Here is a 110,906-nt window from a genome sequence, read left to right as displayed (position 1 = left end):
CAGTCCCAGTGCCCACAGCCACAACAGCACCAGTCACACTGCCCACAGCCACAACAGCACCAGTCCCAGTGCCCACAGCCACAACAGCACCAGTCACACTGCCCACAGCCACAACAGCACCAGTCCCAGTGCCCACAGCCACAACAGCACCAGTCCCAGTGCCCACAGCCACAACAGCACCAGTCACACTGCCCACAGCCACAACAGCACCAGTCACACTGCCCACAGCCACAACAGCACCAGTCCCAGTGCCCACAGCCACAACAGCACCAGTCACACTGCCCACAGCCACAACAGCACCAGTCCCAGTGCCCACAGCCACAACAGCACCAGTCAGTGCCCACAGCCACAACAGCACCAGCCCCAGTGCCCACAGCCACAACAGCACCAGTCCCAGTGCCCACAGCCACAACAGCACCAGTCACACTGCCCACAGCCACAACAGCACCAGTCCCAGTGCCCACAGCCACAACAGCACCAGTCACAGTGCCCACAGCCACAACAGCACCAGTCCCAGTGCCCACAGCCACAACAGCACCAGTCCCAGTGCCCACAGCCACAACAGCACCAGTCCCAGTGCCCACAGCCACAACAGCACCAGTCCCAGTGCCCACAGCCACAACAGCACCAGTCCCAGTGCCCACAGCCACAACAGCACCAGCCCCAGTGCCCACAGCCACAACAGCACCAGTCCCAGTGCCCACAGCCACAACAGCACCAGCCAGTGCCCACAGCCACAACAGACCAGTCCCAGTGCCCACAGCCACAACAGCACCAGTCCCAGTGCCCACAGCCACAACAGCACCAGTCCCAGTGCCCACAGCCACAACAGCACCAGTCCCAGTGCCCACAGCCACAACAGCACCAGTCCCAGTGCCCACAGCCACAACAGCACCAGTCAGTGCCCACAGCCACAACAGCACCAGTCCCAGTGCCCACAGCCACAACAGCACCAGTCCCAGTGCCCACAGCCACAACAGCACCAGTCCCAGTGCCCACAGCCACAACAGCACCAGTCAGTGCCCACAGCCACAACAGCACCAGTCCCAGTGCCCACAGCCACAACAGCACCAGTCCCAGTGCCCACAGCCACAACAGCACCAGTCCCAGTGCCCACAGCCACAACAGCACCAGTCCCAGTGCCCACAGCCACAACAGCACCAGCCCCAGTGCCCACAGCCACAACAGCACCAGTCAGTGCCCACAGCCACAACAGCACCAGTCCCAGTGCCCACAGCCACAACAGCACCAGTCCCAGTGCCCACAGCCACAACAGCACCAGTCAGTGCCCACAGCCACAACAGCACCAGTCCCAGTGCCCACAGCCACAACAGCACCAGTCCCAGTGCCCAGCGCCCAGCTCCAGGGCTCTCAGGACCGCTCACCCCTGCCCAGCACCCACCTGAGCCCGGCCGCCTCCCGGGCCCGGTCCTGCCCGTGGCGCTGGGCCGCAGCGAGCTGCACGGCCAGGCTGGCGCCCTCCTTGGCCAACCCCTCTCGGGCCCGGCTCAGCCGCTGCAGATCCCCCCGCAGCCGCTCCTGCTCTGCCCGTGCCTGCGCCAGCGCCTCCCCCGCCGCGCTCTGCTCCTGCACCGCCTGCGGCACGGCCACGGCACCGCTACCCCGTGCGCCCGCTCCTCCGGTGCCCCCCTCATCCCCCCGCTCCCCCCACGCACCCTTCCCTTCCCTCCCAGTTGCCCCATGCGCTGTTTCCATCCCTCCCAGTTGCCTTGCCCACCGTCCTGCTTGCCCCAGCCACCTTCCCTATCTCTCCCAGTTGCCTCTTGCACTCTTCTCATCCCTCCCATTTGTCCCATGAACCATCCCAGGTGCCCGTACACACTCTCTATTCCTCCCAAAAGCCCCCGGCACAGTCACCACTCTTCCCATTTACCCCTTGGCACCATTCCAGTTCTCCCATTGCATCCTCCCAGTTACCACATTCACCATCCCAGTTGCTCCCTGCACCCTGCACATCCCTCCCAGTTCCCTTGTGAACAATTCCAGTTACCCCTGCACTCTCCCCATGCCTCCCAGTTACAACATTCACCATCCCAGTTATCCCTGCCATCCTCCCCATACCTCCCAGTTGCCCTTTGAACAATTCCAGTTACCCCTGCACTCTCCCCATGCCTCCCAGTTACAACATTCACCATCCCAGTTATCCCTGCACCCCCCCACCCCCACCCAACAACCAACACCCACCCTCCCCATCCCTCCCAGTTACAACACTCACTATCCCAGATATCCCTGCCATCCTCCCCATCCCTCCCAGTTACCACATTCACCATCCCAGTTATCCCTGCCATCCTCCCCATACCTCTCAGTTGCCCTTTGAATTATTCCAGTTACCCCAGCACTCTCCCCATCCCTCCCAGTTACCACATTCACCATCCCAGTTATCCCTGCACCCTCCCCATCCCTCCCAGTTACCCCAATCACCATCCCAGTTATCCCTGCACCCTTCCCATCCCTCCCAGTTGCCCTGTGAACAATTCCAGTTACCCCAGCACTCTCCCCATCCTCCCAGTTACCACAATCACCATCCCAGTTATCCCTGCACCCTTCCCATCCCGCCCAGTTGCCCTGTGAACAATTCCAGTTACCCCAGCACCCTCCCCATCCCTCCCAGTTACCACATTCACCATCCCAGTTGCTCCCTGCACCCTCCCCATCGCTCCCAGTTGCCCCGGTGCTATCCCAGTCCCCCCCTTCACCCTCCCAGTCCCACGATGCCCGTCCCAGCGCCCCCCGCACCTGCCCGAGGTGCTGCCTCATGCTCCTGTGCTGCTCCCGCAGCGCCCGCAGCTCGTTCCGCAGCCCCCCGCAGCGCTGCTCCTCCGCCGCCCTGCGCTCCCGCTGCAGGCGCAGCCGCTCCAGGGCCCCTGCGCGCTGCCCGCGCTCCAGGCGCTCCCGCAGCAGCGCCAGCTCCCGCCGCAGCTCCCGCACGCTGCCGCTGTCCCGCTCCGCCTCCAGCCGCGCCAGGCCCCGGCTCAGCTCCGCCTTGTCCCGCGCCAGCCCCGCCGCCAGCTCGCTCGTCTTGGCCAGCGCGTCCCGCAGCCGGGAGCCCTCGGCCTGCGCCTCCCGCAGCGCTGCCGACAGCGACCCGCAGCTCCCCTGCGCCTGCCGAGAGACCGCGGCTGATGGCAGCATCCCTGTGCCCAGCCAGCACTGACTGGAGCTGATGGCAGCATCCCTGTGCCCAGCCGGCACTGACTGGAGCTGATGGCAGCATCCCTGTGCCCAGCCAGCACTGACTGGAGCTGATGGCAGCATCCCTGTGCCCAGCCAGCACTGACTGGAGCTGATGGCAGCATCCCTGTGCCCAGCCAGCACTGACTGGAGCTGATGGCAGCATCCCTGTGCACAGCCAGCACTGACTGGAGCTGATGGCAGCATCCCTGTGCACAGCCAGCACTGACTGGAGCTGATGGCAGCATCCCTGTGCCCAGCCAGCACTGACTGGAGCTGATGGCAGCATCCCTGTGCACAGCCAGCACTGACTGGAGCTGATGGCAGCATCCCTGTGCACAGCCAGCACTGACTGGAGCTGATGGCAGCATCCCTGTGCCCAGCCAGCACTGACTGGAGCTGATGGCAGCATCCCTGTGCCCAGCCAGCACTGACTGGAGCTGATGGCAGCATCCCTGTGCCCAGCCAGCACTGACTGGAGCTGATGGCAGCATCCCTGTGCCCAGCCAGCACTGACTGGAGCTGATGGCAGCATCCCTGTGCCCAGCACTGTGACTGGAGCTGATGGCAGCATCCCTGTGCCCAGCCAGCACTGACTGGAGCTGATGGCAGCATCCCTGTGCCCAGCCAGCACTGACTGGAGCTGATGGCAGCATCCCTGTGCCCAGCCAGCACTGACTGGAGCTGATGGCAGCATCCCTGTGCACAGCCAGCACTGACTGGAGCTGATGGCAGCATCCCTGTGCCCAGCCAGCACTGACTGGAGCTGATGGCAGCATCCCTGTGCACAGCCAGCACTGACTGGAGCTGATGGCAGCATCCCTGTGCACAGCCAGCACTGACTGGAGCTGATGGCAGCATCCCTGTGCCCAGCACTGTGACCAGAGCTGACGGGCATCCTTGCGCCCAGCACTGTGACTGGAGCTGATGGGCTCTGCAGCATCCCTGTGCCCAGCACTGTGACTGGAGCTGATGGGCTCTGCAGCATCCCTGTGCCCAGCACTGTGACTGGAGCTGATGGGCTGTGTGCAGGCACCCGGGGCATGAGGAGGAACCTGCTACATGGCTGAGCCTGTTGTTTGGGGTTTGCACCCACTGCATGGGCTGAGCCTGTTGCTGACAGGTTATGCCTGCTGCATATGAGGGTTACACCTACTGCATATGGGGCTTGCACCCACTGCAGATGGGGGATGCACCCACTGCATGGGCTGAGTCTGTTGCTTAAGAGTTGCACCCACTGCACTGGAGAAGGGGGTGTGTGTGAGCCTGTTGCATGTGGGTTGCACCCACTGCACGGGCTGAACCTGTTGCTTAAGGGTTGTACCCACTTCACTGGGGGAATAAGCCTGTTGCATGTGGGTTACATTCACTGTACAGGGTTGCGCCTGTTGCACAGCAAAGGTATGAGAGGAATGAGCCTGATGCATGGGGGGTTTGCCCCCGCTGCGTGGGGATGCACCCGCTGCATGGCAGCAGCAGACTGCATAGGGGGCACCCACTGCAGGGGGGCACAGGGGGTGTCAGGGACCCACCTTGCTCAGCGCCTCGGCCAGTGCCTCCCGCTCGCCCCGCGCCACCTCGGCCTCCAGCGCCGCCCGGCTCAGCGCCTCCCGTGCCTCCAGCAGCTCCTGCTGCACTGCTGCACGCTGCACATCCAGCTCCTCCAGCTGCTGCTGGCTGCAGCAAGGCAGGGGTGCAGCACCCACTGGGCTTGCAGCACCCACTGGGTGTGCAGCACCCACCCGGGACAGGGGTTACAGCACCCACTATTATACAGCACCCACCCAGGATAGAGGGTACAAGCACCCACTATTGCAGCACCCACCCAGGACAGGGGGTGCAGTACCCACTACTGAAGCACCCCCCAGGACAGGGGTTGCAGCACCCACTATTGCAACACCCACTCAGGACAGCAGCTACAGCACCCACCCAGGACAGAGGTTGCAGCACCCACTATTGCAGCACCCACCCAGGACAGGAGTTGCAGCACCCACTATTATACAGCACCCACTCAGGACAGCAGTTGCAGCACCCACTATTGCAGCACCCACCCAGGACAGGGGTTGCAGCACCCACTATTGCAGTACCCACCCAGGACAGGAGTTGCAGCACCCACTATTATACAGCACCCACTCAGGACAGCAGTTGCAGCACCCACTATTGCAGCACCCACCCAGGACAGGGGTTGCAGCACCCACTATTGCAGTACCCACCCAGGACAGGAGTTGCAGCACCCACTATTGCAGCACCCACCACTGCAGCACCCATCTGCACAGGGGTATTGCAGCACCCATTGGAGGGGTGGCAGCACCTATCTTTGGGTGGAGGATGAGGTTGCAGCACCCATTGCAGTTCTGCAGCACCCACTTGCTGGGGGTGCAGCACCCCCTGTGTGTGTCCCCATCTCCCTGTACCTGCGCTCCAGCTGCCCCCGGGCAGCCTCTGCAGCACGGGCGGCCTCGTCCCGAGCATCCTCCAGCCCCTCGCTGCGGCGCTGCAGCTGCACCCGCTCCTGCTGCAGGGCCTCCGCGCGCTGCTGCTCCCCTGCCAGCGCCTCCTCCGCGCGCTGCCGGTCCCTGCAGGACACATGGACACGGGGGGGATGGATGGGGCGATGCTCGGTGTGCAAGGATGGAGGAAGGGGCAGGAGGGAATGGGGACAGATGGAGAGATGTGCAGAGATAAACGTGTAGGGGTGGATGAGGGACGGAGGGAGGGAGGGAGGGATGGAGGGATGGGTGGATGGATGGATGGAGGGATGATGGACGGATGGATGGAGGATGAGGGATGGATGGAGGGACGGATGGGTGGATGGAGGGAGGGATGACGGATGGAGGGAGGGATGGATGGAGGGAGGGATGGAGGGATGACGGATAGATGGAGGGATGGATGGAGGGATGATGGATGGATGGAGGGATGATGGATGGAGGGATGGATGGATGGATGGACGGAGGGATGGAGGGATGGAGGGAGGGAGGAAGGGAGGGATGAAAGGAAGGATGGATGGAGGGATGGAGAGATGGATGGATGGAGGAATGGATGGATGGATGGAGGAAGGAATGGATGGAGGGATGGATGGAGGGATGACGGATAGATGGAGGGATGGATGGAGGGATGATGGATGGATGGAGGGATGATGGATGGAGGGATGGATGGATGGATAGATGGATGGAGGGAGGGAGGGATGGAGGGAGGGAGGAAGGGAGGGATGAAAGGAAGGATGGATGGAGGGATGGATGGATGGATGGGTGGATGAATGGATGGAGGAAGGGATGGACGGAGGGATGGACAGAGGGAAGGATGGAGGGAAGGATGGATGGGTGGAGGGAGGGAGGGAGGGAGGGATGGATGGATGATGGAACAGCGGATGGATGAATGGATGGATGGACGGATGATGGATGGATGGATGGATGGGCAGACAGGGAAGGATACACAGGGACAGACAGACAGAAACATACACGTAGGAATGGATGAATGGGTGGGTGGACACAGGGCAGAATGCACAGGGACAAATGGACCAATAAAAATGTGTAGGGGTGGATGGATCCACGGACAAGGCAGCATGCACAGGGACAGACAAACATATAAATGTGTAGAGAGGGATGGGTGGATGGATGAACGATGGACACCCTGGCCAGGACGCAGGGGCTGGCTGCACAGGGATGGTCAGACGCAGGGGTGGACAGACAGCAGGTACCTGCGCAGGACCTCGGCCTCAGCACTGAGCTGCTCCAGCTGCCGCTGCAGCGTCCCCACACGCCTCTCACTGTCCCCCAGCTCCCGACGCAGGCTCCCGGCCAGCTCCCGGCTGGCATCTGCCTGGCTCCGGGCGTCCTGGATGGGGGAGAAAGAGGGGTGAGCATAAGCATCATTATCAGCAGCAGCAGCAGCATAGAACCAGAGTCACAGACTGGTTCGAGTTGGAACACTCCAAGCCCCTGTGTCCAACCTGGCCTTGAGCACTGCCAGGGATGGGGCAGCCACAGCTTCTCTGGGCACCCTGTGCCAGCGCCTCAGCACCCTCACAGGGAAGAGCTTCTGCCTAAGAGCTCAGCTCAGTCTCCCCTCGGGCAGGTTCAAGCCATTCCCCTTGGCCTGTCCCTACAGGCCCTTGTCCCAAGCCCCTCTCCAGCTTTCCTGCAGCCCCTTTAGGCACTGGAGCTGCTCTCAGGTCTCCCCTTCAGGAGCCTTCTCTTCTCCAGGCTGCCCCAGCCCAGCTCTCTCAGCCTGGCTCCAGAGCAGAGCTGCTCCAGCCCTCGCAGCATCTCCATGGCCTCCTCTGGCCTCGCTCCAGCAGCTCCAGGTCCCTCTTGTGCTGCTGCCCCAGAGCTGGATCAGGGCTGCAGGGGGGGTCTCCCCAGAGCACAGCAGAGGGGCAGGATCCCCTCCCTGAGCTGCTGCTCACGCTCTGGGGGTGCAGCCCAGCACACGGGGGGGTTCTGGGCTCAAGCGCTCACTGAAGCCGGGTCATGGGGAGCTTCTCATTGACCAACACCCCCGAGTCCTTCTCCTCAGGCTGCTCCATCCCATCTCCCCCTGCCTGTGTTTGTGCTGGGATTGCCCCAGCCCCAGGCAGGACCTTGCCCTTGGCCTTGCTGATCTCTGTGAGGTTCACTCGGTCCCACCTCCCCAGCCTGTCCAGGTCCTCATCCCCATCTCCCCCCTGCTCACCTGCAGCTGGAGCTGGCGGCGGCACAGGGCAGCGTGCACAGCAGCAGCAGTGGCACTGGGCGAGAGGCTGCGGTGAGGGGACGTGGGGGGACACGGGGGGGACAGCAGGGGCTGCTCAGGGTCATCCAACAGCACAGCCTGAGGGAGAGGGGAGAAACCCCCCTGTCACAAGGGGGGAAACTGAGGCAAGGGGGGGGGGGGAACTGAGGCCGGGGGGCCGGGGTGTCCCCATCACCTGGGTGATGTCCTGCAGGGTCTGTTGGAGCAGCTCCACCTCTGAGCGCAGCGATTCCACCTCTGCTGGAGATGGATCCTGGGCACGTGCGGCCTCCTGGGTGGATGGGTGGGTGGGTGGAGGGATGGATGGAGGGATGGATGGAGGGATGAGTGGGTGGATGGATGGATGGATGGATGGAGGGATGGATGGAAAAAAAAAAAAAAAAAAAATGGATGGAGGGATGGATGGAGGGAATGGATGGATGGATGGATGGATGGATGAGGAGGATGGATGGATGAGTGGGTGGATGGATGGATGGATGGAGGGATGGATGGATGGATGGATAGATGAGTGGGTGGATGGAGGGATGGATGGATGGATGGATGGATGGATGGATGGATAAGGATGGATGGATGAGTGGGTGGATGGATGGATGGATGGAGGGATGGATGGAGGGATGGATAGATGAGTGGGTGGATGGAGGGATGGATGGATGGATGGATGGATGAGTGGGTGGATGGATGGGTGGGTGGATGGATGGGTGGATGGATGGATGGATGGAGGGATGGATGGATGAGTGGATGGATGGATGGATGGATGGATGGATGGATGGATGGAGGGATGGATGGATGGATGGATGGATGGATGGATGAGTGGGTGGATGGAGGGATGGATGGATGGATGGAGGGATGGATGGAGGGATGGATGGATGGATGGAGGGATGGATGGAGGGATGGATGGATGGATGGATGGATGAGTGGGTGGGTGGATGGATGGATGGATGGATGGATGGATGGATGGATGGATGAGTGGGTGGATGGATGGATGGATGGATGGATGGAGGGATGGATGGATGGATGGATGGATGGATGGATGGATGGATGGATGAGTGGGTGGATGGATGGATGGATGGATGGATGGAGGGATGGATGGATGAGTGGGTGGGTGGATGGATGGATGGATGGATGGATGGATGGATGGATGAGTGGGTGGATGGATGGATGGATGGATGGATGAGTGGGTGGATGGATGGATGGATGGATGGATGGATGGATGGATGGATGGATGGATGGATGAGTGGGTGGATCCATCACATGCATGCACCAGTCATCACCCTGGTATGCATCACACCCAGACATGCAGCATGTGGTCCACCCCCGTGTGCACTGCACTCTGGCATGCACCATGCTCTGGCTGCATCCTGCATCATCCCCAGCGTGCATCATGGCTCAGCATGCACTGTGCTGTGCTCTAGCACACATCACACCAAGGTGTGCAGCATGCACCGTGCTCCAGCATGGAATCACAGGATCCCCAGCCCCATTGCACCCCTGCACCCCCATTCCCCACACTCACCCCAGCACTCACCAGGCTCTGCAGCTGCAGCTTCAGCGCTTCCACCTCCCGCTCCTTCTCCGCATTCTCTTCCCGCAGCCTCTCCAGGGCCAGCGCCTGCTCCGACAGCCTGCACCGGGACATGGGGGAACACCGGGGCATGGGGGAACACCGGGGCATGGGGGAACACCGGGGCATGGGGGAACACCGGGGCATGGGGGAACACCGGGACATGGGGCAGCATCAGGACATGGGGGAACACCGGGACATGGGGCAGCATCGGGACATGGGGCAGCATCGGGACATGGGGCAGCATCAGGACATGGGGGAACACCGGGACATGGGGGAACACCGGGACATGGGGGAACACTGGGACATGGGGCAGCATAGGGACATGGGGCAGCATCAGGACATGGGGTAGCACTGGGAAATGGGGCAGCACAGGGTCATGGGGCAGCACCAGGACACAGGGCAGCATCAGGACATGGGGCAGCATCAGGACATGGGGCAGCATCGGGACATGGGGCAGCATCGGGACATGGGGCAGCACTGGGTCATGGGGCAGCACCGGGTCATGGGGCAGCATCAGGACAGGGGGCAGCACTGGGACAGGGGGCAGCACTGGGACATGAGGGAACAAAGGGACATGGGGGAGCACCGGGACATGGGGCAGCACCGGGCCACAGGGCAGCACCAGGACAGGAGGCAGCACCCACGCACCCACCCCGTGCCCCCAGACCCCTCGTACCGGGCTCCGAGCCCCGCTCTCTCCAGCTCCGCATCCCGCGCCCGTGCCGCCAACTGCTCCTGCAGCTGCCCCAGGCGCAGCTCCTGCTGCTCCCGCGCCGCTCCCGCCTGGCTCTCGGCCAGGCGCAGGTTGGCAGCGAGGTGCAGGCAGGCGGCGTGGGCAGCCCTGCCCGCCCGAGAGGCCTCGTGGCTCAGCTCCGCCAGGTCCCTGCGCGAGGAGGCGCAGGATGGGACCCGGGATCCCTGCGCATCCATAGGGATCAACGCAAGCCCTCCCCGAGCGCCGCACTGACCGCTCCGTGGTGGCCTTCATCTCCCCAAAGTGCCTCCTGAAGGCCACCACCTGCCTCCAGAGGGTCAGGAGCCGGCTGTGCTCGTTGCTGAAGTAGGTGTTGAAGGTCTGTTATGGGGTGCAATGTGTTGGTGCTGACCGCAGTGGTGGGGTCCCTCCCCATGGAGCATCCCCACCTCCCCTGGCCCCACATCCCTCTTCCTTTTGGTCCCCAAATATTCCTGCAACACCCCCCGTGGCCACAACCATCATCCCCATGGTGCTCTATAACCCCAACCCCAATTCCCTCCCACCCTGCAAAGCAAGGGTTGGGGGACTCATCCCCTCCCATCACATGCCACATCGCCTGCATCCCCAAACTCTTCTCCATGCAACATCCCCCGTGGTCCTACATTCCTCCTGGTAATCCTACATCCCTTTCCATGCCACATCCCTCCATCTTTGTGCCTTGCATCCCCTTCCCATCACACGCCCCATCTCCTGCACCCTCAAATTCTTCTCCATGCAACATCCCCCATGGTCCTGCATCCCTCCTGGTGGTCCCACGTCCCCTTCCATGACACATCCCTTTCACTGCCACATCCCTCCATTCTTGTGCCTTGCATCCCCTTCCCATCACATGCCACATCTCCTGCACCCCCAAACTATTCTCCATGCAACAACCTCCATGACCTCACATCCTTCCCATCCTCCCTGCATCCTCCTCCCATCCCCACATCCTTTTCCACCCACATCCCCGCATCCCTCTCCGTGCTCCATGTGCGATCCCTGTCCCCCCCCAAACCTCCTCCTCGCGCCTCCACTCCGCCTCTCGCTGCTCCAGCTCATCCCGTGCCCGTGCCCAGTCGGCCGTCAGCTTGCGGATGTCCTCGCTCAGCGCCGCGTTGGCCACGTTGGCTTGTTCCAGCTGCTCCCGCAGCATCGAGTTCACCTGCACCAGGCTGCTGCTCCTGCGGGGTGGGCAATGGGGGGGTCACTCAAAGCATCACCCCAACGGGGTCCCACAGCTCCTCAGGGACCCCCCCCACCCCCCTTCACCTCTGCTGCTCCTCTTCCAGCCGGATCAGGGCGTTCTCCAGCTCATTGCTGCCCTCCTCCTCTGGCTGCACGCTGCTCACATCCAGCTGGCTCTGCAGGGACAGCTTCTCATCAGCATCCCCCAAAGTGGGGGGGATTCAAGGCAGGGGACCCCTAAACCCACCCCTCACCGTCAGCCTCTCCTGCTCCAGCTCTGTCGCCTTCTCCAGCAGCTGCTGCTCCACTTCACCGCATTTCTTCTTATACTGCAGCACCTGGATGGAGGCAACGGGGAGGGTGGCACCGATTCGGGGTCCCCAGCGCATCCCCGTGTCCCCTGGGAAGGGTTTGCCTTGGCTTGGAGCTTCTGCACCAGCTGGGCCTGGCGCTGCTGGCCCTCCTGGTACGCCTGCAGCTTGCGCTTGTAGGCAGCTTGCTCCTCCTCCAGCAGGCGCCGCAGCTCGATGTTGTGCTGCGCCAGGCTCCGGCTCTCCGATGCATCCCGCTCGCCCGTCTCCAGCCGCAGCGTTTGCTCCAGCTGGGAAGCGGGATAGGATTGATGGCAGCAGAGTGCATGGGGATGTTAAACCCCCGCTGAGCATCCTCCAGTTTCACTCGCATCCACACCGAGCCATCGCTTTGGGGCATCCCATACAAACTAAGACCCCCCAGATTCTGCATCCTCCCCTTTCGCACATACAGGGAGGGGAGGAACAGGAAATTTTGGGGGTGCTTTCAAAAACACCCCAACTTTGAAGCAGGGGCTTCAGCAAAGCCACACCCTGGTTTGCACCGGGATAAAGGAAGCCTGGGTGCATCCACTTTGGGGTGTTATCCTAGGATCTGGGGTATTTTATGGATAACCAGGCACAAACAGAGGGGCTGCCCCCCAAAATCCTGGCAGCGCCTCAATTCGGGTCTCCCCGGGAGCCACATTCAGCATCCAACCACTGCCTAAAGCCCTTTTGAATCCCTCCGTTGCCATGGTGAAGGGATGTGAAGGATGCCCATGGCAGGGGGTCCTGCTTCCCGAAAACAAAACAGGGATGAGGCTGCTTTGTGCATCCCACAGGACAAGCCCTGGCAAGCCCGGACAAGCCAGCTCTGAAATTCCCATTGATGCCACAGCACCTCCACCTCCCAGCATGGGGAATGCAAAGCTTCCAGCTTGGCTGGCTGTGAGTTTGGGGCTATCGGGACTCACCCGCTCGCTGATGGCGTTGTACTTGATGGCCAGCTCATCGCGCTCGGCTCGGCTCTGCGCCAGCAGGTCCTCGACACGGGACAGCTCCTGCTGCAGGATGCGGTTCTCCTCCTGGAGGGACAGCAGCGAGGACATGGCCCCCGCTGCGGGACCGGGACCGGGCTCAGGGCAGCTCCGGGAGCAGTGGGACTGGGATCCAGCTCCGCGATGGAGCCATCAGTGGGGAAGGGGCTGAGCTGAGCCTGCCCCATAAAAAGCCTTTTCCCCCCATCCAGCTGCAAACGCTGCGCCCCAGCATGCAATGGGAGGCAGTTGTGAGGCCACTGGAAGCTTGTTGTGCCCATAAACCCACCGTGGATCTGCAGCTGCAATCACAAGAGGGGTGCAGGTTTGTGTGTGCGACCACAAAACCACTGCAGGTTTGCAACTGAAAGCATGAAACTGCTGCAGACTTGCAGCTGCAGACACAAGCCTGCTGCAAAGTTGCATTTGTGAGCACAAAACTGCTGTGAAGTTGCATTTGTGAGCACAAACCTGCTGCAAAACTGCATTTGTGAGCACAAAACCGCTGCAAAGCTCCATTTGTGAGCACAAACCTGCTGCAAAGTTGCATTTGTGAGCACAAAACCGCTGCAAAGCTCCATTTGTGAGCACAAAACTGCTGCAAAGTTGCATTTGTGAGCACAAAACCGCTGCAAAGTTGCATTTGTGAGCACAAAACCGCTGCAAAGTTGCATTTGTGAGCACAAAACTGCTGCAAAGTTGCATTTGTGAGCATAACCTGACAAAACCCAACACAAACCCAAAGTTGCATTTGTGAGCACAAAACTGCTGTGAAGTTGCATTTGTGAGCACAAACCTGCTGCAAAACTGCATTTGTGAGCACAAAACCGCTGCAAAGCTCCATTTGTGAGCACAAACCTGGTGCAAAGCTGCATTTGTGAGCACAAAACCGCTGCAAAGCTCCATTTGTGAGCACAAAACTGCTGCAAAGTTGCATTTGTGAGCACAAAACCGCTGCAAAGTTGCATTTGTGAGCACAAACCTGCTGCAAAGCTCCATTTGTGAGCACAAAACCACTGCAAAGTTGCATTTGTGAGCACAAAACTGCCTCAAAGTTGCATTTGTGAGCACAAACCTGCTGCAAACTTAGAGCTGCAGCCACAAATCCGCTGCGAAGGTGCCGTTCTGATCACCAACAGACTGCAAACCCAGGTTTGTCATCCCAAACCCCCTTCAGCTTTGCAGCTGCACTCAGACGCACTGAACCCGTGTCTGTGATCTCCGGGGCGCTGCATCCCCCCACTGCCATCCCAAACCCACCCCGACTGCCGCCGCAGCGACGGACCCGGCTCAGAGCTGCCATTTCCCCTCCCAAACCCCATTTGCAGTGGCAAAACCCCATTGCACCGCTGCCTTCTGCAGCCAGCCACCCTGATCCACCCCCTGTGCTGCCGCTCCCGCGAGAGCAGCCGCCGGTTCCTGCTATGGGGGGGACCAGGAAGGGACAATGTGGGGACCCCACCTCAACCGCAGCCTCCGGATCGCTCATGGGCTCCCTATGGGTGGCTGCCGAGCCCTTGGCACCCCTTTGCTGCAGGCTCCTTGCTCCAAAGCCCCTTTGCTGGGAGCCTTTGGGGGCTCCGTGCCTGCGAGAGGAAAAGCGGATGCGTGGTCAGGATTAGCCCGAAATCCCGGCCTTTTGCCTTCCTCTTCCCCGTGTGACGGAGGGAGCGGGGACCCTCCTCTTCCTGGCTGCCTCAGGGGTCCCAATGCCTCCCAATGGATCACTGTAACACCCACCACCACCAGTCCCCCCATCCATAGGGATCTGTCCCTAAACCCCCCCCCAAGGAGGCTCTTAGAGAGGAGAGCGATCAAACTGATGTAAAACACCGAACCCCACCGATCCCCACGCCCAGAATGAGTGGAAACGGGGCTTACGCTGCGGTGCTGTCCCCCCCCAGGCAGGATGGTGCTGGCTCCCATAGGGAAAGGAGCTCCTTGGAGAGAGCCCTTTCCTTAAGCCCTGGCTCTCATTAAGCTCATTAAAGCCCCGGGGTTTGCTCGGGCAGGAAAAGCTCCGGGGAGGAGCGTGCGGGGTTGCTACGAGGCCAAGATGCAGTAAAAGTCCCCTTAGGATGTGTGTGAGTCCCCATAGGAGCCTCTGCAGCCACCCCAGCGCAGGAGATTTACCCCTCCTGGGGTAATTGCAGCCTTTGTGCCCCCATCCGACAGGGAAAACGGTGGGTAAATCCCCAACTGAGCTCCAAATCCCCCACACTGGGGGCTGGGGTATCCCTGCTCCTGAGCTGAATCCCAGCTCTGACCCCACAGCCCATCCCTGCCCCAGAGGCTTGGGGAAGCATTGAGAGAATGGGAGATGCACAGGGAAGGCAATGGGGGAAATGGATGGGATTTAAGGCATTTAGGTCCCTGCCTCGAGGCTCCCCCAGGTGATGGGGATGCCAAAACCCTTCTTTTTCCCCTCATTTCTTTCCTTACCTTCCTCTCCTGGAGTCTTTCCCAACCATAAAGCCACTGCTAAGCAACGAGCGTGTGTTGTGCTTTGCTGTCCAAGACGGTCTCCTCGACACCAGCAAGGAGGGGGAACCACAAAACCACATCCCAGCCCCTCCGAGGGGGGAGCAACATTCCCTTGGGCATCAAGAGCATTTGGAAGCACGTGGAAGCATTAATCCCTCACCTGGGTGTGAAACCATCATCCAGTTGGGAATGGAAGCCATAAAAACCCAAAACACTGGGAATAATCAAACAGGAGCGGGATTTTGGACACCAAAAAAGCTTCATAGAAATAGGTAAGAAAATATTTATTTGTGTAAAGAGGAATCTCAAGCCCAGCTCTGTCAAAGAGACCAACAATGTCCTGTCCTTCATAAACTGGCGAGGTAAAACCGTGTCTTCCCAAAAGAGAGGGGGAAAAACCACACTTCCCCAAGCAAGGAATGAGGAATCTCAGCATGGAAAGGCAGAGGTCCAGCTCCCCACCTCCTGCACCGTGGAGGTAAGCACTCAAGAAGAGATCAGGGCGACGCTCAGCGTTGCATCCATCAGGATCAGGCAGGTGAGATGAATCCAGGGGGATGCTCCCACCAAGGGAAGGGCTTTTCCAGCCCAAATACACATGGAGCAGCTCCAGCACAGTAAAAACCAGTGCTGGGAGCACTCAATCCCCATTTCGTTATCAAGGGGAGGTGATGAAGCTGATGGCTTGTTCTTCCCAATGGAGAAGCCTCGGGAGGTTTCCTGCGGTCCAGGCTGGAAAGCCACCCAAGGCAGAGAGCACCGGTGTGGGGTGTTTGAAGGCACGTGTGTGTTTGCTTCCTGGATGCCAGGCAGGATGTAAGGGCAGGAGCGGGGTGTCCTGAAGCTGCTGCTTTGGTCCTGAAGGAATCCCAATGATCCCAGCACCCGTGCAGGGAAGAGCAGCTGAGAGGATGGGGTCAGAACTGAACCCACCCTGTGTTTGTCTGGGAAGAAGCTGACCTGAAGGAAAAGGGGGAAAAGGAGGTTTTAGATGCCAAAAGGGCCCATGGGACACAGGGAGGGTCCTGCAGGACCACCCCAAACTTCCCAGAGGAAGATGGGGAGGAAGAGGAGGGCAGCACCCCCAGCCCTGCGCTGCACTGAGGCAATGTGCAACAGTCAGAGCTGCTTTGAAATCCCAAAGGGGGGCTTGGGTGCAGCCATTCCCCCCCACTGCAATGGGTTTATCCAGGGAAATGAGCAGGAATCAAACCCCACATCCAGGGAAATGAGCAGGAATCAAACCCCACATCCAGGGAAATGAGCAGGAATCAAACCCCATAGGGGTTTATCCAGGGAAATGAGCAGGAATCAAACTGCACATGCAGGGAAATGAGCAGGAATCAAACCCCACATCCAGGGAAATGAGCAGGAATCAAACTGCACATGCAGGGAAATGAGCAGGAATCAAACCCTATAGGGGCTTATCCAGGGAAATGAGCAGGAAACAAACCCCACATCCAGGGAAATCAGCAGGAATCAAACCCCATAGGGGCTTATCCGGGGAAATGAGCAGGAATCAAACTGCACATGCAGGGAAATGAGCAGGAATCAAACCCTATAGGGGCTTATCCAGGGAAATGAGCAGGAATCAAACCCCACATCCAGGGAAATGAGCAGGAATCAAACCCCACATCCAGGGAAATGAGCAGGAATCAAACCCCACATCCAGGGAAATGAGCAGGAGTCAAACCCCACATCCAGGGAAATGAGCAGGAATCAAACCCCACATCCAGGGAAATGAGCAGGAATCAAACCCCACAGGGCCTCACCCTGAAGCTTTGGCGAAGTCTCCCCACACATCACTGCTGGAGGCAGAGGGAGCAGCAGTCGGCTGTGGCCAGGACAAGAGGGAGTCTGTGGGCACCGGGGAAGTCAGGAAAAGAGAAAACAAACCCCAGGGGTTATTTCCCACTGTTATTCCCAAATTCCCAGCTGTTTCCCCCACTGTGATGGGGATAAAACAGAGCCTGAAGAGCTCTGCAGCCACCGCTGCGTGGGCACGGACCTGTGATGGGGGTGCCTGGCAGCTGGGTGGGATTGGAGAGTGAAGATGGGCGCTCTCCAGAAGGAGGTTTTCCTCCCGGAGGCGGTGGGAGCAAGCTCAGGCCCCCAGGAGCCACAGGCCGGGCTCTGGTGGCCCCGGCTGCTCCTTCCTTTTTCTTCACGTTCTGAAAGCAAAGAGGCAAATGTGGGTTTAAACCCGGAGCCAGAGTGCGATTCCTCCCAGGCACAGCTTCCCAAAGCCAAACCCCTTTACCCTGGGGGGGAAAACCCCGCTCTGCAGCAATACCCCACTGCAAAAGGGGTCAGACCAAGGGTGGGTTTATCCTCAAATCCCCACCATGAACCCACAGCCCCACCACCCATAACACAACCGGACCCCTGCCTGCAGCGTTACCATGAAGGGCTCTGCGCAGGGATTTTGGGGTCAAGCTGCTGCTTCCTCTCATCCCACCCAAGGAAAGGTGGGATTGAGCTGGAATTGCTCCTCACCGCTATGTTCAGTTTGATGGTCTGCCCCTCCTTGAAGCCCAGATCCAGCTTGGGGCCCTGCTCGGGGTTCTCGGCCTGCCTGGCCAGCTCGCTCTGCTGCTTCACCCACCTGCAGCAACAAGAGAAGCAGGACAGGGGACGTCAGGAACCAGCCTGAGGCTCTCCCGGATCCATCCAGCCCCAAATCATCCCCCTCTGCCTGGCAGCAGTGATTCAGAGGTGCTGGATGGGAGCTGCCACCTTCCCTGCTGGAGCAATGCAGCAGCATCCCAGTGCTGCAGGAGCAGCCCCTTACCGGTGGCACGAGAAAAGGAAAGGAGTTAAGGAATTTGCTCAGTTTTGGACAGGGAAGCCCAGTCTGGGACCCTGCTAATGCAGGGTGGGTAATATCTGAGAGAAGGAGAGCTGCCTGCACAGGGGAACAGGGGTTTTCACCTCTCACCACCACTCAAGTGTGCCTCCCGCTTCCTCTCCACCACTTCTAGTGAGCATCTGCCACAGAAATGGAGCTGAGAAGACACAGGGAGAGGCACAAACTCACTTAAAGTGGTCCTGGAGAGCAACGTTGAAGTCAAAAGCATCCCCTCGGTCGACAAAGCCAACTCCGAGGAAAGCACGGCGGCCTGGGAGGGAGGAACGGGAAGGGTTGGAATTGCAAAGCAGCAGAGGAAGAAGGATGGGACATCCATCGTGCCTGACGCCTCCTCCAGCAGGAGCTGGGCGCAGGGAGGTGGAGATAAGGGACTGAGGATATCTTCTGTTTGCTGGCTGCATGGACAGGAGAAGAGAAGGCTCCTGAAGGGGAGACCTTAGAGCAGCTCCAGTGCCTAAAGGGGCTGTAGGAAAGCTGGAGAGGGGCCTGGGACAAGGGCCTGTAGGGACAGGCCAAGGGGAATGGCTTGAACCTGCCCGAGGGGAGACTGAGCTGAGCTCTTAGGCAGAAGCTCTTCCCTGTGAGGGTGCTGAGGCAGAGTGAGTAAAACCAGCTTTTACATTCCCATAAGCGAGTGAAAGCAGACGGAGGCATCAGGATGGTGATCCTGCGTCCTCATGTTAACCCCAAGCAACAAGATCAAGTTGGTGTTAGTTCCTGGTAGAGGCCAGAGCGTGTCTGAGCCATAGGAGTGAGAGAACGCATCCCTCTGCCACTGGATACTGGGAATATTTGGCACTTGAAAGCAAGAATCCTTCACAGATCAGAGCGGTGAGGGCAATGAGGACTCTCTGAAGTGACTCCCCAGGACATGCCCCATGGATCAGGACATACCGTTCCCATCCTCGACCCGGATGACAAAGTATCTGCTGGAGTCTGTCACACTCTCCACAGCGATGCCGGGGAACTGTTCCACTGGTGCCTGGGCAAAAAGCTCTCCTGGAAAAATCACAGAACCATGGAATGGTTTCAGTGGGAAGGGACCTGAAATCTCCTCCAGCCCCAACCCCTGCCACAGGCAGGGACCCCTTCCACTGGAGCAGCTTGCTCCAAGCCCCTGTGTCCAACCTGGCCTTGAGCACTGCCAGGGATGGGGCAGCCACAGCTTCTCTGGGCACCCTGTGCCAGCGCCTCAGCACCCTCACAGGGAAGAGCTTCTGCCTAAGAGCTCAGCTCAGTCTCCCCTCGGGCAGGTTCAAGCCATTCCCCTTGGCCTGTCCCTACAGGCCCTTGTCCCAAGCCCCTCTCCAGCTTCCCTGCAGCCCCTTTAGGCACTGGAGCTGCTCTCAGGTCTCCCCTTCAGGAGCCTTCTCTTCTCCAGGCTGCCCCAGCCCAGCTCTCTCAGCCTGGCTCCAGAGCAGAGCTGCTCCAGCCCTCGCAGCATCTCCATGGCCTCCTCTGGACACATCCCCCCTGCAGCGGCTGCCCTGAGAAGGGACCTCATGGATCCGTCCCCTTCTCCCCTCCTTACCCGTGTTCTTATCCTCCAGCTTGATGAAGGCCACGCTGCCCCTGGCTGTCACCCGCATCCTGCCGCTCCACGCCGGCTGCTCCAGCTGCCACTCCGCAGCCCTGCGGGATGCAGAAACAGCACATCCAGAGCCTCGGTAACACCGCCATGGCGCCCACCTGCCCCGAACAGCACCGAGAGACCCCCTGCACCCCCGGCAGGAGGAAGCTCCTCCGGACACTTCTCGTTTCACCCCACAAGGGCTGGGGAACAGACGGCAGGGACCCAGCAAGAGGTTTCGCTTCCCCTTCCGCAGCAAGGAAGCAGCTTCTTGGGGGTGCAGGGCCCTGCTTGCCCCACTGCTCTCAGCGGCAGGGATGGCGGATGAGGGGGACAGGGCAGGGCTGGGGGGCAGCTCCCGATCACCCCGCGGTCCCCCACGCCAGGAGGGCGCTATGGGACCCTCTGTGGGGACCGAAGCACCGGGCAGGGCTGTGGGGACGGCGGAGGCCCCACCTGTACCCGCGGTTGGATGCCCGCGGCGGCAGGCGGTAGACGTGCACGGCCGGCTTCACACACAGCACTGCCTCGTACTCCTCCTCCTCCGCCGCCGCGGCCGCCATCGCGGCGCCGCTCTGTCCCGCCGCCTCCATGGTACCGCCCTGCTCGCAATGGGTGGGGTGGAGGGGAGGGGCTTCAGCAGCAGCCGGCGCCGCTGCGCCCCCTGGCGGGCGGGAGGGTGCACTGCAAGGGGTATGGGGGGGACACGGGGGGGAAGCCTGTCCCGCTGTCACTGAGACACCGATTTCATCGTTAAAGGACATTAAAAATAAGGATTACGTCATAAATAAGAACTAAATAATTAATAAGAATTAATTGATTAATAATAATTCAAAAGGAATCAGGACCGGTGAGAGCCGCCCGCACACCCCAATTCAGCCAGAGGCACCCAATAGCCCCTTACCCCGCTCCTCCAAGGGCTACCCAGCACAGCACCAAGCAGCGAGGTCAGCACATGGCAATGTCATTAATAACATTCAATTAATTACATTAATTTACTTCAGTAAAATTCATTTATTATCCCATGGGCAGGGACACCTCACACTAAACCATGGCACCCAAGGCTCTGTCCAACCTGGCCTTGAACACTGCCAGGGATGGAGCATTCACAACCTCCCTGGGCAACCCATTCCAGTGCCTCAACACCCTCACAGGAAAGAATTTCCTCCTTATATCCAATCTAAACTTCCCCAGTTTCAGTTTTAACCCATTACCCCTTGTCCTGTCACTGCAGTCCCTAATGAAGAGTCCATCTCCAGCATCCCTATAGCCCCCCTTCAGACACTGGAAGCTGCTCTGAGGTCTCCACACAGCTTCTCTTCTCCAGGCTGAACAGCCCCAGTGTTCTCAGCCTGGCTCCATACAGGAGGTGCTCCAGCCCCTGAGCATCCTCATGGCTTCCTCTGGACTTGTTCCAACAGTTCCATGTCCTTTTTATGTTGAGGACACCAGAACTGCACACAATGCTCCCGGTGAGGTCTCACAAGAGCAGAGCAGAGGGACAGGATCACCTCCTTGGACCTGCTGGTCACGCTCCTTTTGATGCAGCCCAGGATACGGTTGGTTTCTGGGCTGCAAGCGCACACTGAAGCCGGCTCATGTTCATTTTCTCATCAACCAGCACCCCCAAGTCCTTCTCCTTGGGCTGCTCTGAATCTCTTCTCTGCCCAGCCTGTAGCTGTGCCTGGGATTGCTGTGACCCAGGTGTAGGACCTTGCACTTGGCATGGTTGAACCCCATGAGGTTGGCATCAGCCCACCTCACAAGCGTGTCCAGGTCCCTCTGGATGGCATTCCTTCCCTCCAGCGGATCAACCGAACCACACAGCTTGGTGCCATCGGCAAACCTGCTGCGGGTGCACTCAATCCCACTGTCCATGTCAGCGACAAAGATGTTAAACAAGCCCGGTCCCAACACCCATCCCTGAAGGACACCACCTTTTCGGCCTCATACCAGCACAATGGCCAAAAACCGCCTCGTTTTTTACCTTCCCAAAGGATGTTTAAGGCTCTGCTCACACTGGGGGCTCATCCATCAGCAACCCCCCCCTCCTGCAGCAGTCCCTTTGGGATAGGGGTGGATAAAGCAGAACCAAACGGGTTTTGTCGTTAAAAGTTTAAAGACATTTATTTAAAATACAACTTTATAAAACGTTTTCTTCACGGCGCACGGGTTGGTTTTGGGGGGGAGGGGGTGAAAACACACGTGGTACCGTGGTCATCCTCAGCATTCCCGGGATGAAGGGGCTTCCCACAGGATCGCCGCCGAGCCCTGCCCGCGGGCCGGCCGGCTCCTGGTCACTGGGATGGAGGAGCCGGGAGAGATCGGTGCTGGGAAAGGAGGTTTTGGTGCTGGAGATGCAGATTTCAGTGCCGAGATGGGAGGTCTGGGTGCTGGAAACGGAGATTCCAGTGATGGAGCTTGGAGAGCGGGGGGGTTCAGTGCTGGAGATGGGACGTTTCGGAGGCAGCGAGTTTAACACCGATCAGCTACACCAAACCCCACCGGATTTGGGGCTAGTCAAAGCTATTTTGGGTAATCATTAAGGAAAGGCGCGGTGACTGCGGTTATTGCTGATGTCTTTCCCCTCTCCCGCTCCCCCCAGGGTCTCAGCCTGACATTGGGAGGGGATAAACATTAGGACCCCCCAAAAAACATGGGGATACCCAGGGGATCCCTGCCCGCCAACCCCTCGCCACCATCCTCAGTGCTTGACTGAGCCCATGAATGCTCTAATGGGGTCGCTGAGACACAGGTAGGTTTATTTGACCGTTTGGGGTTGGGGTGAACACGTCTGTGGGTGTCCAGGCACTTCCCTGCGCGTGGAGGACACCAGGATTCACTCCGTTACCCCTGAACCTACTGAGCACAAAGCGGCACAATCATGTGCCCAGAACCAGCAATGGTTTTCCAGGTCCCATCCCCTCCAGGATGAGGGTTTAGTGTTCATCTCATCCCTCAATATTAAGGTCGGTCAGCTTCATCCAAGGGGGAATATCCACGTTTTCACCATCACCAGCCTCCCTGTCCTCCTCCCGGGAGCTGGAGGAGGGGTATCACTTCCCAGTACGATAGTGGGAATCATCCAGACTTTATCCAGCGCTGGGTTTCTTCCCTGATGCCTGTGATTCCAGGAGGGAAACGCAGCTCGTACTGTGGCCATCCGTGACACTCGGAGCCAGCGCCATGGCAAACCCCATTCCCTGGCCACACAAGCCTCATTCCACGGACCAGAGCAGCACCTCCTTCTCCGTGCAATGGATTCCTAATCCTTCACCTCCTGGTGCTCTCAGCCACGTGGGAAGCGTTTTCCTGGGGTGGGGGCACGCTCCCTAGATACAAAAAGAAAGCCAAAAAACAACCAAAAAAGATGATTTGAAGCTTTTCCTCAAAGCCAGCAGAAAACACCAGCCAAGCTCTACCAGGAGCAGGATGTAAACACGGTCATCGGGCTCCGACGGCTCCCAAAGGGGGGAACCTGGAGTCTGCACCCCCTGTGCTTGGCAGAAGTGGAAATGGAGAAGGAGAAGCAAGCAGCTGCCAAAGGCGAGCTGGGAAAAGCTGCAGCAATTCATTGAAATTCCTTGTTGGAAGCTTAACTCCCTCTCACAACGAGCCCCAAGAGCTCAAACCCATCCCATGTGCTCCGCCATACAGACAGCAAAGAGGACATGAGATAGAGATCCTTTGAACCAGAACTCGCTCCTAAGGCGAGGAGGACAACACGTGCATCTGGGGAGCATTCCCAGGGGTTCTGCTTCCTTAAATCCCGGGTGACGAGGACGACAAACGTTATTGCTGGCGCTAGCTGCAACCCAAGCACCGTGCCCGCGGCTCCCTGCACCCATCCGAGTCCTTTAACCCCCCCCCTTGTCGTCCCGGCCATGCGGGGACAGCCCTTCGCCGTCTGTGGGTCACAGTGGGTGGCGAGGGGAGGTCACAGTGCGTGGGGTGAAGGTCACAGTGGGCAGAGCAAAGGGGATCACAGTGCAAAGAACCCGGGGAGTTCCCTTTGCTCAAGTCCGATGCAGGGCAGCGGGCGCTGCCTCCCGCAGCAGCATCTCCCTCCTGCCCGCCTCTATCTGCGCTGCTTGAAGCCTTGGGAGCCGTCGGGACCCAGGGGTTGCCTGATCACATTGTTGGGCTGCCTGGTGTCTTCTGGCTGGGAGATCCTGGGGGGCCTGCAAGGAGAGAGGAGGTCAGAGGAGGAGTTGGATCTGGTGATCCCTGAGGTCCCTTCCAGCCTGGGATGCTGTGATCCTGCACCCGCCTCAGTGAGGAGCCACCACCACGGAACAATCAGTGCACATCACTCCCTGGGACCAGGAATGTGACCCAACCCAGACCAGCACCTAGGTTTGTATCCAAAGAACTCAGCACAATGCGTCCAAGTGACCTGTGCGCAGTAAAGAGCATTCACACCCTCCCTTCTGCGTGTGGTGGTTTCCTCAAGTCTAAACCCTCAGGGCAGATGAAGAAATGTCCTGCTGGGATAACCCAGGAAGAGCCCCCCCGTGTGCTGGGCTGCACCCCCAGAGCGTGAGCAGCAGCTCAGGGAGGGGATCCTGCCCCTCTGCTGTGCTCTGGGGAGACCCCCCCTGCAGCCCTGATCCAGCTCTGGGGCAGCAGCACAAGAGGGACCTGGAGCTGCTGGAGCGAGGCCAGAGGAGGCCATGGAGATGCTGCGAGGGCTGGAGCAGCTCTGCTCTGGAGCCAGGCTGAGAGAGCTGGGCTGGGGCAGCCTGGAGAAGAGAAGGCTCCTGAAGGGGAGACCTGAGAGCAGCTCCAGTGCCTAAAGGGGCTGCAGGAAAGCTGGAGAGGGGCTTGGGACAAGGGCCTGTAGGGACAGGCCAAGGGGAATGGCTTGAACCTGCCCGAGGGGAGACTGAGCTGAGCTCTTAGGCAGAAGCTCTTCCCTGTGAGGGTGCTGAGGCGCTGGCACAGGGTGCCCAGAGAAGCTGTGGCTGCCCCATCCCTGGCAGTGCTCAAGGCCAGGTTGGACACAGGGGCTTGGAGCAAGCTGCTCCAGTGGAAGGGGTCCCTGCCTGTGGCAGGGGTTGGAGCTGGAGGAGCTTTAAGGTCCCTTAACCCAAACCAGGCTGGGCTCCACGAACCCTGGTTGCCCACACACCTCTCTTTCCCCCCAGGCATGCTCTTCCAGGGATCAAAGATCACCTGAACAGCCACATCAGGCACTTCCCTGCAGTCCCATCTATTTGAGGTTCAGGCCTCCCTGCTTGCTCCCAAAGCAACACCTTCTCCCTGATGGCCTCACTTTGCTCTCCAAGGAGCTTCTGTCCAGGGAGCTGCTCTCACCTATCCAGGATGGGTTTCTCCTGCTCTTCTTCGGGGCTGGCGCTGCCCAGTATTCGCTTCCTGGCTTCCGCGTACTCCGCTTCCCGCTGCGCCAAGGACTTCACCGGGAATGCCGGCCTGCTGGCGGAGTTGGGGTTGCTGAGCACGCCGTTGGTGGTCGGCCTCTTGAGGATGCGGATCTGGGGGGGAGGCCCTGCGGGGAGGCTGTCGTCCTGAATCACGATCGGCACTTTGGGAGGGGATTTGGACTTTCTGCTGCTGGAAAAGGGATAAAGAGGAGGTTGGTTCTGGTTCCCGGCACCGAGCGGGTTTTCCTGCTGTCCATGGGAATTCCTGCCTGTCGGATGTCATCCTGTGATAATTAAAGACCCTGCTGTATTTGTAACCCTAGAGCAGATCAGTAGGGATGGAAAATCAGTCCCTTCTGCCTTCCACATCTTCAAGCAAAGGGAAGCAGACCCTAGGCTGAAGGTTCAGTGTTTCTACGTGCAGATATTGGTATCAGCACCATGATCCCATTCCCTGTTAGGGCTGCCCTCACCAGGACACCCAGCCCGAGCTGACATTTCACACCTCGGAGCCAGCCTTGGTCCCTGTCACCATCGGCATTGCTGCTATGGTCCCTTCCCTGTGGGGCATACCCACAGACCCCTTGAGCGGCCTCCCAGGAATCAAAGGGGTGAAAACGAACCCACCACAACGAACGACCTGTCAGGAGTGATTACAAGCAGGCAGTAACACCCCCCCCATCCCATCCCATCCCATCCCATCCCATCCCATCCCATCCCATCCCATCCCATCCCAACCCTAAGCAAGCAGGAAGAGAGAGTCTCACTGATGCAAGACCTGTCAAACCAAGCCAGGGCTGGGAGCTGGGATTACCTGACTCACCCTCAGTGCCTCTTTCCTACCTGGCTTCTCCAAGGCTGCAGCTGCAGCCAGCCTGGAAGGCCCAGCTCTGAAATAAGCTCACTCCCAGCAGCTTTCCACTCCGCCGTTATGGATCGAAAGGGCCATCTAGTGGCATGAGCACGGAATTCCCTGGTTCTGAGCTCGGAACTCGGCGGCTTCCCCTGTTGGAAGCCGTTTCCCTGCTGTCCCCGCTCCCCAGACCTCAGGAAAAGAAGGCAGGGTTTTAAACCAAGCCGTGCAGCACCATTACCTTTCCTTCTGTGTGATCTTCAGCTTCTTCTCCAACCGTCTGTCTATCTCCTAGAAAGGAAGAAGAGGAAAGATGAAGATGAAAGAAAGGAAGGAAGGAAGAAGATGAAAACCTGAAGGCTCATCTCAAGGATTGGAGCTTGAGTCTGTCTGCACCCATATTTCATTCCACTTTCCAGTGAAACCATAAAGGGGGCACAAACAGAGTGCATGTCTTCACCTGAGGATGACCTGCAAATCAAGAGGCAGACAAGAGCCAAGGCACCACCTACATCCATAGCCATTCATACACCTCCAGCAGGCCGTGGGTCTTGGGTGTCACGGCGCAGGGGCAGCACTCCTGGCTCATTGTAAGCACTTCAGCTGGCAGGAGAGCCCTGTTGAGGGTGAGGAGCCATGGGGATAGCAGGGAGGTGTTCCTGGATCCGAGGGGGAGCTGGCACCAAAGCTCTGGGGCAGAGCAGCAGCAGCAGCAGCAGCAGCAGCAGCAGCAGCAGCAGGCGCCGGCCGGGCCGATCACATCCTTCCGTGTGCCTGATGTCAGCCCCGCAGCCTGCAGCCATCCGCAGGCCTGGCCGGCAGGGCCACATTCCTGCTGCAATGAGCCCTCCTTCCCAAAGCCTGCCCTGCCCTGCCCCGCTGCACCCAGAGCTGAGCCTCCTCCTTGTGCTTCTCCCCTCCGCACCATCGCTGCAGCCATCCATGGGCACAGAGGCATTGCAAGGACCCCCAGTGCCAACCGAGTGTGGTTAAGCATGTCACCTTCTGTGCCAGGCTTCCCAAAGGGGCCTGTGCTTTGCAACGGGAGCAAGTCTGCAGGGACTCTTGGCTAACCAGGAAAACAAAGCTGGCTTCCAGGATCCTCACTGATGCAATGATGTGTTTAACCATCAACGGGAAGAGGAACAAAGCCACCTGAGAGCGTCCCAGCTGCACCAGCTGATACCTGCAATACTGCAGGAATCCCAAGCTCCTGGCAGGATGCAGCTGCTCCACTTTTGGGGCTGGTTTGCTCAACTGCACCGTGAGCTCCCTGCCCTGCTGTCAGAAACCACAACAGGCACAACCCAGGGAACAAACTGGTTTGCACAGTAATTCCCTGCTGCCCCAGTAAGCAGGGAATGAACACAAGTCACAACAAGGAGCCAAACCACAGCGCCTGTGCTTGGTCACGCAGCCCAGAACCCCCCCCGTGTGCTGGGCTGCACCTCCAGAGCGTGAGCAGCAGCTCAGGGAGGGGATCCTGCCCCTCTGCTGTGCTCTGGGGAGACCCCCCCTGCAGCCCTGATCCAGCTCTGGGGCAGCAGCACAAGAGGGACCTGGAGCTGCTGGAGCGAGGCCAGAGGAGGCCATGGAGATGCTGCGAGGGCTGGAGCAGCTCTGCTCTGGAGCCAGGCTGAGAGAGCTGGGCTGGGGCAGCCTGGAGAAGAGAAGGCTCCTGAAGGGGAGACCTTAGAGCAGCTCCAGTGCCTAAAGGGGCTGCAGGAAACCTGGAGAGGGGCTTGGGACAAGGGCCTGTAGGGACAGGCCAAGGGGAATGGCTTGAACCTGCCCAAGGGGAGACTGAGCTGAGCTCTTAGGCAGAAGCTCTTCCCTGTGAGGGTGCTGAGGCGCTGGCACAGGGTGCCCAGAGAAGCTGGATATCCCAGCAAGGATGGAGGCCTCATAGAGCAACTGCTGGCAAACAGTGACAGCCAGACTAAGGGGAAGGGGTTTCTCACGTGCCCACACCAGGAGAGGCCGTATCCTGCTGGAGAAGAGTGTTTAAAGCACTTTTTCCAACTCAGACCGCTCACCACACCTCTCTGGGGCACCTGGGAGCAGTGAACTGGAAGGAACATCCTTAAACATCCCTCATTAGAGCCTTCAAGCAGAGGAGAGGACGACAGGAAGATGAAGCAGGGTGGGGAAGGCACCTTCAAGAGTCATGGTGCTGAACCACACAAGACAAGCTCAGCAGCGCCCGGTGAGGCCCATGGGGCACAGACATGGCAAGGAAGGCTCTGCCTGCGCTCTCCTCCCTGGTGCAGGAGCTGGGTTTGACACACGCCACATTCCCACATTCCTGGTGGTGCTGCAGGTCAGTCCTGGGGCTCAAGCCCTGGTCCATGTGCTGGCCTATGAGATCCTGTAATTGCACAGCCTTGGATCCACCTCAGCGGGTGACAAATACCTGATTAATGGGCCTGGCACAGGGCTGAGCAGCTCTGCACACCCTCACACACACACACAGAGACATCCTCTGACGCCAGAGCCTGCAGCTTCCCCTACCAGAAACAGAGCCCTGTGCTTTGCTTAACACACACAAGGAATCCTTCAAAACCTGTGTTTGGGACACACTGCTCCCCAGAACAATTCCTTTCCATGTCTGCTTGACTCCTGTGCAGATAACTGCTGGCAAAACACTTGGTGTTTTGTCTCTCGGCACAGAACCCCAGCCTGGTTTGTGTTGGAAGAGACCTTAAAGCTCCTCCATTCCCAACCCCTGCCATGGGCAGGACCCCTTCCACTGGAGCAGCTTGCTCCAAGCCCCTGTGTCCAACCTGGCCTTGAGCACTGCCAGGGATGGGGCAGCCACAGCTTCTCTGGGCACCCTGTGCCAGCGCCTCAGCACCCTCACAGGGAAGAGCTTCTGCCTTATCTCCAACCTGAACTTCCCCTGTTTCAGTTTGAACCCATCACCGCTTGTCCTATCACTCCAGTCCCTGATGAAGAGTCCCTCTCCAGCATCCTTGCAGCCCCCTTCACACACTGGAAGCTGCTCTGAGGTCTCCGCATCCCTCCACAGTTGTCAGTGGTCACCAAGTGCTGTTCACCAGCCACCACACCCCGGCTCCTCACCCAAGAGCAAAGTAAAGAGCAGCTAAACCACTCCAAGTCCAACATCAGCTCGGAGCCACGATGTGCTCTGCTTCCTTCACACATACAGATCCTGGCAGAACAGCATCACCCAGCCATCACCCCCAATACACACGTCTCACTTCACCCCAGCCACGCTAGCCTCACACGGTGCTGTGCTGCTGAGAGGATTCCAGCTGCCTCCATCGGGTACAAAGAGCCTCCCTTTGCATGCAAGGGCTAGTGTAATAACAGCAGCTCCCTCCTCACGTGCACCTCTTGATGTGTTCAATGTTGTGTTCTCTGAAATGCAGGGCTTGACCCCGTTTTCCCTCAGCAAGAGTCAAGCTCTGGGCGTTGAACACGACTGTGCCTGAAGCGGAGGTGTTTGGATGTGGAGAGCACCCCAGATGCAGGCAGGCAGCCCTGAATGATGCTGCCAGACCCAGCCTCACACATGGACCACGCTGCACGAAGCAGAGCAGCAGAACCACCTCGACACGGCTCATTCCTCATGGAAAAGCAGCCTGACATACCCTGCCGCTGCTCTGTGGGGAGGTGTTTGCCTGCTGATGTCATTCCCTGTCCACTGCTGTGTCACGCTGCCACCAAGCTGGGTGGTAATGGGATAAAATTAGGCCCTGACGTGCAGGGTGAATGCCAGGAGCACTACAACAACCCAAAGGCACGAGCCCACAGGAGAGGCCACCAGAGCTGGCACCCCGGGGCATCACACTGCACATCCCCAGATCCCAAACCCAGGCATGGCCTCCTTAGGAAGCTCTCCTGACTTCTATTTCCCAAATCAACTTCTATCTATACCCAACCAACCCCTTATTTCTATACTTTCCACACCCCCCTCCTGTTCAAACCACCCGCCCCAAGGATTAGCAAAGAATCTCAGCAAACTATTTTTAGGGCTATTATGTCTGGGGCCTAAAAAGGACCCAAACACACACAGAGAGCATGAAGAAGACACTGTTCTTTGACATTTAAGCTGCATTTGTAGGTGAGGACGTCATGGAAACAACTCCAGCCCCATCCCAGCCATCCTTCCAAGCCTTTAACCCCGGGACAAACAGCAATGTAGAAAAGGATTGACAGAATACCTCTGGAAGGCTGCTGGACAGACACCAACACACAAACCTGCTGCTCAGACCCATCCCAAGTAAGAACCCCACCAACACAGAGGACAGCTCAGTAATGTTATGGGTACTTGGAGACCGATGCTGCCCCCCCACACCCCTGGAGGGGTGTCCCCATAGGGTTTAGGCACATTCCCAAGGAAACCCAGTTTCCCAGAGTATTGCAAAGCACAGGGAGAGGCTGGAGTCAGCCCTAACGTGGCTGGAAGAACTTTGCTGGAGTAACTGTAATGCATTAGATACGTCTGTGGAATTATCCTTCCCATCCCTGCCAGCAGGGACTGATCAGACTCAACTCCAGCTCTGGTGGAGCAGGGGAAGGGATGACAACACAGTGCTGGGGTTTATTTCCAGTTCAGTGAGTAACCAGGACTGAATGTCTGAAGGGAAGCAGAGGTTTGGGCTTTACACCAACCCCTTCTGATGGGAGGACAATTCCTCTCCACCTCCCAAATAAGGTGACTGCAGGAATACAGGAGACAGCCACCAGCATAGTCATGGATACAGGAAGCTCTCCTAGATAGGTGATAACATATCACATGCTCTAGAAAACCATTAGCCAGTCTGGGATGTATTTACTGGACATACCCCCTGCGCACAACCCTCCACCCTTCCTCACCCAAGTGATGTGTAAGATCAAACCCAGAAAGAGGGAGCTGCATCCTCCTTCACCAACCGAACCAAAGCCTTGTCTGGACCAGAGCACCACCAGCTCCTCTGGCATCTTCTGAAGGACAGGAGATGAACTTCGAGGCCTGGCTCATATTCTCTTCTTTAGACAGGAACCAGGTTCTCAGAGCTGAGGTTATCAGAGCTGCTCCTGATTCCTAACCCCTCACAGCAGCAGAGACAGACTCACCAAAAGCACCATCAAGCCTGAGCAGGAGCAGATAATCCTCCGCCACCTCCAAGCTGCTCCTCATTAGGTACCTGCTTCTTTGCTCTGAAGATAAATTAATCTCCTATTAATTACAGGCCCATTGCAATTCCTGAGGCTATCCTGGGAATCAACACTGCTGCATTAATTAATTCCCCGTGTTACTCTGCTTATGTTAAACCCTGGCAGCGGATGGTGCCTCAGATGCTTCTCAGTGCGCAGGCATATACATCGTCCATAGGTAGGTAACGCTCCTGGCAGCGGGATACTGGGAAACAGGACACGGGAGTATTTTGGGAACGAGCCTGGTCGGCGCCACACGGTATTCCCAGCACGGACACGCTACAGGAGGGGGGAAGCACTTGGGACACACACTTCCCACGTGCAGAGTGGGAACTGACTGACACCCTTTATCAACCTAGAAGCAAAACAGAGATTAAGACCTAGCAAAAGCCCTCTGCCAAGGGCCTGGAAGATCCCTTAATCCTGAAGATCACCTCTGCCTTCCGCACCCATGTCCCTGCACAGGGTCACATCCAGCTGCTCCTCAAGGTCTGAGTGACATGGGCAGGACTTGCAGCAACATCCCCAAAGCCACTCCCAACCTGCAAACATCATTTTCCCCTACCAAACCAACCTCCTTTGCCCCAGCAACCCTGAGCAGCAGGAACGGAACCTTTCCTTTCCCAGCTTTAAGGTTCTGGTGACACTGCAAACACCTAAAGGGAACAGTCAGCAAAGGCTTTACAAACGGCATTTTAGTCTGTGAAGACAAAACCCATCCTAAAGGGGCTGCAGGAAACCTGGAAAGGGGCTTTGGGCAAGGGCCTGTAGGGACAGGCCAAGGGGAATGGCTTGAACCTGCCCGAGGGGAGACTGAGCTGAGCTCTTAGGCAGAAGCTCTTCCCTGTGAGGGTGCTGAGGCGCTGGCACAGGGTGCCCAGAGAAGCTGTGGCTGCCCCATCCCTGGCAGTGCTCAAGGCCAGGTTGGACACAGGGGCTTGGAGCAAGCTGCTCCAGTGGAAGGGGTCCCTGCTCGTGGCAGGGGTTGGTGCTGGAAGAGCTTTAAGGTCCCTTCCAACCCAAACCAGGCTGGGGTTCTGTGATCCTCACAGCCCTGACATCAAAACCCACAGTGATCCTCCCGGGTGCAGCTCCTGCAAACCAAAACCCCATCAGTTCCTCCTCTGGTGGCACAAGCTGGACTGGAGTCACAGCACTGCACATGGAAACATTTCCCTTTCGACTTCTCTGTGCTTCAAACCCATTTAGCAACTCCAAGCTAAAACCTTTACAAGCAGGGAACGCTCTGCCTTTGCTGCAGGCTCAAATCCAGGCCCTCTAAGAGGTGACAAAAAGGAGGTTTTCTTCCCCACCTCGGGTCCTCACCGAGCGCCACAGCACAAGCAGGCAACAACCCCTGTCCCCACGCAGGAGGGACAAAGTTCAGTGACACACATTCAGCTGCTCCCATCCTCCCCAGTGCCTGGGCTGCAGATCATCAGGGTGAGCTTCTCGTGCTGGTGGTGACCAGTGAAGCAAGGAGCAGCCTGAGCAAGGGACTTTGACTCTGGACTGCGATGGGATAGGTGTGAAGGGCCAGTAGGAAGGTTGGATGCAGTGGTTAGGAGCAAACTGCCCTGTAAACTGTCCATCAGCAGCAAACAGAGGTGGAGAAAAGACACCCAAGAGGATCAGGTTTTACAGTTTTTAACCCATTTTGGGCTGCCAGACTGATTTCAACTCAGAATCTGTACAGAGAAAACATAAGTTCCTAATTCAGATGACACTGATACAAATTCTCCTTAACAAAGGAATAAGCAATCCCTGAACAGCTTGAAGGGCACTGGTTCAAGACTGCAGGTTACCTGTGACCAGGACATGGGGCTTCCATCCCAGTTTTGGAGCTCAGCTTCCCACCTGATGCTTAATTATTAGGTTCAGGCAGGTAAACAGACTGAGGTGGCCCAGATAGACCTTTCTCATCCATGAGTCCCTCTTCCCTACAGCCAGCCAGGCCACACAAAAGCCCTGTATGAAGTCATCCGAGTGTTTACTAACCCAGACTCCTCATTTAGACACTTCAGTTGTTATTTACGCCCTGTTTTCCACCCGTAATTCACAGAGCAGCAAAGCCTCCCCATTCCACAGGCGTTTTCAAGGTGTAATGAGGCAGCAATGGGGTAACACGGATGGAGAGGTCCCCCAGAGCTCTGCTGCATGCGGTTGCTCAGGGGTGGCATGTACATAAAGAGCTGCTCCTTTCTGTGGCAAGCACTGGGGAACTCCAGTGACATGGGGGTAAAACACAAATAGAAACCACATTGAAGATGTGAAGACCCAAAAAGGCAACCTCAAGAGCAGCAGACATGCTTGAGGAGCTGCTTGACCGACCAAACCAAGGCAGAAGGTCTGCCACAGGTTTCTTGGGGGGTTTCCCCTTAACTTACAGAGATTTTAGCACTGCCTCCGCTGGAAGGTAGATCTATAAGAGAGATGGGAAGTGAATTGTAACCGAGAGACCGCAGCACCTCTGGGCAGGCTGGAACCACCTTCTTGAAGGCCTTGTGCACAAGTTCACACCCAGACCAGGACCAGCACTAACATGTGATGTGCTCTTTGTCCTAAGGAACCCATCTGGGTGGAATATTAACAAGTTACACAGGGAGAAGCAAGCAACATATCCCAAAGCCCATCCAGGATCTGCTACACCTCTGCTGCTCCCTCAGAGATGTGCTCAAGGGCCTAACATAAATGATAGCAACTCGGGTCCTCAAGTGTTTGAAGTAGGGGGAGCAGAGTCTGTGTTTAAAGCTGCTGATAAAACATGTGTGACTTATGTTTTATCGCATATTCCTCTTGAGCACTGGCTGCTGCTGGCTTGTGCCTTTTTGGGATCTGTCTTGTGCCGCCTCCAATCCACGGCAAGTGAGATAAAAGCAGAAGAATAAAATCACAGAATCCCAGCCTGGTTTGGGTTGGAAGGGACCTTAAAGCTCATCCAGTCCCAACCCCTGCCATGGGCAGGGACACCTTCCACTAGAGCAGCTTGCCCATCCTGCCCCTTAGCTCAGACAGGAGCATCCCAGCTGGCTGCAGAGGTGGCTGAGCATCCTCAGGAGTACCGGCCATAAACCAGGCCAGGGAGGATGGAGGGTTTGCAAGCAGTCAGCTGGTGCATCCCCAGCCCCAGGGAAGGGCCAGCTGCTCCTCTGCATCAGCAGCTGGTCCTCAAGCAGCTGGAAGTCTCACAGTCATAGGGTCATGGAATCCCAGCCTGGTTTGGATTAGAAAGGACACAGAGATCATTCAGTTCCAATCTCCTGCCACGGGTAGGGACCCCTTCCCCTAGAGCAGCTTGCTCCAAGCCCCTGTATCCAACCTGGCCTTGAGCACTGCCAGGGATGGGGCAGCCACAGCTTCTCTGGGCACCCTGTGCCAGCGCCTCAGCACCCTCACAGTAAAGAGCTCTTCCCTTATATTTAACCTGAACTTCCTCTGTTTCAGTTTGAACCCATCACTCCTTGTCCTATCACTCCAGTCCCTGATGAAGAGTCCCTCTCCAGCATCCTTGCAGCCCCCTTCAGACACTGGAAGCTGCTCTGAGGTCTCCACACAGCTTCTCTTCTCCAGGCTGCACAGCCCCAGTGTTCTCAGCCTGTCTAAAGATGCACATACCCTGTGCTGACAGGACCTGGCCACCTCACCCCTTCCCTGTGCATCCTTTTTCACCTCCACCATGAGGCCCATCTCACTCGGGCAGGTCCCAGGCTCCAGGCCCACAACAGCAGCAGGGCTTGGGCACAGAGCCCAGCCGACAAGTGAATCAGTCTCGCTGCTGCTCTGCAGCATGGCCTTTTCCTGCCCTCTGCTCTCCACCTCTGGTAGCTCTGATGCTGCAGCAGCACAGCCCAACCGCATCCACATCCATTGAGACCATGGGAACCCTTGGTCAGGCAGAGGCTGGGCTCCCCTGTTCCATCTCACCGTGCTTCCTGCAGCCACCGGCAGCAGCAGAGGGGCTCCTTCCTGCCAGGCAGGGCTTGGGAATGACCTTTCTGAATCACAGCAGATGGCAGGAGGCAGCTCCTGGCCCTTGTCTTACACAAGAGGAGCTCCTGCCGCAGACACCTTTGCTTCTGCAGGGACCCCAAGCCCTGACAACTGCCAAAGCAGCTGCAAGAGCAGCAGCAGCTCCTCAGGAGAGCTTGATGAAGACAGAAACCCCATGAGTTTGAACTGGGAAAAGGGCTGAGAACGGCCTTTTCCTTCTAAGGGCTTTAGAAGCACACCTACAAGGTACAGGCTCGAAAGGACAGTGAGGGCAGACAACGGCTGGCCGGGATCTGAGCAGCCCTGCAATTTTAAACCATTACTCAAGGCCACAGCTATCAGCATTGCCGGGGACACGAGTTATGTCCCTTCATGGAGTGACCGAACCGCACCACCCAGCACAAGGCTCCACAGGCCCTGGCACGGGGCGAGCTCAGGGCTCGGGCATGGGTTGAGTTACAGGCTCTATTTTGCCACCCTCTTGCTGGGCAGACGTAACCCAATCCCCCCAGCAGCCTCAGCCTTTTCACCAAGTCATTGTTACAAAGTCCTTTTGCCCTCTGGTTCGTAATGAACGCGTTCGGACATGAGCGTGCCTGGTAAAGGGCTTCCTCTCCCTCGGTGTGAGCCCCCCACAGACCCCAACCCACCCCCCTGCTAAAGCAATGGCTTTATTTCACGCTTCAGAGCCTCTCAGCGAGGAGAACCTCAGCTCTGGAGCTAGGAACAGCAAGCGAGAACCTCAGCTACGAGCCACCGTTTGTCCTAGTGAAGCAGCACGTTAACACGGAGCCAAGGGGGGAAAGGGGCTTTGGCTGTGACCCCCCCCCCGGCAGACACAGCCCACCCTGCGGGGCTTAACGTGGCTTATTCTGCCGTGGCCGCTCAGCACAAGGACCCAGCACCCCCCCACGCTCCCCAGCGCCCGCAGCTTTGTCCCGGCCCGGCCGCTGCCGCCCTGCCCGCAGCCCCACACGGCCGGAGGGACAGAGAAGTGTGTCTGGGCACCGGGGGGCTGCCGGAGGGGCGGGAAGCGGCTCCCACAGCACCGGGGGATGGAGAAGAGGCGAGCGGGAGGCGCTGAGTCCGGGTACAGCCCCCCCTCACCGAGCGAGGCCGCGGTCCCTTTAAGAGGCCTAGCAGGCGCTCGGGGCCCGCCGCCCCGCTGACCGCGCCCGGCCGGTTGTCGGTCCCTCCCGCTCCACTACCGCCCGGTGCCCGGTGCCCACTGCCCGGTGCCCTGTGCCGGCCCCGCCGCCGGGCTCACCCCGCTGTCGGCCGCCTCCTCCCAGCTCTCGGCGACCTCCTCATCTTCCATTTTAATTGCCCTCCGCCGCCGCCAGCCGCGCACCGCGCATGCGCGCCCCCGCCGCGAGCGCCCCGGGGAGAGGTGAGGCTGGCGGCGCGTGCGCTGGGAGCCGCTGCAGGCGAGCACGTGCGGCCGGGCGGCGGGGGCAGGAGAAGAGGCGGCGCGCCAGCGCCCCCTGGCGGCCGGGAGGACCTGTGTCGATCTAGGGGCACTCGAGGTTTTGGGGTGGTTTCCCTTCCTTTAGCCATTCTCATCCAGTCCCACAACCCGTCTGGCCTTCCCACCGCTGCTCCATTAACACCTCAGCTACTCCCCAGTGTTCAGTCCCAACCCTTAAACCCAAAATAAAACGTCATTTATTCATTTCCTCTTGTTTCTTGCCACGACAGACACAACTGCATTCACTTTTGGAGTGTCTCCAGGGTAAGGATTGTGTCTCATTGCCCCATTCCAGCAGCCTAAAAAAACAATAAATCAATCAATAAACCCCACCAAAATCGATAAATCAACCAATACACCCCAAAAATTGATAAATCAATCAATAACCCCCCCAAATCTAGAAATCAATCAATAAGCCCTAAAAAAATCAATGAATCAATCAATAAACCCCCAAAAATCAATAAATTAATCAATAAACCCTCCCAAATCGATAAATCAACCAATACACCCCAAAAATCGATAAATCAATCAATAAACCCCCGCAATCTATAAATCAATCAATAAGCCCTAAAAAAATAATGAATCAATCAATAACACCCCAAAATCTATAAATCAATCAATAAGCCCTAAAAAAAATCAATGAATCCATCAATAAACCCCCAAAATCAATAAATCCATCAATAAATTCACTTTTTGCATGGGTGCTACAGAACCTGCCCCAAAATCCTTCCTTCTGCCCCCAAACGCTGCAGTTGCACTCATGGGTGTTCATGTCCTTGCAGCGTGCGGTGACCCAAGGGGTTTATCGGCTCTTCAATAGCTGCATTTACAGGGCCTGCACAAGGCACGGCTTTCCCGGTGCTTCCTTCTTCTCTTTGCCTTGGAAGTGCCCTTGAGCTCGGCTCCACTCGGGATGGGATCAGGCTGCTCGGGATGGATGTTTCCCGGTGGATGCAGGAGCGCTGTGGGATGGATCCGGCTGCAGGACAGCCCTGCTCGCTTCACGCTGGTTTTCCCTGTGTCAGGAATTGGTGGAATTCCTTGCTGTGTCACTGCTGGCCACTGGAAGCAGAGGGCAGGAGCTGCTCCATCCTGCACAGCACCAAGCAGGTCCTGTGCCATGGAACCCAGTGCCCGCAGCCAGCGCTGCAGAGAGGAATCCCACTTCTCCCATGGCAGCATGGAGCCCAGGATGGGATGTGGCTGACCTGCTGCTGAGGCCTTCAATAGGAAGGAAGAGCTTGGTCAGGACAAGTCCTGGGTGTCCCCATGGATCTGAGCTCTGCTGGGAGCCTGGCTCCCATAGGGAAGCTTTGCCCATCCATAGGCAGCCGATGCCGTGTCCTGGTGAGGAGGATGCAGGAAAACCAGCGTGAAGCGAGCAGGGCTGTCCTGCAGCCGGATCCATCCCACAGCGCTCCTGCATCCACCGGGAAACATCCATCCCGAGCAGCCTGATCCCATCCCGAGTGGAGCCGAGCTCAAGGGCACTTCCAAGGCAAAGAGAAGAAGGAAGCACCGGGAAAGCCGTGCCTTGTTCAGGCCCTGTAAATGCAGCTATTGAAGAGCCGATAAACCCCTTGGGTCACCGCACGCTGCAAGGACATGAACAGCCATGAGTGCAACTGCAGCGTTTGGGGGCAAAAGGAAGGATTTGGGGCAGGTTCTGCAGCGCCCATCCAAAAAGTGAATTTATTGATGGATTTATTGATTTTGGGGTTTATTGATTTATTGGGTATTGATTTTTTTACAGTGTATTGATTTATTACTGATTTTTTAGGGTTTATTAAATTATTATTAACATTTAGGGTTTATTGATCAATTTCTTGATTGTTGATTTTTTAAGGTATATTGATTTATTATTGATTTTTTTAGGGTTTACTAATTTATCATTGATTTTTTTAGGGTTTATTGATTCATTGAATATTGTTTTTTTAGGGTTTATTGATTGATTTATTATTGTTTAGGATTTATTGGTTTATTTATTGATTTTTTTTAGGGTTAACTGGTCGATTTATTGGTTGATTTATCGAGGTTTTGGGTTTAGATTGTTTTATCGATTATTGATTTGTTTTGATACGTTGATTTTTTGTAGGGTTTATTGATTATTGTTTAGGGTTTATTGCTTAATTTATTGACATTCATTTTTTTAGGGTTAATAGATTACAAAAAAAAACAAAAATTTATTGACATATTGATTTTTGTAGGGTTTATTGATTATTATTTTTTAGGGTTTATTGGTTGATTTATTGATTTGGGGGCAGTTATTGGTTGATTTATTTATTGATTAATTTTTTTTTAGGTTTTACTGGTGTATTGATTTTTTGTAGGGTTTATTTATTGATTCATTGATTTTTAGGCGGCTTTAATGGGGCAATGAGACACAACCCTCACCTCTGTATCCCTCAGGACCTCAAGTAACACCGCTGAAGTGCAAAGAGCAAAGCTGCTTCCCTCGCTGCTGCTTTCCCCCTCGGCCTCCACACCACAGCTTCCATCATACCCAGCCCCACATGACCGCTTCCTAACGGCTGGGGCACTGAACCGGCGACCCGGCTGTGCCTCCCCGAGCAGTGGCCGGCGAGGGAGCCCGGAAAGCCGCAAAGCCCTCCCCGTACGGTCGGGGAGGAGCAGGAGCCGCCCCACCGCCTTCTCCATAGAGCGACCTCCCTAACATGGCGCCTTCTCCTCAGCGCGACCTCCCCAACATGGCGCCCGCGCCTCTCCCGCCACGACGGGACCTCCCCAACATGGCGTCCTCCCCTGCCACAGGAAGGCGGGCGGGCGCGACTTGACCTTCCCGTCATGGCGCCTCTCCTCGCGTCATTACGTGAGGCGAAGCCGCCTGCGCGGTGCGCTCTGGAGCGGCGGTTGGCGGCGGACGGGAGGGAGGGGAGGAAGATGGCGGCGCCGGTTCGAGCCGTCACCCGGGCGACGCGGCGGACCCGGTGCCGGCAGCCCTGAGGGCCCGGCCTGGCTGCGGCGGGCGAAGGGAGGTGAGCGGCGGGCTCCGTGGGGCGGGTATTGACCCTTGCCCGGGGGGCTGCGGCGGCGGGCAGGCCGAGCCCGGAGGGGGCCACGGCGAAGGGGCCGAGCCCCTGTTCCCCCGGGTTAGGGGGTGCTGCGTCCGGCCCCCGAGGGCTGCTCGCCCCATTGAGGGGGGGAAGCGCGTTCCCTGCCCGGCAGGAGAGGGGAACGCAGCCTCAGGTCTTGTTACTGCTGGGGAGAGGTAAAACCTGCCCTTTCTCTAAAAAACCTTGCATTTCCCCCCAAAAGCAGCGTGGGAGCTGCGGGCTGGGGGGCTGAGGTGTCCCCAGCCCCACAGGCGGCTCCTCCGTGTATAAAGACAAAGGTGAAGCTCAGCCTCTGCTTGTTCCCCGTTACCGAAGCCACATCTCGCGTTCGTGCCGTGTGTGCTGCTCGCCCTGCGCTTGTTTTGGTCCTCAGAGCCCTTGCATTGAAGCGATGAGGTTGGGTCCTTCCTCGCCATTGTCTTCGGTGCTGATCTGCGGTGGGCGAGGAGAGAACGGCTTCATTTAGTGGTGTTTCCCTTGTCGCGCCGGGGCTGGGCTGGGCAGGCACTGCAGGGGCTCGGCAGCATTAGCTCATGCTGTGCAGCCCTCTCTTCTCCTTCGGAGCCCGTTTGGGTTTCCAGATGGAGCAGGGCGTTTGTTAGGAGCCTTGGAATCGTGCTCTTGATAACCTAAAGTCTCATTCATGTTTGGGGGGGGTGATGGTGGAAGAACAAAAGAGAAGCGGGATGAAGTGCTGGGCTGCGCTGTGCTGGGTCGGGTCGGTACATGGGGATACCCGACTGAGCAGCAGGGATGGTGCTGGGGTTCAAATGGGGTTTAGTCCTCAGTGGGGAGCCTGGCTCGGGCTGCAGCTCAGCAGCTGGGAGCCCTCCCCTCTCCTGAAAGGAGCATGCATTACAATCCATCACCCTGGAGCTTACACCCCTAACCTGGTGGCAGGATGCCTTTACCCATCCTCTGCCTCCTGAAGCCCCAGGTCCGTGATGCTGATGCAGGGTTTGATATCACAGCGCAGCAGTTGCAGCCTGGGCTTGGCCTTGCTGAAGAGCCAAACCTCGGGGCTGGGTGGTTAATTCAGGAGTTAAGGGACTCGCTGTTATTCCCACATTTCCGTAGCCCTGCGTGTTCCCACCGTCTCCCCTTCCTTTTTCCTTACACTTGTGCCACAGAAAGGCCCAATGCTGCTGGTTGTGTCCCTTGGGTTTGCCTGGGGTCGGTCTTTCCCTGCTGTCACAAGTGGGAGAGGAAAGAGCAGGATCCTGGGCAGGATTCGGGCAAGCAATGAGAGCTGTACCTGCACCGTGTCCAGTCCTCACTGTGTCTTTTGTACCTGCCCGCTCCTCGCAGAGGCAGAACCACATCCAGTGCTTGTTTTCACATAGTGAAGATGTTTGTGCATGTTTTTCCTGCTGTGTTACCTGCTCTTCTCCCTGATGGCTGACTCCACCCAAGCAGCGTGCTTCCCACATTGGGAAGTGAAGCTCTTGGGTTTGACAGGATTTCACTGCTCCTCTCGTCGGCTTTCCAAGCACTGTGTGTGATTTCCAGTTGTGATCCGAGTTCCCTCCGGAGCAGCCACACCAGCACTGGGATGAAGGGGATGGGCCTTTCTCCCTGTGTTCCCAGCACACAACTGGTTTGTAAAGGTCTCAGCAGGGCTTCAAAGCAGCCTGGGGGTTTGGCAGCTTTGCCCGCTGCCCGTTCCAGCCGCTTCCACAGGATGTGAGTGAGGGCTGCTGGAAAAGGCTTCCCACTCTCTGTGTAAATAGAGCTGCTCCTCGGAGGGAAGCTCTTTCCCTGTGTATTTAGGCCTGTCAAGCTTTGTTGAGAAACACTGAGCCAGGCTTTGCCCTCACAAATTGTCCTTAAGGTTGGATGTAAATAAGCTGCAAGCCCTTGTCTTTGAACTGCAGCATCGCATGGGGATGTCTGAGAGGGCTTCTGAAAGGTGTCAGAGGCAGAGAGGCTCGGATCTGGTCCATATCTATATAAAACCCTGTGAAAAGAGGACAAGTGGCCCTGATAATGTGCTCAATGGGTGCTTCTCCAGGTTGGAGCTCCTTTTGAGTGTGTTTTCTGACCTGAGTGGGGCCATCTGCAGTTGGTGACATCCCCGGGAGCTGCATCGAGGTATCTGGGTTGTGCTGCCATTAACAGCTAATGCAGCTTTTGAGGTAGTGTAGATATTCAGGTCAAAATCCCTTTTCAACTTGCTTGTGCCTTAGATTAAAGGAGAGCAGGGTGACGCATCCGAATGGAACACTGTTGGGCAACAGCAAACAGGGCTCCTGCCTTCGGGAGTCTGCTCTCAGGAGCTGCAGATGTTCTCCTAGAGCTTTGCTTCCATCCACACTGGACCATGCTGTGGTCTCTGTTTGCTTCCTCAGTTCTATGGTATTTGTCTTTGCCTGCTGAACACCTACTGAAATGTTTGTTTTCCCCCTATCTAGTCCAGTCTAGGCAACATTTGCAGCTCATGTGCTCTCTCTCTTCAGTTTCAGACTCCTTTTGAAACACTTGTCTGGCTTATTTGTCCTGTGCTTGTGCATGTTTTGTAGCAGTGTGGGCCTCTGAAGGCTGAAGGCGAGGTGGCAGAGCTGCTTCAGTTGCTTTGGGGCTTCTCAGGAGGTTCATATTGATGAGGTGTGGGGATGCTCCCTTCCACTGCCAGCCTTGTCCAACCTCTGATCAGTAGTGACAGCCCCATCAGGGCTTCGAGATGCATTTAGGGGTCCCCCAGCTCTCCAGAGCAAGTTGTGTTTGGTGCAGAGATGCTTTGATTTGAGTTGGTTGGAAGGGATGGTGTTAGGAGGTGTTCTGCCGCCCTGGGTCAGGGGTGAGACCAAGGGGCTGTCACTGAATGCTGAAGATCATTACCCAAAATACATGTTAACCTTAACAAACCCCGTATTTTGTGATGCCAACCCCTTTGGTGCTGTTATCCTCACAGTGAGCTTCCAGGGAAGAGGCAGAGCGTGCCCAGGGTACTGAGCCTGTCCAAAAAGCACAGCTCTGCACAAGTCAAGCACTTCCAGTGAATCTCTCTTTCTCTTGTCACTGCTGTCAGCTGCACATGGGCTCCTCCTGCCACTGTGTGAAGGCACCTGCCCAAAACACCTTAAGAAACCCAAAAGCAGCTACTTTATGCCATTGTTGTCACATCCATCCTGCAGTTACTGAGCTCCAGGAGCCACCACCTTCCCTCTGCCCTGTGGAACATGTTCTCTTCCTGCATTTGTTTTTAGGCAGCTGTTTTCTTTCCCCATCACAACTCCATCAAACCTCCTGGACCTTCAGTGTTCAAAGCAGTGGTGACCTGTTCTGCAGACAGGGACATGGGGGATGCTTCAGCCTGCTCTGAACCTGGCTTTTGGATGCTGTGATGTCCTGGAGTTTCATGCTGTGTGACGATGTGCTCGGTGTGAGGCCAGGCTGTGGTTATCAGTTCGAAAGGGGTGCCCTTGGGTGGCAGAGGTGCTCTCAATTTCCCTTAATTTTTATTTGCTTATGAACATAACGTGGATTTGACTTATATTTTGGGGTCTTCTCTTTCTTAGTATTGTATATCTGGTAGCTTGAAGCCTCCCTAAAGAGCTAGACATGAGATATGACATGTAGGACAGAAAGAGCTGCTTTCCCCATGGTGATGCATCCCTGACTGGCAGTGCTTTTGCTCCTCAGAACATCACCTTTATCATTAGCTAGGGAATAAAAGAAAAGCCTATAAAAAGAGAAGCCAATTCCCAGCCTGTGTGGAAATGGCAGCGAATCCTCCTCCAGCCTGTAGGGTGGCTCAGAAAATGTGTTTTACATGGAATTTCTGGGTTGTGTTTCCCTGGAGGGGGCTCAGTTGCTTGGTGGGGTTGTTGATGCTGTTTGTAGCCCCTCGCACTGAGTGCATGGCTCTTCCTTGGGGCTTTTCCCCTATTTCCCTGTCCCTTGAAGCCTCCGAGGGGACACAGAGCAGTCCTCCCTGTTCTGTAATAACAGGGTTGCAGTTGCCACCACCCTGCAGGCTGTTTTGCAAGCTCGTATCACCGAAGAGGAAAGTATTTCTCCTTCCCTCCCCATCTGCTTTACCTCCCTAACGTCTTAAAGGAATCCTCTGCTCCTGCCAGCACTGCACTGACAGGGACTGCAGGAGACTGCCAGTGGCTCTGATGGGGTTTGGGTGATGAGGAGACCACGCTGCCACAGCCAGACCCGTGTCTGCCTCTTACCCAGGCTCTGGTGATGCCCTTCGCTGACATCTCATGCATGCAGAGCCTGAGGCACCGCTCTTCTCTCCATCCAGTGTGACAAAGGGGTATGTACGTAGGCTCGGATCGCAGAGACTGAGGGGTGCTGGCCCTCCCTAGTTGGTCCCTTATGCTAACAAACCCCACTGATGGGCTGGGCATGCTCTGGGTGAGCTCTCTTCACGGCTGTCAAGGCAAGCACTTAAATCTGTGCCTGCTTTTCAGACATCTTCCTCTCTTCCCCATCACCTGTTTCTCTTTGATCAGCCTATCGTTTCCAGCTCAAACCCAGAGCGCTTGGTGCTGTGTTCACCTGAACTGGGGGAGGAGGTGGCCCCATTTCTTCAGCACAGGTCAGGGAGCTGGGATGCTCTATTGTAATCCCAGTGCTGCCCAGGGCTTGTTTGACCTCAGCTTCTCGGTGCTTCTGTGCCTATGAAATGGGGTTAATCACCACGAGCCCGGCACTGGGACACCCGGTTCTGCGCTTGTGCCATGTGTGAAGGTGTTGGAAGCTGTATCAGGCAGGTGGGTGCTCTGTGGCCAGAGGGGGTTCTGTCTGGGTGTGGATCTATCCATAGAAACTCCTTTTTTCCCACCATTGAGAGAGAGACAGAATGCTTTCTGTATTGTTGCAATTGCTGTTTAAACAGCTCTGCCCTTCAGTTCTCTGTGGGCTGATCCAGCCTTGCTCCTGGGCAATATTTGCTAGATGGTTAACTCCAGAGCTTGTAGCTTTCATCAGAGGCTTCCTACCAGGAGTTACACAGACTAGTTTGAAGGTGGAATGCAGGTTGGAGGTGAGTGGACATCATGAAAACCCATGTTACACACCCAGTGCATGCCACAGCCCAGCAACAAGGAGTTAAGCTCAGGAGGAGAACGTTGTTTGCTGTGCTCAGACACTGCTGATGTCCATGCGGAGATGGTGTGAGATATCTCAGCACCCTGCTTGCTCACCACAATCAGACCATTGCACCAGCTGCTGCCAAGTCAGCACCATCTGAACACTGGGGTATTGATTTAAACTGAACCTTGGCTGCTGAGTCTGCACGAAGACATGGCTTTTCCCACTGCATCCTTCTTCTCTTTGGCTTGGAAGTAGCCTTGAGCTCATCTTCCTTTGTGATGAAATCCTCCAGTGACTGCTCATCACTCGCATTTCTCAGCGGATGGAGGAACGTTGTGGGTGTGAATTCAGCTGCAGAGCAACTTTGGTCATTGCAAAACTGAAATCATTCCCTACTCTTCCTCCCTCCCATGCAGGTGCTAAGCCAAAGACCACATCCAAAGACCCAGAGGCTTCAGTATGAGCACTTGGCATGGCCAGCTGCCTGACCTTGACCTGGTGTTTGCTTCACTTGATTTGCCTGCGCACTAAACTGCATTCCCCGTTCCCACAGTGAAACATTAAACTGGAATGTTGCAGCAGTGTTGGAAGCCTTAATCTTGACTGGTTGTCCCGCTGGGTGAAGCAACAGGAGGTTGCCTGGTTTCTGTGGCCAGTGCTGCAGTGTGGGCATTGACACTGCTTATTTAAGTCTCTTGAAGTGCTGAAGGACGCTGTGTGTGTGTCTTGTCTCTTGGTGCCTTTTGTCAGGGTTGTTTTGGAAGCAAAGCTCATGCAGTTTGCTTCCCTCTCACACTAATTCCTGATCCTGTTGTCCCTTTATGCTTGAGTCAACAAAAGGATGAAGGGCTCAGGGCACTGGCACAGGGTGCCCAGAGAAGCTGTGGCTGCCCCATCCCTGGCAGTGCTCAAGGCCAGGTTGGGCACAGGGGCTTGGAGCAAGCTGCTCCAGTGGAAGGGGTCCCTGCCTGTGGCAGGGGTTGGAGCTGGAGGAGCTTTAAGGTCCCTTCCAACCCAAACCAGGCTGGGATTCATTCTATGATCCTCAAATTCCCCAAGTTTCACAGGGCAGGAAGGGGAGAGGAAACACCCTGTGAGTGCCCTCAGTGAAGCTCAGAACCCTGCAGACCAGAGGAGCTCCCAGGAGGAAGCAGACAGCAGAGACTCACCCACAGGCGATGCACTGGTAGGAAGCGACATTCCTGAGCTGCCTGTTCTGCTGGCTGAGCTGAGGAGGTGGATGTGATCCAGGGCTTTCCTGGCCAAGGAAGTCGTGTGCCGGGTCGGACTCTGACACTTGCCATGGTGCTTTTTCCTGTGGCAGTGTTTGCTCTGCACGTGGGCACCTCCGGGACTGCAGTGGGAATGTGCTGGGAGCAGCTGTTTGGAGTCACTGGGTTATACAGTGCAAAGGAAAGATGTGGTTGTCTCAAAATTCATCCCAACCGCACTGAAAAGCATTGCTGCAGCCTGGCAAAATCAGCCAATGTGTTTGGGGACCTCCTAGTTTCTGTGAGCAAACCCTTCCCAAAGACTTTCCCATGGAATTGTTTGGCCTGAGCAGGTTTTCTGGGTGGTTTGGATGTAGAAATGGGCTTTGGGCTGTGTGAAAATGGAAAACAGAGAAATGATGTTTCACACTTGTGTTTTCCGGCTTAGTTTTCCTGCAGTCAGACCCGGGCTGGGTTTCAGGTCAGCAGCACGTGGTTTCCTCATGGTTCAGCTATAAATTTGCTTTCATTTGCCTGAAACCTGTATACAGATGAACCACTATGAGTGTCTTTGGTGGGTGAAAGAGACGTCTGTGGAAAAGCAGTGAGTGCTGTGTCATTTATGCTATTCCCACAAGTCAGCACAGAAACCCAGCCTGGTTTGGGTTGAAGGGACCTTAAAGCTCATCCAGCTCCAACTCCTGCCATGGGCAGGGACCCCTTCCACTGGAGCAGCTTGCTCCAAGCCCCTGTGTCCAGCCTGGCCTTGAGCACTGCCAGGGATGGGGCAGCCACAGCTTCTCTGGGCACCCTGTGCCAGCGCCTCAGCACCCTCACAGGGAAGAGCTTCTGCCTAAGAGCTCAGCTCAGTCTCCCCTCGGGCAGGTTCAAGCCATTCCCCTTGCCCTGTCCCTACTCCCTACATCCCTTGTCCAAAGCCCCTCTCCAGGTAACTGACCTGCAGCTTTCAAGTGGTGCCCATAAGCTCCAGCCCTGCTGTGCTGTATCAGTGAAGGAGGAAGGTGAGAGCTCTTTCAGGATGCTGTGGTGTGTTTGCTGCTGTTATCGAGTTCTTGCTGTTGAATCATCACCAACAGGTTTGGATAAATCCCATCAGCTGTTTTTATCTGTACAAGCTGTTTCTCCTCAGCGTACGCTCCAACAGGGGAAGCATCTACCCATTCTCTTGGTAAACCCTCTGTTTCCAAGTCTCAAAGCCTCCTTGCTGGTGAAGGACTCGTGTGCAGTTTTGCCTTCACTCTGCAGTGAATCACGATGGTTTGTTTTGGTGGATGAAGTTCAGGCGAGGCGAAAGCTTCATCAGGAGCTGGCAGGGAGCCGGCAGAGGGAGTGCGTGAGCCCCAGATCCTGCTCCCTGGTCAGCCCTACAACGTGGAGGGGATGGACAAACCTCGATGCAGACCAACCCTTTATTGCCCCAGAGAGGAACAGTTCTTAAAACAAGCCAAACTTGGGTCTAAGCTGCTGGAATGACCCTTCCTGCGTTTGGGAAACCCCAACTAGGGTTGATATTATAGAGTCATAGAATGGTTTGGGTTGGAAAGGACCTTAAGATCATCCAGTTCCAACCCTGTGCCACAGGCAGGGATGTTGCTGGGGTTTGGCTGGACAGATGTAATGTCATTGAGCAGGTACTCATTTGGAGTTGAAGGTGCACACACGGAGGCTGGAATTTCCAGCAGGGAAGCCCAGAGAGCACAGTGCCCTGTGTATAGGTGCCTGACCCACCTGCATCACCCTTTTAACCAAAGGTTCAACGTATTTAATGCCTGGTGAGATTAAATTTGAGGCTTCTCGGGCAACAGCACATATGTGAGCTGAAGTGGTACCTAATAAGTAATATAACAGCTTATTTTGCACTGCCAGTGCCCATCAAGCTGGGTTTCATGGAATTGTAGGGTAGTTTGGGTTGGAAGGGACCTTAAAGCTCCTCCAGCGCCAACCCCTGCCACGGGCAGGGACCCCTTCCACTGGAGCAGCTTGCTCCAAGCCCCTGTGTCCAACCTGGCCTTGAGCACTGCCAGGGATGGGGCAGCCACAGCTTCTCTGGTTTTGCCAGGTTTTGAACAGCTTACAGCCTTTTACAGGTTAATAACAGTGTGAAAAGAAATCAGGAAGTCTCCAAATACCATTTGCTGTTTGGTTGTTGGGTGCTCCGGGCAGTTTTCTGCAGGGATGGTTCTGGTGCCGTCACTTCTTGGTCCAGTTCTTGATCTGTTAATATTTTAGTCGGCTTTTTGGCCAATTCTGAGCTTTTCTCCCATTTATTCCATCAGCAGATGGGAATGTCCCATGGACACCTGCAGCGCAGCATCACTCACCTCTGCTCTTCCCCCTTGTTCTCATGAGCTGTACACTAAACCAAGTGTAGAACCCATGTGGAGGTTTGTGTTCCTGTAATAAATCCAATTTCCTTTCTCATTTCCAGTGCTCCTCTAGGAAGATGGGTTAAGCAGGATTTATATTTAGGTTGCTGTGCTGTTTGTGCAATAAATCCTGCTGCAGAATGTTATATTCCTACTTCAGATGAAAGCTTAGACTAGAACCGAGCAGGAACCGGGAGGAGCTGAGAGTTGGTTCATCAGCAGAGCAGGAGGAATTCGGGTAACAAACCCTTTTTATTCCAGCCATATCAGTTACCATTCAGTTGTCCTCATGCTGTTTCATCCCAGCGTGGTGCAGGTTAGCTGGCACTGCAGAATGGAGTCAGCTCATTTGGATCCTCTGTAAAGATCCTGGTTTAAGAGGCAAAGCGCACGCAGGGAGGTTGTGACGCAAGGTCTGCAGTTGAACTTCACACTCACAGAGGGAATTCAGGAAACCTTTGGCTTTGTGGCTCTTACGTGAAAGCAGAAACACAATTTCCCGTGGAAAAGCAGCTAAATGGGGTTAAAAAAGGGAAAAGCTCTGCTTGGAAGTGCTTGGAACTGCCTGGTTTGCAGGGATGAGACAAGCATGGTGCAGGGATCCCGAGGTCTCACCCGCTCCTCTGGGTGATGCTCCACAGCCCCACAGACAGGATATTGCTCATCATTTGCTCTCCAGAGGCTTTGTTTGCTTTTGGTGACTAGAATCTGCTTTCTTCCCCACTGTTGAACCTCTCCAGCAGTTGGGTTTCAAATGGGGTGATTTAACTGGTGCCAGTTTGGGAGGACTGGAAACATCATCGTGCTTATCAGTGTTATCCCTACCCTGAATCCAGTGGCTCCCGCAAACCTTTTGCTCCTTGTGCTGTTGCTTTCATTAAACAGCACTTCTAGCTAGGAAATAGGCTGTATTTTTCCCTTTTATCACTAGAAAAGGGCTTGAGGTTTCTGTAGGGTGACTGATGGTAGGAAAACCAAACTGGAGGGGGGGGGAAGCTGCTGCTGATGGCACAGCTGCACCATACAATACAATGTCATGCAAAACAATCCCTTCCCAATACAGGCTTGTTTTGCAAGGAAAGCAGCCTAAAACTTACTATTAAATGTGTCTGTTTGATGGAGAGTTTAAACTGGGTAAGCAAATAAACCCAGAAGGTCTAAATATCTCCATAAGTGCTCCCCTGCTGTGCCGATGGGGCTGTTGACAAGCACAATAAGCAGTTGCAAAGGCTCGGGAAGAGTCTGGAGCGGGTTAGGTGCTATCTCCCAGCCCTAACTGAACACCAGAGCTCCTGATTGCCAAGTGCAATTAACTGTTCTGTTCACAGAGTCCCTGTCTCCTTCCAGCCGGAGCAGGGCTGGGTCCTTTCACACACCTTCATTAGTTTTCCCCCGGTGAGAACATCACTGCTGTGCTCATGTTTGGAGAGAGAAGTGTTTTGTGGCATGCGAAAATGAGCGTTCCCTCATGCGTAACGTGCTCTGACTCAGTCCTCTTGTACAGCCTCTTCTTTTCAGTCAGGAGCTTTCCCTCGGAGCCTTTTCCCCACCACCACTAAAATCTGTTGACTTGAAAACCCTGCGGGTTCTTCAGGCACTTCTTAAAGCAGCCGAGAGCTGGGGAGAAGAGGAGGTAGCTCAGGATGGGAACCACTGATGCCACCCACATCTGTGAATGGGGGTCCATGGAACCAGGATTGGTGTCTGCAGGTAGGAAAACCTTGGTGGGTCAAGAGGGGGTTTGCAGGAGCAGGCTGCAGCCTGGCTTGATGCCATTACCAGGCTTCAAGAAGTGTTAAACCTCATTGTCCCTTCATCCACATTTAATAGTGCTCAACTGGAGAGGGGCTTGGGACAAGGGCCTGTAGGGACAGGCCAAGGGGAATGGCTTGAACCTGCCCGAGGGGAGACTGAGCTGAGCTCTTAGGCAGAAGCTCTTCCCTGTGAGGGTGCTGAGGCGCTGGCACAGGGTGCCCAGAGAAGCTGTGGCTGCCCCATCCCTGGCAGTGCTCAAGGCCAGGTTGGACACAGGGGCTTGGAGCAAGCTGCTCCAGTGGAAGGGGTCCCTGCCCGTGGAAGGGGTCCCTGCCCGTGGCAGGGGTTGGAGCTGAGTGAGCTTTAAGGTCCCTTCCAACCCAACCAATCGTTCTGTGATGTGTTTGTTCCACTGCAGTGGGTAATTACTTTAGGAGAATAAATAGCAGGTTCTTAAATAATTCCAGGAGGGGCGAGAGGGAAAATTGAAGCGCTCTGAAAGGAGGAAAAGAGTTATAAAGTGTTGTGCCAACTGGCAGAGACACAGCTTTTAGGAAGGGCCGATCTGATCAGCACTGGCACAGCCCCCTTCAGTTGCCCTTCTAGCGTTTCTTTATGTGTTATTTCAAGTAGCTGCAATTCCTCCTTGGTAGAGCTTCAGCCTGATTCTGAACACCATAACACCATAAACCATTGCTGCTGCTGCAATATAAAGGCACTTCTCGGAAACCAGAGGCTTGGAGGGTGCAAAATAGGATGTGATGCTTCAAGGGGCTCTTGGTGACCAACGCAGAGATCGAACCAAGCAGAGTGGGGCTGCTGGATGCATCCCAGCAACTTAATGGAGTTGTACTTTTGGATGAGACACAATTGCTTCAATCCCTTCCCTGCAGCTTCTGGAGTGCTCTGAGGTTCATTTTAGCCCTTGGCCAAGCTGCAGCCCAGCTTGGTGCAAGCAGAGAGCGTCCGGAGAGCCAGGATGGGTGAGAAAGCACCTCCTGCATCCCCATGAAGGGCAAGCAGGACAGGAACACTGCTCTGGTGTAGGAAAAACACCTCCATGGGATGCTGTCCTGTGGATCTGCTGAATAGTTGGTAATAGGAGCTGCCTGGGATGCTTGAGCTCTCTTATTTACCTTGCTTTTCCCTTTTCCAGTGTTGGAGCAGGGTTCTGGGACAGGGTTTTGCTTCTTTGTACTAGGGGGTAGTTATTCCCAGTCTGTTGTTCCTGTGTCATAAGAGCAAAATCCACATCCCTGACAGGTCAGGCTTAAAGGGCTGTTTTGATGGCTTCTTGTCTTTTGGGAGTTGGGTTTATTGCTTGCTCTGGCCTTGCTTTCCTTGTGATAACAGCGCAGGGTGGGTGTGAAAGGCTGGGGGATGGTTCTTGACACTTAAACACATTGAAAACAGGGATCTGAGCAAGTGGATGCATTGGAATACTGATAATATTAACAAGTGGGCTGGTAAGGCCAGACAAAGTGTGCAGCTCTGCTCTGGAGCCAGGCTGGGAGAGCTGGGCCGGGGCAGCCTGGAGAAGAGAAGGCTCCTGAAGGGGAGACCTTAGAGCAGCTCCAGTGCCTAAAGGGGCTGCAGGAAACCTGGAGAGGGGCTTGGGACAAGGGCCTGTAGGGACAGGCCAAGGGGAATGGCTTGAACCTGCCCGAGGGGAGACTGAGCTGAGCTCTTAGGCAGAAGCTCTTCCCTGTGAGGGTGCTGAGGCGCTGGCACAGGGTGCCCAGAGAAGCTGTGGCTGCCCCATCCCTGGCAGTGCTCAAGGCCAGGTTGGACACAGGGGCTTGGAGCAAGCTGCTCCAGTGGAAGGGGTCCCTGCCTGTGGCAGGGGTTGGAGCTGGAGGAGCTTTGAGGTCCCTTCAAACCCAAACCAGGCTGGGGTTCTGTGATGTGCACAATCATGTGCTGTTTGAGGCAGGGAGGGGTTTCCTGCTCCTGTCTTCTTAAATTTGCCTTAGCGATGCTGTTCTAACTCCTAAGCTGTGACTGTGCCTGTGATGAACTTGTGTTTTTCCCAAACCTACTCCAGAGAAATGAAATTGGGATTTAATAATTGGAAAACCCCTCCTAGCCAGGCGTTCATTCCTGCCTTTCCCAGCTGGCATCCTCCAGCAGGTTCGGGATGGTGTTTAAAGGGCAAATAAAAGCTGTTGGGAATCACACACAAGCTCTGCTTCCAAACCTCAGCACCACAGCAGGTCTGTGGGAACCTGGCGAGCCGAGGCTCACGCTCCACACTGTCACCCACAGGTGTCCTCTGGGATCTGATCTGGCTGCAGACAGGCTCCTGTTTGGGTTTGTAGCACGTTCTTGGGTTGTGAAACACCTCCTCTGCCTGGGTGGATGTGCTGCTCCAGTTTCCCAACCCGCCTTCTTCCAGCCTCCCCGCATCCCGAGGCTGGAATACCGGCACCTTGGCTTCCTGCCATGCTGTGTCAGCATGGAAATCAGTGTGTGCTCTTCACAGTGATGGATGCTTTGGCTTGGAAAAGCCCCAACCCTCTGGGTTGAATCAGTTTTTTAGCCCAGCTCCACTTGTTCTTTTTCTTTCCCTTAGTTTTCCATTTGTTAACCTTAGGGAATTGGTGCTTTATCTGCTGTGTAATGCAGTTTGCTGCTGTCAGCGTGGGGTTCCAGCCCCTCTCTGTCACAACATTGTCTCGGAGAAGGATTTGTGACGCGGGAGACACCGGAGCATCTGTCAGGATGGGAACTGGGAGTTTCATTTTGCCGTGGTTTCCAGCGCAGATTGACAGCCCCTGGGGCTGACAGAAGCAGAGCAGTGCTGTCAAACGTCAGGTTTTGAGCAGGAATTAGTTGTCAGGGAAAGCTTTTCCACTCTGAAGCTCTGCTGTCAGCTATTCCCATGGCTCTTGTGTGCCTGCCAGGCTGGGAAAACCCTGGCTTGAGCTGGGGAAGGCAGTGAGAGATTCCCAGCCTGGTTTGTGTTGGAAGGGACCTTAAAGCCCATCCAAGTCCAACCCCTGCCACAGGCAGGGACCCCTTCCACTGGAGCAGCTTGCTCCAAGCCCCTGTGTCCAACCTGGCCTTGAACACTGCCAGGGATGGGGCAGCCACAGCTTCTCTGGGCACCCTGTGCCAGCGCCTCAGCACCCTCACAGGGAAGAGCTTCTGCCTTATCTCCAACCTGAACTTCCCCTGTTTCAGTCTGAACCCATCACCCCTTGTCCTGTCACTACAGTCCCTACACTCTGCATCTCTGGCAGCTTGTTGCAGCAGCTTAGTTGACCTCAGAGCAGCTTCCAGTGTCTGAAGGGAGCTATAGGGATGCTGGGGAGGGACTCTTCATTAGGAACTGCAGTGACAGGACAAGGGGTAATGGGTTCAAACTGAAACAGGGGAAGTTCTGATTGGATATAAGGAAGAAGTTCTTTCCTGTGAGGGTGCTGAGGCACTGGAATGGGTTGCTCAGGGAGGCTGTGAATGCTCCATCCCTGGCAGTGTTCAAGGCCAGGTTGGACAGAGCCTTGGGTGCCATGGTTTAGTGTGAGGTGTCCCTGCCCATGGCAGGGGTTGGAGCTGGATGATCTTAAGGTTTTTTCCAACCCAAACCATTCTATGGTTCCTCATAACTAGTCACTTAAATTCCTTCCTTCCTTCCATGTTTTCTGTGGTACTGAGAGTTTGGTAAAAACAAACTACCACCTCCTTGTATTGCAGTGTGTTGGGCTAAAAGCTGTGTCTGGAGGTGTCTTGACTTGGAAGGAACCCATAATGGTCATTGAGTCCAACTCCCTCCTCCTCGCAGGCTTACCTAAAGCTAAACCATGTGAGAAGGAGCATCACTGGGATGCTCCTTGGACCCTGATGGGGTTGGTGCCATGAGAACTTCCCTGGGGCGACTGCTCCAGAGACCCACCACCCTCAGTGCGCTTTTCCCTAATATCCAGTCTGAACTCCCCCTGCAGCAGCTTCATTCTGCTTTCTCATGTCCTGTCACTGGTCACCAAGGAGAGAAGGCTCCATCCTTGGAGATACTCAGGAGTCATCTGGACACAGTCCAGGCAGCCTGCTCTAGGTGGCCCCCTTGACCAGGGCCTTGGACCAGATGCCCTCCAGAGAGGTTCCTTCCAACCTCAAGTGTTCTGTGCGTTTGTGACTTGGGATGTTGTTGAATGACCAACCTAGAGGCTCATGTTAAACCCCTCTGCACCAGGATGGATGTATTGAACACCACATGGTGGACTTCACCCTTCCATGTCTTGTTCACCCTTTTTAACCTTGCTGTTCCTCCATGGGAGCTGCCCATCGAAGCCTCTAACCTCAGACACGTTCCATGGGTGATTCCATCTTTGGCCACCCTCTTGTCTTCCCCTTGAGCAGTGGGTTTGCTTCCTGGGCTTGCTGCAGGTTGGATTTATCCCATGGACTGTGTTGATCTGCATCCCATCATCCTGGTCCATGTGGGCAGCCTCTGCATACATGGCATGCCATCAGAAGGAACTCGAGCTCACCATCATAAGAGCTGTCATTTGCCCTGCTTTGGGCCCTTCTTTATAACCTGCATCCCTGGGAAGGGATGTAAAAGGAATTTGTGATGGGAGATTCTGGGAGAGAAAGCCCCTGAGCCATCCTCATGAGTGGGATTCTGGTTTGAGCTGTCAGTGCCTGTGCAGTGATGTTCCACCCCATGGCCATCACCCAGTGGCATTGGAAGGGGAAAGGATCCACTTCCCAAAACAGGTCAGCTGCTTCCTAGGAAATAAGGTCCAGGGATTTGTTCTGCAGTGACAAGCACGGGGATAACTGCAGGCTGTGCCAGCTGGAAATTGGCCTCAGCCTCTTGTTAAGGTGGATTTATCTCCTGATGTATTTCTGTCGGTGCGTTACCTTACACTGCAGATGTTCGGAATAGCTGGAGGGACAAGATTCACTGTCCCAGCTTTCAGCAGCAGTAAATCCTGGGGGACAGGAGGGAACGTGTCCTTCCCTCCCCAACCACCAGCACCAACTGAGCAAGGGTTGAGCAGCGCGTTCTGCCCCCCTGCAGCCCTGCTCCAGCTCTGGGGCAGCAGCACAAGAGGGACCTGGAGCTGCTGGAGCGAGGCCAGAGGAGGCCATGGAGATGCTGCGAGGGCTGGAGCAGCTCTGCTCTGGAGCCAGGCTGAGAGAGCTGGGCTGGGGCAGCCTGGAGAAGAGAAGGCTCCTGAAGGGGAGACCTTAGAGCAGCTCCAGTGCCTAAAGGGGCTGCAGGAAAGCTGGAGAGGGGCTTGGGACAAGGGCCTGTAGGGACAGGCCAAGGGGAATGGCTTGAACCTGCCCGAGGGGAGACTGAGCTGAGCTCTTAGGCAGAAGCTCTTCCCTGTGAGGGTGCTGAGGCGCTGGCACAGGGTGCCCAGAGAAGCTGTGGCTGCCCCATCCCTGGCAGTGCTCAAGGCCAGGTTGGACACAGGGGCTTGGAGCAAGCTGCTCCAGTGGAAGGGGTCCCTGCGTGTGGCAGGGGTTGGAGCTGGATGGGCTGTAAGGTCCCTTCAACCCAAACCAGGCTGTGATTCTATGAAGAAAAAGAAAAAATGGGGGTGTTAAGGGGGACTGGGACAGGGATATTTCCCCCCGTTGTGCTGCCCAGGGCAGAGCAGGCTCGCTGGCAAAACTGTTTTCACAGGGGAGCAGGGGCTGCAGAGATGTTGCCTCCATCGTGTCTCACCTTGGGTTTCTCTCAGTTCCGTGGGGATCCCTTTCCCTGTCACTGCCTGGCCCCACAGTGCAAACCAACCAGCTGGGGCCACTGGTGCTGTTAATGTTCCTTGTGAGCTCACTGTTGTCTCTTTCCCCTCCTGAAGCTGTGAAGTGGAATGCCATGGCCAGCTCCTCGGACAGTGAAGATGATGGGTTCATGGCTGTGGATCCAGAAGACGCCGTGGTGGAGGGGACGATGGAGCAAGATGATGAGCCACACACTGAGCTGGAGGTGGAGGAGACCAGGCACAACAGATCAATGCTGGAGCTTCCTGAGGAGGTTTTGGAATATATCCTCTCCTTCCTCTCGCCCTATCAGGAGCACAAGACTGCTGCCCTTGTCTGCAAACAGTGGTATCGACTCATCAAAGGTACAGAGCCCTGTAGTGAGGGGCCATTTCTGTTACTGGGGATGTGTAACCCAGCTGCTCTTTGCTTTGGTTTAGCCTCACTTCTTGTTTTCCCCTTCAACTGGGAAATCTGAATCCTGAAAGGTGCCAGACCAGCAGCTCCAGCCATCAGGTCACTTGCTCTGCCCAAGGCAGTGCTGATAACAGCCCAGAACTGAGCCCCTCAGCCTCTTTGAAGCATGAAGGAGTGAAACCCCAGCCCAGAGCAGCTCACTCAGGTTGCTTTTGAATGCTCCCTCTTGACCTGGCACTCAGCATCCCTCCACCACCCAGCACATCCCATGGCTGTAATTGTGCTTCCTTTACACCTTGCTTGGTAATAGCCCTCCCAAAGTTTATGCTTACAGCTGGAAACAAAGCCCTGTCAGCTCTGCTGAAGAGAAGTGGTGCATAAAATCTACATTAACATAGATCTGCATATTCACACTTCCTCAAAGAGTAGCCCTGAGACACAGATACTTCTCTCTGCTTCCACACAGTGTTAATCCTGAAGCCTCATGGGGATATTTTAATGCTAGATAGGTATGATATGACAGGCAGGTAGGTAAGGTTTGGACAAGGATGTAACCCCAGTGCTCTGCTCCAGTGTTTCTGGAATACATGGGATCATTTCCATTGTGTTTCCACTGGGAACATGTGCTTTGAGTGCAAGGTTCATTAAACCCAAGCAGATTAAGAGCAGCCCACAGGTAAATGTGGAGGAATGAGGCACACTGCTGCATGAGGGGAAAACAGTGTCAGGTGAGAGATGCCTTTGGGTGTTGTGTGGGGTCATGGCTCAGCTGTGGACTCCTCTGCACGTGTGAGAGCATTGCTGGGGTTCCTGGCATCTGCTGCCTTGCCCAGAGTAGAACAGGCTGGAGGTTAAAGCACAGCTACTTCAGCAGCACAAAGGGACTTGTTTAGGATCCTTCTGGGGCAGCAGCAGCCTGCATCCCTGTTGAAAGGCTGCATCAAAAGGAGCATGACCAGCAGGTCGAGGGGGGTGATCCTGCTGCTCTGCTCTGCTCTTGTGAGACCTCACTTGCAGCACTGTGTGCAGTGCTGGTGTCCTGAGCATAAGGACATGGAGCTGCTGGAGCAAGTCCAGAGGAGGCCACGAGGATGCTCAGGGGCTGGAGCAGCTCCTGTATGGAGCCAGGCTGAGAACACTGGGGCTGTTCAGCCTGGAGAAGAGAAGCTGTGTGGAGACCTCAGAGCAGCTTCCAGTGTCTGAAGGGGGGCTGTAAGGATGCTGAGGATGGATTATTCATTAGGGCCTGTAGTGACAGGACAAAGGGTAATGGGTTAAAACTGAAACAGGGGAAGTTTAGATTGGATATAAGGAGGAAGTTCTTTCCTGTGAGGGTGGTGAGGCACTGGAATGGGTTACCCAGGGAGGTTGTGAATGCTCCATCCCTGGCAGTGTTCAAGGCCAGGTTGCACAGAGCCTTGGGTGCCATGGTTTAGTGTGAGGTGTCCCTGCCCATGGCAGGGGGTTGGAGCTGGATGATCTTAAGGTCCTTTCCAGCCCAAACCAGGCTGGGATTCTATGATTTCAACTGTCAGCAGCCCTTGAGTTGCTGCCTGGATGCACTTTCTCACTCAGGACTTGTTCCTGGAACAGCCTGAGAGATGCAAAGGATGCAGCTGGGATCAAACACCCGGTGATTCACCCAAAAGAGACTGTGGGAAACATCCCTGCAGTGGAGGGGAGGGATGAGCAGCCGGAGGCACAGCCTGGCCTTGGAGTTGTCCTTGGAGTCCCCCATCCCAGGGGATGTGTGGTACAGGGCAGCTGTACTGGTTCTGTGGCCACCACAGCACAAAAGGGCAGTGTAACTGCAACCTGCGAGGGGTCACTCGAGGTAAAGCATTGATTCCTTTAATCCTGGCTAATTTTTCCTGTTTGTCAGGATACATCTGCCATCAAATCCTATAGTTAGATCCTGTTTCCTGCGTGACTCTTGGGGACCAGCTGCTTGAGGACCCTGTGTTTCATTACTAAAACTTCCTGCTTTCTACCCAGAGTGTGATTCCTTACTGGGGCTGTTCCCAGCAGAGCTTCCAGTAAGCAGATCCTTGGCAGAGTCTCTTGGCAGGTTGTGGCATCCTCTGTAGTGGAGCAGAAGCCACCAAGTTCGATGCAGTCATAGAACTCCTCCAGAGGCTCCCCTCTGGGCAGGGAGCAGGATCCAGCCCCTCTCAGCACACTCACAGCCACGTGTGCTCCATACACAGCTCGGGGCTGACCAGAGCTGGTTTGAAGAGGGTGCAGGTTGGTTGTCCTGGCAGGTCTGTAAAGGGAAGGGCAGCAGCTCCTCTGGGGTGTGATTAGGGGACAGCAGGGCTCACCTGCAGGGGAGGAGAGTGAAAACCAGCCCTGTGGATGCATCACATGTGCTGACCTTTCCCAGAGGCTTTGTTTGCCAGGCTGGAGGGGGCAGATACCAGAAACACAGTGAGTTGGGTCAGTGAACATTGCTCATTGCCACGTTCACCCAGTCCCTATTTTCTGTTCTCTGTAATCCTCCAAATTCCCACTAATCGTAGACTCATCACAGAATCCCAGCCTGGTTTGGGTTGGAAGGGACCTTAAAGCTCACCCAGCTCCAACCCCTGCCACGGGCAGGGACCCCTTCACTGGAGCAGCTTGCTCCAAGCCCCTGTGTCCAACCTGGCCTTGAGCACTGCCAGGGATGGGGCAGCCACAGCTTCTCTGGGCACCCTGTGCCAGCGCCTCAGCACCCTCACAGGGAAGAGCTTCTGCCTAAGAGCTCAGCTCAGTCTCCCCTCGGGCAGGTTCAAGCCATTCCCCTTGGCCTGTCCCTACAGGCCCTTGTCCCAAGCCCCTCTCCAGCTTTCCTCCATCCCCTTTAGGCACTGGAGCTGCTCTCAGGTCTCCCCTTCAGGAGCCCTCTCTTCTCCAGGCTGCCCCAGCCCAGCTCTCAGCCTGTTTAAATACAGAAGCTCTTTCTAGCTGCTGTCAACGCTGCTTGTGCAGGCACAGTTTGTTCCTAATGTGCCCCAATTTTGCTGCTGTCTCGTTTCTCCCCAGGCGTGGCCCATCAGTGCTATCACGGCTTTATCAAAGCAGTGCAAGAAGGAAACATCCAGTGGGAGAGCCGCACTTACCCCTACCCTGGCACCCCCATCACCCAGCGCTTCTCACACAGTAAGTACCTGCTGGGAGAGCTGTGCTCACCCTGGTTTGCCACTGGACACTGCAGCCCAGGGGTTTGTGCTGCATCCCTTGGGATCCAGAAGTGCTGCAGACCCCTGTCACTGCAGCACAGTAACACGCAGCTCTGCCAACACAAGTGCTTTGCACAGGGGTGGGGATTTAGTAGCTGTCATGGTTATTGGCTCATTGCTCCTTGGGAATGTCTGCGGAGCCAGGGTGGGATCTTGGCTTTCTGGCTTTCATAGAACCATGGGATGGTTTGGGTTGGAAGAGACCTTAAAGCTCCTCCAGCTCCAACCCCTGCCATGGGCAGGGACCCCTTCCACTGGAGCAGCTTGCTCCAAGCCCCTGTGTCCAACCTGGCCTTGAGCACTGCCAGGGATGGGGCAGCCACAGCTTCTCTGGGCACCCTGTGCCAGCGCCTCAGCACCCTCACAGGGAAGAAGATGGTTTTGTGTATTTTATGTGCAGGTTTCTTCCCATAACTCTGAGCCTGAGCTTTGTGTCTTCAGTAGAAACCTCACTTAGCTGCTACACCCAGGCCATTAAATCAACACCACTGAGTCTGCACACTCACCACGCCTGGGGCATGTGCTGGCTGCTTTTACAGCAGATCTATTACTCACAGATGCAGAGGATGGATTTGTAGGGGGCCAAGTATGTCTCCCTTTAGGTTAAAACACAGCCACACATGAGACACGAGTGTATTTGGTGATGAAGTGATTCAGTTCACACTGCTTATGTATGGGTGAAGTTTCGCCCTGCTTCCAAGTTGCTGCAAGAGAACAGCAAAAAGCATTCCCATTAAGGAAGAGATCACAGAATCCCAGCCTGGTTTGTGCTGGAAGGGACCTTAAGGCACATCCAGTCCCAACCCCCTGTGACAGGCAGGGACCCCTTCCACTGGAGCAGCTTGCTCCAAGCCCCTGTGTCCAACCTGGCCTTGAATTGATACTGAAATAGAACTTGCCTGTAGTGCAGCAGTGCTGCACTGCCTCAGCCTGCTCTGCCTGGTGGCACGGTCACACAGGACAAGGCTTCCATCCCCAGGAGACACTGCAGGAATCTCTGGTGAAGCTGTGGAGCTCTTTAAAGACTTCCTTGTCCCCCTGAAGAATGCAGGTCCCCACTGTTTGTAGCTTGCTGTGGAGTGTTCACAGAGTGCTTATGAATGACTTCCCAATCTGGGTGTGTTGCCCCTCAGTTCTTGCAGCCTTTTTCAACCTGTGGGCTTTAAGGCTGGCTGGGAATTCCTGAAATAGGCCCCGGTACCGCTCCAAAGGCACTGAGTGCTCTGTAGTTTATCCTGGTGCCCACTGGGGGCTTCGCTGTTACGCTCCATCCAACGTGAGCTGTCTCCCTAAAGCCGCTGCCCTTGGAGCATGTCATCTGGATTAGCCTCTCTGTTTGATGCTGTCCTAGCTCTGGTCAGCCCTCAGTTGCTCCCCAAGCGTTATTAATGCACTTTCTGTGCAGAAGGCTAATCTGGATTAACTTGTTTGCTGATTTAAAGGGATTTTTTAAAGCAGATCTGCAGTAGCTGCTTTCCCTCCACCGAAGGGTCGTGTGTTGCTGGGTTCCTGCATTAAACTGAAGCTGCAAATGATTCATTGCAGAAACTCCAACTGAATCTTTAAACCTAAACTACTGAGATGCTGAGGTGAATAAGAACAGGAGGTTTGGGACTCATAAATCCCTTTCTAGGGGTGAGTAATGCACCAGTTCATGTAGAAGACGTCATCTCCCAGGCACGAGCCACTGAAGGCTAGAGACAGCAGGAGCTGGCACCAAAACAGTGGTCAGGGCTGTCTGACTTCCAGGATTTATTAGAACTATGCCACAAATGCTCTTATGGAGCATAAAAGGACAAGGAAGAGAATTCTGAACAGTTGGAGGTCAAAGTGTCTCCTCTCAGTTCCTAAAGGAGGAACAGCAGAACCATTTGATAAGGAGTAATGAATGGATGTTCCCTTCGTCTGGTCTCCTGGGGAGGGAGCATTTGGCAAAGCTCACACAACTGATAAGGAACCTCATGGATGAGCTGTAGCTTTTCGGAGGGATTTAAAGCTGCAGCACATCAGCCTTTAGCAATGATGTTGGCTTTTCAGGTCTAAATGTCCCATCTCAGCGAGAGAAACCCTTCCCATGGAGGTTTGTGAGCCAAACACCAGGTCTGATGTTTGCAGGAGTCATCTAATTCCTTTTTAGCCCTAAAGCATGAACCTACAAACATCATAGCAGGGCAGTGACTCATGTGGTTAAATAACTGGCCCCGGTCAGAATGCCACGTCAGGAGGAATGCAGGAAGGGGGAAGCAGCAGAGGAATGCTGCTTTGTGCCAGGAATATTGATCCTTTGATGGAAGAGTGACTAATTTTAAAGCCTGATCCTGGTTTTTCCATGCAGTCCGGGGAGCAGGGGGATGACTAACAAAAGCAGTTCCCTGCCTTCACCCTGAGAGGCAGGGGCGAGGTGGAAGCCGGAATGTTGTTTGGTTTACAGGATGGGCTGCTTTACACCAGAGCTTCTCATATCACCCAGCATTGCTCAATGGAGCCCTGCCTTCTGATTACACTGAGTGCCTGCACTGCAAGGAGCAGGGATATGGTGGTTAGAGCATAGGAGATGGGTTGGTGGGGATTTTCCCCCTGAAGGTGTGCAGAGCTGGGCTTTGTGAGCAATGCTGGGCATTTCTCATGCCACAACGCCCGTGTGCTTGGTGCAAAGCAGGACTTGGAGCTTTCATCTGCAAGCCCATCCTCCTCGGTGCCACCATCCATGGCTCCGGTGCCAAGTGTGGTTGGATGTGCAAAGGTTACCTCCAATCCCAGTGCCAGCAGCTCCATGTACAACACTTGCAGCATCAGCTTGGCCGGCTCTTCCTGGGAATGCTGACATCGAGGGCTGTCAGCCTTTAGCTGCAGTGGGATTCCAATAGCCAAGCTGACTCCTTCCCCTCTCTCCAATGGGGAATGCAGCCTTTGAACTCAGGTGACTTTATTTGATGTACTTGACATTTAAAAAGCCAGGTACCACAAAGGGCATGTGCTCTGCAGTCAGTCTTCCCTTCCCACTTGATCTTCCTTTCAGTTATCTCGTGCTCCAGGCAAAGGTCTCTGATGCTTTGTGGTGCAGCACAGAGGGCGAACAGGAACACGTTCAAATCCAGCTGCATCTGTGCTCTGTTCGGGTATCAGCATCTTCAAACAGCCCAAATATTTCTTGCCCTCGTTTCCAGTTACAAAGATCCGTGTGTTTGCAGCACTGAAACATGGGGGACACTGAATTTTACTGCCACTTGACAAAAATCAACCCAAAATCCAGTGTTCTCCACCCTTTTCTGGGCACCAGGGGCTCCCACCCTTCTCCCCTGATTTATTCTACCCCTTTGCAAGCCTGGTTTAAACTGCAGCTTTCACTTGTGCTTTGTTTCCTCCCTGACCCCTAATGTCCTTTTGCCTCCCCAAACCAGTCTGCCTTGCTCAGCTTCAGCAGCTTTACAAGGAATACCAAGGCACAGTAAGTTTGACTTCTTTTGGGCTGGGATTAAAATGCCTCCTGGTGCCTGCCTGGCTGGCCTGGGGTTTGAAGCCAAATAGAGGAGAAGAATGCTGCCACCTCCCCTCCAACATAATAGAGGAGCTGGGCTGCGGTGTGCCAAGGGGCTGATGTGGGGAGGAGGAAGAGGCTCTCACCATGGCGTGCTTGAGGTGGGGATTAGATTTCTAAAGGAACTAAGCCCTTCCTGAGAGGTGAAGTAGAAAAGCCCCGGTGTTGCTTTGCGCTGGGTGTTAACTGCATGGGCTTAGGGTGTGAAGCACCTCACCCTGTGCTGGGTGGAGGTGACCTCCAAGGGTCTGCTGTGTGAAAATGAGGCAGGGCTGACTCTCAGGGAGCAGCTCAAGCACTAAAACTGTTCTTCATCGTGATTCCTTCCTCAATCCTGTGCCAGGCACATGCACTTCACCATCATTTATGTACCCTCCAACCCAGACAGAGCTCCAAAGTGATGGGCTGTGGCGCTAGAGGTATTAAATCCTTCACCAAGATGTGGCTGCGATGAAGACAGTTCAGTTGCACATAAGGGCATTGTAGATAGGGATAGATTGTGTGGTCTCACCCTATGAGCACATCCCATGTCTCCAGCTCTCCCATTCCTACCCTGTGGTCAGCAAAGCACCCTGGACTCATCCCTAATAGCCCAGGGCATGAGGGCTGCTGGCTTTTCAATAGGGGATCAGAGCATGGGACCTTCAGCAAAGACCAGCGGGTGTCATCGTGTCCCAGCATGGTGCTGAGCACACATCAGGATGAGTGTCACTGGTGTACGTAGGGGTGGGATGTGTTACCCAGCAATTCCACACTGGAATTACCTCCTTCCAGCCTGCAAAAATAAGGCTGTGGTGTTGGATCACTGGAAACCAGGGACGTGCTTGTGCTGGCCTAGAGCAAAGCTGAGAGCAGGGACTTCTCGTGGGGATTTGCTCTGAGCCCTTTTCTCTTGCTACCAAAAGTAGGTTATCAGCCTTTTGCTCCAGATGCTCCTTTTGTAGGTTCTTTCTCTTTTCTTTTCTGGCTGCTGTTTCCAAAAGGAAAACAAGCCCTTCTGTGTGTGCAGGCTCCGAGCACCCCGTGTCCCCTCAGGTCACATCATCTGAATCTATTTTTATTGTTGAACTGGGGGGCAGCTCTGAACAGCGCTGCAGGAAGGAGCTCTTCCCTGTGAGGGTGCCCAGAGGAGCTGTGGCTGCCCCATCCCTGGCAGTGCTCAAGGCCAGGTTGGACACAGGGACTTGGAGCAAGCTGCTCCAGTGGAAGGGGTCCCTGCCTGTGACAGGGGTTGGAGCTGGATGAGCCTTAAGGCCCCTTCCAACCCAAACCATTCTGGGATTCTATGAAGTCAATGGGGCGTGTTGTATTTGAGGAGGGAAATGAAGAACTTGGGAAATCCTCTTTGTAGCTGCAGGGATTTAACTTTCTGAACACGCTTGAATCTTCCTCATCCTCCAAGGCAAGTCCTCTCTGCTCTCATGTTTAATGGATTTCCCAGCAGAGGTGCCTGGGTGCCATGGGGCACTGCCAAAGGCAGACATTCACATATAATTTCTTTTTTCTGCAGAGTTTGGTTTGGGGCCAAACACTCTTTACTTCCCTGGGTATCTTTGGTGGGCTGTCAAGTGCTGTGTTCCCTCCCTGTTCCCCATCTCGCTGCCTAATCCTTTCCCATAAGGAGCAGAGGGAATGCTTGTGTAGGATGTGTTTCAGTGATGCTGAAAGTAGGGTCTAGAGTCTGATGGGGAAGGGCTGAGGGAGCTGAGGGGGTCAGATGGAGAGGAGAAGGCTCAGGGGGGACCTGATGGCTGCGTCCAGCTGCCTGACAGGAGGATGGAGCCAGGAGGGGCTGGGCTCTGCTCCCAAGGAACAAGGGATGGGACAAGAGGAACCGGCCTCAAGCTGCACCAGGGCAGGGTTAGATGGAGCTGAGGAACAATTCCTGCCCCAGAGGGTGCTCAGGCATTGGAACAGGCTGCCCAGGGCAGGGCTGCAGGCACCGTCCCTGCAAGTGTTCACACACCATGGAGATGAGGCCTCAGTGCCATGGGTCAGTGGTGGCCTTGGCAGTGCTGGGGTAAGGGTTGGACTGGGTGAGCTGAAAGGGCTTTTCCAACCCAAATAATTCTATGAAATGCTGTCAGATCTGGAAAAAGCAGTAAGTGAAGGGCTGGGTACACAGGCTGGTTTCTTAGTGTCGTCTGGTGACCCTGGACATGATAGGAATGAGCTCAGAGAAGGGAGGTGTGCTGAGTGCTAATCATAGCTGATCTCATTAACTGCAGGCTACTAAGGCAGCTTGCCTTGCACTTTCAGGAGCAGCTCTGCTTGAGGGGATAAGGTTCTTGCTGGAGGTTTATGCTGCTCAGGGATATCCCTAAGCTGGCCCATGGTTTTATTGAAGCTGGGGCAGCCCCTCTGCTGTTCTGTATGAAACGGGGGGAAAGCCTGGAGAAGAGAAGGCTCCTGAAGGGGAGACCTTAGGGCAGCTCCAGTGCCTCTTTAGGGGATACAGGAAACCTGGAGAGGGGCTTTGGCCAAGGGCCTGTAGGGACAGGCCAAGGGGAATGGCTTGAACCTGCCAGAGGGGAGGCTGATCTCTCTTTTCACCCCAAAACACAAATGTCAGGGCCTTGCCTGATGTGTTTCTCTTCTCCAGGTGCGTGTTACTACGACTCCAACCAGTCCATGTACGTGTTTGGTGGCTGCACACAGAGCAGTTGTAACGCTGCCTTCAACGACCTCTGGAGACTCGACCTGAACAGCAAGGAGTGGATCCGGCCCCTGGCATCAGGTGAGAAATGCCACTATCACAGGTTTAAACCCCACCTCAGCTCTGCGATAGCCGCTCTCAGGCTGGGTTTCCCCATGTGTTTTATCACTACCTGACCAGTTTTCAGGTGATATTGGGGTTTTTTTGGCCACAGACTTCAGTATCCTCATAGTGCAGCACTGTGCTGGGTTGTTCCTCTCTGTCTGGAGGAGCGGCTCGGGGCCGGTTCGTGCCACGCGGGATGAGTGACACTTCCCTGTGCCCACAAGAGGCTGTTTTGTTAATAATGGATGTCTCAAAGCCCAGAGATTTGTATTCTTTAATAACCCTGGTAGCCACCACCTCAGGTATGTTGAGGAGTGGAGGAGACATGCCCGTGCGGGCTACCCACAGCGTGGGAAAGCAGGTACGTTCCTGCAGTCCCCGTGCTCAGGGCAGGAAAACACCAGCCCTGCTTTCCCAGCCTGGTGTTCGTGCTCCCCATGTCACACACACACACACTGTGCTTGCTTTCCTTCTGCTTCTCAATCTGACTGCAATAACCCTGGAGACAAGCAGAACGGGGGGAGGAAAGTCAGTGTTAAAGCAGTGATTGCAGTGCAACCAAGAGTAGGAGGAAGAGAAGGAGCTCAGCATCCATCAGCCACTCCTTGCTGATGTGTCTGCTTGGGTGCCCATCCTCCTCCATTGTACTCTTGAGTGTTGTGGATTATTCAGTTACTATTTAAAGTCCTATTTTCTTGTCTGACACTTCTGTCCCTTCTATGAAGTCCTTCCAAATCCAGATGTTTCTGCATCCCGGTGTCCTCTGGGAATTGGTGGGCTGTCACTTTGACATGTTAACGTGTAACTCAGTGCTTGATGGCTGCTTGTACAGACTGATACCCAGCAACTCCTCATAGTTTGACTCCTGCATCTGCACATCCACTGCGTGATGCTTGCAGGTGAGAATTAACCAGCCATGAACTGAGAGAAAAGCAACCACAGCCTGCATGTGTGTGCAAACCGGCTCTCACTCTTCCCTGTTCCCAGCTGGAGCAATCTCCCTGTGCTCAGGGGTGGAGAAGAGGCCATGGGTAGCATAAACAGGATACTGGCCCCTGCAGACCTCTGCTCTGACCCAGCACATCTATTCTTCCAGCCCTGCGAGTTCTTCCGTCGCATTGAATGCGGGGCACGACTCGCAGTCGTGTCCATGGCTCCAGCCGCCGGCACCCAGCTCTGCTCACTCACCCTCTTGGTATTTCACCGAGTCAGATTCCCAGTGCCTTACTAACAGATTACACTTTGAAAAGAACGAGTCCTGTGGGAATATGTGTCAGAGTTAAGTCCCATGGGAAGATCCCCCGAGGAAATCTTTCTGCATGCTGTCACGAGCGCGTGGAGCGAGATGGGATCGCAACTGAAACTTCAGGCGGGCTCCCCAAACAGAGAGCTCTTGTTCCTTGGTCTGCAGAGGAGATGAGTCACTCCCTGCTTGTGCCCCTGGTGCTATCTTACACATAAGTGCTTGTATCTTACACATCACCGCTCTCCTTTTTGTGTCTTACACATAACTGCTCTCTTTTTATCCCTTGGTGCCCTTAACCGGAGGGTTGGCATCCGCTGCCTGGGAAAGAATAGTGGCTGGAGGGGGCAAAAGCTGAGAGCTTTGAAACTCAGGAGTCAGAGCTAAATCAGGCAGGAGGGCTGTTATTCTTTACAAGAGCTGACGTTGATGGATGAGCCCTCGCTGTGTGCAGGCTAATTGCTGCTGGAGCTTGAGGAGTTCCCACACCTGCCCCTACGGACTCTATAGGGTAGATCTTGCTCCAGGATAAGGCACCGGCTGCTCCTCAAGGCCAGTTCTTGCTCAAAGAGCTTGGCTCACACTCTCCTTGCGCCCTCATTAAGCGTGAGCATCCTATCTAATGAGACCTGGGTAGGGCTACCTAAAGCGACTGGGAGGACAGTGCCAGGGCTACACTGAATGCCTTGGACACGGGTGAGCTGAAACCACTTCATCCTTTTCCCTCTCCAAAGGGCTTTTCTGTTGTTGTTTGTTCATACCTGTTTTTCCTTTGGGTTTTCTTCCTTGTAGGCATGAGATGACATCAGAGCTGGATGATTCCTCTCCAGCCCGAGCTGCTGCACTTCACCCAGCAGTAAATATTTAGCCTTCAAAGCAGTAATTGGCCTGTGTTGCTTTTCGTCTCGGAGAGGAGGAGGGAGATAATTGCTTCCAAACCCCCTAATTTTTGAGGTTTCAAAGTATTTTTTGTGCTTAGATCTAAAACAATGGCTTTGACTTTGGACTTATTAGGCTGGAGCAGAACAAGAGACTCAATGCCTGGCTTCTATGTAGTGCTTTTTCCTGGTGGGGTTCGACGCTCTACAAAGGAGGGCGTAAAGGCAGCAGGTTCTCTATGTTAGGCACGTGAACAGGAATGCCTCTCAACTCTTCTCCCTCAAGCTCTTTTGGCCACTTTGGAGCTGTTTTCCACCTCCTCCATTCCCACATAGGAGCCTTGCCAGGGCAGGAGGGGGGCCCTGGCATGACGTGGGAAGGCTGCAATGTTATCCCGGGGTAGGTGGTCCCTGGGAGGCAGGAGCCTTTCTCCATGTGTTAGGGATGCTTGCTTTATTCTCTCTCCATTTGCATAATTAACCCAGGCACTTGTTTGACTTGGAGCCTATCTGCACAGAGGAGAACCTGACAGAGAGGACTGGAGGTGGTTTACACGGGAGCCTGTTGATGCAGCTGGAGGCAAGGGTTAGTCTCCACTCTGACTCAAGCTGCAGCACGCCGCTCCCGCAGCGAGGGCACACGCAGCGTGGCTTTGGTGGCAATAATCCTCTGGTGCTCCCCCCAAAACAAGCTCTTGTGCAGCTGAAACAGCCAGGGAAGAAACCAAACCCCTTTGGGATGGAGAGTGCCAGGATTTCGTGCAATGGGGGATGCTGGGGTGCCCATAGCGGGGGGTTTGGCGTGAGGTTGGAGTTGGCTGATGCAGGCTGTGCTGGTGGCAGGGAAGGTTTGTCCTGTTTCCATGTGGTTGTGAAGCACTCTGGATGAGATCCTGCCCATCTCTGCAATGAATGCTGCTGGCAGAGGCTGCTTTGGCCACCAGCACTGACCCAGGACCTTCCCCATCGCCTGTCTCCTGTTGTGTCCTCCTTGGGCTGCAGGGGATAACTTCGAGGTGTATCCATATCCGCAGGCAGTTTTCCTTCTGGCCTGCCTGCTGTTCCAGACTGTGTTCCTGCAGACTTTCTCCCTTCCTGTATGTGTTAGTTTATGCTCCTCAGGAGCCCTGTACTTGGCCTCTGCCTGCATCAAACTGGGAAATACCTTTTATAAACCAGCAAGAAAAATGCCAGGAGGTTTGCCCGTGCTCCCAGGGGCTTAGGGACAGAGATGGAAAGCTTTTCTTTCCCAAACCAAGCCTCTTGCTGTGCTGGCAGAGTAAGGAATGGTGTTACAAAGAGCAGGTCTTTGAGGGAGAGGAACGTGAGCTGAAGTCCTGCAGCATCTGCACATCCTCCCTGTTGTTTCTGCTTTATCACCCACAGCCAAGCACGATCCCATCTCCTCTCCAGATAGCTGGGGAGGGAGGAGAGCTGCAAAGGCCCCAGTTCCCCCCCTTGGTGCTGTGTGTTTTCCCACTGTGGGATCCCAGTGTGCTATCAGGGGGCTCGAGGAGACTCGTGGCTCCACTCTTCCTGTTTGCTATGGAAAGCTCTCCATGTGCCCACCCTTCCGCTGGGGAGGTGGGACTCCAGGACCTGTTTCCTGGTGGCTTGCTCTCCCTGCACTCACGCTGCCTTTGCTTTCGCTGCTCATATCCCTCAGGATTTGAGGATAAAGCCAGCCTTGGAGGTAAACCTTGTTCATTAAATGCTCTGATCCCCTCTGTCCATCTTCAGTGTCAAGGCACAGCCACATCAGAGCAGGTGATGCTCCCTGCTTTAGCCTGTAAATGAGCAGAGCCCATCGGCCTCAAGTTTGCCCTGCAAACCTCCCAGGTAGCCTTAACCCAGCCCCATAAGTGTGCAAAAAGCCCTCTCCCACGTTGGTTGTTGGTTCTTCTTGGCTCTGTTCTTCCCCCAGGTCCTCCCTCTGTGCTTTGAGTGGGAGCTGCTGGAGTTTAAGGCTCAGGTTTCCCCTTGTGAGCTGGGGGGAAGGTGCCTTTGATGGTGTTGTGTCAACAGAGCTAACAGCCCAAAGCAGGCAGGAGAGGCTCTGCTGTCACCTGCCCCAGGTGCTTCTATCAGATGTGGTCCCTGGTAGTTGAGGAGCGGTTTGCCCTTGATAAAGCTCTGCAAAAACCTCGCCTGGAGCCAAAGAAACCCAGCCCTGTTTTCATCATCCCCTTGGAGAAACCAGGGCAAGGGCTCAGCAGCTGGTGGAGTCTCAGAATGCTGGTCCTGGGCTGGAGTGAGTTTCCTCCTCAGGGCTGTGAGCCTTATGGAGCTGAAAGGGGACGTGAGCCCCAGCAAAGCACTTCCCAAGGGATGGAGGTGCTTGTGCAGGGGTGATCCAGCCAGCCTCCAGCCTTCCACATCCACACATCAGTGCAGCACCTTCCTGCCAAGGGATCACTGGCGTTTCCATGGGTGAATACTCACTAGAGGAGTACAAACCTCTTGCTGTGTGCCTTTAAACCCCCCCGTGTCTGAAGAGCTCCTGAGGGCTGCAGCTTGTTCTGTCCTGGGTTGTGTTCTGCATCATCGTGGTTCTGAGCAGCCGGAATGGGCTGGGACTCAGCCCTGACCCCGTGTTCCTCTGTTCCCCTTGCAGCATGACTTACCTCGTGGTAATGGAGGGAGTGATCAAAGGCACAGCTTTGCTTTGGGGATTAAACCCCCCCAAAACCATGCCCTGCTGGGGCTAATGGCCTGCCTAGAGCAGCATTTCTCAGTCTGGGCACTGCTGCAGCCCCTGAGACACTGTCTGGGAAACGTTTTTTGGTGGAACAGATTCTTAGAAGAGTGGATGCAAGGAGGGAAACCAGGAGAAGCAGGTCTGGAAAATGAGCTTCCCAATTCAGTGCAGCTCATTGCCACTTCCAGCCCTTGAAGGGGGAACTGCAGAACGGACTCTGTGTGCCCCAATGTGCTGGGCTGCACCCCCAGAGCGTGAGCAGCAGCTCAGGGAGGGGATCCTGCCCCTCTGCTGTGCTCTGGGGAGACCCCCCCTGCAGCCCTGCTCCAGCTCTGGGGCAGCAGCACAAGAGGGACCTGGAGCTGCTGGAGCGAGGCCAGAGGAGGCCATGGAGATGCTGCGAGGGCTGGAGCAGCTCTGCTCTGGAGCCAGGCTGAGAGAGCTGGGCTGGGGCAGCCTGGAGAAGAGAAGGCTCCTGAAGGGGAGACCTGAGAGCAGCTCCAGTGCCTAAAGGGGCTGCAGGAAAGCTGGAGAGGGGCTTGGGACAAGGGCCTGTAGGGACAGGCCAAGGGGAATGGCTTGAACCTGCCCGAGGGGAGACTGAGCTGAGCTCTTAGGCAGAAGCTCTTCCCTGTGAGGGTGCTGAGGCGCTGGCACAGGGTGCCCAGAGAAGCTGTGGCTGCCCCATCCCTGGCAGTGCTCAAGGCCAGGTTGGACACAGGGGCTTGGAGCAAGCTGCTCCAGTGGAAGGGGTCCCTGCCTGTGGCAGGGGTTGGAGCTGGAGGAGCTTTAAGGTCCCTTCCAACACAAACCATTCCATGGTTCTGTGATTCTCTGTGTTTCTGAGCTCAGTGCAGTGATGAGCATCCCTTTTAAATGAAAGCTGTGCCAAACTCACTGTTCAGCTCTGGGATCACCTCTGCAGCCACATCGTAGCTGCTGCCCTCCTGGGAATGAAAAGCAGTGGAAAGCTGGTGCCTGGCAGACAATAACACCTCTTGTTAGGGCTGCAGCTGCTGGCTGGTGTCTGGTGCTTCAAAGTCGAACAGGTTAATGACAGGGATGTAAACCCTCTGTAGTGAATGCATCCTGGAGGAGAGGAAAGCTTTTTCCCCAGCTCTTTTCCTGCTCTGGCTCATTTCTCTCTCGTTGTCCTCTCAGTTCCATAGCTGTATTTCGGCCTTTGTAGGGCTAAAACTTTCCATGTTACCATCAAAACCAATCCCTGGCTTTCCCAGCACCATCAAAATGCTCTTTGAGCCCTTAAGCCCAGGGTGACTTGATCCCATTGGAAAGTGCTTTAATTGTGGTGAGGCTGCTGCCTGGCCAGAGCTTGCTTATCACACACTGCCCTTCTGTAACACAGCCAGGAGTTTCTGGGCTTCCTTCTACACCGTCCTTTGGGATGGGTGCTGTTGCTTGGAATTGCTTTCCCTGGTTTAAATAGATTGAGTTTTTCCCCCTCTTTTAGCTCACAGGTTTACCAGCAGATGAGTAACCACTCATGCAGAGTTGTAGTAGCCTTTGACAGCCAAATCCTCTGTCCTGTGGGGCTGGGAGTGACAAGGAGCACTGGAGGATGAAGCCATTCCAAAATGTAAGCAGAAGGAAGAAGGCAAAGTGCATCCTTTGAAGCAGGCTCCTGGTAGCTGGTGTGATCTGCCTGGTGGTACATGTAGAAGCATCGCAATGCACAGCCCACCAAGGCCATCCCATTGCACAGCTTCCTGGGGGAAAACTGCATCCGTGCAAACCTTGAACACCCTCTCTTGCAAAACACAGCGTTGCAGGGAGTGGGACCTGGGTCTGCTGTGTTTGGGAAGGGCGAGGTACACCCTGCTCTCTGCAGGAGCTCCCCATTCAGCCTGGAACAGCGGGTTTGAACTTCATTAGTGCCCTTCAGAGGTGAGCCCGGAGCTGGTTTGGCAGGCTCTGAGGCTCCACGGAGCTGGGGTGCCTCTCAACCCTTGGTTAGCCTGTGTGGGGCAGGCTTGGGTGCTCGTTTGTTCCTTTCCTCGCTTGGCTGCTTTGGCAAAGTGGCTTTAATGAACTCTGTGGTGTGAAATGTGAACTATTCCAAGGGCAAGAGAGGAAAGATCAGAAACTGAGCAGGTGAAGGGTTGTTTTGTGCCAAGAGCTCTGATGTCCCATTGGCAAAGCACAGCCTGTGCGTGGCGGGCTGGCTTCCAGCACGTTAATCCATCGCTGTTTGATTCAATAGGATTGCTCTGTGTCGTGATTAGATGCTTAATCCGAGCGGGTTTAGGTTTGCAACACATCTCCCCTCCCTTTGGTTTGCCTGCTCTGGTCTCGTGGCCTCTCTGCCTGCTTATGTTTAACCTCTCATTCAGGTTTTTGGTCTGGATCTGTTGTTCTCCAGCATCACTCGTGTGCAGTGCAGCTCTTGCCCGTTGGGATGGGCACCACACATGACCCAGCAGCATAGCGTGAATGAAGCCAGGGCTGCAGAGGTAGAACACACACATTGCAAAGGGGGTGTGCAGTCTGCTGTTTGCAAGGATCATTCCCATCCTCTTCCCAGGGGTCACTGTGGCTCTTGGGAATCTGCTGCCTGCTTGCAGAGACTGGTTGTTTAGATGCTTCAGAAGTAAAGCTCTTGAACTCTCTCTCTGGTCAGTGTGATGGGAAATGGATGTGGGCTGCTGCTTCCAGGGAGAAAAATACCCCTGTGCCTCCTGTTTGTGGGCACTGAGTCTGAAAACCACCTCACTATATGGCTGTCTCTGTTCCACCCTCCCCTGACCCCACCTGCTCCTACCTGGCATTAAGAGATCCTGATGCTGCGAGGGCTGGAGCAGCTCTGCTCTGGAGCCAGGCTGAGAGAGCTGGGCTGGGGCAGCCTGGAGAAGAGAAGGCTCCTGAAGGGGAGACCTGAGAGCAGCTCCAGTGCCCAAAGGGGCTGCAGGAAACCTGGAGAGGGGCTTGGGACAAGGGCCTGTAGGGACAGGCCAAGGGGAATGGCTTGAACCTGCCCGAGGGGAGACTGAGCTGAGCTCTTAGGCAGAAGCTCTTCCCTGTGAGGGTGCTGAGGCGCTGGCACAGGGTGCCCAGAGAAGCTGTGGCTGCCCCATCCCTGGCAGTGCTCAAGGCCAGGTTGGACACAGGGGCTTGGAGCAAGCTGCTCCAGTGGAAGGGGTCCTGCCCATGGCAGGGGTTGGAGCTGGAGGAGCTTTAAGGTCCCTTCCAACCCAAACCAGTCTGGGATTCTGTGATGATGGAGCAGAACAACATGAAAAATAGCTTGTTGCTTTAACCCTGTCAGATTTAGGTTCCCAGAGACACATTCCCTGGGTGCAGATTCCTCCAGAGATTAACAGAGGAATTTTTCCCACTATGGCCTTTTTCCGGGATGGATGGGGAGAATTTTTAGCCTCTCTGGTCCCAGTTTATGAGCAGGGACAGGGTGGCTGCTGGATGCACCGTGCTTCCCAGCATGGTACGTGCTCATTGGGAACGTGACTCTCAGGCCCTCGGAAAATCCTGCTGGATTTTTGAGGTGGTTATTCCAAAATTGGGGAAAACCCTTTTCAGCCTGTGGGTCTATAAGGAGTCCGTGATCCGTAAAAATAGGTTCTTGGGGTTAGGAGGCCTTATATAGACACAGAAGAGTTGGGTCTCACTGATGGTGCTGCGTTTGGGAACTTCGGAAGGTCTCATGCACCTGAGAGCTGGGTACCTGCTGTTGGGATGATGATGAGAACCGTCTCCTTCCTCCACTTGCAGACCTGTCCCCTTCCAAACCTCTTCTTCAGGGTTGATTTTTAACAGTGTTTGAAGTTTTCCATAAGGAATTTTCCCTTCCAGGGCTCTAACTCTTCCCTGACACCCGGATACCGGCTCACCCGCGTTGGGCTGAGTGCGGCCGAGGTATTTGTTGCAGCATCCACAGCATCTCTGAAACCTTCTGTTCGATTTCCTTTATAGGGAATACAGCTTAAACCCCTTCCAGCGGGTGCCCCAGCCTCCCAGCTGCGTGTTTGCATTGCTCTTGTCTCACATAGGATTAATGTGTTGTTCCAGAGAGGAAGCTGATAGCCTGACCCAGCTCCTGCCGGCATCCCGAGTGCTGCTCTCCATGGAGAGCCCTCTGACCATGAGCTCCCTGGGTGGTTTATACCAAGTTATTCCTTTCTCAGCTCTCTCAAAGCGTTCCCTGTGTTCACCTTCAGGGGCAGCCCCGTTTTGGGATCAGTGAAATAAACCCCTGCGATCCCATTGCTTGCCAGCTGGGAAGTTGCTCTGAGGAGCCTTTGGAAAGGTCCTGCTCGGAGGCTTCAGGCAGGCTGTGCTGACACCTATCGGCAAGAGCTCCTTCCCAGGCACTCCAGCCAGCAGGCACATCCCATCGGAGGTGTTCACAGAGTCCTGGAATCCTGGGTTTGGGTTGGAGAGACCTCAAAGCTCCTCCAGCTCCTGGGCAGGGACCCCTTCCACTGGAGCAGCTTGCTCCAAGCCCCTGTGTCCAACCTGGCCTTGAGCACTGCCAGGGATGGGGCAGCCACAGCTTCTCTGGGCACCCTGTGCCAGCGCCTCAGCACCCTCACAGGGAAGAGCTTCTGCCTAAGAGCTCAGCTCAGTCTCTCCTCGGGCAGGTTCAAGCCATTCCCCTTGGCCTGTCCCTACAGGCCCTTGTCCCAAGCCCCTCTCCAGCTTTCCTGCAGCCCCTTTAGGCACTGGAGCTGCTCTCAGGTCTCCCCTTCAGGAGCCTTCTCTTCTCCAGGCTGCCCCAGCCCAGCTCTCTCAGCCTGGCTCCAGAGCAGAGCTGCTCCAGCCCTCGCAGCATCTCCATGGCCTCCTCTGGCCTCGCTCCAGCAGCTCCAGGTCCCTCTTGTGCTGCTGCCCCAGAGCTGGAGCAGGGATGCAGGTACTCCAGTTCTCCTCCTTTTAGCTGTTCCCACTGTTGCCCTTTTGCCTTTGGGACCAATCCACCAGGATTCTGTATACAAAACCCGAGTTGGAAGATGCCCTGTTCCCTTTTTGAGTCTATCCAAGCTGTGCTTTCAAAGTCTCTAAATCCTCCCGCTGTGTAGCCGGATTTTACCTCTTTCCCAAAAGCATCTGCTGTAAAATCTGAATCCTGGAAGGCACACGGGATGACAAAGCACTAACTCATGCTTGTCTGCAGGCCAGAAGGTGAATATTCATTCCTGACATGAAATATTTAGCACATTTAGCATTAAGCACTGGATTTACTGGAATGAGGTGGGGGGAAGCAAGCTCTGTGTGAAGGGAGCACAGTGCAGGAACCGATGGCTTGAAGAGGAAGGTGATGGGGAAGGCAGCACATGAGGGAAGGGCTGGTTAAAGGGAAGATGCAAAGAGCTGGGCTCAGTACCCCTTTGTGTGCTGGGCTGGGGCTGCCAGCAGGTCAGTGTTGGGGTTTCAGCCAGGAGCTGCGCTTCCCTTGCAGCACATCTTGAGCGCTGAGCTCTGTGCGCTCTACTCGAGCAGCCGTTTCTCCCCGTGCCCACAGGATGCTCCTTAAAGGACACTCGAGGTTTCTCCAGCCCCGCGGTAGCTCCGAGCTCACCAAATGACACAGCAGTGTTTCCTGAAACACCGGTAATCTGGGGCTGCTTCCACGTCTGCCCTGCCTCAGCCATGCCTCAGCCGCCTCCCTCCCGCTGCGGCGAACGCAACGGGAGCGTGACTGGAGCCAAAAGTGTGGAGCTCAGCAGGGCCAGGGCACGCTCCTGCACTGCCCCACACATCCCTCCAGCCCTCCCCTGCAATTAGCCGGTTATTAGGGCCCCGTGTCGTCTGATACAGCAATTTCCATCTCTCCATTTGCCTCCTGGAGGGAAGAGGAGCAGTGGGAGCTGATCCCCCCCTCTGCTGAGCTCTGTAATGAGCAGCAGGGCTGGTTTGTGTGGGATGCCAGACTGTTACTGCAGTCACTCAGGAGTCTGCAGGGCAGGTATCGCTTCGAGGGGTTGGGAGCAAACAAGCATTAAAGCAGAGGGAGGTGGGTGCTGCCTGGTTTGATTCCAGCCACCTCCAGGGCAAAGCAGCTTTTGCAACGGCTGCGCCCTGCACCGCAGAGCCAGGGCTGCAGTTCCCAGAAGCAGGGAGGTGATTGCAAAGGGGAGCATGGGGTGACCTCACCCTTGGTTCTATAGAGCCTCTCCTCCAGCATCGAGGTGAATTAGAACCATGGAATGGGTTGGGGTGAAGGGACCTTAAAGCTCCTCCAGCTCCAACCCCTGCCATGGGCAGGGACCCCTTCCACTGGAGCAGCTTGCTCCAAGCCCCTGTGTCCAACCTGGCCTTGAGCACTGCCAGGGATGGGGCAGCCCCAGCTTCTCTGTTCCAGTGACCCTTGTCTGCAGCATGAGGAGAGGAGGGGGCACAGCCCCCCCTGTGTTCCCCACTCTTATCTTGCCGCTGTTTGCTCAGGGTGCTGCGTAAGGACATGGCTGAGCGTTACACAGGGTGAGTCAGTGATCCTGCTCCGCAGGCTTCCGAGGGCACGGCCTCTCCTTTTCAACACTTTATCAGGCTCCGAGTCACAGCATGCATGGATTTCCTGGGTAAAAGAGAGCAGCACACGAACGCCTGTGCCATTGCAGCACATTGCAGCACTGGGGGTGACGGAGCCTCCCCGGCGGGGATTGCTCCTCCGCCTCCAAAGGCTTGCACGAAACCAGCTCTTGGGGTTCAGCACCCACTGTGGGTTTGACTGGGCTTGTACCCATGTGTCACTGGAGGGTGGAAACTCAGCGTGGAGAGCGTGGTGGGAAGGGGTCAGATTTGGTTGCATCCCCCCTAACCTGCAAGAAAACCTCTGCATTCAATATGAAAACCTTTGTGTTCGATATTCCCCTCCCCTCTCTGAGAGGGGTTTTTCAGGCAGCAGAATGTGCCTGCAAAGGTTTTGTCTCTCTGTTGGGAAGACAAAAGGATCGCATTCGGTTTCTCTTTAAACTCGTGCAAAGCTCAATTCCTGTTTACTTCCAAGCAAGGAATATTTGGAGGTTTTTCTCGAAGCCAGATTTGAGGGAACGCTAAATCACATGTGGCTTTGGGAGGGGAAAATGATACCTTCCTGGCTCTTAAAAGCTTTAAGCTTTAGGCAGGGCCAGTCAAAGCCAGTCTTGGAAACATTTGTAATCCCAGTGCCTTGTTTTGAGGGCCTTGGGGATGAAACCAGGTGAAGGTCAGATGCTGAATCAAGGGCTCAGTGAACCCTAAGTGTTGGGTTTGACGTGGGGATAGAGTTAGGATAGTGCATTGTGTGCAGTGTGCTATGGAGGTACCCACTGTTCTCCTAGGAGCTCTCCTTTGGCTCCCTGATAGAGTTAATTCTAATGCTGGGGTATCTGGGATGCTCACCCGCTGTATTCCAGCCGCTGGACCGTGGCTCACCAGCTTCTCGTCTTCCTTTTGGGAGCCCTCAGGAACTGCTGACAGGGGCAAAGCTTTTGGGCAGCTCTGCAGACAGCTGCGGAAACATCCCAGCCTGGGAGTGTTAGTTTTTCCATCTCTGGTTTCCCTTCCCAGGGAAGGGGGGAAATTTGGGGATTCGATGCTGTCAGGCATGTTTGGGATGGACCTTTGTGTGATGGAGGGGAGGTGGGGTGGTGCTGGGCTGGATGAGGTTGAGGTTTCCAGCCCAGGACCTGTGGTTTGGCATCTTCCCGTCTCTGCCAGCCTAAAGGCAGGCTGATAAAGGCAGGCTGAGCATGAGGAGGTTTCAGCTCTCCCCTTCACTGCTGCTCCCCTGGAGATACGCACAGGATCAAGCAGCAGACACACAGCAGCTCCTGCACGAGGCAAGGTTGGAGGCAGGGCTTTTCGAGCTCAGAGGCTGAGTGCAGTAAGTCCAAGCCATGCTTTTAGCCTCGTTTCTGCTGTGACATCCATCACAGGGTCACTTTTTTCCTTCTTAAAAGGAAATGGCTTTTTACCGCTTCTTTATGGCACAACAGGAGCGCCTTGGTGTGAAAACCCCCAAAACGTCTTGTTCTTCTGCAGATGGATTGTACTGAAACACTGACATTGCAGAGCTGCAAACTGCTTCATAGAGCCCAGAATGGTTTGAGTTTAAGGGACCTTAAAGCTCCTCCAGCTCCAACCCCTGCCACGGGCAGGGACCCCTTCCACTGGAGCAGCTTGCTCCAAGCCCCTGTGTCCAACCTGGCCTTGAGCACTGCCAGGGATGGGGCAGCCACAGCTTCTCTGGGCACCCTGTGCCAGCGCCTCAGCACCCTCACAGGGAAGAGCTTCTGCCTAAGAGCTCAGCTCAGTCTCCCCTCGGGCAGGTTCAAGCCATTCCCCTTGGCCTGTCCCTACAGGCCCTTGTCCCAAGCCCCTCTCCAGCTTTCCTGCAGCCCCTTTAGGCACTGGAGCTGCTCTAAGGTCTCCCTTCAGGAGCCTTCTCTTCTCCAGGCTGCCCCAGCCCAGCTCTCTCAGCCTGGCTCCAGAGCAGAGCTGCTTCAGCCCTCGCAGCATCTCCATGGCCTCCTCTGGCCTCGCTCCAGCAGCTCCAGGTCCCTCTTGTGCTGCTGCCCCAGAGCTGGAGCAGGGCTGCAGGGGGGGTCTCCCCAGAGCACAGCAGAGGGGCAGGATCCCCTCCCTGAGCTGCTGCTCACGCTCTGGGGGATGTTTGGGCTGTTCCTGCTCTCTCAGCCAGGCTTTTCTTCTGTGGTCGCTGATTTCTGCGTGTGCTGCTCCGGTTGCATTAGAAGGCTGAATAAATGGGCTTTAAAAACTGCTTATAAGGCCAGATCCTAAAGAGATAAGCCCAGAGCGCGCGTCAGAAGCGATCCGAGGCTGGAATTTCTCTTCCAAACATCCCTGGAAGCCAGAGATCTTTGTTTGTTTGTTTGTTTTAAGTCTGTCTCTGCTTCTGGAGCCAGGAAAATCCATCAAGTGGAGAACACAGTATCCGAGCCGAGCGTCTCCCTGCTCATCCCGACCGAGTAAACAGCGTCAGCTGCGGAGAGATGTTCCCTTCTATGTTTAGGAGCAGTTCGTTGTGCTGCACCCTCTGCACGCCTCAATCTTTATCCCTAAGGAAAGATAATCTCAGCTGGGCCTGGATGGTGTTATCAGGGTGTGGAAACCTGCGCTGCGCCCTGATCCAGGCAGAAAGCAGTGCAGTTACCCCCGTGTTCTGCAGGCCCTGGAGTCGGTGGTGAGGAACAGGAGCTCTTCCATCGGGAAGCAGAGTCCTGGAGAGGAGGAAGCCCTCCCATGTCAAGTAGGTTGGTGCCAGGCTTTGAAGCACCGCTCAGCACATCCTCCAGGGAGCTGGGTCCTGGAGCAGGCTGTCACGGGGCCCCATGGAATGGAGCCGGGTCCCTTTGATGTCCCTTTGCTCCTCCGCATACCTGAGACCTGAAGTCACCGAGGCTGCCTTCCCTTTGCCCTGGGCCCATGCCCATGGCAGCAGCAGCTCTCTGCAGCTTTAGACACAAGCAGTGTCAGCTCTCTGGGTTTCCAGTCTTTGTGCGTGTGTTTCAGTCCTGGTTGCCACATGCATCTCTTGTGCAGTATAGGGACCCGGCTGCCTGCTTGGAGCAGGCTTTGAGAGGCCAACTCTGCTTTGAGTGGTATAATGCAGACCTTTCCTGCATTGCGGAATGAGGCTCCGCTCATTTACACCCCTACAACGTCCAGTAACAGGCAAAGCTTCCTGAAGAACCGGGGCCAGCCCCTGCCCTGGGCTGTTTGCATGTTGTTGACTCATTTGGGAACCATCTTGGTGTCTGAGGCTGGGGTTGACCTTCAGGTTACAGCAGCAGGAGGGTGGCTCTTCCCACTCCCTGCAGTCCCGGCCCTTTCGGACACAACACATCCCAGGATGGAGGTGCCCCATCCCTGGCAGTGCTCAAGGCCAGGTTGGACACAGGGGCTTGGAGCAAGCTCCTCCAGTGGAAGGGGTCCTGCCCATGGCAGGGGTTGGAGCTGGAGGAGCTTTAAGGTCCCTTCAACCCAAACCATTCCATGAGTCTATGACTCTGGTTCTCCTCGATGGAGAACCCAACCAGCTGATTGTCTACAAATCACACAGGACCGTTCCTAACAGCCCAGTTTGCAATGCCAAGCTTGGCACAGCAGCTTTATACCCTACCAGGGAGAACATTTAGGCTGTGAACCCGCTGCTGGGGATTAATGAATTGCACACAGCCTCAGAATGAGCAGGAAGCCTGGAATTTGGGAACAAAGAGTAACCAAATGTGACCTGCTTCTGGCACCCTCGTCTTGAAGGAGATTGTGGGTGTAGCTCTTGTGTCCCAGCACAAGGACTGTTTCCTGCACCACTTTATCCCCTATACTTTACACCTGAGAGCAGCAGCAAAGTGTGGTTTGCTTCTTGAGAAAGGCTCATGGACCCGGTGCCCATCTCCCCTGTGTCTGGCTCTTCCCCCCCAGCTGGAACCCATCGCACTGGAATCACTTTCCTCAGCTGCAGCATCTTAAAATAGCTGCTCTGGTTTCCTTTAAAAATAGTCCCTGTTCTGCTTGTCATTACCTGCTAAAAACACCCCCCGAGTGCTGCTGGGGTAGCAGGGGAGAGGTTTGGTGCATCAGCCTTTTTGGACAGGGTGACCGTGCTCCCGTGGCCACGTGCTGTGCCCTTGAGCTGCCCCTGCTTCCCGCATCCATGGTTTTGGGGTGATGTATTTGGGGTTTATTTGGAAAGGGTGACTGCAGAGGTGCAGGAATCTGCCTGGTGCTGGTGGTGACAGCGGGAAGGATGCTCGGATGCCTCAGCACTGGCTGGAGAGGGTTTAGCCGCTCCCGGGCAGCGGCTCAGCACTGAAGACATCAGTGACACAGCTGCTGGAGCAGGCAAGGAGGGTTCTGCAGCAGGCTCGGACCTGGCTCCTCACAGCAGCTCAAAGGGATCCGGTTCATTGATAGCTGCTCTCACTAAGAGACTCATGGCACTGGCAGTGCACCGTCAGTGCTGGTGGTGGTTGGTGCCTCTGCTCAGAGCTGCTGAAGAGAGAGGCTGCAACACAGACCTCAGGCTGCAGGAGGTGCCCAGACCTTGAGGAGGACCTGGGGGTGTTGGTCAATGAGAAGCTCCCCATGACCCGGCTTCAGTGAGTGCTTGAGCCCAGAACCCCCCCGTGTGCTGGGCTGCACCCCCAGAGCGTGAGCAGCAGCTCAGGGAGGGGATCCTGCCCCTCTGCTGTGCTCTGGGGAGACCCCCCCTGCAGCCCTGCTCCAGCTCTGGGGCAGCAGCACAAGAGGGACCTGGAGCTGCTGGAGCGAGGCCAGAGGAGGCCATGGAGATGCTGCGAGGGCTGGAGCAGCTCTGCTCTGGAGCCAGGCTGAGAGAGCTGGGCTGGGGCAGCCTGGAGAAGAGAAGGCTCCTGAAGGGGAGACCTTAGAGCAGCTCCAGTGCCTAAAGGGGCTGCAGGAAAGCTGGAGAGGGGCTTGGGACAAGGGCCTGTAGGGACAGGCCAAGGGGAATGGCTTGAACCTGCCCGAGGGGAGACTGAGCTGAGCTCTTAGGCAGAAGCTCTTCCCTGTGAGGGTGCTGAGGCGCTGGCACAGTGAATTGCGATGGGCCAGCCCCAGCGCTCACATCCTGCTGCTCAGCAGGTCTCTGGCCCTTATGGAGCCTTTTGAACCTCAAACAGCCAAACTAAAGGTCTGTCAGTGATGTTTGAGGTGCATTTCCTTCTGCTGACCTGAGGAGTGACTGCTCATTCACACAGCACAGCTTTTAGGCTTTAATCGTGCTGCTTGAGAAACATGGGGTTCAGTGTCTGCTCGTGAGTACCCGAGTGTTCTGCCATGAGCCTCTCTGGATGCGCTGGGATTGGGATTCCTTCTCCCGCTCCCCCTCCGTGGAGAGACGTTAGGAGGGATTTGGAGGTAATTACTGCTTTGATTCCATGCTGAAGCACTAATTTCAAGGGCTCCATTGGAAAGCAGCAATTTCCTGGCAGTGAGTGACAGAAGTTTTGCCACACATGAGATGCGCTTTCAGGCTCCTACTAATTACACTGACACAAATTGGCAGGAGACGTTTGCTTCCCAGGCTCCCAGCTCTAATTTTGCCTCTTTCCTCCTCTTCCTCTTCCTTTTATAAAGATAGAGTGTTAAAGATGGAGGGGTTTAAAGGTGGAGCCTCTGCGTTGTCTCACTTCAATACAAGCGATGCAGAGTTCAGTGCTTGTGTGGGTTCTGTTCTGACCTCCCCCTTCTCTTTCCTCCCCCAGGTTCATACCCTTCACCTAAGGCTGGAGCCACACTCGTGGTCTACAAGGACTTGCTGGTGCTATTTGGTGGGTGGACACGGCCGAGCCCTTACCCTCTGCACCAGCCAGAGAGGTTCTTCGATGAAATCCATACCTACTCACCCTCCAAAAACTGGTAAGAGCACATCTGGATTCAAAGCTCAGCCTTTGATCCTTGCAGAGTGTAATTGAGCTGCAGGAATGCTGGAGGGCATCTCTGGGAGCCCGCCTGGGAAGCTCGGCGTGGTCCTGCTCTCCTCAGTGTGTCTCATTCCAGAGTGGCTGCCAGGCTTTTATTGGAACAGAAGGAAATGAAAAGCCAAAAACCACAGGAGCGCACCGGAGCCGTGGGGATGGGGCCGTCTGGCACCTCTTGGGTGGTGCTTGCTGCCATATGGCTCTTGACTTGCACCTAAACTATGCCCAACTCCCTGAGTGTTCCCAGCCAGCCAGGTGGGAATCAGGACATGGGGTCAGCTCTGGGCAACAGCACCAGAAGGACCTGGAGCTGCTGGAGCGAGGCCAGAGGAGGCCATGGAGATGCTGCGAGGGCTGGAGCAGCTCTGCTCTGGAGCCAGGCTGAGAGAGCTGGGCTGGGGCAGCCTGGAGAAGAGAAGGCTCCTGAAGGGGAGACCTGAGAGCAGCTCCAGTGCCTAAAGGGGCTGCAGGAAACCTGGAGAGGGGCTTGGGACAAGGGCCTGTAGGGACAGGGCAAGGGGAATGGCTTGAACCTGCCCGAGGGGAGACTGAGCTGAGCTCTTAGGCAGAAGCTCTTCCCTGTGAGGGTGCTGAGGCGCTGGCACAGGGTGCCCAGAGAAGCTGTGGCTGCCCCATCCCTGGCAGTGCTCAAGGCCAGGTTGGACACAGGGGCTTGGAGCAAGCTGCTCCAGTGGAAGGGGTCCCTGCCCATGGCAGGGGTTGGAGCTGGAGGAGCTTTAAGGTCCCTTCCAGCACAGACCAGGCTGTGACTCTGTGTGTTTTAAACACATCATTGGTTTGGCTGGGAGCAGTGAGGTCATTCTGAGGAAAGGAGGAGATAAAGCCCCAGCTCCTGGAGGTTTTGGGTTTTAGCAGTGGTCCAAACCTCCCAGCTCCTGCAGGCTCCCGGGGAGGTGTGACAGAGGCACCTGCACCAGGTTAGGGATCTCTGCCCTCACAGCTCCTGCTCTAGAGCATCCAGCAGTGACCACAGTGATGGCAGGAATTTGCCTTTCCCTTTAAGCACCGTTTGGCTGGTTTCAGAGCAGCCTTTCCCACTGCTGCTGTGTGAGAAAGGAGCAAAGGCTCTGTCAAAGCAGCGATGGCTCCTGCTCCTCTTCACTGAGAGCTTCTCATCATCAAAAGTGTCCATTATACAGAGTAGAGGCACCAGAACGCTGTAATTAAACCGTGTTGGAAATCGTTGAGGGTGAACTTTAATTGAAAGGGGCGATACATCCACCATGGCCCCGGGGCTTCATCCTGCTTCAGAAATGGTTATAGCACATCGGGATTTCTAATGAGTTTCATTAGGATTTGCCTCTTTGGAGGTTTCCCCTGAGGTTTTCCTCTGTAACATGTTCGTGAGGACTTTTTGCCATTCATAGAACCATTGAATCAACCAGGTTGGAAAAGACCTTTATGTTCATCAAGTCCAACCGTTCCCCAGCCCTGCCAAGACCACCACTAACCCACCGAGGTCACTGGGGGCCTCACCTCCATGGGTTTTGAGCACTTCCAGGGATGGTGATTCCACCAATTCCCTGGGAAGCCTGTTCCCTCCAGTGCTTTCCTTTCCAAACCGGTGTGAATGTCTTCCTCCCTCTTTCCCCAGGTGGAACTGCATCGTGACCACCCATGGCCCCCCTCCCATGGCAGGACACTCCTCCTGTGTCATTGAGGACAAAATGATCGTCTTTGGGGGCTCCCTGGGATCAAGACAAATGTGAGTCTGGGGGGAAGGTGTCTGACAACAGCTCCTGCAAGCGAGGAGCGTGTTGTGCTGACCACTGGGTAGCTCAGAGTGTTTCAGAAGGAAACCTCTGCAGGGTTTGGGCTCTCCTCCTTTAAGCACACCCTTTGCCTCTTTATGGTGAATCCCCTTGAGGCTCCAGCCCACAGAATACCCAGTTCTGCCATACAGCTCTGCCCTGAACCCACGTTTCACGTGCCCACAGAGCCTGGTTGTCTCCTCAACCCTTGTTGTCTCATCCTTGCAGGAGCAACGACGTCTGGGTGCTGGATCTGGAGCAGTGGGCTTGGTCCAAGCCCGCCATCTCCGGGCCCAGCCCTCACCCACGAGGCGGCCAGTCTCAGGTGAGCTCAGCACCAGCACCCTGCCAAAGATGAACGTGGTGGAGCTTAATTCCCAGCTTCCAGGCAGCTCTCAGCAGCGTGCCTGAGAGCTAATACCTGATCTCCAAGTTACCTTCACCACCTCTGCCCAACGGGCCCTGGTTTCCCCTCACCCCAAGCCATCTGTTTGGTGAGGGTGAGCTTTTCATCTCCCTAGCACTGATGCAGGTACCGTGCTGTATCTGGCACATGACTCAGACTCTAACGAGCATTTCTGGAGCACACGTTGCTGTTTGAACCCAGCCATCACTCCCTGTGGCAGTTGAGATCAATCAGGTGTTATCACACCTTGGTTTGGCTCAGGGCCCTTTTTGATTGCTCCGCTCTCCTGCTTCTTGGTTCCAGTGGCTCTGGGCTGTGCCCGCTCTGGTTTATTGCCTCCCTCACGGGTGTCACCCAGCTTTGTGCAGGTGTCTCCATCCCTGCTTCCCTTCACGGTCCCTTGGGAAGACACTCAGTGGTTCCCAGTGTGTGGTTCCTCTCAGGGACCCAGAGGAGATCAGATGGGTCGTGCCCAAACATGTCTTTCCTCCACTGGAAAAGAAGGTGAAGGGCCTCTCACCCACCACCAGCACCTAACAAACCTTGCTACAAGCACAAGCCCTCCCAGGCAACCCATCGACCCTTATCTGAAGAGGGGTGTTCAGGCCCCGGTGCATTGGCTCAGCCTCAGGATGGGTAATTGCTCTCCTCCCTAAGAGGAACTGGTTTGTGAGCCGTTTGGGACAGGGCAGCGGGGTGAACCCTGCGTCCTGCTCTGCCTCAGGCCCAGCAGAACCTGCTCTCCATCCCAGCTCCACTCCTCATCCCGGGGCAGGCACCATTCAGCAGCATCTGTGCAGCCAAGAAGCCAGAACCTGCCTCTGGCTGTGCTTGGAGGCTGCACTGAAAGCACCAGCGATGGTTTCACATCCCTCCCACTCTGAAACTCTGTTCTTTGTCCCCTCTAGATCGTCATAGACAATGAAACCATTCTAATCCTCGGTGGCTGTGGTGGTCCCAATGCAGTGAGTATCCATGGGGAGCACAGGCAGGATGTGCCCGCTGCAGCAGTGAGCCACAGGTGCTGCAGTGGGGAGTGGGGGGGGACACTCTGCACCTCACCCAGGTGGCATTTCATTCTGCAAACCTGGAACCAGATGAGCTTCCAGGTCCCTTCCAACCCAAACCATTTGGTGATTCCATGAATCCTGGGCTCCCATGTGATGGAGTTTCCAGGGAAGCTGTCTGCCTATTGCTAGAGCCACTTTAATTAAGAAAGAAGCACCTCAGGCACTATCCCAGCAGCTCGCTGAGGTTTTAATTGAGCCTCGGAAGAATTAGAGAGAATTAGATTTTATACTGGGATGGAAGATGGAGATGATGGGATTTGTCTGCGACCACATAGGGTGTAGTCGCTCCTGGGCGGTCAGATCCTGATCTGGGTCACCATTCCCCTGTCTGCAGCAGCACAGCACCACTCCTGCCTCCCATGGGCAGATCTCAGCAGCAAACCAGGCTCCTGAACCTGTCCCACTTCTCTCCACAGCTGTTTAAGGACGCCTGGTTACTGCACATGCACAGCAACCCCTGGACGTGGCAGCCACTCAAGGTGGAGAACGAAGACCACGGAGCCCCGGAGCTGTGGTGCCATCCTGCCTGCAGGGTAGGGACACACCAGGGTCTCACATCCACCCCTGGAGCTTCAGCAGAGCCTGTGGGGACAGGCCAAGGGGAATGGCTTGAACCTGCCCGAGGGGAGACTGAGCTGAGCTCTTAGGCAGAAGCTCTTCCCTGTGAGGGTGCTGAGGCGCTGGCACAGGGTGCCCAGAGAAGCTGTGGCTGCCCCATCCCTGGCAGTGCTCAAGGCCAGGTTGGACACAGGGGCTTGGAGCAAGCTGCTCCAGTGGAAGGGGTTGGAGCTGGGTGAGCTTTAAGGTCCCTCCCAACCCAAACCATTCCATGAATCTATAGTTCCATATCCCCCTATTCCCCCCAGTACAGCACAAAGCATCCTCCTCCCGTTCTAACCCGGCCTCTCCCCTTCTCCTCTTCCAGGTGGGCCAATGCGTGGTGGTCTTCAGCCAAGCTCCCAGCGGGAGAGCCCCGCTGAGCCCCAGCCTCAACTCCCGCCCGTCTCCCATCAGCGCCACGCCGCCCGCCCTGGTCCCCGAAGCACGGGAATACCGCTCCCAGTCTCCGGTCAGGAACACGGACGAGGCTCCCTGTGTCAACGGGCGCTGGGGCACCCTGCGGCCCAGGGCGCAGCGGCAAACGCCCTCGGGCTCGCGGGAAGGCAGCTTGTCCCCAGCCAGAGGGGACAGCTCCCCCGTGCTCAACGGGGGCACCTTGTCCCCCGGTGCCACTGGTGCCGGCGGCGCCTCCTTGGACAGCCCCGTGCAGCTCGTGTCACCCAGCACCCCTTCCGCAGCCGAAGGATACGAGCTCAGAGTGGGGCTGGCCCTGGCGCCGCGGCGGGGATCGCTGCCGGAGCAGAAGGATCTGCGCTTGGGATCCGTGGACGTGAGCTGGGAACAGAAACCGGGCTCCCTGCTGTGCCAGATGGATGCTGTGGAGGGCAGGACACTCAGCGCCAGCGGGAGGAACCCCCCGGAGCACACCAACGGCATCCATACACCGCCCCACGTCACCGGCTCCCTCCCCGGTGCCGTGTCCCCCAGCGCGCTCCGGAGGAGCCTGGAAGCTGTCAAAGCCCTTTCCTCCAAGGGCCCCTCGGCCTCAGCAGCGCTGAGCCCCCCCCTGGCCTCCTCCCCGGGGTCCCCGGGCGCCGAGCCGGGCTCAGCAGCACGTCCTGGTTCTACCCAAGGGGACGGCCATTCCTTACCCCCCATCGCCCGGCGCCTGGGCCACCACCCCCCGCAGTCCCTCAACGTTGGGAAGCCTTTGTACCAGAGCATGAACTGCAAACCCATGCAGATGTACGTGCTGGACATTAAAGACACCAAGGAACAAGGACGAGTCAAATGGAAAGTGTTCAACAGCAGCTCGGTGGTGGGACCCCCCGAAACCAGTTTACACACGGTGGTGCAAGGCAGAGGCGAGTTAATCATCTTCGGTGGCCTCATGGACAAGAAGCAGAACGTGAAGTACTACCCCAAAACAAATGCCTTGTACTTTGTGCGAGCAAAGAGATAATGCGGCCCCATCCTGCACCACCGCCTCCTCCCTTCCATCCCTGCGGCTCTTCCCCATCCTTCCCGAGCCCTTCCCCTGTCCCGCCGGCGTTCCAACTGTGAATTAGGGAGCAAGAATCCAATAAAATCCAAGCAAAACCCTCCAGTGCTGCCCCACCGGTTCCCAGGGAGCCCCCAGTGTTTACAGGGGGTGGAGAACCCCCCCCCCCACTGCTGCCATCCAAGCCAAGGATTTGGGGGGAGCCGGTAGGGAATTGGGGACCTCCAGCCTCTGGAGGTTGGGTTTGTTCCATGTCCGTGTCTCCCCCAAGCTCTTCCTAGGACGGGAGTGAAAGCGGTTCTATAGGAACACCCAGTTCCAGCAGGCTGGAGGCTGTTTGCTTGGCTCCGTAAGGAAACCAACAGCAATATCCTGGCAGGAATCCCCCTTGCGCCAGCCTTTGCTTGACACAGACACGATGCCTTTGTTCCCTTTTGCCTCTCGCCCCTCGTTCCTGTCCTCTGGAGCGTAAAGAAGGAAGAAAGGGCAGGATTTAGTGTGTCAAAATGCCAAATATGCGAAGCATGAGCCGGGCGTTGGGATCCCCCCCATGCCCTGGGCTGGATCAGGCGTTGGGATCAGCCCTGATCCCTTCGGATCCGTGAAAACCACCCCCTTTACCCTGAACATCCCATTATTCCCAGGAAGCTGAGACATTTGGCTGCCAAATCCCTTCTGCGCTCAAAGGTTTCCTATCCCTCAACAGCCCAAACCCCTTCAAGGCTGAACCAGCACCTCGGAGCCTGGGAATGGGGGTATTTTTCCAGCCAAAACGATAGATTTGGGTGGCTTTGAGGGCGAGAGCAGCCTCGGGAGCGGTAACTGCAGCTCATCTTTGCACGTGCCTCCTTCCGCAAAGATTAAACCAACTGAAAATCCAAAGGGATTGAACCTGTGCGTCCTTCTGGGACAACCTCCCTCCATCCCTTTCCCCTCGACACAATGGAGGGGTGTGGGGTGGGAAAAACGGGTGGATTTTGCCAGGTTTTGGTCAACAACCTCCTTAGGGAGCCCTCCCCAAGCCGGCAGCGCCATGACGTGGTCCCTGTTCCCATTGGATCCTTTTCTATCCCCACTTCCAGCCCCACTGAGCTTTTTTGCCGGCCGGAGCCTTAAATCCCATCGCAGCCGCGTGCGCATGGGGAGGGATCTGCTTCATCCGCGGCGTTCCCACCTCTGTAAATAAACCCCTCGTGCAATCCCAGGTTGGATTTATCCAAACTACCCCAAAATCCCTCAGGAGCACCGGAGGTGATGGATAACATCCTTGTTTCTCCACTCGAAGCTTGGGAATGCTTCGGCATCCATTCCCATTGCATGTCTCTCGTCATCCCACCCCATAGTCACCAAGGGATGGACAGCGGCGCTGGGTTGACATCATCCCAACACTTCCATCCCCAACCCCGCCGGGTTCATCCCTCCTCCATCCCCATGGCATGTCCTGCACCCGAACCCATGCATCCATCCCAACCCCTCCATGAGCCGCTGGTGCTGTGAGCGAGGGGCCGTGTCCCCTCCGGTGTCCCCCCCACATCCTTGTCCCCACTCTAGGAATTTGGTGATATTTAAGCCCTTGTGTACATTGGGGGGTTGGGGGGGGTGATGGGTGCCCCCATCCCGGTGGATTTTTAGCAGTTTAACAAATAAAAAGGAAAAGAAATGGATGGTTGGTGCTTTTGGGAATGGGGGGGGATGGAGGGGAGGGGAATCTCGCATGGTTGGGGGGACCAGGGGGGAGGCTGGGGTGTTAAGGGGCAATGATTGCAAGGGGGGGGGTGTCAGAATAAGAGGTGGGAAAAGGGGGCACAGGGGTGGGAGAGGTTGGGAAAAGGGAGAGAGTGATGGAAACTGGGAATGCTGCAGCATCCCAGCGTCAGCAGTTAGGGATGGGGAGCCCAAAGCCTGATAGGGGTGGAAACTGGGGAACCCAAATCCTGATAGGGGTGGAAACTGGGAACTCCAAATCCTGCTGGATGGGGATGGAAATGGGGGACCCCAAGGCACAATAGGGCTGGGGATTGGCAATGGGGACCCCAAATCCTGCTGGGGATGGAAAGGAGACCCCAAAGCATCCCAGTGCCGGTGGCCGGGGATCACCACGTGTGCCCCCCACACCTCTGCGCATGCGCTGCCAGCAGGGGGCGGAGCTCGCACACGCCCCGCCCCCTCCTTCCTGACGTCACCCCGAGGCGGAAGAGGCCACAGGTACGGCTGGGCGGGGGGGGGCGCTTCTTAAAGGGACCGCGGGGGGGGGGGAACACGACCCCATGGGGGGATGGGGGTGCCCCCATATGCGGGGACCCCAAAGAGGGGGGTGGGAGGGGAAGAGGAAAGCGGGGGGGCAGGGACGCCGAGAGGGGGCTGCGTGGTTTCCCCCCCCGCAGGGTTTGGGGTGCAGGGGCTGGGAGGGAGAAAGGACCCCATGGGGGGCACCCAGGGACCCTATGGGGCGGGGGGGCTAAAGGCAATGGGGTGAGGGTCAGAGACCCCATAGGGGGATGCTGAGACCGGGGGGGGGTGCAGGGACCCAATGGGGAGGTCAGAAACCCGAGGGGCAGTGAGCAGGGACCCATAGGGAGGTGCTGGGACCCATAGGAGGATGCTGGCACCCTATGGGGGGGTGCAGGGACCCAATGGGGGGGGTCAGAAACCCGGAGAGCGGTTGAGCAGGGACCCATAGGAGGATGCTGGGACCCTATTGGGGGGTGCAGGAACCCAATTGGGGGGGTCAGAAACCCGGGGGGGGGGGGGGTGAGCAGGGACCCATAGGAGGTGCTGACACCCTATGGGGGGGTGCTGGGACCCAATGGGGGGGGGGTCATAAACCCGGGGAGGGGGTGAGCAGGGACCCATAGGAGGATGCTGGGACCCTATGGAGTGGTGCAGAAACCCTATGGGGGGGTGCAGAGACCCTATGGGACCGCATGGGGGGGGATGCTGCTACCCGGGGGGGGGGAGCAGTGCAGTGCAGTGACCCCAATGGGGGTAGGAGGGGGGGGGGAGCGGATCCGTCCCTTGTCCCTTGCCCCCCCCAGGTCCCGATGTCACCGCAGAGAGCCCCGGTGCTGGAGCCGGGCTGGCTCCTGACCCCCGCCGCCCGCCCCTACCTGGGCTCCATCCTGCACCGGAACCGGCGCCGGGTGTTCGGTGAGCCCCGCACCCGCTGTGCCCGCCCTGAAACCGGGGTCACCCCCCCCATAAAACACCCCCCCCCCGACACCCCCCCTCACCCCATAGGGCTGCTGGAGCGCCCGGTGCTGCCCCCCGGCCTCGCCGTCCCCCTGGTGCCCTACAAGCTCTTCCTGCACGGCAAGAGCGGCGTTGGCAAGAGCGCGCTGGTGGCCTGGCTGGCGGGGACCCCTGTGCCCCCCGTCCACCACGAGACCCTCGGTAAGTGTTGGGGTGGGGGGACACGGAGGGGACACCCCAACAGCACCCCCAGTGCCCCATAGGGGTGACGGCGCCCTCTGTGTGTGTGTCCCCATCGGCAGGCATTGAGGTGACCACCGTGTATTGGGTGGCCAAGGCTTGCGCCAGCGGCCGCCCTGTCCTGTTCCAGCTCCGGTTCTGGGATTGCGGGGATGGAGCCATGAGGAAGTTTGAGCATCTCCTGCCCGTGAGGCTTTGGGGTTGGGGTTGTTGGGGGGACACACACACAGCATTTGGGGTCACAGGGCCATGATGGTGCCGTCCCCATGGCCAGGCCTGTAAGGAGGAGGCAGACGCCGTCCTCTTCCTGTTCTCCTTCACCGACCGCGCGTCCTTCGAGGAGCTGCCGGCGCAGATGAGCCGGGTGATGGATGCCGATGGAGCGGGGATGGTCAGGGTGGTCGTGGGCACCAAGTATCCTTCTCGAGGGGGGGGTCCTATGGGGAGCAGCGCCCCCCAAACACACACACACAAATGGGTTTGGATCCCAGTGTTCCCCATCACTTGGTGCATCAATAGGCTGGGAACGGGTGCACTTCATCACACTGATGGGCTCACGGCACACACGGACACATGGGGGGTGTTGGTGTGCATGACCATATGTGTGCCCCCCCATAGCTCCCAGTGCTCAGGACCTTGCTGGGCTGAGAACGCACACACCTCATGACACCGATGGGCCGCTTCCTTTGAAGGCGTTTTTGGGTGGATTTCAGGGAGTTTTGGGGGTCTCCTTTGGCCATGTTTCTGTGTCCCACAAGCGGGTTTGCGCCCCGGTGTTCCCCACCACTTGGGGCATCAATAGGCTGAGAACGGGCACACCTCACTGCACCGATGCACTCACAGCACCCACTGGTTCTTGGGGGGGTCTCATGGTGCTGGTGTCTCCCTTGACCACGTCCCCCCCAGGTCGGACCTGTCCCCACACGCGGATGTGTCCGAGCGGGACGTGGAGGCCTTCGAGGAGGCGCAGGGGGTGCGGGTGCTGCGGGCGGGCAGCGCCCCGGGGGGTCCCCAGGGGGACCGGGGGGGCCTGGCCCGGGTCAGCCCCATCCTCGATGCCCTGGTCGAGAGCCTCTGGCACCGGGACCAAATCACTGCCGGTGTCGCCCCACAGGGTGAGGGGTCCCCCCCGGCCTGAACCCGCTCTTTGTTAGGAAGGGGGGGGCGGTCCTGCAGCGTCAGGAGCCCCTCATCGTGGTCTCTGGGCTCGGTCGTGCCCTGGGTGGGAAAAGAGGCGTTTTAACGAAAATACATGTTTTTTTCAGCAAAAATAGCCCTGTGAGTGCTTTGACTTAATTGAATGGGGGTGTTGGGGTGCATTGGGGTCATGGAGATGGGGTGCTGAGGGGTTTGGGGGGCTTCGGATCCTGTGGCATTTGGGGCGCTGGGAGGTATTGGGGGATTTGGGGTGCTGTGCGTGATGCAGGGTTTGGGGTGCTGGGCGTGCTGCGGGTTTGGGGTGCAATCTAGATCATTTGGGTGCTGGGGGGGTTTGGAGTGCTATGGATGGGGCAATGGGACTTGGGGTGCAGTGGGGATCATTGGGGTGCTGGGGGTTTGGGGTGCTATGGATGGGGCAACGGGATTTGGGGTGCAGTGGGGATCATTGGGGTGCTGGGGGTTTGGGGTGCTATGGATGGGGCAATGGGAGTTGGGGTGCAGTGGGATGCTGGGGTTGGGGATGCTGCAGGATTTGGGGTGCTTTGGGCTCCTGGGGATGTGGGGGCAGATTTGGGGCGCTGGAGCCCGATCCCGATGCCGCTGCTTATCCCCCCCCCCATACACCTGAGTGGTGGGCGGGGGGCGTGGCCGGTAGTAGCCGCTTGGCCACGCCCCCTGCCGCCATTGGCTGCGCCCCTCTTCCCTTCCCACGCCGCTTCATGAATGAAAGGGGTGGGGGGCGCGTTAACCCCTTAGGGGCCGGAGCGGGGGGGCAGGGGGTCACGGTGGTGTGGGCTCAATCCCGACCCAAACCCCCCCCCAACCCCATTGACTCCTCCATAGCCCCCCCGTGGGGCTCCCCCCATAACCCGCCCATTCCTTATCCCCATCCCCAGTCCCACACTGGTGCGTACTGGGAGCAGTTCCTGCCCCTTTAAGAGCGGGCGTGTCCGGGTGACATCACTCGGGGCATGAATGAACAGGAGCGGGGTGCTCTGCCCCATAGCGCTGGTGCCGCCGGTTGTGGGGCGCACCCCAAAACACCACCACCCCACCCCCCCGCACCATGGCGGGCACCCCCCCGGCCTTCACCCTCCTCTTCCTAACCGCCCTCACCCCCCTGGCAGCAGAGGAAGGTGAGTTCCCACTTTTGGGGTGGGGGGGCTCCCCTAAACCCACTTATGGGGGGGGCACCCATAGGGGTGGGGGGGGCTGAGAGGTTTGGGGGAGCCCCTAAAGTAAAGGCTGATGGTGAGGGCACCACTATAAACGGGGCACCCATGGGTGCGGTGGGGAAGCGCCGTTGAGGGGGTATTGAAGTTGGGGGGGTGAGTTTAAAATGGGGAGGAAAAGGCGTTTAAAAGAGAGGGGAAATGTTTAAAAGAGGGGGAAAAGGGTTCAAAAGTGGGGAAAAGTTTGAAAACGGAGGAAAAGGTTTGAAAGTGAAGGAAAAAGTTGAACAGGGAGGAAAAAGCTTTGAAACGGGAGGAAAAGCCTTAAAAGAGAGGTGGGAAAAGCTCAGAGGGGGGTGGGAAGCTGGAAGGGGATGGGGGTGAGGTTAAAAGAGGGGGGGAAAGGCAAAATGCGGAGGGAAACGCTAAAATGGGGGGAGAAACCGGGATTTTGGGGCAACTTTTCCCATGCGGAGCGGCCGCCTCGCGCTCGCTGGGGCCCGATCCCGCCGCCTGCGCCCCATAAGGAGTCCCTATGGAGGGGTCGGGGTTGGGGGGGGGGGGGGACTGAAATAAACGAGCCCCAAAAAGGGGGGATCTGACCCCAAAATGGAGCGCGGGGCCTGCCCGGCGCGGGGCTGGGCAGGATCCGGCCGGGGAACCGGGAACAATGTCAGGAAAACCCCGAAATCGTTGGGAAACCCAAGCGAGATTCCGGCCTCCTCCCGGTACCCCCCCCCCGGGCCGGGTTTGGGCTCAGTTTGGGGGATTTTGGGTTAAGAAAAGTGGGAAAAGTCACTTTTTAAAACATCGACTGAAGCTTTTCCGCGTTGAAGTCCCCAAAGGCTCTGTCCGAGGGGGTCAGAGGAAAAGGTGGAAGGTTCCGGTGCAAACGCAAAGAGAAGGGAGGCCGGGGGTGGCTCGGGGTGGAAAATCCCCCCCTAGAAACGAAGAATGGGGTAAAAAACCCCAAAATGAGGGGTTTGGGATGCAGGGGGAAGGAGGGATTCCTGCCGCAGCATTCCTAAAATGCCCGTTCCCATGAAGGAATTTTGGGGATATTGGGATTTTTGGGGTGCAAAAAGTGCAAATAAAGGGGAAGTGTTGGGAGAGTGGCGGGATGGGGGGAGGAGGGTGCGATTCCCATTGCTTGGAAAAGGTGAGATCCAATGGGATGGGGAGGTTGGGGGGTGCCCTGGCTGGATCCTGCCCGGCTCCGGCTGAGGTTTTGGGGCAGGGGGCTTGGGTTTGGGCTTTGCTTTGGCATCGGGATTCAGGTTAAGGATGAGGATTGGGATTGGAATTCGTTTTGGGGTTGGGATTCAGAGTGAGGCTGCGATGGGGACGGGGACAGGGATGGGGTTGAAAATGGAATTGGGGATGGGGAGAAGGATGCAGCGGGGACCGGACCGGGGATGCAGACATGGAGTGAGGTGGTGATGGTGATGAAGATGATGGTGGTGCCAGCAGCAGGGAATGTGGCACTGATGGTGATGGGGCTGCAGGAGGAAGATGAGGGTGGGCGAGGAAGGTGAGAGCGCTGCAGGGGCTGCACATGGGGGTGATGGCAAAGGGGGTGCCAATGGTGACGGAGGTGGCACCGGTGGGTGCTGCACCCGGGGATACCCCATAGGACCCCCCCGGCCCAGCTCCCCCCAGCCTCCCTTTCCGCTCTCCGGAGGCACGGAATTCCAGCCACAGGAAAGCCGGGATATCCGCCCCGCATCCTTCCTGACCGGGGCATGGGGCGAGGGGGGGGGCACAAACAGACCCATTCGTGCCCCCCCCAAACCTCGTTCTTGGGGTTCCCCCCCTCCCAGACCTCACCCCGTTGGGGCACTGCAGGAGCTCGCCCGTTCTCAGCAGTGGTTGTGGGGGGGAGCATCCGTTCCCAGCGCTCCCCCCATCCCATCGGGATGTGAACCCGGCGTCCGGGCACATTCCTGGGGGGTGATTCACCGGGGGGGGGGGGCCCCCGCCAGCGCTTCCCTCCCTGCGCCGCCTCCTCCTCCTCTTCCTCCCGGCGCCACCGCCCTGGACGTGCTGCAGCAGGTCCCGAACGGAGCCCTCGGCGCCTCCTGCCCCTCCTATGGGGGTCCCTGTGTGGGGATCCAATGGGAAGGTGCTGGAATGGGGACCCCGGGGGGTGCCTTGGGGGTCCTGGGAGCGTTTGTAGGTGTTGGGGGCAGCTGTGGGTCATGGGGGCACCCGTGGGTCCTGGGGGATGCTCATTGGTACCGGGGGATGTTCATGGGTACCGGAGACGTCCATGAGTACCGGGGGATGTCCGTGGGTACCAGGGGATGTCCGTGGGTACCAGGGGATGTCCATGGGTCCCAGTAGCATCCGTGGACCCCATGGATATACATGTGAGTCCCAAGGCCATCCACGGGTCCTGGGGGCTTCCGTGGCTCCCAAAGGCATCCATGGGATGCCCATACACAGGTCCTGGAGGCGCATGCGTGGGTCCTGCAGGGATGTTGTGTATTGAAGGGATATATACATGGATCCCGAGGACATCCATGGCTCCTGGGGTCATCTGTGTGTCCCAAGGATGTGCACATAGGTCCTGGGGGATGTCCGTGGGTCCAAGGGATGTATTGGTGGCACTTGCAGGCCCTGGGGCCACCCATGGGTGCTCACTGAGGGCCCTCATCCTCTCCTCCCTCTCCTTCCCTACATCCCGGTCCTCTCTCCGCAGTGGTGCTGCTGGACTTCGCGAAGGCGCAGGGGGAGCTGGGCTGGCTCACCCAGCCCTATGGCAAAGGGGTGAGCACCGGGGACAGGGATGGGGCCTCCATGGGGCAGGGGCACCTGTGGGCATGGGAACTTGCATGGGGATGGAAACCTCCACGCAGGAGCATCTCTGGGAATGGGGACATCTATAGGGATTGGGGGATGGTGAGCTCATGCAGATGGGGTTCATCCATAGGGATTGAGGTGGGGACATCCATGGGGAAATCCATGAGGTTCATGGGGACCTTCATGCAGATGGGGGCATCCCTGGGAACTGGGGATATCCATGGAGATGAGGACCTCTGTGGGGATGAGTGTGGGAGCATCCATGGGGATGGGGACACCCATGAGGTTGGGGATGTTCATTGGGATGGGGACCTCCATGGGGATGAGTGTGGGAGCATCCATGGGGATGGGGACACCCAAGAGGTTGGGGATGTTCATTGGGATGAGGACCTCTGTGAGGATGAGTGTGGGAGCATCCATGGGGATGGGGACCATGAGGTTGGGGATGTTCATTGGGATGAGGACCTCTGTGAGGATGAGTGTGGGAGCATCCATGGGGATGGGGACACCCATGGGGTTGGGGATGTTCATTGGGATGGGGACCTCTATGGGGATGAGTGTGGGAGCATCCATGGGGATGGGGACACTCATGGCACTGGGGATGTTCACTGGGATGGGGACCTCCATGGGGATGAGTGTGGGAGCATCCATGGGGATGGGGACACCCATGAGGTTGGGGATGTTCATTGGGATGAGGACCTCCATGGGGATGAGTGTGGGAGCATCCATGGGGATGGGGACACCCATGAGGTTGGGGATGTTCATTGGGATGAGGACCTCTGTGAGGATGAGTGTGGGAGCATCCATGGGGATGGGGACACCCATGAGGTTGGGGATGTTCATTGGGATGGGGACCTCCATGGGGATGAGTGTGGGAGCATCCATGGGGATGAGTGTGGGGGCCTCCATGGGGATGAGTGTGGGAGCATCCATGGGGATGGGGACACCCATGGCGTTGGGGATGTTCATTGGGATGGGGATGAGTGTGGGAGCATCCATGGGGATGAGTGTGGGGGCCTCCATGGGGATGAGTGTGGGAGCATCCATGGGGATGGGGACACCCATGGCGTTGGGGATGTTCATTGGGATGGGGACCTCTATGGGGATGAGTGTGGGAGCATCCATGGGGATGAGTGTGGGAGCATCCATGGGGATGAGTGTGGGAGCATCCATGGGGATGAGTGTGGGAGCATCCATGGGGATGGGGACACCCATGAGGTTGGGGATGTTCATTGGGATGGGGACCTCTATGGGGATGAGTGCATCCATAGGGACCGAGGCCGCCCTCCCCCTGCCTTAGTTTCCGCCCCATAGCCTTGGTGTCTCTCTGCCCCAGTGGGACCTGCTGCAGAACATGCTCAACGACTCCTCCATCTACCTCTACCTGGTGTGCAACGTGCTGGAGGGCGAGCAGGACAACTGGCTCCGCACCAACTGGATCTACCGCGGCGCGGCCCAGCGCATCTTCATCGAGCTCCAGTTCACCGTGCGCGACTGCAACAGCTTCCCCAGCGGCGGCGGCGGCACCTGCAAGGAGACCTTCAACCTCTACTACGCCGAGTCGGACGTGGATTACGGCACCAACTTCCAGAAGAGGCAGTTCAGGAAGATCGACACCATCGCCCCGGATGAGATCACGGTGCAGGAGGACTTTGTCACCCGGAACGTGAAGCTCAACGTGGAGGTGCGCTCCGTGGGGCCGCTCACACGCAAAGGTTTCTACCTGGCCTTCCAGGACCTGGGCGCCTGCGTGGCGCTGCTCTCGGTGCGCATCTACTACAAGCGGTGCCCGGCGGTGGTGCGGGGCATGGCGCGGTTCCCGCACACCGTGGCCGGCGGGGACTCGCAGACCCTGGCCGAGGTGAGGGGCACCTGCGTGGAGGAGGCGGTGGCGGAGCAGGCGCCCGCGCTGCACTGCAACGCTGATGGAGAGTGGCTGGTGCCCATCGGGGAGTGCCTCTGCCGGGCCGGGTACCAGAGAGTGGGGGACGCCTGCCAAGGTAGGACATGGGGGTAGTGGGGATGGGGCAGGGTGGGGTGGGGTACGGGTGGGATGGGGTGGGGTGGGATGGGAGGAAGTGGGTGGGATAGGATATGGAGGGGATACAGGTGGGACAAGATGGGGTGGGATGAAGGAGATGGGATAGGATATGGAGGGGATACAGGTGGGACAAGATGGGATGGGATGAAGGAGATGGGATAGGATATGGATAGGATACAGGTGGGACACGATACAGGTGTGACAAGATGGGATGGGATGAAGTAGATGGGATAGGATATGGATAGGATACAGGTGGGACAAGATGGGATGGGATGAAGGAGATGGGATAGGATATGGAGGGGATACAGGTGGGACAGGATACAGGTGGGACACGATACAGGTGGGACAAGATGGTGTGGGATGAAGGAGATGGGATGGATATGGATGGATACAGGTGGGACAGGATGGGTGACAAGATGGGATGGGATGAAGTAGATGGGATAGGATATGGATAGGATACAGGTGGGACAAGATGGGATGGGATGAAGGAATGGGATAGGATATGGAAGGATGGTGGGAGATATAAAGATGGGATGGGATGAAGTAGATGGGATAGGATATGGAGGGATACAGGTGGGACAAGATGGGATGGGATGAAGGAGATGGGATAGGATATGGAGGGGATACAGGTGGGACAGGATACAGGTGGGACACGATACAGGTGGGACAAGATGGTGTGGGATGAAGGAGATGGGATAGGATATGGATAGGATACAGGTGGGACAGGATACAGGTGTGACAAGATGGGATGGGATGAAGTAGATGGGATAGGATATGGATGGGATACAGGTGGGACAAGATGGAGTGAGATACAGAAGGGATGGGATGAAATGGGTTGAAGTAGATGGGATAGGATATGGATGGGATACAGGTGGGACAGGATACAGGTGGGACAAGATGGAGTGAGGTATAGAAGGGATGGGATGAAATGGGATGAGATACAGATGGGATGGGATATGAAATGGGATGAGATACAGATGGGATAGGATATGGACAAGATGAGGTAGGACACAGATGGGACAGGATGAAATGGGATGAGATACAGACAGGATGGTATGAAATGGGATGAAGTAGATGGGGTAGGATATGGATGAGATACAGGTGGGATGAGATGGGGTGAGGTACAGGAGGGATGGGATGAAATGGGATGAGATACAGATGGGAGGGGATGAGGCAGAGATGCAGTGAGACAGAATATGGATGGAATGGGATACAGGTGGGACATGATGGGATTGGGATGACATGGGACGAGATACAGATGGGACAGGATACAGGTGGGACGAGATGGGGTGAGATACAATTGGAATGGGGTGAAATGGGCTGAGATACAGGTGGGATGGGATGGGGTACGGGCGGGACATGGTGGGGTGGGATGAGATGGAGTGAGATACAGATGTGGTGTGATGGGGTGAGCTGGAGGGTGAGGGGGTGCTCAGGAGGCGAGGACCCATCAGCTCCGTGCATGCCAAGGGGTGAGCAGAGAAATCGGGTGCTGCGCTGGGCTCTCACTGCTGCCCCTGTGTCTGTTCCCCCCCTCCCCAGCCTGCCCCCCCGGCTCCTTCAAGGCCACGGTGTCTGCGGGGGGCTGCCAGCCCTGTCCCCCCCACACGCTGCCATCCCCTGAGGCCGCCGCTGCCTGCCCCTGCCAGGACGGCTTCTTCCGCACCCCCAGCGACCCCCCCGAGGACCCCTGCACCCGTGAGTGACCTCTGGGGACAGGGAAACCAGAGCCCGGTGCCACCATCCCTCCCCTGACCTCACCCCCCTGTTCTGTGTCCCCCTATTCCAGGTCCCCCCTCGCCACCCCAGGGCGTCACAGCCATCGGGATGGGGGCTTCGGTGCAGCTGCGCTGGTCCCCCCCCGCGGACCCGGGTGGCCGTGAGGATGTCACCTACAGCATCACCTGCGAGCAGTGCTGCCCGGAGAGCGGCGAGTGCCGGCCCTGCGACGGGGGGGTCCGGTACTCACAGCCCCCCCGGGGACTGGCAGGGACCGGGGTCACCGTCACCGACCTGGAGCCGTACGTCAACTACACCTTCACAGTTGAAGCCCGCAATGGGGTGTCCCCGTACAGCCAACACCGCAGCGTGGCCACCGCCTCCATCAGCGTCAACCAGACGGGTAGGGGGTCACCAGCGTCTCCCAACCTTCCTTACATCACCTCCGTGATGGCCTCGTACCCCCCTGGGACACCTTCATGGTGTCCTGAACCCTGATGGTGACACCTCCGTGTGCCCCTGGCAGAGCCACCCCGGGTGACATCGGTGAGCCTGGACGGACGGACGTCCACCAGCTTGGTCCTCTCCTGGACGGTGCCACCGCGGCAGCAGAGTCGGGTCTGGAAGTACGAGGTCACCTACAGCAAGAAGGTCCGTCCCCTAAGCATGGCTTCAGTCCATCCATCACCCCTCATCTGCATCACTCCCATCCATCAATGTCACCTCCATCCATGACCCTATTCCCATCCGTGTCCACTGCATCCTTGACCCTATCCACACCCTCTGATACATCAGCGTTGCCTCCATCCATGACCCTATCCACATTACCCTCCCATCCGTCCGTGTCACCTCCAACCATGTCACCCCCATCCATGACCCTATCCACATTACCCTCCCATCCATCCGTGTCACCTCCATCCGTGTCACCTCCATCCGTGTCACCTCCATCCGTGACCCTATCCACATCACCCTCCCATCCATCCATGTCATCTCCATCCATGACCCTATTCCCATCCATGTCCACTGCATCCTTGACCCTATCCACACCCTCTGATCCATCCGTGTCGCCTCCATCCATGTCACCTCCACCCGTGACCCTATCCACATTACCCTCCCATCCATCCGTGTCACCTCCATCCGTGTCACCTCCATCCGTGTCACCTCCATCCATGTCATCTCCATCCATGTCCCTATTCACATCACCCTCCCGTCCATCCATGTCATCTCCACCCGTGTCACCTCCATCCATGACCCTAACCACATCACCCTCCCATCCATCCACGTCATCTCCATCCATGTTCCTATTCACATCACCCTCCCGTCCATCCATGTCATCTCTGTGTCACCTCCATCCATGACCCTATCCACATTACCCTCCCATCCATCCACGTCACCTCCATCCACGTCACCTCCATCCCTGTCTCCCCCCCGTGTCCCCAGGTGGATGAGAACAGTTACTCGGTGCTGCGCTGCGAGGGCACCTCCGTCACCCTCCCCAAGCTGTCCCCTGCCACCACCTACGTGGTGCGGGTCCAGGCGCTCACCTCCGACGGCCACGGGGCCTACAGCCCCCAGCACGAGTTCGAGACCCTGCCCGAGGGTGAGGACCCTGGGGGACAGGATTTTGGGGTGGGGGTCCAGGGGGTGCTCGGTTCACCCCAAGTCTCCCCCTTGAATCACACCAACAGGCGCTGAGGCCATGGCATCCGCCACCGTCATCAGCGGCTCCATCGTTGGTGTTGTCTTTGTCCTCCTGCTCTTGGGTGCTCTCCTCTACGTCCTCCGGCGGTAAGGAGATAAAATACCCCAATACCCCCCCCAAAACCAAAATACCATTTTCCACCACCATAAATGGTGTTTAAATGGTCAAAATGCCACTTTTCCATAGGAGGAGGAGGTCACGGCCACGCCACTCTGCTGAGGATGTCTACTTCTCCAAGTCAGGTGAGCAATGGGATGGTGGGTTCAATGGGGATGGATGGGGGGTTGATGTGGGTGCTGACACCCCCTACGGCACCCCACAGAGCAGCTGAAGCCCCTCAAGACCTACGTTGACCCCCACACCTATGAGGACCCCAACCAAGCCATGCTCAAGTTCACCACCGAGATCCCTCCATCCTTCATCACCCGCCAGAAGGTCATCGGTGCCGGTAGGTCCTCAGGTGGCTTCGTCACCCCAAAGACACCCCAAAGTTGGTCCATGGTGAAGGGATGAACATCTCCCATCCTCTGGACAGGTGAATTTGGGGAGGTCTACAAGGGGACCCTGAAGCGTGGCAAGAAGGAGGTGCCGGTGGCCATCAAGACCTTGAAGGTGGGCTACACGGAGAAGCAACGCGTGGACTTCTTGAGCGAAGCCACCACCATGGGCCAGTTCTGCCACCACAACATCATCCGCCTGGAAGGGGTCGTCTCCAAGTGTGAGTCCCAAAACCCCCCAATTTCCCTGCAAAACACCCCAAAAAATGGCTCTATGGGAATGGGGTGTTTTGAGCAATGATGTACGAGGGGGTCGGGAGGGGAAGGTTGGGAGTTTGAGGGGTTTTGGGTTTTGGGGGGTTTGGTAGTGTTTCTTTTGGTGGGAATTGGGGTTTTGGGGGGGTTGTTGTTATTTTGGGGTTGGTTTTGGGGTTCGGGAGGGGTTGGTGAGATTTTTAGGGTCTTATTTTACCCATTTTGGGTTTTTTCTTCCTCCAGACAAACCCTTCATGATCATCACAGAGTACATGGAGAACGGCGCGTTGGACAAGTTCCTGCGGGTAGGTGAAGTGGGGTGGCAACGTGTGTGTCCCACCAGCACAGGCAAGGCTGGAGCCCCCAAACTCCCCCCATGGGAGATGTGCTGAGAGATGGATTCAAGGCTGGGTTCTCCTCCTTTTCCTAGGAAAAAGAAGGGGAATTTGGTGTCATCCAGCTGGTGGGGATGCTGAGGGGCATCGCCGCCGGCATGAAGTACTTGGCCAACATGAATTACGTCCACCGGGATCTGGCGGCCCGGAATATCCTGGTGAACAGCAACCTGGTGTGCAAAGTGTCGGATTTTGGCCTTTCCAGAGTGCTGGAAGATGATCCTGAAGCCACCTACACCACCAGCGTGGGTGCCACCACGGGGCCATGGTGAGGGTGGGGTCTGGGGGGGAAGATAAAGGGTTGACCCCAGTGTTGCTGCTGCAGGGTGGGAAGATCCCCATCCGTTGGACAGCCCCTGAAGCCATCTCCTACCGCAAGTTCACCTCCGCCAGTGATGTCTGGAGCTACGGCATCGTCATGTGGGAGGTGATGTCCTATGGAGAGAGACCCTACTGGGAGCTCTCGAACCACGAGGTGAGCCCCTCCAACCTCAGTCTTTGGGGGGCATTCTGGCAAATGGACAGCTTTGGGGGGCTTGGGGGGGGTAGCACCACTCAACCTCCTCCTTTTGAGGGTGGTGAGGCACTGATTGCCCAAAGAAGTTGTGGTTGCCCGATCCCTGGTTGTGTTCAAGGCCAGGTTGGACACGGTGGCTTGGAGCAAGCTGCTCCAGTGGAAGGGGTCCCTGCCTTGGAGCTGGATGAGCTTTAAGGTCCCTTCAACCAAAACCATTCTGGGATCCTATGGTTCCTCACAGGTGATGAAGGCCATCAACGAGGGCTTCCGCCTGCCCGCGCCGCTGGACTGCCCCTCGGCCATCTACCAGCTGATGATGCAGTGCTGGCAGCAGGAGCGCTCCCGGCGCCCCAAGTTCGCCGACGTCGTCAGCATCCTGGACAAGCTCATCCGTGCCCCCGAGTCCCTCAAGGCGCTGGCGGACTTTGACCCCCGGTGAGCAATGATGGGCAGGTTGGGCCCCTGCACGTGTTGCTGCACCTCCGGCATTGGGGTTGCATCCTGGCATTGCTTTGAGCATCCTTGGGCTGGGTTCTGCATCGCTGCAGCCCTGCATCTCTGCATGCTTCCACCGCTGCGGTCTCGCCTTGCTGCTTGCATCGCTGTATTCTCGCATCTCTTTGTTCTTGGGTTGCAGATGCACTCAAGGAGGCATCCCTGTATCCTTGCATTGCTTCTTGTAGCTCTGTGTTCTGGCACCCCTGCGTCTGTTGCATCGCTTTGTGCATTTGTTGCCTTGGGGTTTGCATCTGCATTCAAGCATCTCTGCATTCTCGTGTTGGGGTTTTGTTGCATCTCCATTCTTGCACCTTTGAATTCCTGCATCTCTACATTCTTGCCTTGATTTTTGCCTCCCTGCATCCTTGAATTGATTCTTGCACCCCTGCATTCTTGCATTGCTTTGTGCACCCCTGCAGTTTCATCTTGGGGTTTGCACCTGCATTTTTGCATTGCTGCTTGTATCCCTGCACTCTGGCACTGCTTTTTGCCCCATTGCAGCCTCACACTTCTTTACTGCAGCTCCCCCTTTCCTCACTGTGTTTTCCCCTGTTGTATTCCTGCGTTGCTCTTCCACACCCTGGCATTCCCATGCTCCTTTTTGCACCATTGCATCCTGGTTCTGCAGTTCCACATCCCCACTTCGCTCCTCACATCCCTGCATTCCTGCACCCTCTGCACGCTCCCCTTGCTTTCTGCACCTTGGCTTCCTTGTGCTCTTTGCATCTGTGCTCTTGTGAACTGACTTTGCCTTTTTATCCCCCCACATTCTCCACTTCCCTTTGCATTTGTGGCAGGTTTCTCATTTCACCCGATTTTCTGCTTTTCATTTGTGCATTTTGGTGCTTTTTGGTGTTTCCCCTTTGCCATTTTCACCGTTCCCTGCATTTGCGCCTCTCCTCTTGCATTTCCCCTTTGCACCTTCACATCTGGGTGCTTCCTCATCACCTCTTTCGTGTTCTGCTTCTGCTTTTGCCTTCACTCCTTGCGTCTCTTGCACATCCCCACATCTGGACATCCCGGTGCTGCCTTTGTGCACCGGTGCTTTTCGTTTGCTTGGGTTCCTCTCTTTCTGCATCCCCATTTCCACCCCCTTTTTCCTGCATCTTTCCACTTTCACAGTATTGTATTTTTTTTTTTGCATCTTTGCTTTTCCAGCACTGTTTTTTGGGCATGGTTTCATTTCCACGTTATTTTTGCACCCTCTTTTTTTATCCTTCCATTTGTTCCTCCTCCCATTCCCGCATCATTTCCCCCCCCTTTGTCCCATCCCCATCCCCTGCAGGGTCTCCATCCGCCTGCCCAGCACCAGCGGCTCCGAGGGCATTCCCTTCCGCTCCGTCCCCGAGTGGCTGGAGTCCATCCGGATGCCCCAGTACACGGAGCACTTCATGGCCTCGGCCTACAGCACCATTGAGAAGGTCCTGCAGATGACCAGCGAGTGAGTCCATACCCTGCACCAGCCCCGTGTTGTCCCCATTCTTGTATCCATGGTCTCCCCTTGGTATTCCCGTTCTGTCCGCACACCATTCCTATGCTGTCCCCTTGACATTCCCATGGTGTACCTGTACTATCCCCATCTTGTCCCCTTATTCCCACACTGCCCCTTCATATCCTCACAGTGTCCCCTATACTGTCCCTACACTGTCCCCTTGATATTCCCATACTGTCCTCATGATGCCCTATGCTGTGTCCCTGTACTGACCCTATGGTGTCCCTTTACTGTCCCCATTCTATCCCTATGGTGTCCCTTTACTGTCCCCATTCTATCCCTATGGTGTCCCTGTACTGACCCTATGGTGTCCCTGTACTGTTCCATTCTGTCCCTATGGTGTCCCTTTACTGTCCCCATTCTATCCCTATGGTGTCCTGGTACTGTCCCTATGGTGTCCCTGTACTGTCCCCATTCTGTCCCTATGGTGTCCCTTTACTGTCCCCATTCTACCCCTATGGTGTCCCTGTACTGTCCCCATTCTGTCCCTATGGTGTCCCTTTACTGTCCCCATTCTATCCCTATGGTGTCCCTTTACTGTCCCCATTCTATCCCTATGGTGTCCCTTTACTGTCCCAGTTCTATCCCTATGGTGTCCCTTTACTGTCCCCATTCTATCCCTATGGTGTCCCTGTACTGTCCCCATTCTATCCCTATGGTGTCCCTTTACTGTCCCCATTCTATCCCTATGGTGTCCCTGTACTGTCCCCGTTCTATCCCTATGGTGTCCCTTTACTGTCCCCGTTCTATCCCTATGGTGTCCCTTTACTGTCCCCGTTCTATCCCTATGGTGTCCCTTTACTGTCCCCGTTCTATCCCTATGGTGTCCCTTTACTGTCCCCATTCTATCCCTATGGTGTCCCTGTACTGTCCCCATTCTATCCCTATGGTGTCCCTGTACTGTCCCCATTCTATCCCTATGGTGTCCCTGTACTGTCCCCATTCTATCCCTATGGTGTCCCTGTACTGTCCCTATGGTGTCCCTGTGCTGTCCCCACACTATCCCCTCGCTATTTACATTCTGTCTCCACACTGTCCCCATGATGCCCTATGCTGTGTCCCTGTACTGTCCCCATTCTGTCCCTATGGTGTCCCTGTACTGTCCCCATTCTGTCCCTATGGTGTCCCTGTACTGTCCCCATTCTGTCCCTATGGTGTCCCTGTACTGTCCCCATTCTGTCCCTATGGTGTCCCTGTACTGTCCCCATTCTGTCCCTATGGTGTCCCTGTGCTATCCCCATTCTGTTCCTATGGTGTCCCTGTGCTATCCCCACACTATCCCCTTGCTATTCCCATTCTATCCCCACACTGTCCTTGTACATTCCCATGCTCTATCCCCACACTGTCCCCATGCCATCCCTGTATTGTCCCCACCTTCTCCCCTCTATATTCCCCCCTGTCCCCGTGCTGCCTCCAGCAGTGTCCCCATATTGTCCCTGTGATGCCCCGCACCATCCCACAGGACACGAGGACATGCTGCAAAACAAACCCCCTTCCATAGCATTGGGCTCAACCCTTCCTATCCATAAACCTGGGGATGAGCCACATCCCTTGGGAACACTGCAGGCGGGGGGGGGGGGTCATCACCACCATTTTCCACCCCACATCCCGGATCTTGGTGCATTTCCTCCCTCTCCCCCCATTCCAGTGACATCAAGAGGGTCGGCGTGCGGCTGCCGGGGCACCAGAAGCGCATCGCCTACAGCCTGCTGGGGCTGCAGGAGCAGGCCAGCGCCGGGGGGGCACCCCTCTGACCCCCCCCCCCACACTACTTGAAACCAACCAAATGAAGACACCCCCCCCCCTCCTCCCCGAGGGGCTTATTTATTATGTCTATTATTATTATTAAGGTGATTTATACCATTATTATGAGCAATCCCCAGGGATGGGGATGGAACGGGTGCCCCCCCCCATCCAGCACCAAGCTGCAATGATGGGAACTCATTTGGGGTGGTTTTGGGGGGGTTCCTCTTTAGTTTCCCACATTTCAAGAACAAAACCAAGGCCTCAGCCCCCAAACCGGCCCCCTATTTATTCCTCCCCCCACACACTGGGGTTTGGGGGGGGGGGGTTACCCCTCCTGCCTTTTCCTTTCCTTTTTCATCCTAATTTATTCTATTTTTGTATATTTATTGCAAGGAAGCAAAGGTCGGGGCAAAAAGAGGGGAAAGAAAACCTGGATCCCTTTATTTTTATTTGGGTGCTGTTTTTTTGTTTGTTTTCCATTTTTTTATTGGATTTTGGGGGGTTTTGAGGGATTTTCATGAGGTTTTGATTCAAATAAAAATGTGCTTTTTTTTTGTTTTCTAGAATCACTGGCTTGGGGCTATTGATGCAGTTGGGGGGGCAAAAGGGGGGGCATGGATTTAAGGGCTTTTAAGGGGTTTAGAAGTGATTTTTAAGAGGGGTTGGGGGGGTTAAGGATTTCTTAAAGGGGTTTTTAAGGGGGGGACTTAAGGAGGTTTAAGGGTTTAAGAGGGGGTTTATGGGGTTTCTAAGGGGTTTATGGGTTTCTTAATGGGGTTATCAGGGCTTTTTAAGGGGTTATTGGGTTTTTAAGGGGTGATCGGGACTTTTAAGAGGTGTTTTGGGGGGGGTTAAGGGGGTTTCAAAGGGGTTACTGGTGATTTTAAGGGTTATGGGGTTATTTGGGGTGTAAAGGAGTTTTAAGGGGTTATTGGGGTTTTTAAGGGAGTTTTAAGGGGTTATTGGGAGTTTTAAGGGGTTATTGGGAGTTTTAAGGGGTGATTTTGAGTTCTTAAAGGGGTTTTTGGGGATTACTGGGTTTTTAAGCGGGTTTTCAGGGGTCCTGCACACTCGAGCAGCGTTTCCCATCCAAAGGCTGTTTCCGTCAGCACAATCCACAGGGAACTGGGCCCAAGCCACACGGCCGGGGCCGGCTGCCCGGTGCCTGCAAATCACAGGGTGGGAAAGGGCCGGAAAAGGGGTTTTTTTGCTTGCCCAAACCCATAGAGAACAGTGGGGGGGGGGAGGGGAAGGAGCAGCCCCTGCCTGCCCAAGCTGCTGTTTTGGGTGGGTTTCACCCGATTTGGGGTGTTTGGGCCTGGGGGTGTCAGCAGTGCCCTAGCACCCTCAGTGGAAGGGGGAGGCAGTAGATGTGGGTGCATGGCATCACCCAGCAGCACCTTTGGGTGCAGCTCCCATCCTAAACCCCATTGGAGCAGGGGAGGGGTGATGGGGGCATCACCCATGGGTGCTGTGGTACCCATGTCCCACTGAGCATCCTCCCTATGGGCTGGGGGGGGTGAGGACCCCCTTTGCTATGGTCCCATTGCCCCACTGAGCACCCTCCATGGGTGCTGGGGTCCCCTCACCCCATTGAGCACCCTCCATGGGTTGACCCCAACTGCCCCCCCCTGCTCCCCTGCTGGGGGGGGGGGGAACCAAAGAGCTGGGATAGGGGAGCTGAGCACTTCCCCCACCCCATTTCCCCTCAGACATGGGGTCACAAAACACCCCCCTCCCTTAGTAATTGCAGTGATTAAGACTAATTACGTGCTGATAATTATAAGGGGGGGGTTCATGGGGACACTTTGGTACATGGCCAGGGGCTTGGGGCAGACTGGGGGTGATTTGGGGGTGCTTTAAGCGCTGTGTGGCATATGGGGAGGGGGTGCTCCCCCCAGACTGAGCCCCATAGGGATGGAGGAGCAGGAGGAAGACTCGATGGAGGATGCATTTAATGCAAAAGCACAGCCCCCCAAGCCCAGACACTTGGGTCCCCTGGAATCACCTGGGGGGGGAGGGTGGAGGACGAGGACCACCCCTGTTTGCATGGGTGACATCCTTGGGTGCCCTCATTCATCCCTTGGGGTTGGCGAGCTCCTCGATCGCTCTCCGCAGCTGTAGGGGGGCAGAGGAGGCGGGATGGGATGGGATGGGATGGGATGGATGGGATGGATGGGATAGATGGGATGGGATAGATGGGATGGGATGGGATGGGATAAATGGGATGGGATGGATGGGATGGAATGGGATGGATGGGATGGATGGGAATGATGGGATGGGATGGGATGGATGGGATGGGATGGATGGGATGGATGGGATGGGATAGGATGGGATAGGATGGGATGGGATGGGGTGCTGTGGATGGGATGGGATGGGATGGGATGGATGGGATGGATGGGATGGGATGGGATGGATGGGATGGGATGGGATGGGATGGGATGGGATGGATGGGATGGGATGGGATGGGATGGGATGGGATGGGATGGGATGGGATGGATGGGATGGGATGGGATGGATGGGATGGGATGGGATGGGATAGGATGGGATGGATGGGATGGGATGGATGGGATGGGATGGATGGGATGGGATGGGATGGATGGGATGGGATGGATGGGATGGGATGGGATGGGATGGATGGGATGGGATGGGATGGGATGGGATGGGATGGATGGGATGGGATGGGATGGGATGGGATGGGATGGGATGGGATGGGTTGGGATGGGATGGGATGGGATGGGATGGGTTGGGATGGGATGGGATGGGATGGGATGGGATGGATGGGATGGGATGGGATGGGATGGGATTGGATGGGATTGGACTGGATGGATGGGATGGGGTTGGGATGGATGGGATGGGATGGGGATGGGGATGGGGATGGGGATGGGATGGGATGGGATGGGATGGGATGGGATGGGATGGGATGGGTTGGGATGGGATGGGTTGGGATGGGATGGGATGGGTTGGGATGGGATGGGATGGATGGGATGGGTTGGGATGGGATGGGTTGGGATGGGATGGGTTGGGATGGGATGGGATGGATGGGATGGGATGGGATGGGATGGGATGGGATGGGATGGGTTGGGATGGGATGGGGTTTGCCCATGTTGTTGTCCCCCCCCCCCGTGTCCCCCCCTCACCTCGGCCCTGCTGACGGCTCCCACCAGCTCCCCAAAGCGGGTGACAAAGACGCGCTGCAGCTTGAGCAGCTCAAAGAGGTGATGGGCCTGGGGGGGGACAGAGCCAGCCCTGATCCCCCCACCCTGGCACTGATGGGGC

At 56.4% G+C, this 110,906-nt stretch overlaps 5 protein-coding genes across 6 annotated transcripts; 3 read left to right on the top strand and 2 right to left on the bottom strand.

Annotated features, from left to right (window-relative positions):
• Window positions 1-1,385: 1,385 nt before the first annotated feature.
• LOC133215425 (rootletin-like) lies at window positions 1,386-14,327 on the bottom strand (the record flags this gene model as incomplete). Its single annotated transcript, XM_061359452.1, has 16 exons — window positions 14,201-14,327; window positions 12,676-12,786; window positions 11,824-12,009; window positions 11,663-11,746; window positions 11,493-11,584; window positions 11,239-11,404; window positions 10,456-10,562; window positions 10,164-10,370; window positions 9,449-9,545; window positions 8,099-8,194; window positions 7,864-8,001; window positions 6,890-7,026; window positions 5,607-5,768; window positions 4,725-4,869; window positions 2,758-3,123; window positions 1,386-1,596 (listed from the first exon to the last, which is right to left on the bottom strand). Coding segments are annotated over exons 1-16 (2,332 nt in total), but the record flags the coding sequence as incomplete, so codon positions are not given.
• Window positions 14,328-16,027: 1,700 nt separating this feature from the next.
• Window positions 16,028-20,262, bottom strand: NECAP2 (NECAP endocytosis associated 2). The gene is made up of 8 exons (XM_061359455.1): window positions 20,118-20,262; window positions 19,623-19,723; window positions 18,986-19,090; window positions 18,260-18,341; window positions 17,719-17,827; window positions 17,231-17,393; window positions 16,995-17,079; window positions 16,028-16,182 (listed from the first exon to the last, which is right to left on the bottom strand). The coding sequence occupies exons 1-8, from the start codon at window positions 20,252-20,254 to the stop codon at window positions 16,140-16,142; spliced, it is 825 nt and encodes a 274-aa protein (XP_061215439.1). The 5' UTR covers window positions 20,255-20,262; the 3' UTR covers window positions 16,028-16,139.
• Window positions 20,263-39,341: 19,079 nt separating this feature from the next.
• Window positions 39,342-88,306, top strand: FBXO42 (F-box protein 42). Its single transcript, XM_061359454.1, has 10 exons — window positions 39,342-39,515; window positions 55,815-56,081; window positions 59,158-59,274; window positions 65,495-65,629; window positions 82,676-82,829; window positions 84,507-84,617; window positions 84,892-84,988; window positions 85,978-86,034; window positions 86,556-86,672; window positions 87,065-88,306. Exons 2-10 carry the CDS (start codon window positions 55,832-55,834, stop codon window positions 88,160-88,162), a joined length of 2,136 nt encoding a protein of 711 aa, XP_061215438.1. The 5' UTR covers window positions 39,342-39,515; window positions 55,815-55,831; the 3' UTR covers window positions 88,163-88,306.
• Window positions 88,307-90,356: 2,050 nt separating this feature from the next.
• On the top strand, window positions 90,357-92,891 carry CPLANE2 (ciliogenesis and planar polarity effector complex subunit 2). 2 transcript variants are annotated; one of them, XM_061359457.1, is made up of 6 exons: window positions 90,357-90,406; window positions 91,237-91,348; window positions 91,439-91,591; window positions 91,693-91,817; window positions 91,905-92,044; window positions 92,537-92,891. In XM_061359457.1, exons 2-6 carry the CDS (start codon window positions 91,243-91,245, stop codon window positions 92,766-92,768), a joined length of 756 nt encoding a protein of 251 aa, XP_061215441.1. In that variant the 5' UTR covers window positions 90,357-90,406; window positions 91,237-91,242; the 3' UTR covers window positions 92,769-92,891. The 2 variants fall into 2 exon arrangements, with proteins under 2 accessions (XP_061215441.1, XP_061215440.1); XM_061359456.1 differs by having other exon boundaries at window positions 90,364-90,406; window positions 91,191-91,348.
• Window positions 92,892-93,686: 795 nt separating this feature from the next.
• On the top strand, window positions 93,687-107,686 carry EPHA2 (EPH receptor A2). The gene is made up of 17 exons (XM_061359453.1): window positions 93,687-93,927; window positions 96,665-96,732; window positions 98,102-98,765; window positions 100,349-100,504; window positions 100,596-100,928; window positions 101,052-101,176; window positions 101,966-102,125; window positions 102,214-102,313; window positions 102,414-102,469; window positions 102,550-102,675; window positions 102,763-102,945; window positions 103,223-103,284; window positions 103,410-103,619; window positions 103,700-103,849; window positions 104,133-104,326; window positions 105,675-105,830; window positions 107,530-107,686. The coding sequence occupies exons 1-17, from the start codon at window positions 93,858-93,860 to the stop codon at window positions 107,633-107,635; spliced, it is 2,919 nt and encodes a 972-aa protein (XP_061215437.1). The 5' UTR covers window positions 93,687-93,857; the 3' UTR covers window positions 107,636-107,686.
• The last annotated feature ends 3,220 nt before the right edge of the window (window positions 107,687-110,906 follow it).

The sequence above is a fragment of the Neopsephotus bourkii genome, unplaced genomic scaffold (genome assembly GCF_033783945.1).
Source record: "Neopsephotus bourkii isolate Nb327-2 ecotype Australia unplaced genomic scaffold, CSIRO-AGI_Nbou_v1 NB_981, whole genome shotgun sequence".
Taxonomy (NCBI): domain Eukaryota; kingdom Metazoa; phylum Chordata; class Aves; order Psittaciformes; family Psittacidae; genus Neopsephotus; species Neopsephotus bourkii.
Note: the sequence above shows the minus strand (reverse complement) of the source record. Positions and strands in the feature narration are given on the sequence as shown.

What these genes read in the sequence shown, in the direction of transcription:
- CPLANE2 (XM_061359457.1), top strand. Translation starts at nt 91,243, where the DNA reads ATGTCACCGCAGAGAGCCCCGGTGCTGGAGCCGGGCTGGCTCCTGACC. An exon ending in GAACCGGCGCCGGGTGTTCG is followed by an intron (nt 91,349 to 91,438) that starts GTGAGCCCCGCA and finishes CTCACCCCATAG; the next exon opens with GGCTGCTGGAGCGCCCGGTG. An exon ending in AGGGTGGTCGTGGGCACCAA is followed by an intron (nt 92,045 to 92,536) that starts GTATCCTTCTCG and finishes CGTCCCCCCCAG; the next exon opens with GTCGGACCTGTCCCCACACG.
- NECAP2 (XM_061359455.1), bottom strand. Translation starts at nt 20,254, where the DNA reads ATGGAGGCGGCGGGACAGAGCGGCGCCGCGATGGCGGCCGCGGCGGCG. An exon ending in CCATCAAACTGAACATAGCG is followed by an intron (nt 17,394 to 17,718) that starts GTGAGGAGCAAT and finishes CTTTGCTTTCAG; the next exon opens with AACGTGAAGAAAAAGGAAGG. An exon ending in GCCAGGCACCCCCATCACAG is followed by an intron (nt 17,080 to 17,230) that starts GTCCGTGCCCAC and finishes CGGTGCCCACAG; the next exon opens with ACTCCCTCTTGTCCTGGCCA.
- FBXO42 (XM_061359454.1), top strand. Translation starts at nt 55,832, where the DNA reads ATGGCCAGCTCCTCGGACAGTGAAGATGATGGGTTCATGGCTGTGGAT. An exon ending in GTGGTATCGACTCATCAAAG is followed by an intron (nt 56,082 to 59,157) that starts GTACAGAGCCCT and finishes GTTTCTCCCCAG; the next exon opens with GCGTGGCCCATCAGTGCTAT. An exon ending in TCCCTGGGATCAAGACAAAT is followed by an intron (nt 84,618 to 84,891) that starts GTGAGTCTGGGG and finishes TCATCCTTGCAG; the next exon opens with GAGCAACGACGTCTGGGTGC.
- EPHA2 (XM_061359453.1), top strand. Translation starts at nt 93,858, where the DNA reads ATGGCGGGCACCCCCCCGGCCTTCACCCTCCTCTTCCTAACCGCCCTC. An exon ending in GGAAGGGGTCGTCTCCAAGT is followed by an intron (nt 102,946 to 103,222) that starts GTGAGTCCCAAA and finishes TTCTTCCTCCAG; the next exon opens with ACAAACCCTTCATGATCATC. An exon ending in GGGAGCTCTCGAACCACGAG is followed by an intron (nt 103,850 to 104,132) that starts GTGAGCCCCTCC and finishes GGTTCCTCACAG; the next exon opens with GTGATGAAGGCCATCAACGA.